Source organism: Mya arenaria, chromosome 13 (assembly GCF_026914265.1).
Source record: "Mya arenaria isolate MELC-2E11 chromosome 13, ASM2691426v1".
NCBI classification, from domain to species: Eukaryota; Metazoa; Mollusca; class Bivalvia; order Myida; family Myidae; genus Mya; species Mya arenaria.
Window position 1 is genome coordinate 29,253,910 of NC_069134.1, and position 141,732 is coordinate 29,395,641.

General features: G+C 34.2%; 4 protein-coding genes and 1 long non-coding RNA gene across 12 annotated transcripts; 4 read left to right on the top strand and 1 right to left on the bottom strand.

Annotated features, from left to right (window-relative positions):
* Nucleotides 1-38,267: 38,267 nt before the first annotated feature.
* On the bottom strand, nt 38,268-92,225 carry LOC128213781 (epidermal growth factor receptor substrate 15-like 1). 7 transcript variants are annotated; one of them, XM_052919835.1, is made up of 22 exons: nt 92,193-92,225; nt 91,360-91,404; nt 89,515-89,604; nt 88,509-88,652; nt 87,525-87,587; nt 86,698-86,781; nt 86,322-86,423; nt 84,996-85,166; nt 84,229-84,392; nt 82,508-82,685; nt 81,437-81,534; nt 66,285-66,456; nt 64,716-64,778; nt 63,459-63,506; nt 62,330-62,479; nt 60,913-61,071; nt 56,256-56,391; nt 53,873-53,967; nt 53,011-53,133; nt 50,652-50,888; nt 46,445-46,497; nt 44,687-44,822 (listed from the first exon to the last, which is right to left on the bottom strand). In XM_052919835.1, the coding sequence occupies exons 1-21, from the start codon at nt 92,217-92,219 to the stop codon at nt 46,468-46,470; spliced, it is 2,379 nt and encodes a 792-aa protein (XP_052775795.1). In that variant the 5' UTR covers nt 92,220-92,225; the 3' UTR covers nt 44,687-44,822; nt 46,445-46,467. The 7 variants fall into 7 exon arrangements, with proteins under 7 accessions (XP_052775791.1, XP_052775790.1, XP_052775794.1 ...); XM_052919832.1 differs by having other exon boundaries at nt 50,595-50,888; XM_052919836.1 differs by having other exon boundaries at nt 44,699-44,822; nt 46,432-46,497.
* LOC128213782 (uncharacterized) lies at nt 72,448-77,438 on the top strand. 2 transcript variants are annotated; one of them, XM_052919837.1, is made up of 2 exons: nt 72,448-72,831; nt 76,349-77,438. In XM_052919837.1, exons 1-2 carry the CDS (start codon nt 72,670-72,672, stop codon nt 76,925-76,927), a joined length of 741 nt encoding a protein of 246 aa, XP_052775797.1. In that variant the 5' UTR covers nt 72,448-72,669; the 3' UTR covers nt 76,928-77,438. The 2 variants fall into 2 exon arrangements, with proteins under 2 accessions (XP_052775797.1, XP_052775798.1); XM_052919838.1 differs by having other exon boundaries at nt 76,352-77,438.
* A 3,056-nt stretch (nt 92,226-95,281) lies between the features above and the next one.
* Nucleotides 95,282-119,260, top strand: LOC128215512 (intraflagellar transport protein 74 homolog). Its single transcript, XM_052922195.1, has 21 exons — nt 95,282-95,365; nt 97,997-98,037; nt 98,284-98,330; nt 98,944-98,998; nt 99,284-99,361; nt 101,214-101,358; nt 101,993-102,053; nt 103,027-103,086; nt 103,704-103,765; nt 104,270-104,348; nt 104,992-105,114; nt 105,857-106,041; nt 107,000-107,079; nt 108,125-108,178; nt 108,676-108,716; nt 109,855-109,911; nt 110,765-110,885; nt 111,454-111,617; nt 112,858-112,983; nt 115,195-115,255; nt 117,419-119,260. Coding segments are annotated over exons 1-21 (1,761 nt in total). The 5' UTR covers nt 95,282-95,363; the 3' UTR covers nt 117,538-119,260.
* A 7,785-nt stretch (nt 119,261-127,045) lies between these two features.
* Nucleotides 127,046-131,230, top strand: LOC128214900 (uncharacterized). The gene is made up of 6 exons (XM_052921607.1): nt 127,046-127,253; nt 127,700-127,833; nt 128,553-128,641; nt 129,365-129,507; nt 130,379-130,541; nt 131,136-131,230. The coding sequence occupies exons 1-6, from the start codon at nt 127,053-127,055 to the stop codon at nt 131,156-131,158; spliced, it is 753 nt and encodes a 250-aa protein (XP_052777567.1). The 5' UTR covers nt 127,046-127,052; the 3' UTR covers nt 131,159-131,230.
* An 8,408-nt stretch (nt 131,231-139,638) lies between these two features.
* LOC128214903 (uncharacterized) lies at nt 139,639-140,936 on the top strand. The gene is made up of 3 exons (XR_008257995.1): nt 139,639-139,743; nt 140,388-140,515; nt 140,822-140,936. It is a non-coding gene; the product is annotated as an uncharacterized LOC128214903 (long non-coding RNA).
* Nucleotides 140,937-141,732: the final 796 nt, after the last annotated feature.

Consider the following 141,732-nt stretch of genomic DNA (forward strand, 5'->3'; position numbering starts at 1 on the left):
GACAACGGACGACTGACTTCGGACAATCATCGGTCCTAATAGCTAATAAGCGTCTAAAATAATCCACAAGCACTTGGTGGTGGTGCTGGTGGTGGTGTTAGTACAGCTGCTGCTGCTGCTGATGATGAACATGATGGTGATGATGTGACCTCAGAGGTTTTGCATTTGGAAAACTGTTCGAACATACTGTTTTGACTGGTTGGTTTTATTGTATAAAGAAAACTCATAATTTAATCTTGATTGTGTCAATCGTTGTTTAAACTTTTAATGATCAGTATTTAAGTTCAATTCAAAATGCGTGATAAAAGCTTCAGTTGAAGACATGATCCAATCACTTAATACAAATACCCCTGAACCGACGTTTGTCACATAGAGGGTCAATTCTACTATGCACATGCGCACCGGAAGGGGATAATACGATGATGAAAACACGACAGTACGATGAAAACGCGATAGTTCGATGATGAAAACACGACAGATGATGATGAAAACGCGAGAGTAAACGCGCTTCGCCTCGGGTAACAGTATTTCCCTCATGTTGACAATATGAACTGTCACACTGGAAGCCATGCAATATTTATATAATAGTTCCTAATAAGTTCACTATATTGGTTTTGATAGAAATTGTGTATTTCTGTATTTGAAAACATTTTAGAATACTAAAGGATAATCATGATAAACTCTGCTCAAGTCATTTATTAAATCAAGTTTAAGTAGATAAGTTGTCTAAGTGAAATATGATACTTAAACCATATGAAAGAAATACGCTTTATGTATTTCGACAAATTTAGAGTGATCGCAGATACATGTACATGGCTATATATGACATGTCAACTTCAACTTCAAATGACAAGTAGCACACAGAATGGTAATTAGCCAATCATGTACAATCAATAGGTTATTCATAATATCTAAAATTGTCAATCCTTTTTTGCTCAAAATTAATCTTTAATTACGAAGTTCATACACAAACACGTTCTGATGAACATTATGGGAGAGAATGAACATTTTCTTCCCATCCGAAGAAAAACAAACATCCTTAGGGAAAAATAGGCCAGGTAGACGGCATACACATAAAACATGTCCATTTGGTGAAATCTGGACGATTTTGTGGGATTTGTAACAACAGACAAACACACAGTCATTTGACGCCACAGCCATTTCTCTTGGATCTTGGATTCTTTCATCAGTCACTCTGATGTGGTCGGCTGTATCAGTAGACAAATCGCAGATGTAAATCAAGTTCTTTCTTCTCTCTGCCACAACTAACAAGTTCCGATTCTTGATAAATGCTACTGTTGCTGTATTTTGAAACATTTTCCATTTCTTCTCTGGTAAAACTTTCTGAAATAGATATGGCCGACCATAACCGAAATCGTACTTAAGTGCGACTTGGGGCATTTGTTCAGGACCAACTATCACATAGTCGTCAGTGTATTTACATATGGAACTAAACATGCCTGCCTTTATGGGCCATTCTAGCCCTATTGATACTATGTTATCTGAGTTGTCAATATGTAATACAACGACTGGTTCGCCAAAAGTTTTTAAAATCGACACTACAACCTTGCTTTCATTGACCGTTGCTATGTCTAGGGGGTCCCCATCTATCTTAAAAGATGCAATTTCTTCCATGTTCTCGTTAAGAATCAAAACGAGATCGTTGTATTTTTCTGTCAATACAAGTCTTCCTTCCCGTAAAAAGTCGATGTTGTTATAGAGTGTGTTTTTGAATATCTTTTTCAACTTTATAGGTTCAATTGTTATTTGGCAACATTGTAATGGGGTGAATACCGATTTGTTTGCGGAGCCTGTATGTGCACTTTTATTGAGAAATATATTGAAACCATGTGTTGTGTTGATAAAGTCTGAATAACGATTATCTAGCGACACTGCCACACCGATTTGTTGAAACTCAGTCGACAATACGTTGGTTTTCTCTATCATATCAGCTAATTTTGGACGGATTGATTTATGTACAATAAAACTCTGCACTAGGTCTTCCCGGTATATCACGCTAATGTACATGGACGACATACCATCTATCTTTCTGCGTATGTCAGTTAAAGTTTCTTCCCTGGATAGTTTCATACTTTCAAGTTTTTTGAGCTTATTGATCTTAACAGTATTGCGTGTTGAAACATGCAATGGTAGTTTGTTCTTTAACGAGTTCAAGAAGACTGATACTTTAACTAGCTTTCCTTGTAACGCTTCACAAACACCCTGGACGCTTTCTAACGTTTTAAAAACACGCCCCTTTGTTTCTTTAATGCTGTAAATGATATCCGATTGATTTATCTTTTTCTGAATCTGGCATGTTTTGATTGCCTGAACATGTTTACAAGCTCTATGACTCTCAGTTGCACAAATGGAGCAGCATAGGAATTGGTGATCGTCACAGAATATTTCGTACGGTTTGTTGTGGACCTCGCAGGTGAGAAGGACTTTCGACTGCGCTCTGACCAATGACATCGGTGAAATCAAGTCTTTGAAGGTGTGTCCAGCCATGAGAGCGTACTGGTCGTGAACCAGGACGCATTCGCGACACTGAAACTCGTCACACATCTCACAAAAAACTGTCGCCTTCTTCCTTTCACCATTTTTGCGACATGGACCACAGTTTGTCTCCGAATATTTTATATCCGCCATTTTGTAGAGATATATCATAGAATTTCAGTTTTTAAATATCACGTACAAATATGACAGTTGTACGTGTACACGACTGTCCTCATAGTCTCCTCATCGTTAAATGTTTCAATAATTAATTAAATGTAAATACTCCTTTATGTACAAGAAACAATGCTCGATTCTGTTTTGTTTATATACTCTCTTAATTGCACGTAGGCGACCCGATAAATATTGTTATCATACATACTGATATAAGATGTTCACATATTTTGACATAAGCATCAAATAGGGCAATATATATTTACCTGAACGGTAAAGTTCAGTTTGGTATCTTGCTGATATAGACATATTTACACTCGTCACAAGACGTGTTATGTATTAATGTGGAGCGGACGGGCGGGCTGCGACCAAAACGTTGGAATCCGCTCGTCCGTCCACTCAGTTCTGTTGTCGGCATTTTAACAGTGGTGTGAAGTACTGAAGACATGTCTGAGTTATGACCAACATTTTTACACTGATAACAATGATTTGATCAATATTATACCGAGCGAAAATAGAAAGAAAAGCAGAGCCTTAACGCCTTTTAGCCAAAAAGGCAGAACACAGATGAACTTCCATTATACTTTACTATACGTCAAGTTTATAAACACATACCACTGGGCAATACATCAACAATATAACAATATGGTGATTGAGTACCTACATATATGGTATTATGACTGAGTAATGGCAAATATCTTAAAGTGGCACAATATGGGTTGATGCAAAAATAACATTTTAATTTTAGATGCATTATTATGCTTAAATCATTAAAATGACTTTAATGATCGAAACAAAAACAAGTTTATATGATTTGTGTTCAGATAAATATATATTAGCCTTTATTTATGTTTTTGTTTTAATTAATATCTACCCCAGTTAATAGCTACGTAGCCGCAAATTCCCAAGTTAAAGAAGTGCCAAAGCATTATGACTATTTTTGCCATAATTATGCTTTATGATTTGTTTTGATCATTAAAATCAAATGAGTTAAACGTAATAATGCATAAAAAATGTGTTTGCAACAATTTAACAATAATGTGTTTGAGAACCTACATGAATGGTAAAATGACCGAATAATGGCAAATATCTTCAAATAAATAAAGTACTTTGTAAGTATAGTATCCTGACAGCTTATAAATAGCAGTTCTTCTAATTCAGGTACCTTTCTAAAAAAACATGTTAAAAGGATCCTACTTAAGTTTCTATTTTGTAAAAAAATAAAATAAACAAGATTTTGATTTTTTTAAAGCAAACATCTGGCAAGGTTTATTACTGATTAGAAGTTATATTTGGAAAAGTAATTTTCCTGTGCGTTATAATTTTTGCCCTTTCAAAACAGGTTGAATTAACGTATTGGACATTGTTTTTTTCCCAATTGTTCAGAAAACATTTATTTGTTTGTTCAGTAAAGCCCTTGAAATAGAAAAAATACGTTAGCGATATAACAAGTGTTTTGTTTTGTTTGATAATAAATTTATTTCGGGATATACATGCGCGAATGATATTCTTTGTGAAATATGTTTGTACTTTACATAATAAGATTAATTGACAGTACACATGTAACAACAAACTTGAAAAAAAACAACAATACTAGCAACCACTGCTTTGTAATTTCAAATACATCATAATCGATTGTCAAACATTTTAATCTAAAAGAGACGATGATCAAACGTTTTGTCGAGTCTTGCATGAACTTCTTTTTAAACTAAAATCACTGTAGATTAAACAAATCCAATGGAATGACGTGGAAGGCAACAATCATTCAAAGTACAAAATGTGGTTAGAAAATTCAATTAAACGTACAATCTGTTTTGCCGTCCTTTTTAAGAATGACTGAATAGCTGCGCTCGCTCAGCCCCTTTTTTATCAATAAGATTGTACTTAATATCTTCTAACTAATACATACAATTGCTGAACTTAATAATGACCGATATCATTACAATCCCATAAAAGCTCACATTATTGGTTTTGTTAGAAATTGCTTATTTTTCCTCGTTTTAAAAGGTTTTTGGACTTTGAAAGGAAATATTTTCATGATAATCATGATAAGCTATGGTATAGTTCAAGTGGTTTATTTATCAAATTTAATCATTTATTTGTCTGAGTGAAATATGATACTTAAGCCTGTTACGCTTAATGTACTTCGATAAATTTGGACTGACCGCAGATACATGTACATGTATGGCTATGTATGATATGACACGTAGCACAATGATTTGGTATTTAGCCGATCACGTACAATCAATACGATATTGCCAACAACGATATTTGTGAGTCCGTTTCTACAAAACCGCTCCTAAATACGAAGTTCACATACAAACACTTTATCCAAATCACTGGAAAGAATGAACATTTTCTTTCCATCCGAAGAAAAACAAACATCCGTAAGGTAGAAAAGGCCAGGTAGACGGCATACGCACAATACATGTCCATTTGGTGATATCTGGACGATTTTGTGGGATTTGTAACAACAGACAAACACACAGTCATTGGATGCCACAGCCATTCCTCTTGGATCTTGGATTCTTTCATCAGTCACTGTGATGTGGTCGGCTGTATCGTTAGTCATATCGCAGATGTAAATCAAGTTCTTTCTTCTCTCTGCCACAACTAACAAGTTCCGATTCTTGATGAATGCTAATGTTGCCGTTTCTTCAGTCAGTGGAAATTACTGTTCAGACCATTACTAAAATTGAACAAATGTGCGACTTGGTTTGATTTATCAGGACAAACTATATGAGTGTCATCTGTATATTTACGCATGGAATTAAAAATGTTTTCGTGAGCCAAGTCTTGGGAGTGACCTCTTAGCGTTCTTAACGATTCTATGTTGTCTGAGTTGTCTATGTCGAGTACAATAATTGTATCTTCATACATAAAGGGTAAAACAGACACTACTGCTTTGCATTCGTTGATCGTTGCTATGTCTAGAGGTATCCTTTTTGTCTTAACTGAAACGATTTCTTCCATGTTCTCGTTTAAAACCAAAATGGGATTGTTGCATTGTTCAGTCAATACTAATCTCCCTTCCCGTAAGAAGTCGATTTTGTTGTAAAAAGTTTTTTTGAACTTCTCTTTCAACTGTATAGGTTCACTTGTACTTTTTAAACATTGCAATGGAGTGAATTCAGATTTGCTGGCACAGACTCTGAGTGCAGTTTTATTGAGAATGATATTGGAGACATGTGTTGCGTAGATAACGTTTGAATAACGATTATCCAGCGACACTGCAACAACAATTTGTTGAAAGTCAGACAACAGTTCGTTGGTTTCCTCTACCATATCAGCTAATTTTGGACGGATTGCTTTATGTACAACAAAACACTTCTCTAGGGTTGCACGGTATATCACGATTTTGTACATGGACGACATACCATTCATCTTTTTGCATATATCAGTTAAATCTTTTTCCTTGGAAAGTTGCGTATTTTCAAGTTGTTGAAATTATTGGTCTTAACAGTATTGCATGTTGAAACATGCAATGGTTTTTTGTTCTTTAACGAGTCCAGGAAAATTGATACTTTAATTAGCTTCCCTTGTAACGCTTCACAAATACCATGAACGCTTTCTAACGTTTTATAAACACGCTCGTGTGCTTCTTTAATGCTTTCAATAAGATCCGATGGGTTAATCGTTTTCTGAATCTGGCACAGTCCAATTGCCTGGATATGTTTACAAGCCCTATGACTCTCAACTGCACAAAAGGAGCAGCATAGAAGTTGGTGATCGTCACAGAATATTTCGTACGGTTTGTTGTGGACCTCGCAGGTGAGAAGGACTTTCGACTGCGCTTCGATCAGTGACATCGGGGAAATCAAGTCTTTAAATGTGTGTCCAGCCATGAGGGCGTACTGGTCGTGAACCAGGACACATACGCGACACTGAAACTCATTACACATCTCACAATAAACTTTCGCCTTCTTCCTTTCACCAAATTTAAGACATGGTCCACAGTGAATCTCAGATTGTTTCATTTTCGACATTTTGAAGAGTAATATTTCAGAATTTCACATTTTGTATCCGACGTAATAATATGCCTTTGTTCACTCTTGTCCTCAGAGTCACCTTGTAAATCTTACTTTGTAATCAATATCTTATCATTTCGTGTGCGAGAAACAAAGCGCAAATCAATTTCAGTAAAAATATCTAAAACAAATATTGGATACTCGATTTAACAGATAAAGGTTTTAAATCAGATTAGCATGCCCTGATAAGTCAGATAAAAATACTTGATACAAATTTGAAGATGTGTCGATGCCAGTATATTAACATTTATAAATCTGTCGAAATAATGCCAGCATACAGATGTTTACGATTTTGATGAAAATGAAGCCCAAAACAGATTATTCCGTAATAACTAACTTCATTATATCAGCAGCAAAATACTATATCTACATTTGTAAGGTGAACCAACTTCATCTTAAATACGAATATTTTATTAAATTCGTTAAAGAAAGAAAAGAAAGAAAGCACATATAGCCTTAACTAAAATCAAACTGAACATACATAAAAGAAAATGGAATCGACTGGTCTTGGAATAACTACATAAAACTCAAGTTTTTTCTTTGCAAAACATACCCTCTGCCTCTTTCTATTATTAAAAAAAAGTATATACATGAATGAGCATTGCAGTTCTACGTACAAAGCTGACTGTGATAATTTTTGTTCAGTTATTCACCCGGAACCGGACTATCTTTCTCTTTTTCTCCCTTCTTTCTATAATTAACCTACCTTTAATCTCTATCTAACATTCTCCTCCTTAATAACATACAACTAGTTCAACAGTATTATGTGTATAATATTTACTGATGTAATAATATATACAAAAGTTAATAAAAAAAAGAAAAAAGAAAATGAAGTCTTTAGCAAAATACTAATGTATTAAAAGTGACTTTAAACCTTAAATCTTTCTGAATCTGCAGCAGACACTGATTGCAGAAAAGGACAACTATTATGAAATAATCAATGTTACAAATATTATTTTTAAACCTTATGTTTTTTATTTAGTGATGTGGGGTTCATTTTTTTGGAGTAAAGAAAAAACACTGCAAAATGACTAATATGGTAAAGTGGTTAATCTACTCATTCTACCAATTAAAATATATGCTTAACTAACTCCTATGATTATATCTACACTGTATGACCAATTTATGTGCCAGTTTGATTACTACACACTGGACATGTATATACTTGGCTTTGGGATAACATTTAGATGGGCGGAGAGGCTGCTTAAATAGCACATGTCTGCAGTGCAATTGGATAGATATTTAATTGCTAAAGTAATTGTTTTAAAACACCTGAAACTAGGGTAAGTAAACTGTTATATAACAGTTTGTATCATAATATTGCTGCGTAATGTAGATTATTTATAAAAAAAATGAGCTTTTCTCAACAGTAATTGAATACTTGAAAGTATTCGCTATTACTTCGTTTTTGAGGATAGTTTAAGTTTGAGTTTCCATGATTGTATATCTGATATTTCTGAAAAATTATATAATTTATTGGTATAAAATGTGAAGGATTCTTTTCAATGTAACTGTCAAGATTTTTGTTCCGTTTAAAATTCTTAAATTTGATGTTTTTGTTTTTTTGTTTATACATTTCTGAAATATTTATGAAAATACTTATGGCTCCTTAAAATTTTCAGGTTACTATGTTTTGTTTCGTTATATGGCTTCGGCATGACGTGCGTGCCAGGAACGTCGGAATTCGTTCTTCCGGTCTGGTGTCACCGGTGACGTCATGGCGTGTGATGACGTCGGAGAACCTTCGCAGCGAGCCTGTTACACGTGACGCTGTGTGGTTGTTGTTGGCGTTTCTATTATAGCTTCCGTGGACGTCGAGATTAAGTGACATCGTAGTGTATATTATCTTTTTGAGGATATTTATCTATGTCGGCATTGTTTAATGCTTGTTATGAGTAAATAGTACAAAAGTAAAACAGAGCTGAAATTTCTTGTTAAAAATATCTGCAATCTGATTTAGAAAACATATTTATAAATAAGAGGCATTAAAGACAGTTTAAAGTTGAATAGTAGATTACTTGAGTTATTTTATATGTACTATATTGTATACCGTATGATTCAATAAGAACGTTTACAACAACAGTATTTTGCTAGTGTGTTCCTAAATATTTCAACTTTGCATATTTCAAATGTGTATCATTTTTTTTTAATTCAGCTGTTTCTTCAACTACATTGTGGCAATATCTATTACGTTTTACCTTAACATTCTTAATGTTTGATGCCATAGGTTGAAGTTTAAATGTTAGTGACTTAACATAGTTTGTTTGTTTTAACAAAAAAGTCATTTTTTTCACTTCAACATGTACTTAAGATTTGAAAGGCGTGTCAAAAAGGACAGCTTTATAAGATGAAGAAGGGGTCTAGATCTAGATTTGTTTGACAAGATTTGTTTGTTTCTTAAACAAATTTAGGCGAACATGTCTTTACTTTTCTGGGGGGTATCAACTTTGTTACACAAACATTGGGGATTGTAGAGGATTAAATCAAGAAATTCTGCAATGGATATATGATAATGGTAAATCATACGATACTCTCTGTATAAGGGATTTTAGATTTTTACATCAGGTTGAGGTTGTGCACACAAACTGGTTTAATCCCCCAGTAAATTTACATTTTACTGACCGTTACAAGGCTGTACCTAACAATCCTTGATAAACATACCTAGTTTTTTTATATATAGTATGTATGCACTGTGCTGCTTGTGGAGTTTTGTGCTGTTCTGCCATGTTTCTTGTTTTCTGGTTTTATGTTCTATGTCTTTGGCGTTTGCCCAGTGCCATTAACCGGGTTTATATTCAAACTTTTTGTTACTGAGCTTGTTTTTGAAGCATTTCGCATAAATATTGTTTTGATAGAATTGTGATTAAAAGGTTTGTTTACATTTTGACGAGGGTCATATCGAAGTTGTCTCGTATATTAAAAGACCGGACTCTTTAAATAGTTAAAAAGAACTATACTTTCATTTTTTACCAAGTTTCATTTTCGGTATAGTTTTAAAACTATGAATTTAGCAACAATTTAAACTAAACATAATCGAAACTGAAGAAACATTCCATCGACTGCTAGAACAGTATGTTAAAACTCTTCAAACTGTTTCCAGCGTCACCGCCGTTCTTGGAATCTTACAATGTCGATTAAATATGTTTGTTGAAGTGAAACCTATGCAAACCGTAGGTGAAAATCAATCTCATTATAATGGGAACCTCCAATGCTCGCTTAATGACGTTATAGACATAAACAGCGTAATGAGATGAAGCTATTATCACAATATGATCTTTATGAGAATGCGTGCAATGATGCGTTGTTGCGGTATGCGCCCGGCTCTTCAGAAGTTAGTTCCACATGAAACGTAAAATAATCGGACAAATCGCTGATGGCGGCAGTCGGTTAATTCAGTTGTGACTCGATTGACATGCGAATGATGTTGCGCTTGATTTGATATTTACTTCGTCGATTGGGCGGAGTTAAGGACTGGTGACGATCACTCAAATGCTACAGCTTGAAACAATACGTTAATTTTCAAACAGTAGTAAATGTTTCTGAATAAAATATTTTAATAAATAGTTTCTGGTTGTTTTAGTTAGCATGCTGAGTTAAAGGCGGCAGAGTATAAAATCTTCAGACATTTTTATATAAAAGTGTGACCTACGTTTGAACTGACATGACTCGTACACAATCTTGACTCAGAGGTCTGATACTATCACTAAGAAACAATTTGACAAACTAAATGAGGAATGGACTAAAAAAACTTGAAAGTAGAAATTATTTCAGGAAGAAAAAAACGTTACTGGATTTCAATTTTACTTTACTTAAACAATCTTTTAAATGGATTATTCTTGTGTATTCTTGTGTAAACAAATGAAGCCTGGCTAATAGATTAGTGTTTTTTTTATAATCATAGTTTATAACATTTGCCTAAATGTAAAGTGTACTGAGTTTTAAAAACACACTTCCCTTCTTCTTATCATCATTTATAGGAATAATATTTATCATATTTTTATATTGTGTATTGTATAAAAAGAAATAACATTAACATTAGTTGATGAACATCCTTTCTTGAAACACTATGTACAGTTATTAAAAGGGACTCTACTTAGTGAACCGGGTCGCTGTGTTGTGTTTTATTTTCGGAAACTTGGACAAATTTCTTCTACTATACCCATGTGCAGGTAAGAATTATGTTCGTTATTGAAAGGTTGGAGGAAAATGTGCATGTAGGCTGCATGATGTATGGTGCAACTTCATTTTTAGTAGTTTTCTTGGCATGGGTTACGTACTTAAAACTTTTTGCTTAAATTTAAGTTTATTTGCTTTCAGATGTTTAGGCATTTTTAGATTTTCTGACATTGTTCAACTGCAGTAATTCATTTTTTCTGGTACCATCCTTACTGATGTTCCAATTAGTGTAAGGGGAAGAAACTCCAAGTTATTTATGCTAGGTCGTTGGTAAGATTAAGCTCTTCGCTTAATTTAATAGTTGAGGTTAAATATAACAAAACATTAACAGGTCATATAAAACCAGTGCAGGAGTAAATTCCCTTTAAACTACTGTGATCTCATATACTCGGCATTTTGAAGTAAATCACAGTAAGCTGTTTCAGGGTAAGCGTTGTTCAAAACTTCCCGCTTTTCCCTGTGCTATGAATTTATTTTTCTTGTGTAAATAGCAATAAAAAATCCTCAACGCGATACCACTTGCCAGCATTTCACACAGATTAAATGTTCATGACTTTAATCGTATACACACTACACATGCTTATATACATACTATAAAATCAGATACATATATAAAAAGGTTAGCTTGTTCAGCTTTTTGGAACATAACAGGTACCTACGTTCTTTGTGTTCCGGTATTGCCCTTTAAATTTCGAGCGCCATAAAAAGGAAACGAACATTATCTTGTTTAACACATTTGTTGTGACGCGGTTGGGGACTGAATTAGTCAAAATAAGTATTCGTTGAACGGATACTTTTAACGATTTTTGGTACCATGGAATAAGTGGAATCTGGTTATTTAGACGTATATACTAGTAATCAAACCAGTAACCTCCCGCCTTCGAAGCAGAAAACCTACCACGTGGCTACAAAATTGGTTAAAATAACATATTTGCTGTTCAATGTACTAGATCATGTTTTATAGCCAAACTTCGAAACAAATATTTCAAATATACTAGTATTATGAACAAAGTTCTAGTAACATTGGTTCAACAACAACATAATTTCGAACAAGAGATTTTTAATGATAACTATTTGAAAATGTTATATTTCCAAAATATCATGACGCGAATTCGGCTCTACAATTACCATGCCTCACTCGGCTTTTTATTTCATGCTTCTAGGTTACGGAATAAAAAGTTATTGAAGGAAAACCTTTGGCAAGTTTGTTGTTTACAAATGTGGGAAGCGAAAATTTGAATTAAGCTCCAAAAACACATATTTTTGCAATGGTTTCTGCTTTAACATCATTTAAATGTGGTATTTTAATTTCCTAACAATTCCTTTGCTGTACAAGAGCATTCATGGTCAATTTATTTTTGGCCTCTGAACTGAAAGACAATTGACGAGCTTTTATAAATGAAAACAAACTGTGTGACAAATTAAACTTGTGACAAACGTTCCATAATATTACGACAAACTTTCCCTTATATTATACTATCACGTGTTGAAAACTTTCTATAAAAAAAATTAAAGCCATTTATTTGTCTTTTGTTTACTGTCTGATTTTCCTTTTCTCACATTATATAAAGTACTTATTACCAACTGAAAAAAATAAATTAAAACAACCTATTATAAAAAAACACCTTAGGTATCTGTAAAAGGTTCCGGTACTAGAAATATGTCAAATGCCTGGTGACCCTATAGGATAGGCAATCTTACCAATACAGTGGATGGTCATTTTTATATTCGCTATTTTATCATGGTTACACGAGAAGAACCAGAAATCAAATGAAAATCCAGTTTACTGTTAACAATGGAATTAACGTCATGCTTTTATTTGTAGGGCCAAATATATGCCTAGATACAAAAAGAAATCATCTCTGAGTGTATACACATTTGAAACTTGCAGGGCCATGTAGTGACATGTGACACTTAAGCGTCCATTTGGAAGCTACTGTTTTATTGCAGATTGTGCAGCTGTACTTTTCCTCAGAGGCCTCCATCACCTGGAAAAAAATCTGAATTAGATGACTGAGCGTTTGTAATTAGATATTGTCTGAATACAACCTTATCCTGAAATATTAAACATACAACATTTCAATAGTACTAATATAGCCTTGAGTTTCTGCCATTGCATATTTTATTTCACTAATGGATTGTTTTGACAACTTTTTGTACATTGTACAGTAGCATTCATATTTACATTCGAAAATTGATGTTTGATAGTCTAAAATTGTCTAAAGTGTTACTAACGCATTAAGAAAAATGATTTTTATTTGCACTTTCCATACAATTAAGATATCTTCTATTGTGCATTATCGTATATGGCTGACTTGGCGGTATTGATAGCAGAATCACTGGATTCTAGGATTCTAGGTTGCTTCTGTAGTTTTTCACATACGTATCTCAATTTTGCAGTCTTTTTGTACGACTCAGTGCAAGCTATCAGCATGCTTCTGACACCAATAAAGAAGCTGACCAAATATGTAAGTTTATCCATTTAATCATTTTTTTAAATGAGTCTTGAATGTCTTTTGAAATCTGTTTAAACTTGAACCAGCGCATTTGTCATTTTAGTGCAATCAAAAATAATTTGCACATCCGGACGTCCAGGAGAACGCCTACAGTTACGCCCATGACTACTGGAGAATCCAGTAACAACATATTAAACGATATGGGGCATATTCAGTGTGTGTATACCACGTGATAAATTGCGTCATAAATGCTACGTCGGAGGGCAATATTTTGCGTCGAATGGAGAATTTAAACAGTGACACCTTTCCTATTTCTTCACCATTGTAAATGAAACATGGCGCAGTCTACGCCGCTTACGGAGCCCCGCCTTCGGTCTTTCACCAGAGATTATTGAGAGTTTAGTTTCTTAAAACATTTCAGCAAACCTTTTCACAATACGGCCGCCTGACGTAGCTCTGTCAAAACATTATTTTGGAAACAGTTTTTTCGAAGTGTTCGATAAAACCAATCACCTAATCAAACTTCGGTAATAAAGCGAAAGCGGGGCTCTTTAAGCGGCATAGACTGCCCTTTGTTTTTATTTAAAATGGTGAAGTAAAAGAAAAGTTATCTTTGATTTAAGTCTTCATTGTAAGCCAAATGTTGCCTTCTGACGTAGCATATATGACGTAATTTATCACGTGGTATACACACACTGATATTATCTGCTGATTAGGTTGATACATAGCTTACTCTGGGAAAACGGAATAAGTTTTTCTAAACAGGAAATAACTGGTAGAGATCATACTTAAACAAATGTATTCAAGAAAAGATTTAATATGTTGTGTCTAATAGTAATATGTATCGCGCTTTCAGTGTATATATTTTTTAGAAATATTTCTAAAGCGAAAGTATACTTGAATCAAGTATTATAACCAAACAAAGATTCTGCTAACCGTTCAGAATTATTTTTGTCGGATTTTTTTTATAAAACACTCTTAACGGTTTACATAATAGCCCCATCTTTCATTATAACGAAGCCAGGTTGTTTTAATTATCAGTTAACCAAATATCACCTGTGTGGCACTGAGTCAGAATTTTCCATCTTGTCGTTTTACTGGCATTTCTTTCATTTTTACAGTTTTCGTATTTATATTATTCGCCAAATATTTATCAAATGTATGTGCTCACGGTGAGGACGTTACTACCGTTGTAAGAACTTGTGTCCAAGTGGCAACCCATTTGCTTTTTTTTAATAATCTATGTCATTGTTTTAAATAATAAAAAGAAATATTACGTTGAACAAAAAGGCAATACAATTTCCAGATCCGATTACAATCTGTGTTCACGTAGAATAAAGCGTGAGAGGAAACAATTACGTTCATGTCTCATGACTGCCCCCATTTTTTGGCGCTACGACAACACTTAAAGTGATTACAACTTAGTGACTGTATAATTCTACAATTAGAAAGAACTGACAATTTCTTTAGGATTTTATTACATTTATTATAATGGTAAAATGCATATACAATATTGACATTGGTCAAATTGTTTTCAGCATTTTTGAAATATTTGATTTATTACATATGCGCAAAGATAACGAACCCTTAATAAACAAAACCCTAAAACCAAACATTTATTAATAGCTGTAAACGTATACCAAATTATTTCCAAAATCTTTAAATGTTTTATTTAGAAATCATGAAAGGTAGCTGTTTATAGCCATGAAAAGCAGTAAATTATCTTAACAACATTCTAGAATTTTTAAGTGCCTCATTGAAATACAGCCAGATATAAAATAGTTCCTCACAAAAGCAATAATTTTCAATAGACTATACATTTGTATGTGACAAAAGGACACCGTGATAATGTTATACAATCAGCATTTTATACATATTCATAGTTGACATAACAAGGTTAAAATCAGACATAGACCTGTAATGAATCTGTGTAGACGTATATATGTAGAAAAAAAGCTTGCAAAAAATCTGTACACAATATATTATTCAATGTACTTTAAAAACGTCCATGTTAAACAATTAGTCATCGTGATACCTTGACTACGAAGACACACACCATTTTTATATTATGTGAACCACACAGACCATGCTCTACCTGGGACTATGTTGAAAATGATTAACCTGATCACAGAGATCTCCGATACAATTTCATTACAGTGTTTTAATTAAGCTTAAAGGGGCTGTTTCACGTATTGGCACCAAAAAATCGAATCTCAGGACAATTATCTAATATAATGTGTTACGCTTTGATATCATAATTGTAAAAAAGTACCAAAATGTAAAAAAAAAAAATTGTGTCGGAGACCGGGTTTGAACCCGTGTCGCCAAAATTGCAGTCCAGCGTCGTACTCACTGAGCTACAAAGGCTTACTCTAATCGGGTGACATAATTAAGCTATAAACCTACCTCGGTAATATCACGTGATAACATCGACTAGCCAATCGCGCATATGGAATGAATTCTACCTGGTAGACATACCCAGTAATCTTTTTTTAAATGGAAAAATATTAAATAACTGCTAAACTTAAATAAATTGTAAACTATGTGGTACTTCAGTTAGTAAGTTTCAATGAATTGTACACATCGATGCCTAGTTTATGTCAGTTTTCGACAATTTTCTTTTTTTTTCGCTATTTTATCATACGTGAAACAGCTCCTTTAAGACACATTAACTGTCACGCATAATCAAATTTACAAAGCAAATGCCATTTTTTTCAATATGAACTGAATCTTTAATCGGAAACATAATACAAGACTGTCTATGATATTTATAATTGTGTTGCACACTAAAGCCCGTCCCAAACGTCTCGAATATCTTAAAGTGCCACTATCATCATATGTACTATTAAGAATTAAGAATTATCATAACTAAACTGGAGCAAATTAATTGTTATTAACTTCATATTTTCCAGCAGATGCTAGATTAGTGTAGACACATCGGCATTATATCGTCTAAATAAACACTTCATAAGCGAAAAACACAGTCGTTTTTATCAGTTTCACTTTTAAAGGCGCACAATATAGATTGATGTTTTTTTTATTTATTGTTTAATGCATTTTCATGTTTACAAAAAAAACAAAACACATGACTAAGCAAAAGATAAAGAAAATATTTTGCCTTAAAACTAAACCCAAAACCAAGACGCGGCCGAATTTTACAAGTCACAAAACTCTTTTTGACACTGATTATATTTAGGAACAAAGGTGTCGCAGATCAAACGCAAACGCTCGACTATCTTTTTAGAAGAATAAGAGGTGTAACATAACACTTATTAAAGACGAGTCATGGGACTTGCTAAACGTGTTCTCATTTCCATTGGTGTCTATCCAATCAGATGCTATCGTGCATCTCCGGTATTTACAGATAACTCTTGTTAGCATTTTTGCCATACTTTGATCCGTTTCAGGGGCATAGTCGGCTTTGTCAAGTTCATTTTTTCTATAATAAGAAATACAAAAATAAATAACGGGTTGAATTAGGCCGCTTGAAAGCAACACAGTACTTAACTTACTACTAGCCGACAAAAATTATCACTGTGTTTTAAGCATTTTCCAACAACCCACAATTCAAAACAAAGACATTATCAATAAACAGTCCAATGTTGACAACTTTTGTTTCAACGTTGACAAGTTTTAAATGGTGCTTGTATAAAACTCATCAAGAGTATCTTATCTGTCTACCATGGTCTTACACTGCAGACCTAAAGTTTACGGGTGCGAGACCGGCTTCCGAAGAAATACCGTTGTCTAATTTTCTTTTCATAATATTCATATAATTAATTCGATATCTTAACTTATGACCTTGGTATGTTTTATCTATACCTAAATTGCTTTTATATTCGATAACATGGTAAAAATAGGCACCCCCCCCCCCTTAGAATTTGCTCTTACAATGATAAAGCGATATGTTTAGAATACAGATAACAAAACTGCTCATCGACCTTTATTAAGTAGTATGCTTTTCAACGTTCAGTTCGTTATAGATTTTGCACTTTCAAATCACGAAGTCATTTATTTGTTTGTTCAGTTAACTCCTTGAAAAAGATAACGCTATTACAAATCTTTTATTTTGTTTAAATTATATTCTTATTTCGTACTTTTTACATGAGCGAACTATTTTCTTGGTGAAATGTATTTTTATTTTTTTTATTAAAAAATGAATTTACAGTACAACAAATAACTTGAAAAAATAAAAGCAAGGCTCCACTGATTTGTAATATCAAATACATCACAATACATTAATATCGCTTGTCAAACATCTTGATCCCCAAAAAGAAAATGATTATTCGTTTCGTATACTGCACTCATTTCGAGCATTTCATGAACTTTTCTTTAAACCAAAATCACTGTAGAATCAACAAATCCAACGGTAGGACGTGGTAGGCAACAAATAAGTCAATGTTTAGAATAATTCAATTAAATTTAAAATCTTATTGTTGTCCTTTTCAAGAATTTCTGAATTGTTGCGCTCGCTTCGCCCTTCTTAATCATATTATTTCACTAAATATGTTCATACTATTACAAACAATTGCTCAATTTAACAATGACCAATATTATTATAGTCCCTTACAAAAGAATAAAGCTAAGAAGCTCATTATATTGTTTTGTTTTACATAAAATTCTTTTTTCCCCTCGTTTTTAAAGGTTTTGCGAAATTTAAAAATAACCATGTTAAGCTATGGTTTTGTTCAAATGTTTTATAAAATTGAGTTTAAACAAGTGATTTGTCTAAGTGAAATATAATACTTAAACCTGTTACGCTGTATGTATTTTCGACCAATTTGGACTCCAGAAACAGATACATGTATATATTGCGAATAATTTGATCATCCCTTTTCTCAAAAATTCTCCTTAATTACGAAGTTCGTATACAAACACGTTTCTACTAACAGAACGGTAGAGAACGAACATTTTCTTCCCATCCGAAGAAAAACAAACATCCCTAGGCCAAAAGAGGCCATGAAGTTGGAATGCGCACAATACATGTCCATTTGGTGATATTTGGACAATTGTGTAGGATTTGTGACAACAGACAAACAAACAATCATTGGATGCCACAGCCATTCCGCTTGGATCTTGGATTCTTTTATCAGTAACTGTGATATGATCGGCTGTATTGTTAGACAAATCGCAGATGTAAATCAAGTTCTTTCTTCTATCTGCCACAACTAACAAGTTCCGATTCTTGATGAATGCTACTGTTGCCGTATCTTCTAACAATTTCCATGTCTTATTTGGTAAAACTTTCTTGAATTTGTATTCCAGACCATTAACGAAATTGAACAAATGTGCGACTCGGTTTAAAGTTCGAGAACCTACTATCACAGTGTCGTCATTGTATTTGCAAATGGAATCGTAAATGCCACTGAGATTTTCATCTAGGAATTGACCTTCTAGCTTTCTTACCGATACTATATTGTCTAAGTTGTCTATGTCCAGTTTAATGATTGTAGCACTATGTGAAAGAGACACTACAATTGTGCATTCATTTATCGTTACTATATCTAGAGGTGTCCATTTTGACTTAAAAGAAGCGATTTCTTCCATTTTCTCGTTTAGAATCAAAACGAGATCAAGTCTTCCATCCCGTAAGAAGTCTAAGTTGTTAAAAAGAATGTTCTTGAACTTATCTTTCAACTTTATAGGTTTATTTGTTGTCTTGACACATCTTAATGGGGTGAATTCCGATTTGTTTGCACAGTCTCTGAGTGCAGTTTTAGTGAGTATTACATGAGCGACTTGTGTTTTGTTGATAAAGTCTATATAACGATTATCTAGCGACACTGCTACATCGGTTTGTTGAAATTCAGCCAACAGTTTGTCTGTTTCCTTTAACATATCAGCTAATTTTGGACGGATTGCTTTATGTACAACAAAACACTGCACTAGGTTTTCTCGGATTATCACACTTTTGTACATGGACGACATACCATATATCTTTTTGCACATATCAGTTAAATCTTTTTCATTTGAAAGGTGCACAATTTCAAGTTCTTTGAGCTCATTGGTCTTAACAGTATTGCATGTTGAAACACGCAATGGTGTTTTGTTATTTAACAAGACCAGGAAAACTGATACTTTAACTAGCTTTCCTTGTAACGCTTCACAAATTTGTAATGTTTTAAAAACACGCTCCTTTGCTTCTTTAATGCTTTCAATAAGATCCGATGGATTTATCGTTTTCTGAATCTGGCACGCTTTGATTGCCTGAACATGTTTACAAGCTCTATGACTCTCAGTTGCACAAAAGGAGCAGCATAGAAATTGGTGATCGTCACAGAATATTTCGTACTGTTTGTTGTGGACGTCGCAGGTGAGAAGGTCTTTCGATTGAGCTCTGACCAATGACATCGGGGAAATCAAGTCTTTAAATGTGTGTCCAGCCATGAGGGCGTACTGGTCGTGAACCAGGACACACTCGCGACACTGAAACTGGTCACACATATCACAATAAACTTCCGCCTTCTTCCTATCACCATTTTTGAGACATGGTCCACAGTGAGTCTCAGATTGTTTTATGTTCGACATTTTGTAGAGAAATATTAAAGAAGTTCACTAAAATTGGTATCCAACGTAATTTTGAGACATTTGTTCACTCTTGTTCTCAGAGTCACCTTGTAAATTTTACTTTGTAATCAATATCTTATCCTTTTTTGTGCGAGAAATATATCTTAAACAAATATTGGATACTTGATTTAACAGATAAAGGTTACAAATCAGTTTAGCATGCGATGAACAGTCAGAATCAAATACTTGATAAGAATTTGAAGATGTGGTGATGCCAGTATATCACCATTTATAAATCTGTCGGAATAATGCCAGCATACAGATGTTTACGATTTTTGATGAAAATGAGGTGTTCAGCAAAATACTAATGTATTAAAAGTGACGTTAAACCATAAATCTTTCTGAATCTGCAGTCGCTTTATATCATACTAGGGTAGCTCATTTTGCATGTCACCATGTACGATTCTTTAATTGCCCGAAATTTATTTAACATGATCCTATCATACCACAACTTAACATATTTGGTTCCAACTCTTTAATAATGTTGATAAAATGTTGCATAGTCGCCAAAACTGGCTATTTCTCCCAAAACGGTCCCTCTTTCAGGTCCTTTGCACTAAAGAAATCCCCCTTTAGGCCTCGAACCACCTGTCCTGACACCAGAAAGAATGGAAGTACACTTTAATTTGCAAACATAACATGTATGTTTTGTATGGTTACTGTTAGCCATACTTGTATGTGATTTTTTTGTGTTATTCCGTAACGCTTTTTTCTTTGTCTTCTTGAACATACAGATGCCAAACCAGTATGTTATGTATGCAGCAGACACTGATTGCGCAAAAGAACAACTATTATGAAATATGAAAAAAAAATCAATGTCACAAATATTATTTTTGAACTTTAGGTTCCTAATTAAGTGATGCGGGGTTCATTATGTTCAGCAAAGAAAATAACACAATGTAAATAACTTGTAAGGTAAAGTGGTTTATTTATTCATTCTACCAATTAAACTATACGCTAGACTAACTCCTATGATTATATGACTAATTAATTTTCCAATTTGATTACTACACACTATACATATATATAATTAGCTTTGGAAGAATATTATCAGATGTAAGGAGGGTCTGCTTGAATAGCACATGTCTGCATTGCAATTGGATAGATACTTAACTGCTTAATTAATTGTTTTAAAAGACCTAAAACCAGGGTAACTAAACTGTAATATAAAATTTTGTATCATAATATTGCTGCGTAATATAGATAGTTTATAAAAGAATGAGCTATTACTTCGTTTTTGAGGATAGTTTAAGTTTGAGTTTCCATGATTGTATATCCCATGTAACTGATAAATTATATAATTTATTGGTATAAAATGTGAGGGATTCTTTTAAAATGTTACTGTCAATGATTTTGTTCCGTTCAGAATTCTTATATTGATGTTTTTGTTTTTTGTTAATACATTTCTTTATTAAAATACTTCTTAATAGCTTCTTAAAAAAATCAGGGTAATTAAGGTTATTTCGTTATATGGCTTCGGCCTGACGTGCGTGAAAGGAACGTCGGAGTTCGTTCTTCCGGTCTGGTGTCACCGGTGACGCCATGGCGTGTTGTGACGTCGGAGAACCTTCGCAGCGAGCCTGTTATACGTGACTCTAGGTGGTTGTTGTTGGCGTTTCTATTATAGCTTCCGTGGACGTCAAGATTAAGTGACATCGTAGTGTATATTATCTTTTTGAGGATATTTATCTATGTCGACATTGTTTGATGCTTGTTCAACCTATAATGAGTGAAGACAAAAGTAAAACAGAGCTGATATTTCTTATTAAAAATGTCTGAATTAGAAAACATGTTTATAAATAAGAAGCATAAGTTTAAAGTTGAATAGTAGATTACTTTTTTTATATGTACTATATTGTATACTGTTATGATTCAATAATAATTTTTAAAACAATAGTACTTTGTTGTGTGTGCGTCTTAATAAGCCCCCCCCCCCATCACACGCTATTCCTGGCCTTTGAAAGTTTGTTAAATGTAAAGAACTTTATTTCCCCGTAACGTTATTCCTCCATAACAATATCTAAGTCGTGGGCTCAGCATTGGTGAAAATGTACTCTCTTGCAGTGAGTTGCATGTATTATATACATACAGTTTTGTTGATTTTGTATGACGTTTTGCGTCCAAGTGTTCAATCTTACAGGCACTGTACGTTTCAATTGTTTCACCCTAGTCGTTACTGACAGTCCGAAAGCAACCACTTAATGAATTAGTATTAAAAATGTAAATGTGGCCCAAGCATTCAATTAATGAGTTTTGCCATTCCCGAAGTTACGATCGGCTGTATGAAAAGGATAAACTACACGAGAAAACATTAAGCGTTACCATTTATTCCTCAAAATCGGGTGTAATATTGCATTTAAGACAGGATGCACAATTTCTGGTTCTAGAGTAGGTATTATCAACACTGCATTACTATATTACAGCCAACGTCACATTGATAGAACCTTTCAATGACCATATACCGAAATGAAATAGTATGGTGCTGTTTTTCATTCAAGAAATTGAATAAATATGTACTTACTCGTTGAGGTATATTGTTTAAACTAATAACAGATCATCGGATAAATTTATTCAACTACTGCAATTGTTTTAACTGCTACCAGTGACAGTTTAACATTATTTGTTTTATTTAAATTTTAAACTGATAAATGGCAGAAGTGGTTTCCTCCGTAACGAATGAAAATTGGTAATATATTAACTTGTATTCCTGATTTGCGTACAAATGCATGGCAGTTAAGTAAATTATTTGGTGGTTGACATTGAACGATACTAATTTAATGGTATGAATGCCATGTGTTTGAAGTCATTTTTCAATTTTTCATATCTCAAATGTGTATCAATTTTTGAATCCGGCTGTTGTTGTTGGGTTTGTTTTTTTCAACTACATTGTGGCAATACATATTACGTTTTACCTTAAGATTCCTAATGTTTGATACCATAGGTTGAAGTTTAATTGTTAGTGATTTAACATTGTTTGTTTGTTTTATCCAAAAAAGTCCTTTTTTCACTTCAACAAGTACTTAGGTTTTGAAAAGCGTGTTAAAAAGGACAGGTTTTATCAAATGGAGAAGGGGTTTGGTTTAGTTTGACTAGATCTGTTTGTTTCTTCAACGAATTGAGGGGAAAATGTCTTTAATTTTCTGGAGGTTTCAACTAAGGTACACAGAAAATAGGAGTTTGTAGAGGATCAAATAAAGAAATTTTGCAATGAATATATGATACTGGTAAATCATAGGATACTCTAGGTAAAAGATATTTTAGATTTTTAGAGCATGCATCTTTTTTTAAGAGAATTGTGATTAAAAGATTTGTTTACATTTTAATGATGAGGATCCTTTAGAAGTGTTCTCATATATTGAAAGACAGGACTCTTTAAATAGTTTTAAAAAGCTCTACTTTCATTTTTTACCAAGTTTCATTTTCGGTTAGCAATACATGTAAAACTATGAATTAAGCATCAATTTAAACTAAGCATAATCGAAACAGGAGAGACATCGCAACGGCGGCTAGAACAGTGAGACTTTTCAAACTGTTTCCAGTGTCACCGCCGTTCTTGGGAGCTTACAGCGTCGATTAAATATAGGTTTGTTCATAGTTTCAAACAATGACTACATCGTATCTTTGAAATGTTTTTCATTATGTGCTCTGAATTGAATTCCTCCGTCTGCAGATAAAGTTTGGATCTTTTATCATAGAAGTACTTGGGGTTTACCTATAGGTTTTTATTATTTCTTTTATTGTTAGATTGCCTCAAGTTAATGCATACTTTGATAAGATTTACCTTTTTGCGTTTTATCTTTATTTAGGATTGTTGGGATAAAAGTGAGGTTTGTGCACTTAAACTAGTTTAAACCCCCAGTAAATTTTACTCACCGTTCCAAGGCGGTACCTAACACTCCTTGATAAACATACCTTGTTTTTTATATATAGTATGTATGCACTCTGCTGCTTGTGGAGTTTTGTGCTGTTCTTCCATGTTTCTTGTTTGTGATTTAATGTTCTATGTCTTTGGCGTCTATCCAGTGCCATTAACTCGGGTTTATGTTTAAACTTTTTGCTACTGAGCTTGTTTCTGTAGCTTTTCGCATAAATATTGTTGAAGTAAGACCTATGCTTACCGTACGTGAAATGCTATCGCATTATAATTGGACCTCCAATGCTCGCTTTATGACGTTACGCTATAGGTATAAACAGCGTAATGAGATGAAGCTAATTTCACAATATGATCTTTATGAGAATGCGTGCAATGATGCGTTGTGGCGGTATCCGCCCGGCTCTTCAGAAGTTAGTTCCACATGAAACGTAAAATAATCAGACAAATCACTGTTAGCGGCATTCAGTTAATTCAGTTGTGATTCGATTGACATGCGATAGATGTTGCGCTTGATTTGAAATTCACTACGTCGATTGGGCGGAGTTAAGGAATGGTGACGATCATTCAAATGCTACATCTTGAAACAATCAGTTAATTTGCAATCAGTAATAAATGCTTCTGAATAATATATTTTAATAAATAGTTCCGGGTTGTGTTAGTTAACATGCTGATCTACAAATATTTCGGCACTTCCATGATAACGTAAAATAGTTAATTTCAGGTATAAAAAAGTTAAAAACCGCAGATTATAAAATCTTCAGACATTTTTATATATAAATGTTGGATCTACGTTTGACATGATATGACTTGTACACAATCTGCTTCAGATGTCTGATATTATCACTAAGAAACAAGTTGACAAATTGAATGAAGAATGGATGAAAATCTTGAGTTTTGAAATTATTTCAGGAAGAAAGACGTTACTGGATTTCAGTTGTACTTCACTAAAACAAACTTTAAGAACATTATTCTAATGAAACATTATTTTACCAAGTTTAATACAAACTTCAATCTCATTCCACAGAACACAAATGTTTTTGGTACACTATACTGAAGACATATTGAATAATGTTTTAAAGAAACTCAATATTTGACTTATTGACCTAAATTTTGACTAAATTATCGTAAATGGCTGACTTGAGGGAATTGATAGCAAAATCACTGGATTCTAGGATTCGAGCTTGCTTCTGTAGTTTTTCACATAAGTATCTCAATTTTGCAGTCTTTTTGTACGACTCTATGCAAGCTATCAGCATGGTTATGACACCAATAAAGAAGCTAACCAAATATGTAAGTTTATCCATTTAATCATTTTCTTAAATGAGTCTTGAATGTCTTTTGATATCTGTTCAATGAAATATACGATCAAACTTGAACCAGCGCACTTGTCATTTCAGTGTAATCAAAATTAATTTGCACATCCGGACGTCCAGGAGAACGCCTACAGTTACGCCCATGACCACTGGAGAATGCAGTAACAACATATTAAACGATATGGGGCATATTTAGTGTGCGTATACCACTTGGTAATTTGCGTCATAAATGCTACGTAGGAAGGCAATATTTTGCTTCGAATGAAGACTTTAAACAGTGATACCTTTCCTATTTCTTCACCATTGTAATTGAAACATGGAGCAGTCTACGCCGCTTACGGGCCCCGCCTTCGGTCTTACACCAGAGTTTGATTGAGAGTTTAGTTTCTTAAAACACTTCAACAAACCTTTTCACAATACGGCCGCATGATGTAGCTCTTTCAAAACATTTTGGAAACAGTTTAATTGAAGTGTTTGAAAAAACAATTACCTAATCAAACCTCGGTAATAAAGCGAAGATAGGGTTCTTTAAGAGGCATAGACAGTCCTTTGTTTTATTTAAAATGGTGAAGTAAAAGAAAGTTATCTTTGATTTATGTCTTCATTATAAGCCAAATGCTGCCTTCTGATATAGCATATATGACATCATTTATCACGTGGTATACACACAATGATATTATCTGATGATTTATTAAATTGACACATATATTACTCTGGGAAAACGGAATAAGTTTTTCCAAAGAGAAAATAACTGGCAAAGATCATAGATAAACAAATGTATTCAAGAAAGATTCAATATGTTGTGTCTAATAGTGATATGTATCGCGCTTTCAGTGTATATTTCGTTTCTTAAGAAATATTTCTAAAGAGAAAGTATACTTGAATCAAGAATTATAACCAAACAAAGATTCTGTTAACCGTTCAGAATTATTTTTGTTCGATATTTTATAAAACTGTGTACAGAATAGCCCCATATTTTATTATAACAAAGCCACATATCAGCTGTGTGACAGTGAGTCAGAATTTTCCACCGTATCTATCTACTGGCATTTCTTTCATTTTTACCGGTTTCGTATTTATATTATTCGCCAAATTTTATCAAATGTATCTGTTCACGGTGAGAACCTTACTACCGTTGTAAGAACTTGTGTCCAACCCATTTGTTTTTTTTTCTAATAATCTATGTCATTGTTGTAAATAAAAAAAATATATATTACGTTGAACGAAAAGTGCAATAAAATGTTCAGATTCCAATTACATTCTGTGTTCAGGTGGTGTTCAGCGTGAGAGGTAAGATTACGATCATGTCTCACTACTGTCCCGATTTTTGGCGCTACGACGACACTAAAAGTGATTACAACTTTGTGACTGTATAATTCTATACTTAGAAATAACTGACAACTTCTTTACGATTTAACGCATTTATTATAAAGGTAAAATGCATATTCAATATTGACATTCGTCGTATTGTTTTTTAGTCTTATTGAAATATATTATTAATTAGATATGCGCAAAGATAACGAACCCTTAATTGACATAAGCCTGCAACCAAACAATTATTTAAAGCTTAAAAAGTATACAAAGGTATTTCCCAATTTCATAAAGAAATCATAAACGGTAGCTGAAGCCACGAAAGGCAGTGTATCAGCAAACAAAATATGCTAAAATTTACTTGAGTACCTCATTAAAGCCAGATATAAAAGAATTTCCCACAAAGGCAACCATTTTCAATAGACTATAAATTTATATCTAACAAATAGACAGCATAATTTTATTCATTCAGTCTAAATGTTAGTCCACATAACAAAAAGCCTTTCATAAAACACAGCAATTCAAACATTTTCATACTTGACCTAACAAGGTCACTGTCAGGTAGACCTGTAATAAACCGTGTAGACGTAGAACTAGGACAACATGGAATGGAATGACAAATCTAGAAAAAAAACTTGCAACAAGTATGTTCACAAAGCATATATTCAATGCACTTTAAAATTGTTCGTGTTATACAATTAGTCACCCACAAACTTGGACCTAGTCGTTTGAAGTACGAAAACTTTTATTTTAAATAATTAAATTGCTTTTTAGTTTGAAGGTTCGTTATTTAGCAAGCTTGATCATATATCCGTTGCAACATGTGTACCTGTAATTAGGAGCAAATTTCATGGAAGAAGATTTCACATAAATGATTAGTACGAAATGCACAATTTTTAAACTGGCATTGTGCAACTAGCTTACATATTCATTTTTTTTTTCAGAAATCCATTCGGGTCAAGTTTAATTACTCAGTGAGTACTTAAAACTTAATATGATAAAGTGATGTTCAGAATACAATGCAGCCGGTATTTAAAAGTACTACGATAAATCGTAAAATATTTCAACGTTCAGCAGGCCTGCTCAGAACGTGCTTAAGCGTTACCATAATTAGAAATGTACTTCTGTCCGCCTATGAAAACACGATAACATGGTATTGTTTAAATAAAACTCTTATTAGTTCCCTATCGGTTTCAAAGGAGTGGAATTAAGGTTTACCCTCCGTCCGTCTATTCGTCCGGACGTCCTTTCGTCCGTCCTTCCTTACTTCCGACCACAAAAATCTCGGTCCTGCGATAACTCAAAAAGTATCAAAGCTAGGTTAATGAAACTTAGTATGTGGAAAAAGAGCAATATGGAGATTATGCACGTTAGTTTATTTTTTTCGTCAGACAAAGTTATGCAGAGTAATGGCCCTTGACTTATTAAAAATATAGCTGTTGACTGAAAAATATTCTCGGTCCTGGGATAACTCAAAAAGTATCAAAGCTAGGATAATGAAACTTAGTATGCTAAAAGAGGGAAATATTAGTTGATTTTTTCGTCAGATAAAGTTATGTAGAGTTATGGACCCTGACCTATTAAAAATATAGCTTTTGATGGAAATTATTTCGGTCCTGCGATAACTGAAAAAATATCAAAGCTTAAGTTAAATGAAACTTAGTATGTGGAAAGAGGGCAATATGGAGATGATGCAAGTTGATTTATTTTTGTCGTCAGACAAGGTAATACAGAGTTATTGCCCTTGACATTAAAAATATAGCCAATTTGGTCCTGTGATAACTCACAAAGTATCAAAGCTAGGTTCGTGAAACTGCGGATAGAGGGGCAATACGTCAAAACTAGAAATGGGTGATCTGTTAGGTTTTACGGCTAAAACTGTTGCATTTTGATGGATAAAGTTTACTGTAAATGCTATTAGTTCACAAGTTTGATTTATTGGTTGGATTTCAAGTTTTCATGGAGATTCTCTTGAGACACGCTCATCATTTTCACAAGGCTTTAAACCGGTATGGGACACTTGGCGCCCACTGCGCGGCGCTATTGTGACTCGAGTCGTTCCTCTAACAAAATCAGCAATAATAATGAGAGGACCTTTTATGCACACAGATAACCCCCTCAGGGAATATATTTCGTGATGTTCATGCGCGAACGATTGTTTTGGTGATTTTGTAATAATTGAAACAATGAATCAACAGCATAACAAAAATCAGAAATAAATAATGACAAACACTGATTTGCAATTTCAAATACATCTTAATGTCTTTACAAAAATCACTGAAGACCGAAGAACGTAGAACGTAGAACGTAACAATGATTTAAAGTCTAAACTGTTTTTAAATTTATTCAATTAAACTGACCGTCAAGAGTTACTGAATTGCTGCGCTCGACAGCCCCATCTAAACCGGTAAGATTTTACTTAAAAATCCAAACTTTTACACACAATTGCTTTACTTTACAATGGCCGATACTATTACAGTCCATTATAAGTTCATTATATTGATTTTGTTAGAAATTGGGTGTTTCATTATTTGAAAAGTTTAAAGATTAAAGGAATCTGAAGGATATCATGATAAGTTCTGGTTTGGCTCAAGTGGTTTATTAAATCATGTTTAGAAATATGATACTTCAACCTGTTACGTTGTATGTACTAAGCTATGTTTTGGCTTATGTGGTTTATTAAAATCAAGTTTAAATAAGTTATTTGTTTAAGTGAAATATGATACTTAAACTTGTTATGATTTATGTATTCTAATAAATTTGGCGTGATCGCAGATCCATGTACATGGCTATGACATGACAAGTAGCACACAGAATGGTAATTAGACAATCAAGTATAATCATTACAATTTTGTCAAAGACGAATATTGTCAATGCTTTTTCTAAAAAATCCTTAATTACGAAGTTCACATACAAACACTTCATCATAATTACTGGAAAGAATGAACATTTTTTTTCCATCCGAAGAAAAACAAATATCCGTAGGGGAAAAGAGGTCAGGTAGATCGAAAGCACACACTACATGCCCGTTTGGTGATATCTGGACGATTTTGTGGGATTTCTTACAACAGACAAACACACAGTCATTGGATGCCACAGCCATTCCTCTTGGACCCTGAATTCTTTTATCAGTAACTGTGATGTGGTCTGCTGTATCATTAGACAAATCGCAGATGTAAATCAAATGTTTTCTTCTCTCTGCAACAACTAACAAGTTCCGGTTCTTAATGAATGCTACTGTTGCTGTAGCTTCAGTCAATCTCCATTTATGTTTTGGTAACACTTTTTGGAATTTACATTCCTGACCATTAACGAAATTGAACAAATGAGCGACTCGGGACGATTGTTCAGGAACAACTATTACAGTGTCGTCAGTGTATCTGCATATGGAATTATAAAAATCGTTTTCGTCTGATGAGCCTTTTAGCGTTCTTGACGATACTATGTTGTCTGAGTTGTCTATATCAAGTACAGTTATAGTGTCGCGATCAGAAACTGTAAATAAAGACACTACAACTTTGCATTCATTGATCGTTGTTATGTCTTGAGGTTCCCCGTTTGTTTTAAAAGAAACCATTTCTTCCATTTTCTCGTTTAGAATTAAAACAAGTTTGTTGCGTTTTTCTGTCAATACTAGTCTTCCCTCCCGTAAGAAGTCGACGCTCTGAAAGTAAATGTCTTTGAACTTCTCTTTCAACTTTATAGGTTTATTTGTTACTTGGCAACATTGTAATGGGGTGAATACCGATTTGTCTGCACAGTTTCTATGTGCAGTTTTACTGAGAATGATATTGGAGACATGTGTTGCGTGGATAACGTTTGAATAACGATTATCAAGCGACACTGCCACATCGATTTGTTGAAAGTCAGACAACAAAACGTTGGTTTCCTTTAACATATTAGCTAATTTTGGACGGATTGCGTTATGTACAACAAAACACTGCACAAGGGTTTCACGGTATATCACGCCCTTGTACATGGAAGACATACCATTCATCTTTTTGCATATATCAGATAGATGTTTTTCCTTTGAAAGGTGCAAATTTTCAAGTTCTTTGAGCTCATTGGTCTTAACCGTATTGCATGTTGAAACATGCAATGGTGGTTTGCTCTTAAACGAGTTCAGGAAATCTGATATTTTAGCTAGCTTTCCTTGTAACGCTTCACAAACACTCTGAACGTTTTCTAACGTTTTAAAAACACGCCCCTTTGATTTTTTAATGCTTTCAATGATAGCCGATGGATTAATAGCTTGCTTAATCTGGCACGGTCCAATTGCCTGGACATGTTTACAAGCTCTATGACTCTCAACTGCACAAAAGGAGCAGCATAGAAATTGGTGATCGTCACAGAATATTTCGTACTGTTTGTTGTGGACGTCGCAGGTGAGAAGGTCTTTCGGCTGAGCTCTGACCAGCGACATAGAGGACATCAAGTCTTTAAAGGTGTGTCTTGCCATGAGGGCGTACTGGTCGTGAATACGGACACATTCGCGACACTGAAACTGGTCACACATATCACAATAAACTTCAGCCTTCTTCCTATCACCATTTTTGAGACATGGTCCACAGTGAGTCTCAGATTGTTTTATGTTCGACATTTTGTAGAGAAATATTTAAAAATTTCACATTTTGTATCCGACGTAATAATATGACATTTTTTCACTCTTGTCCTCAGAAGCACCTTGTAAAGATCACTTTGTAATCCATATCTTATCCTTTCATGATTGTGCGAGACGTATTGCGCAATTCCCTTAAAGTAAATATACCTAAATAGATATTGGATACCCGATCTTTCAGATACACTCTTCAATCAGATAAGAGTGCGCTCTACAGCCAGATTCAAATAACTGATACAAATTTGAAAATATAGTGACGCCAGTATATCACCATTTATAAATGTGTCAAAAAATACTGCCAGCATACAAATATTTGAGATGTTTGATGTAAATGAAGTCTTCAGCAAAATACTGATGTGTTAAAAGTGACTTTAAACTAATGTTTCTTAATATGCACTTGCTTGAAATCATACTAGGGTAGCTAATTGTGCATGTCATACTGAATTTGCGCTAAACTTATTTAACATGATCCTATCTTACCACAGCTTAAAATATTTGTTAATATAAAATATTTGGTTCAACTATAAATTAAATGGTCAAACCATTCTATAATCATTTTAATATTGTTGATAAAATCAAATGTTCCAAAGTAGCCCAAAATGGCTATTTCTCCCAAAACGGTCCTCATTAGGTCATTTGCACTAAAGAAATCACCTAGGTGTATTCTTTTGGGCCTTGAACCACATGTCAAGACACCAAAATGAATGGAACTATAACAGACCATGTATGTTTGAATGATTACGGCGTTTAACATTTTTGAATGCGATATTTTTTATTTTACCGTAACGCTATTTATGTTGACTTTTTCAACATACAGATCATCAGATGCCAAACCAGTATTTTTATGTATCCTGTTAACAGTGACTGCGCAAATATTATTTTAATATTTAGTATATATTTGTTATTAGTATTGGGAGTAAAGTTAAATTACTGTAATTTTAAAAAGGTAGAAAGGTTAATCATCTGATTAAACTAAACTCCAAAGCTTTTACCCACACTGTATGACCAGCTGGACAGTACTAATTGATTGGTCAATTTGACTTCTACACTGGACATGTATAAAATGGACAGTGGGAGAACAGCATTAAAATGTTGGCCCCCGATAGCTCAATGATAGAGCGTTCGCTTCGAGTGTGGAAGATCGGGGGTTGAAACCCCGGTCGCGTCAATAAAACAACAAAACAGTATTTTCAGGTCGGCGGATGGGTTGCTTGAAAAGTTCGTTCTCCCCCGCAACGTTATTCCTCCGTAATAGCCATGGCATGGGCTCAGCATTTGTGAAATAATGTTAGATTATACTCTCTTGAAAATGCTTGCAGGTAGTTGATTTTGTTTGACATTTCGCCTTCTTGAAATAAATATTGGCTTACACGCATGATACGTGTTTGATTGTTACACATTTGCCCTTATTGACAATCGAAAGGCAACTCTGTAATAAACGAGTATAAAAAGAGGTAAAAGTCACCTAAGCATTCAATTAATGAGTTTTGCACATTCTCGTGAAGACAATCGACTGCTTATAAAGGATATGAAACAAAAGCAAACTATAGTCATTTTCTTACGTAACTTGTATTTCTCCGTAACGGTTGTAATATTACTTATTTATACAGGATGCACCATCTCTGATCCCAGAGACGTGCTATTAAGGATCTTCCATTGTGCAAATGTCGTTTGAATTACCAAAACATAAACTGTTTAAAATAATCAATTTTATTTAGTTTTGAGGTCAAATATTTAGCAAATATTATTCAAACATCCGTTGCAAGTTGCAACATGTGAATGGGTAATTAGGAGTTAATATGCAAATTTTACGAAAAAAGATTTTATCAGATTTTCAATAGGAAGCAATTTCACTTTTATTTCGGAAATGTACGTCATTTTACGAACTGAATATGTGTTTTGACAAAACATTCAACACTACCCATCTCGTGGCTTTGTGATGATTTCAGCTTGTTTAAGGAAAATCATTTGCCGTAAGACCTTGGCTTGCTGATTTAGTAGTCTGTGGTATTTTGACACAAAAACATACCTATATTGTCAAAAGACTTTTCCGAAAAAAGTGTAAATGCTTTTGGATCCAAAATCTGATAAAATATTATTTGGTCACATTTGGTCAACTCCGTACCACAAAACCTTTCGCAAATGATGTATGTTGTACTCATATTATAATTGTTCTTCAAAACTAAACAAAACATTTTTGAAACATTTTATTTTTTGGCATTCCCAAATCACTTTTGCACTGTGTAAGGTCGTTAACACTGTACTGTAACAAATATGGCCAATGGCACATTCTTTGATCGTTTCAATGATCATACATATTAGCGGGTATTAAGGTTACAAAAGAAAATCATATTTTTTCTTAAAAACATATCGTTATTTAGCATTACCGGTATATTACCCTAATTCCATGTATTAGTTATCGCCTGAGAATGGACTGTACATGGTGATCGTATTCGTAACTTTTGGTCATTTTCCTCCATAACGGTTGGTTGACTGATGTTAAATACTGGACCATAGTCATTTATCTCCCGTAAAGTTGTGAGCCAAAGTTTAATATAATGTTTGGGAAATATAGTTCATTCGAACTTGAATGGTATGAATGTGTTGGGCTTTATTTTCAACTTTCTTTTTCTTTAACAAATTTGTATCCATTTCTTTAGTCTGCGTGTATGAAAGTTACATTGACACAAAAGATTTGTTTAGCAAAAAGTTGGAGAGTTTTCAACAACTGTGGGTTATTATCTTATAAAATTTAACCTGAATATTCCTTGTGTTTGACCCAATGTGTTGGCTTTTAAGTGTAAATGTATTTTATGCAAACAAGTTTTTATCCCTGAATAAGTCCTATTATCATGTACATGTGCTTCAGACTTTTTAAAGAGAATGCCAAAATGTACTACAGATAATAAGATCAAGCTTAAATCACAATGTGTTTTTACGAGAATGCGTGTCATGTTGCGTTATAGGGGAATATGACTCTTTAGTAGTTAGTTCCATGTGGTACGTAAAATAATAATTCAGATTGCTGATGGCAATGGTCAGTTGCTTTGAGTTGCGACTCGTTCAACATGCAATAGTTTTTGCATTTGGTTTAAAATTCATTTGGACTTTGGTGGACTGGGTTCAATTATAGACTGGTGACGATCACTCAGATGCTTCAAAATCTTGAAAAGCTATGTTTATTTGCAAACTTTATGGTAGTAATTTAATGGTTTTAAAATTTATTGAAATACTTCCTGGTTGTTAATTGACATGCAGATCTACAAATATATCTGAACTTCCATGAAATAGTGCGATATAGTAAAGAAGTAAATTCTATGAATAATAACAGCAGAGTATATACCAGGAAGTAAAACATAACTATTTTTCAGTTTTACTGCACTTGACTGAACTTGACACAAAAACATACGTATATATATAGTCAAAAGACTTTTCCGAAAAACGTGTAAATGCTTTTGGCTCCAAAATCAGATCAAGTATTATTTTGTAACATTTGGTCCACTCCTTATTTGCACAAAAGTGTCTCAAAGGATGTATGTTGTACTCATGAAATAATTTTCCTCAAATCTAAATAAAACATGAACTTTTGAAAGATTTATGTTTTGAATCCCCAACCCACTTTTGCACTGTGCAAGGCCCTTTGATCTTTTCAATGACCATACATATTACCGCGTATTAAGGTTACAAAAGAAAATTATACTTTTCTTAAAATCCCATATACCAGTAACATATATCGTTAGTTAGCATTACCAGTATATTACCCTAATTCCATGTATTATTAGTTATGGCCTGAGAATGAACTGTACATGGTGATCGTATTTCGTAACTTTTGGTCATTTTCCTCCATAACGGTTGGTTGACTGATGTTAAATACTGGACCATAGTCATTTATCTCCCGTAAAGTTGTGAGCCAAAGTTTAATATAATGTTTGGGAAATATAGTTCATTCGAACTTGAATGGTATGAATGGGTTGGGCTTTATTTTCAACTTCCTTGTCTTTTACAAATTTGTATCCATTTCTTTAGTCTGCCTGTATGAAAGTTACATTGACACTAAAGATTTGTTTAGCAAAAAGTTGGAGAGTTTTCAACAACTGTGGGTTATTATCTTATAAAATTTAACCTGAATATTCCTTGTGTTTGACCCAATGTGTTGGCTTTTAAGTGTAAATGTATTTTATGCAAACAAGTTTTTATCCCTGAATAAGTCCTATTCTCATTTCAACATGTACTTCAGACTTTTTAAAAAGAATGCCAAAATGTACTACAGATAATAAGATAAAGCTTAAATCACAAAGTGTTTTACGAGAATGCGTGTCATGTTGCGTTATAGGGGAATATGACTCTTAAGTAGTTAGTTCCATGTGGTAAGTAAAATAATAATTCAGATTGCTGATGGCAGGGGTCAGTTGCTTTGAGTTGTGACTGGTTCAACATGCAATAGTTTTTGCATTTGGTTTAAAATTCATTTGGACTTTGGTGGACTGGGTTCAATTATTGACTGGTGACGATCACTCATATGCTCCAAAGTCTTGAAAAGCTATGTTTATTTGCAAACACTGTGTTGTAATTTATTGGTTTTAAAGATTTTGAAATACTTCCTGGTTGCTATTTGACATGCAGATCTACAAATATATCCGCTCTTCCATGAAATAGAGCGATATAGTATAGAAGTAAATTCTACGAATAATAATAGCAGCATATATATCAGGAAGTAAAACATAACTATTTTTCAGTTTTTATTGCACTTGACTGAATTAAAAAATCTTTAAAATATTCTTCTAGAGTAACGTTATTATAGCTAAGTATTGTTTTTAAAAGACACATAATTAAACTTCAAATAGTGTATGATATTGAAGAAATATTGAAGACCGTTTGAAAGAAACTCAAAAATTCGACCCATTAATCTAAATTTTGACAAGACATGACCTTTGGATTTTTCTTGTGTAAACAAATGAAGCCTGGCTGAGAGATTCATGCTTTTAATAATCATAGTTTATCACTTTTGTCCAAATGTAAACTTTACTGAATTTATAAAACACACTTCCCTTCTTATCATCATTATATGAAGAATATTTTGTAATTTATAAGATTGTCAACCATCAGTTTTATTTTTCTGGCATGTGTTTTAACGGGTTGCGTTTAAATATTATGTATATGTACAAGTTATGATATTGATTGTATAGATTATCTGTGATTAATTTTTGTAAGGTACGGTTAATTTCCAGTTCATCATCAAATTTCATTTATAGTTTATACTACCCTACGTGAGTTTTTAAGGTCTGTGCCTAATGGCTACGATGCAGCTTGACTCTACACATCACCCATGCAGTTAAACTTAATCAAGAGGATGAACTGGTGAATTTACCACCATCATTGAATGTGGCACGGGCCTATAGGTTTATGAATGAGGCACTAGCCTAGTTCTATGAATGAGGCACTGGTCTTTTGGTCTATGAATGAGGCACAGGCCTATAGGTCTCTAAAAATGGCACTGGCCTTTAGTTCTGTAAATGAGGCACTGGCCCATTAGTCTATGAATATATAGGTATATGACTGAGGCATTGACCTATAGGTCAAACAATGAGGCATGGCCATATAGGTCTATGAATGTCGCATGGGTCTTTAGATGTGTGAATGAGGCATTTTCAAGTGAACAGATGTTTTATATCATGTGAAGACATGTGGTTTTCAAAAATATTTAGAAGGACCTATTTATGTGGTGGATGGATTCAGAGATAGATGACCCCCTAAAGTCAGCCATACCAATTTTAAATGAAAACACAGAAACAAAGAGCTAAACAATAGCTGTTGTTGGACAGCGCGCTAGACTTTACGCCGCTTTGTCTTATAAATGAATGCATTAATGATGTAATACGTCAAAAACATTGATCAGTGAGAAGTATAATGTCACTAAAATGAATGGCATCAAGATTTGTCAAAGCATGTGACTATTACACTGCATTGTACGAGGTACATAACTAAATAGTTATGATTGATAACGTTTTAAACAAACTTCTTTAATCAATCACGTATTAAGGTTAATATGGAGTTTCACTATCTAACTGTGTTATGGCCTTGAACAACTGTGTGAAGTATGTAGTCCATTGAATGAACAGTATAGGAGATCTGAGTTTAAACCCCAAGTTGCCCTTAAACCTAAACCAACAAGGGCCATATTTTGTATTTAGGATAATATGGAATTATGTAATGTAATTGTATGATGACCATGAACAATTGTGTAAGGTATTAAATCAATTTGGATCAATGGTATTAGAGGTATAAGTAAAATTCATCATTTGCCCTAAATCCAAAAAAGTGTTTGTTAATGAAGGGCCATAATTTGTTTTATTTATTTTCATTTGTCTTATTTAACTGTTTGAACAATTGTGTGAATTATGAAGTCAAATGAATGAAGAGTGTGTGAGTTATAAGTGGAAAGGCCAACCAGAACTTAAAGCCAGGACACGACGTGTCCTTAGACTTTAAAGCAACTGTGCACCAGATGATCAATTTGCAAGAAAAGAAGAAAATTGTCGAAAACTGTCATAAACTTGGTATTAATGTGTACAATGCATTGAAACTTACTAACTGAAGTACCACATAGTTTACAATTTATTTAAGTTTAGCAGTTATTTCGTATTTTTCCATTAAAAAAGATTACTGGGTATGTCTAACTAGTAGAATTCATTCCTTATGCATGATTGGCTAGTCGGTGTTATCATGCAATACTACCAAGTTAGGTGTATAGCTTAATTATGTCACCCCATTAGAGTAAGCCGTCATAGCTCAGTGGATACAACCCTGGATTGCAATTTTGGCGACACGGATGCGAACCTAGTCTCCGACACAATTTTTTTTTCACATTTTGGTACTTTTTTTTACAATTATGATATCAAAGCGTAACACATTCTATTAAATAATTGTCCTGAGATTTGTTACAGAAAAAAACTTTTTTTGGTGCCAATCTGGTTGTACGTACAGTCCCTTTAAGCCAAGATCCTTAGTCAATCAGGGACCATAATAATTATTTGTATCTAGGATGATCTGGAGTTATTTAACCTAACTGTATTATGGTCCTGAACAACTGTGTGATGTTGTTTAAAGTATATTGAATAAACAGTGTTGGTGTTATAATTGAAAATGCCAACTTGCCCAAAAACTTTAACCGGATACCAATGCCAAGGTGAGTAGTATAACTCTCCTTATTGTTTGAATAGTCCAGCTGAAAAAACCCTTTGATCCAAAAGCTGAATGGACTTCAATAATATTTTATTACACGCCAAGTTCATAAACATACACTACTGGACAATACAGCAACAATATAACAATATAGTGATCGAGTACCTACATGTATGGTATTATGACTGAATAATGGCAAATATCTAAGTGATACTCGTATTTAAAATCAATATATACACATGTATAACAAACACAAATTTTGAGGGACAAACCTTTAACTACTTACTAAATAATGCATTTATGGAAAATATTTATTACTGATAACAAGATTGTAACTGTGTATTTAATAGCTGAAAACACTTTAAGGGGACACAACATGGGTTGATGCAAAATATAAATACATAACAATTGCTTTGTAAATAAAGTATCCTGACGGCATTATAAATAGCAGTTGTTCCAAGTCTAATACCTTCTCAAAAAAAACATGTATAAAGGATCCTAATTATGATACTATTTTTTGTAAAACAAGAGCTGTCACAGAGACAGCGCGCTCGATTATTCCACTGCTTTTCAGTGTAAGGATTGAAAAGTTTTGGCGAAACATGCATAGATCACTGTTAGATTAGATTTCAATGCAATACATGATGTGCAGAGATATTAACAAAAATGTGGTTACATGCAAAATTTTAACCAGAATAATAAAGGGCCATTATTTGCAAAACACAGTTATCTAACTTGATTATTTAATTAGGTTGGGTGGTTGAATACCATTGTATAAAGTCTCAATGCAATACATAAAGTAGTTGCGGAGATATTATCCTATGTGTGCTAACATGGAAGACCTTAACCAGAATTGCTAAGTCGCATAATAAAGGGGCAAAAATTATATATTATGAAAGATAGAGTTAACTTACTTGATTGAATAAGAAGGTTAAATGATTGGGAGCCTGTGTGTAACGTTTCAATGCAATACATGATGTATTTGCTGAAGCATTGACTTAAAAGTGGTTACATGCAAAACCTTAACCAGAATTTCTATGTTGAATAAAAAAGGGGCCATCATTTGAATTTAATGCAAACTAGAGTTATCTTACTTGGTTATTTAAGTAGGTTGGATGGTTGAGTACCATTTTATAAAGTCTCAATGCAATTCATCCAGTAGTTGCTGAGATATTAACCTATGTGTGCATACATGCAAAACCTTACCCAGAATTTCTGAGTCGAATATTAAAGGGCAATTATTTGCATTAAATGCAAACTAGAGTTATCTAACTTGGTTAATTGAGTAGGTTGGATGGTTGAGTACCATTGTATCAAGTCTCAATGCAATACCTCAAGTAGTTGCTGAGATATTAACCTATGTGTGCTTGCACGCAAAACCTTAACCAAGGGGTGACGCCGACGCTGACGCTTGGGTGAGTAGTATAGCTCTCTTTTTTCTTCGAATAGTTGAGCTAAAAAATAATGAATAAGTTTAGGAAAAGTTTAAAGCAAACCTTAGGCAAGGTTTATGACTTTTCTATAAAAAAATTGCACCAAATGACAAAGAATGTAAGATTGTTTTTATCACATGGCACATTGTAGCCAAAATATTATATTCACATTTCAGTAAATTAATAATACAAATAAGGTCAATGTCATACTTAATGGCTGTATTACACTTGAAACCAGAATCATGTTATAAATATTTTTCTAACAATGTAATAAGCAATAGGAAGAGGTAGCAGGTCAAATAGACATCAAACAATAAGCATGGTTATGGCTATGTAGATGTCCAGTCCAGCATAACACACTGCAGCCATTTCATTGGGATCTCTTGATAAAATGTTAAAAAAATCAAAGAAACAAAAAATCATGTGACTACAGCATACACTATTTTGTTGACTATACATTTATATCTGACAGAATAAAAACATCAATTGATTAAGTCTAAACATTATTGCACAAGGTATTTTCAGAATAGCAATTACAGTCATTTTCTAACACTAGGGATTGAAAACCAGTCCCAAATCCTAACTGATAATTTGAAATAATCTAACATGTTATTTTTTTAATAATCGACTAGTTAATCAAAAAAAAACAAAACAAGAGGTTGCTTCTTTGAAAAAACTGTTTGTCTCCCCCATTGTGTGGCCGTACCTGAGAAATAATATTCAATAATGATAGACATGAAATTTGTACTTTTGGACTGGAGATGATCTAACAGTGACGTTGAAGACTGGCTAATTCACCTGTATAGTGAACATCTACTGCATATAAATATAAGATAAGTAATCTCAAAATCAATAGGGGTCATTATTATGTACAACTATATACCAAGTATGAAGTTCCTGGGCCAAAGCATTTGTTAGTTATTGAGCGGAAAATGTTTTTTTCACCTCAAGGTCATTGTGATGTTGACCTTTGACCTATTGATCTCAAAAAACAATAAGGGGCATCTACTAGTCATGACCAACTGGCATACCAAGGATGAAGTTCCTGGATCCAAAGGATCTTCGCTTTTTGTGCAGAACCTGTTTATTAACCTCAAAAACATCGCAACCTTGACCTTTGACCTACTGATCTCAAAATCAAAAGGGGCCATCTACTAGTCATGACTAACTTTCATATCAAGTATGAAGTTCCTGGATCCAAAGGATCTTCGCTTTTTGTGCAGAAACTGTTTATTAACCTCAAAATCATCGCAACCTTGACCTTTGACCTACTGATCTCAAAATCAATAGGGGTCATCTACTAGTCATGACTAACTTGCATATCAAGTATGAAGTTCCTGGATCCAAAGGATCTTCGCTTTTTGTGCAGAAACTGTTTATTAACCTCAAAATCATCGCAACCTTGACCTTTGACCAACTGATCTCAAAATCATTTGGGGCCATCTACTGGTCATGAACAATCTGCATATCAAGTATAAAGTTCCTTGGTGCAAGCAATTTATAGCTATTGGGCGGATACGAAGTGACACGTACGGATGGACTGACGGACAGTGCAAAAACAATATATGTCTCCACATGAATGGGGGAGACAGAATCTATAAAAACGCTTAAAAATGTGAATAATCTGATGTAAACTGCTGTACTTGACAATGAATAAAGACATTATACAGTTAAAAATGTCTAATGTTCAGTTTATATTTATTTTTTATAAGGCTTAGGTTTTAGATAAATACCTTTAACCAATTGCTGGTTAAGTTTTTTGGTTGGTCAAACCTATCTGAAATGTTTATTTATAGGTTAAATTTATCCAATAATAACTACTAACCAATCAATTCATTTTAATGAGTCAACTAGTTTAAAGATTACCTGTGGACAACTAATCAAAGTTCTAAACTATTTGCTGCATGTAGATACCAAATTTTAGATACAAAATTTTATTGATATCAATGTTCTTCTGCACATTTTGATCCTTAGAGAATACAGCAACATGCAGATAATGATCAATTCCGAGGTCAAGGAGTCCGTTATCAGCAAGCTTGTTGTGAATGATAGATTTTTGACAATATTTGCTCATCATTTTATCCCTATCTAACACACATTAATATATACACATTCTTAGTTTGCACAAAATGTTTAAAAACATTGGGGCATTGGGCCCATCTCATTAACTTGAAGATGAAATCACCTAAGGGGCCACTTTATCATCGAGAGTATAACACGACATAGGGGCCAACTTCCAACTTACGGTATCAAAAATAGTTTGTCATGACAAAGTGGTCATCTTTTTAACAAGATTGCGTCACGATTAAAAGTATGACAAAAAAGTGTCAGAAATCGAATTCAAATTTTGACTGGCAAATTAAAAAAACAGAGTATCCTTTCAAGCCTATGTCTTTGTTTCAAAAGATATCAACCATGCACGTAGCTAGGGCCAATTTGGGATTATGCAGATCAATGATGTACAGCATATTAACCCTTTCATCCCCTACCCCCCTTCTGTTTTTATTTCAAATTCGGGGGACCTGTCAAAATTTCATTACCCAACTGCGTATTTATGTACAGTCAGCTATTAATACTCAGTGATAAGATGGTCCCATAGGCCAATATAATGAGTTTGTTAAAACGTAAACCTTATACAACACAGAATGGAATGAGAAATGTGTTGGCACAACATGGCTTAGGTAACACTTTACCAGTTAACAAATGTAAATCAGCGTAACTACTACTTACAACACTTGCGTAAAGCCTCGATATAAATGAAATAGTTTGACCAGAGATCTGGTGCTGATTTCTCCAAACTACTAAAATCTATTTTACATAATTAAGCTAAGCTCACTATTTTGTTCTTTTATAATTTGTGAAATATTTACTTTCTTGGAAGTTTTTTTTACTGCTTGTGACTGTTTTTTGAAGTTATCTGTCTGATTTAATCACGAAAACCCAAGTTTTATTAATCAAAATTGAGTTAAAGTAAGAGATTTTGCTAAACAAAATAAGCTACTTAAAACTGCTAAGCTTAAGAAGTTTCGAGATATCAGGGCCAGTAGGTAAGTGAAGTAGTGGTGTGTATGTATAATAAAAGTACTCGCTCATATCTTTGAACCACAAATAAGTTTTCTGGTAATGCATCTGAAAACACTTATTTTATCATTATTTTACTCTTTCATGTCATAATTGCAGAAGAAAATACAATTATAGTATAAAAAAAGTATTGGTTTTAGTGAGGATAAAGTCAAGAAAAAAATATAACTGATGTCTTTACCACTAGGCCACTAGGATTTATACAAAAGAGATGGATATTTTTAACTTTTAACAAAACATTGATAACAACACATGATACTTTTAATCATCCAATCATGAAACAACAAAACTGTAATTAAGTGACCATTAGCATTATTAACGCTAATGAAAATTGTGGTCTGTAAAGGAAATTTGCGTAAATATCAACATTTGCTGAAGGGTTCTAGATTTTGGTATCTTAGTTTTCACACTCCTCATGATTTGGCACACTTTATTTCTTCATACAAAAAAAAAATGCATTATACAAAAACGTGTGCGAGTACCTATTAAAGAGCACTCTGCCAGTAAGACTTATGCCAGATGGGTTTCAAACTGGAAATAATTTCAAGGAAATATTTCTAAACTTTTATCAAGTACTGAGTATGAAGTGACAACAACATGTGAATAAATAAAACAATGAGACAATTGTTAAGAACTCTGTTAAAGTTAACAAAATCGTTAAAGCCGTAGTTGTTAACTTTCACATCAATAACGCTAATGGATACACTTGTGATCTGCTTTATTTCTAACAACATTTGAGCCAACTGTTTCAGCTGTACTTGTTTATATTTAAATATGTTTAGTACATCAAATGTTTCATGTTTAAAAGTTAACAAAAATATTTATTAATACAATATTAACTTTAACAAAATTCTGAACAATCAGACCATTGGGTGTTAAAAAATGAAGAAATCTCTTTAATTTTACCTTTTTTAACAATCTGACAGAATGCCCCTTTCAACAATATTTTAGATCTTCATCAAAACTCCTCTTTGAGATTAACATGAAATTTACAATAAGCTGATGCAGAATGGAATTACTCAAATAAAAATATCATAAATTCATTTTAAGATAAAACTTTAATGACACTACATGCCTTAAAGGGACTGATTTTCACAGATTTTTTGGAAACATTTTGATTTTTGCATGTTGTTCAATTGAGTTATTTTAATAACTTTCATCAACAAAAGACCACACAGCAACTGCCAGAAACTAATTTGAAATCCAAGCCTAAAAAGCGTCAAAATACAGCAATTCTTCTGTCACTGTGACTTTCCCATAATTATTATAAACAGAGCAAGTTTGAACTTATGTACTTGTTTTATCATTGCTACAAGCATTTTGTTCACATTTTACACGAAATAAAAAAAATGATGTCTGACCCGATAAAGCATGAACAAGTCCCTTAATCAATAAATATATTAAAAGGAATGCCTTCAACCAGTAACTGTTTTTCAACCTAACATATAATTTATATAAATATCGAGTATGTATATATCAATGTTTCATAGTAAATACAATTCATTTATCATGCAGATAACATTCATAACAAATAAAAAATATCAATTTATAACAATAAATTCATTATAAACATTTTGAACCATGTTTGGAGAGTATTACCTTTTGTCTATACATTTACTCTCATATCAGAACAATAACAAGTAGGCGGAGCTCAACCGTTCAATAACTAGTGTGCAGACAAATAACAATGCTATTAGCTTATACTGCATGCTAGTTATTGAACATTGTCTTTGACAACATGGTACAAAACACAGCTACATCACTGACTATCCACATTATTAAAATTATGCAATTGCTCTGAAGCACTCGTGTATAATTTCAATAATTAGGGTCGTTGGTGCAGTAACTAGTAATTTTTAGTAATTTTTTTTAAGATATAAAGCTTAAATCACTTTCATCATGCGTTGCTGTCATCGATTTCACCCCGACTAAGCTTTAATGCGTATTGAAAATCGGCTTCCTCTTGTTCTGCTCTCGTCAGTGGCTTTTTACGCTGGCTCGATTTTGAGCTGGGAGATTTTGTCTTTTTACTGGCTGATGTTGATTTTGATGTTGATGATGGTGTCGATGATGTAAAGGCCCATCCAGGCTCTTCATCACTAAATGCACTGGATGTCTGCCAAAAAGAAGATATTTTTTTTATATACAGTTATAAAAACATCAATATACATATATTTAACATAGTTTGACCATAATCATGTAAGAAACACCAATTTTAATCTTTATTTTTGGGATCAATTTACTATTGTTAGAAACATTTCATTAAACATCTGTGACATATATTAATATTTGTTAGTGTTATTTTGTTTCAAGAATGATTGTTTTTCACACCCACCAAAAAAAAAACAACATCAAAATTAATAACTCATTAAACAGTAAAATATATAAATATTAGGCAAAACTTAAAGTTTTAATGCGATATGTAAATTAATCAAAGTAACTTAAAAGAAAATATAATATAAAAAAGCCTGCTCCGTAATACAAGTAACAGAACATGGTTTTAATGCAATCGAGATACAATTCTCTATTTATCTTAGCATTAAAAACAAAAGTAAACTATTGAATTCATATACGTTGCAGTTTTATTATGTGCAACTTAAATAATAATAACACAAATTAGATAAATGATAAATAGACTTTGCCATACCAATATCTTCATTTTTCGTGTTTTCGAGGTTTCTTAAAATATATTTTTTATAAAGCTAAGAATAACTTATTAACTTCATGTACTGGGTTAACTATAAAAGCAGTTGCGTATCACTTATATAGTAAGCTTCTATAGATACAGCGACAATGCAGGTTCTTAGTATTTGAAGGTTTAACCGTACAAAACAGGTCCAACTGTACAAAGCAGGTTTAACCATACAAACACGTAGAACCGTACAAATAAGCAAAACATTGGAGTTTTGTCTTTTGCATGCTTCCCAGGCCTCCAGGAGGCCGTTTCAATAAAGATCTTAGTTGATTTTGGTCGTAAATTGAAATTATCTTAGTATTATGGTTCCAGTACTCTGCTTCAAATTTGAGTGAAACGAGCTTTAACCATCATTAAAATGAACACAGAGATAAAGAAGTAAGACCAATATGACATATTACTGTTGGTAATCTTTATACAGATTTAAGACAATTGAAGTTACGACTAAAATCCTTTACTGAAACGGCCCCCAGGACCATACAATTGTTTGAAATTTTAGACGAAGGTGAATAATTATACATGTAAAAACTAAAAAAAAATGAAACATGGCAGACTGCACTGCACTGGTAAAATGCTTTCAGGGATTGCTTAAATTCTGGATTTTATGAAACTGGGGTTGGTGTAAAATTTCGGGCTTGGTTATCGGAAAGTCTAATTTCGATGACTGATATGGAAAAACAATACCAACTTTTTAATAAATAATAACAGATTATATCAAGATACTGCACTGAGGTGTCTATCATTGAACATTAGGAGCAGATTATTGTGTATGAACCCATTGGTTTGAAAGCAAAATGCAGCTACTGCTAAGTGCTTCTGTGTAAATATATAAATAAGTGCCAAAAGCCGACTAAATGATATGTGTGCCTTCAAAGACTAAACATGAAATGTACTGAATTACCTATAACACTGAAAATGCTGACTAAAAGGCAATAACTAAATGTGCTGTTTAAGACTGAATGTGCTGACTAATGAAAACAGGCTGGCTTCTAGGTAGTCGCAGGGAAAAGACAAATATTAATGGACAGACCATATGGACAGACCATGAGAGAGAAAGCTGCTACAACTAGTTGGTCCACGTTGTGTCGTCTGGAAACTGGCAGAGAGAAAAGACACACTTACTTGGCACGATCATCAACTACATAAATGTTTGGAGTTAATGCAAAAAGCTACCAAACAAAATAAGTCATGGGGCGAATGCCAACGCTCCTCTGCTGTTGTTATTTTCATTGAAACGAGGGACATAATTTTACAATTATTCAAGCCACAGTTATGGGCCTTACTGTACATGCGCATATTGTCTCTGGCAACATGTGTATTAAGTTTCAGCTAAATATCTTCAACTTTTTTTTAGTTATGGTCAAGGATAAAGTGGTTTTTATTGCATAGAAACTCCCGAGGACAATAATTGCAAGGCTATCACAATTATAACCTAAACTATCTTTCTTCCAAAAATAGACGAGCTGAAACAGTTTGGTGTCTTCTGTCATCAACTCCAGAGAATTCATACAATGAAAAAAACTAGATATCACAGTCATGCAAAAACAAAAATTAGTTCTGGAGCTGTATTCAATGATCAACTTAGATCTGACTTAAGTTTAAGAGCAACATCTGAGCAATTTGATTGGACTGTAATATTTACTGGCGGCCAAAAATACTGAATGGAATCGCTGAGGCATATCTATTGATAGGAATTATATGGAATACTGTCCCAGAATGTATTTTTAAATCAAATTGTAACCACCTTGAACATAATGTTGATCAACAGAAAATATGATTTTAATAATGACTAAATGCATTATTTTTATACTCAAATACATGGAAGGTGGGGAATGCCAAAACGATGATTGTTTTTTATGGATTTTGAAGAGAAAATGCCAAAGTCAATGAGCATTTTTAAATGTTGCGACAATTTTACACATTTCCGGACATATTATATGTGTACATCTGCTTATTGGGTTTTAATAAGCAAACATCGACATATAGTATAGTGCAGAAAATGTGAAATAATGTTTTAAAATTAAGAAAAATGCGTGTTTAAAAACACCAACTTTATTACTGAAAATGCTATTAATCATTGACTTGGGTGTTTTCATAATGATTTATTTTTGCATTTTGTGTTTTTTCTACTTTATAATTTGATCATGACATTAGATAGTATATACTAAGTTGAAAATAAACTACCCTAAACATTTCACAAGAAGATTGAAAGACTGATAACACATAAAAGCATGCATTATTATTTAATGCATTGTGTTTCTAAAACATGACTATTATCAACTCCATGCATTTTGAATTTATGATTAGGGGGAGAAATAAAGCGACAAAACTTCACATGAGCATAAAACATTATTTATAGTGCTGATGTTTAAAACATAAAATGAGAAAAACTTGAATGCAGGTTGTGTGCATAAAATGGGAACAAAGCAGAATGTTAGTGGTTTAATAATGTTCTACTAGTAAATAATGTTTTAGTTCTAAATAATGTTCTAGTTCTAAATAATGTTTTACTGATTGATAAAGTTCTACTGATAAATAATGTTTTACTGGTTGATAATGTTCTACTGGTAAATAATGTTCAACTGGTAAAAAATGTACAAATGGTAAATAATGGTGCTAAATATTATTCTGCTGCAAAAATGTTCTAGAGCTAAATAATATTCTTCTTCTTCATTATGTTCTTGTTTTAATTTTGTTCTACTGGAAAATAATGTTCTCCATGTAAATTATGTTCAACTAGTAAAAATGTACTTGTTCTTCATAATTTTCAAGTTTTAAATAATGTTCTACTGGTAAACAATGTTCTAGCTCTAAATAATGTTCATGTTCTTCATAATGTTCTAGTTTTAAATAATGTTTTGCTGGTTAATAATGTTCAACTCATAAAAATTTTCAACTGCAATAATGTTCTAGAGCTAAATAATGTTCAACTGCAATAATGTTCTATTGCAATAATGTTCTATTGCAATAATGTTCTAGAGCTAAATAATGTTCAACAGCAATAATGTTCTACTGCAATAATGTTCTATTGCAATAATGTTCTAGAGCTAAATAATGTTCAACAGCAATAATGTTCTACTGCAATAATGTTCTATTGCAATAACTTTCTAGAGCTAAATAATGTTCAACAGCAATAATGTTCTATTGCAATAATGTTCTAGAGCTAAATAATGTTCAACTGCAATAATGTTCTACTGCAATAATGTTCTAAAGCTAAATAATGTTCAACTGCAATAATGTTCTATTGCAATGGTGTTCTAAAGCTAAATAATGTTCTACTGCAATAATGTTCTAGGGCTAAAGCTAAATAATGTTCTACTGCAATAATGTTCTATTGCAATAATGTTCTAGAGCTAAATAATGTTCAACAGCAATAATGTTCTACTGCAATAATGTTCTACTGCAATAATGTTCTAAAGCTAAATAATGTTCAACTGCAATAATGTTCTATTGCAATAAAGTTCTAGAGCTAAATAATGTTCTACTGCAATAATGTTCTAGGGGTAAAGCTAAATAATGTTCAACAGCAATAATGTTCTACTGCAATAATGTTCTATTGCAATAATGTTCTAAAGCTAAATAATGTTCAACTGCAATAATGTTCAACTGCAATAATGTTCTATTGCAATAAAGTTCTAGAGCTAAATAATGTTCTTCTGCAATAATGTTCTAAAGCTAAATAATGTTCTACTGCAATAATGTTCTTCTGCAATAATGTTCTAGAGCTAAATAATGTTCTTCTGCAATAATGTTCTAGAGCTAAATAATGTTCTACTGCAATAATGTTCTAAAGCTTAATAATGTTCAACTGCAATAATGTTCTAAAGCTTAATTATGTTCTACTGCAATAATGTTCTACTGCAATAATGTTCTTCTGCAATAATGTTCTAGAGCTAAATAATGTTCTACTGCAATAATGTTCAAAAGCTAAATAATGTTCTACTGCAATTATGTTCTAGAGCTAAATAATGTTCTACTGCAATAATGTTCTAAAGCTAAATAATGTTCTACTGCAATAATGTTCTAGAGCTAAATAATGTTCTACTGCAATAATGTTCTAGAGCTAAATAATGTTCTACTGCAATAATGTTTTAGAGCTTAACAATGTTCTACTGCAATAATGTTCTAGAGCTAAACAATGTTCTACTGCAATAATGTTCTAGAGCTAAACAATGTTCTACTGCAATAATGTTCTAGAGCTAAATAATGTTCTACTGCAATAATGTTCTAGAGCTAAATAATGTTCTACTGCAATAATGTTCTAGAGCTAAACAATGTTCTACTGCAATAATGTTCTCGAGCTTAACAATGTTCTACTGCAATAATGTTCTCGAGCTAAACAATGTTCTACTGCAATAATGTTCTAGAGCTAAATAATGTTCTACTGCAATAATGTTCTAGAGCTAAATAATGTTCTACTGCAATAATGTTCTAGAGCTAAATAATGTTCTACTGCAATAATGTTCTAGAGCTAAATAATGTTCTACTGCAATAATGTTCTAGAGCTAAATAATATTACACTGATAAATAAATGTTCCACTGCTGAATGCTATACAGCAAAATTATGTTCTGTTAAATAATGGTCTACTGCTAAAAGGAGGAGGTTGTGATTTATGTTAAGGTTATTAAATTTACATGCAAATATATGCAGTTTTGAAGCGTAGTAATATTGCCCTGACTCTGATGTAAAGTTACATATAGTCATGAATATGTATTCCGTAATATAAAATGTGACAAGTCTTTAAATAAGCTTGCATGTGTTTAAAAACTGGTTCTGGTTTATTCAAACGCTTATGAAACACTATTAATCAAAATCAATAGACGCATGATTCAACTGAATGTTATGATCTTAATGCATGTAATCTCTATAGAAACGAATTCTGGAAATCACCATCATTCAATCAATTATTTTTATTATTTAGAATTAATTTTTAGCCATTTAATATCTTACTAGGTTACTTTTTTTCAGACTTATAAAACAACTCTTTCGTTAGAATAAAATAAATACTGCCTCACAATCTCTAATAGAACAACAAATTCATGACTAAATGTAACAATTTGGCAGTCATTTATGCCAGAAGCTTTCTAAAAGATAAAATCAAAATCCCTCCAGCGATCTAAAAGCTCAGTTTCTAAGACTACAGAGCATCCATTTCAAGCATGCACATATGACCACCGACTTGAGCCACTTACCTTACTGGGGCTAAAGTCGGCAAAGTTAGCAAAAGCATCCCCGCCACCGCCACTCACCGATCCTGAGAACGGGTCTGAGGCCCCGAAGGGATCATTCGGGAAGGTGGCCCCAAAAGGGTCCGGCCTGCTGGGCTTTGAGGGGCTAGATGCTGGTGACTTCTTTGGAGGTGCAGGTCGTGGGGGCGGAGCCTTCTTTTGTTTAGGGGGCAGCGCAGGCCGCGGGGATTCAGTGCGGCCCTTGCTAGCAGGGGTGGGAACAAAGGGATCACTACCAAATAAATCTCCACTATTGGTCTGCAAGACAAAATAGGTTGAATATAGTTGGTAAGGTGAAGAGTATTAGAGCGTGATGCAGGTATGGGTTTTTGTAATACATGATACAGTTATCTATTATTTATGGAATAATATCAGTAGCTTTTGCAAGACCGCATTTAAAAGCATCGTCAGAAAGCCTTGATACTCAATTTGGCTATCCTTTGTTGTGTATGGAGTCTTACAGAGGGTATCATGGTTGCCAACGATGATCAAAATGTAAAACTTAATTTTCTAAACTGAGAAATAAACAACAAAAGTCTATATCTGCTACTTTATTTTATAACACAGTATTCATATAACATCTAAAATCATTTCTTTACTTAAGTCATTTTCCTAAGTTAAGTTCTTCATTGGTCATTTGTTATAGAAGCTTAATACCGTCTGAAATTCTGTATTTTTTATTGATGTGATTAAATAAATATAGTTTCATTCTAAAAATCATTTAATATTTTATTTTAATTAGACTATGAATATTGACTTGACTTAATTTAAGAAATGACTTAGTTAAGAAATGACTTAAGATCTCTTATGAATACCGGCCTTGGAATGTCTTTGCTTTAACCCCTGAAAATATTGAATGGCACATGGAATGTTTCATGTGTCTAACACCTTTGACAGAACTTCATGTCAAAAAACATGTCTAAAGTTTGGGTTGGATACCATTTCCTTTAGAAAATGATCTTATCTACAAAATTATCTTGTTATGTCTTTGAAACATTTGCCAAAAGCAATGTGTAAATGTGTGTCTCAAAGATGAAAAAAATCAAATCCAAATACAGTTTATTCTAATACAGCAATATTTAAAGGGGCATAACATACGTTGAGCCAAAAAAAAAGCCTTTATTAAAAACAAAATCAATTCATAGCTACGTGGCCAATAAAAAAGTGCCCACATATTGCTTATATTTTTGTATCTGTTCCCAAATCTTGGACTTTTTAAGTTTTGATCATCAAAGTCAAATGAGTGAAACATAATAATGCATTAAAATTAAAAAAAATAAAGTTATATATTGTGTCCTTTTAACGATGTTTCTTTAAAGGCCTATTTGTGGCTGATTTAAAGTAATCAAATTCGAAACCTGAAAAAGAAATATTACACACCACTGAGGGTCATGTAACAAAATGAGGACTGGCCAGTCACCCCCTGAAGGTGTATATGGACCGAGGCACTAGCCGAGATTCATCCATCTTTGCGGGGGCTGACTAGCTGATCCTTATGATGCCATACGGCCCAAAATTGTGTGTTATAATTCTTATATTATACCAAACATTTAATATTACCATTCAATATTTTTAAAGTGTTTTTGATGTGTTTTAATGAGCAAAGAAAATAATGATTACTATTAAATTAAATGCCACAATTTTTCGCTGTAGTGAAAAAAGCAAGCCTCACTCACCAGTGTTATGATGCGGTCCATATAATATGACATTAGCTGCCCAAATGATTTTTTTGGCAAGGTACGTGCCAGCCAAGAAAACCGATATGGACCTCTGACTTCATAAAACTGAATCATTATTAAAAAGCACTGACATGGACCGATCACCTTTATTTAAAAAAAGAATTATTATTATTATTTTTAAAGGTAAAATATTCATAAATACGGTAGGAACAGAGTATGCTGCTTTAAAGACCAACCACAGATGGTCAACACTGAAAAAGGATTTCTATTACTGGAAAAGTGGATGAAAATGCAAAGTGTGTATTATCTATGAAAAATATTGGTACAGGATATTTTGCCATTTACTGCATTTTTATCTTGATCAATTGCCTGAAAAGTTTCAACAGTCTCACATATCTATTGAAAGAAAAAACCTACATTTCTGCAAATCAAATGTGTCACTGGTCTTGGGTGCAAAGATCCCCATTACCTTGACCTTTGACCTACTGACCCCAAATCAGAGGTCATGTTCTAACTATGACCAATGTGCATACCAAGTTTAAAGATTACAAGGAATCTGTCAAAAGTTATTTATGCCACAGACATCGTGAACAAAGGGGCTGGACAAAGTAATCTTTACATGTCCGCCATGCTCCACATGCCACACAAAAAACAAACTCTTAACATTCAAACTGACGTTAACAAGCCCTTTAGTTAGTTACCTGTTTATTGGGAGCAGGAGACGAGGATGTACCAAATGGATCAAACGCATCTGACTGTTTATTAGAACTAGATGAAGAAAACGACCCACTTCCAAATGGATCTGAACTAGCAAATGGGTCCTCCTTAAATTGGAAAAAGAGAGTTGCAGTATTTGAAGCATAAAGATGACTTTTACTTATACAAATATCTACAAGGCTACAGCCGTTTTACAAAAATATAGGAAAGTATACCTTTTTAAAAGTTATGATGGAAAAAAACATCACTGCATAATTGTGAATACTGAATTTTACAACAGATAGTCACAGTTATGAGGGAAAGGGCCTTTCCAGCAAAGATATGTGTTTTTAATCTTCTGTCCATCATTTAAGAGATGCAGTCTTACTCCCAAAAAAGATTTACTACAATTAATAATATTGTTTTAATTTTCCAAAAGGGATGAATGAATGTCCAATACAATGGTTCTTATGATGGATACCGAGTTTAATTTGAAAGAAATGTGCATTAAAACGGTATTTCTACCTTATGATACTAAAGGAGATCACAGTAAATCTTTTAGCATTCACCAATCATTTAATATTTTTTCGTTTTCTGCTATTAAATACATGGTTACAATCTTGTTATCAGTAATTAATGTTTTCCATAAATGCATTATTTAGTAAGTAGTTAAAGATCTATCAGTTAATATTGATGTTAGTTATACATGTGTATGTATTGATTTTGAATAGAAGTGTCACTTTAAGTTTCATATATATGCCTTTTTATGCTAAAGTTATATAACGAAGTGATAAACTAGGATGCTAGGCCAATTCTCTATAAAGGTGTAACAGCTTATGGAGAATGTCTCGTTCTTATTGCTGATACCTTATTATTAGTGCTAGTCGATGGGAAAGCTTCTTTAAATGGGTCATCGGATGCAAACGGATCTGATGAAAAACCATCGGATTTAAATGGATCACCTGAAAAGTAAAGGATGAAATAATTTCACATAACATTTCAAATAACTTGTTTCACAATCTTTGTAAAATAAACAAGAGCTGTCACAGAGACAGCACGCTCAACTATTCCACCGCTTTTCAGTGTAAGGATTCAAAAGTTTTGGGGAAACATGCATGGATCACTGTTAGATTAGATTTCAATGCAATACATGATGTGCTAAGGTATTAACATAAATGTGGTTACATGGAAAATTTCAACCAGAATTTTAAAGTCTAATAATAAAGGGCCATTATTTGCAAAATACAGTAATCTATCTAAATACAGTTATCTATCTTGGTTATTCAATTACGTTGGGTGGTTGAAAAACCATTGTATAGAGTCTCAATGCAATACATCAAGTAGTTGCGGAGATATTATCCTATGTGTGCTAACATGCAAGACCTTAACCAGAATTTCTAAGTCGCATAAGAAAGGGGCAAAAATTATACTATATGAAAGATAGAGTTAACTTACTAGATTCAAGAAGAAGGTTAAATGATTGGGAGCCTGTGTGTAAAGTTTCAATGCAATACATGATGTATTTGCTGAGGTATTGACTTAAAAGTGGATACATGCAAAACCTTATCCAAAATGTCTATGTCGAATAAAAAAGGGGCCATTATTTGAATTTAATGAAAACTAGAGTTATTTAACTTGGTTAATTAAGTAGGTTGGATGGTTGAGTACCATTGTATAAAGTCTCAATGCAATACCTCAAATAGTTGCTGAGATATATACCTATGTGTGCTTGTATGCAAAACCTTCACCAGAACTTCTAAGTCAATTAATAAAAGGCAATCATTTGCATTAAATGCAAACTAGAGTTATCTAACTTGCTTAATTAAGTAGATTGGATGGTTGAGTACCATTGTATCAAGTCTCAATGCAATACCTCAAGTAGTTGCTGAGATATTAACCTATGTGTGCTTGCACGCAAAACCTTAACCAGAATTTCTAAGTCGAATAATAAAGGCCTATTATCTGCATTAAATGCAAATAATAGTTATCTAACTTGGTTAATTAAGTAGGTTGGATGGTTCAGTACCATTGTATGAAGTATCAATGCAATGCCTCAAGTAGTTGCTGAGATATTAAACTATGTGTGCTTGCACGCAAAACCTTAACCAAGGTGTGACGCCGACGCCAACACCGACGCTTGGGTGAGTAGTATAGCTCTCCATATTCTTTGAATAGTCGAGCTAAAAATAATAAACTAAACCAACATTGTTCATGTGGCAGAAAATGGCAAAAGGTTCAATAGACATAGTATTTCCTAAAAATTAAGGTGTTGAAAATTCAACTTTCAATAATACTCGATCATGGTTTAATTCATATCATATACCATCTACCATGTACATATGGTGCAGGATTGAACAAGAACACTCCAAGCAGAATGATGCCATAGTTTGCCTGTTATTCTCAGATAATCATCAGGTATAATTCAAGACAAATTAAAGCTACAGTCATAGGCCTTGCCTTCAAGCATGCATATTATCACTGATAACAGAAGTTCCATGTGAACATGATAATGATTTTTGAGTTATGGCCAAATCTAGTGTTTTTGCACAATGGCATATCAGAACTTTTTTCCTTGAAATGAATTCATGCTTGAAACTGATCCTAGTGTAGTTCATACACCGAGAGTTAGTGATTTTCTGATGATCAATTATCATAGAAAAATGATTAGTTGGGCCTGAAATTGGCGACAATCAAATATACTTGGTCATAATCGATTAAACCAGCAAGTTGTTTTCCCAGATAGTCAAACTGGAACCGATTTCCAACACTTCTGAGAGTGCCATGAAGCGAACATGAACTCTCATAATTATATTCTGTCTTCATTTGAACAAGGGGCATAACTGAGCAATTATTATTTAAAATATTCATATGCTTATTGTCTCTGGCAACATTTGTACGAAGTTTCTGATAAATATCTTTAACCTAATGACCAAGATTTTTTTTTGCAAGGTGCCAACAACACCTAGGCTATGACAATACCACCACTTGTTTTCTTTAAAAAAACAACCTTTGAAAGAAATTCTTATTCCAAATTGATAGTACATATACAGTTGAAACCTGTTGACTTGATATCTAAGGCACCAGCCAAAATACTTCGAACCACGCGAATATCGAGCCAAACGGGAATGATGACAAATAGTCAAACAAAATCAGTCTGTAACATCCAGTTCAAGCCAGGGAATCGAGGAAAGCGATATCAAGCCAACAGGTTTCAACTGTATATGTATTTCAAACAAAAATAATCACTTACTTTTAAAGGGATCTTCAGCCCCAAACGGGTCTGCCTGTGAGCCCCCACCGGAGAAAGGGTCCTTATTCTTGAAAGGGTCTTCTTCAAATGCCGAGCCCATACTAAAATCGCTGATAGTGCTCACAGGGCTGCCTTGCTGCACAGGAAAAGAATGGAGCGCATATTAAAACACTCTCGAGCCATAATTTCTTTAGTGAGCTAATTTTGGAGATCTTAGGGCTTACTATCATAATGTAATTATTTAATATTATTACGCAATCACTCTGGATAAAATATTTACAATGTTATGCCCTTTGCCGAAGTGAGAAATTAAAGAAACTAGAACTCCGCGAGTCGGATGTGTCGCCTGACGAATTATTTACTGTCGACATTATAGCTGTTAGATTGGCATTTTATTCATTTATAGACAATGATGTTGCCAAGTGTAGGTGGCATTTGAACTGAAGGTAACAACGTTAAGCCAGGAGCAAGCAATTGGTTTTATAAGCAAAAATGAGCACAATAAATACTGAAGTCAACTGCGATCCCCTTCAATAAGATCTATCTATCTATAAAGTTTCAAGTTGAGAACTCTTTTAGTCGAGAAATGCCCCGGACAAAATTTAAGCTTGAAAATTAACAAAGGGCAATAACTCTAAACATATAGATGCAAGAGTTACGGTTTTTGTGCACTGCACTTTCCCTCAATCAGATATACCTACGGAATAAGTTTCAGGTTGATACCTTCTATAGTTTACAAGATATGCCACGGACAAAACGTAAGCATGAAAATTAACAAAGGGCAATAACTCTAAAAATATGGCAGCAAGAGTTACGGTTCTTGTGCACTGCACTTGCCCTCAATGAGATCTATCTAGCTATGAAGTTTCAAGTTGATACCTCTTATATTCTTCAAGATATGCCCCGGACAAAACTTTAAGCATGAAAATTAACAAAGGGCAATAACTCTAAACATATAGATGCAAGAGTTACTGTTATTGTGCACTGCACTTTCCCTCAATCAGATATACCTACGGAATAAGTTTCAGGTTGATACCTCCTATAGTTTACGAGATATGCCATGGACAAAACCTAAGCAAGAAAATTAACAAAGGGCAATAACTTTAAAACTAAGAAAGCAAAAGTTACTGTTATTGTGCACTGCACTTGCCCTCAATGAGATCTATCTACATATGAAGTTTCAAGTTGATAACTCTTATATTCTACAAGATATGCCCCGGACAAAACTTTAAGCATGAAAATTAACAAAGGGCAATAACTCTAAACATATAGATGCAAGAGTTACGGTTTTTGTGCACTGCACTTGCCCTCAATTAGATCTATCTACATATGAAATTTCAAGTTGATACCACTAATAGTTTACGAGATATACCCCAGACAAGCGAAAATGGGATGCAGCCGCCGCCGACAAAAGTAACCCCTATATGTCGTCTTTTCAGGCGACACAAAAAAGGACAGGAGAAGAGCATTCATTGTATTTTGAAAAAGTCGATATTTGAAAGCTATTTCATGGTGTCTTAAATCTGATTCATCCAAAAAAACTTTCTCTGGTAATTAAAAATCTTATTTTACTTGACAATGACAGTAATGGGTCTGCAACATTTGAAAACATGCATGGATAAATCTAAGCTTTTTTCACTCTGGTGTTACTGACCCAATCTAATTGTAACTTGGGCATGCACGCTCACACTGTAGTAACAAGAGATGTTTGTCAAACATTATGCCCCCCGCCCGGAGCGCCATGTTGTCATGATTATATGGACAATTGAATGAAATTTGCATGGACCGAAATGACAGCTGATTTGTCACAGACACTGGATGCTGTTGAGGCAGTTTTAAAATTATGACCATTCAAAGTGTGAGGATAGAGTGTGTTATGACCAAGACCTTTGACATCAAAATCCATAGGAGTCATCAGGTGGTCACCAAAAATCTAAATGTCAAGATTGAGGGCCATGGATGCAGTCATTGACAAGTTATCACACAGACAAGCTTTTTTCGCTCAAGGTCACTGTGACCTTGACCTTTGACCCCTAAAATCAAAAGAAGTCATCTACAGGTTTAGACACAACTCCAAGTCAAGTTTGAGGGCCATGGGTGCAGGCATTGTCGAGGTATCACTCAAAACATTTTCGCATTCAAGGTCACTGTGGACTTGACCTTTGACCCAATATCTCCTAAAATCAATATGGGTCATCTCCTGGTCAGGCCCAACTTCCATGTCAAGTTTGATGATCATAGGTTCAGGCATTGTTGAGATATCACTGGGAGAAGATTTGTTAACTTTTTTTGCGTTAAAGGTTAAACATCCAAGTCAAGTTTGAGGGATATGTGTGTCGGCATTGTTGAGTTATCATTTTGACAGCCTTTTACCGTTCAAGGTCACTGTGACCTTGACCTTTGGCCCGATGACCCTCAAAAACAAGACGGGTCATCTACTGGTCAGGCCAAACCTCCAACTGAAGTATGAGGGCCATGGGTGCAGGAATTGTCGAGTTATCACTCGGACAACCTTTTACCATTCAAGGTCACTGTGACATTTGACCTTTGGCCCGTTGACCCACAAAAACAATTGGGGTCATCTTCTGTTAAGGCCCAACCTCCAAGTCAAGTTTGAGGGCCATGGGTGCAGGCATTGTCAAGTTATCACGCGGACAACCTTTTACCATTCAAGGTCACTGTGACCTTGACCTTTGGCCCTATGACCCCCAAAAACAAAAGGGGTCATCTACTGGTCAGGCCCAACCTCCAAGTCAAGTATGAGGGCCATGGGTGCAGGCATTGTCGAGTTATCACTCGGACAACCGTTGACTATTCAAGGTCACTGTGAACTCGACTTTTGGCCTGATGACCCCCAAAAACAATAGAAGTCATCTACTGGTCAGGCCCAACTTTCATATCAAGTTTGATGACCATAGGTCTAGGCATTGTTGAGTTATCACTCGGACAAGCTTTAAAATTATTTTACCATTAAAGGTCACTGTGACCGTGACCTTTGACCGGATGAGCCCTTAAATCAATAGGGGTCATCTACTGGTCAGGCCCAACCTTCATGTAAAGTCTGATGACCATATGTCCAAGAATTGTCGAGTTCTTACTCTGACAAGCTTTGGTCTACTGACAGACCGACCGACCTACCTACCTATACTGACCCACCGACATGTGCAATGCAATATACCACTTCTTCTTCGAAGGGGGGCATAATAAACATAATGCATGTAAGTAACATTAAATATTGCCAATAAGTCACACAGTAATCGCGCCTGACAGACAACTCTTACTGCTTTTTTATTAAAGGCAAATAACTCTTGTTTTACTGACCTGATCCATACAAAACTTACATGTTCACCACTGCATTAATGTAATGAACACTTTACATAATTTCTATCAATTTCTGTCTATAAGCTACATTATTAAAACTCTGGAGAGACATATTTAAGTGTTTTCATTAATTTAAGGGCAATAACTCCTGTGCCACTGACCCAGTTTAGACAAATCTTGGAAGTTCACAACCACACTATGATTATACACACTTCTATAATTTAAGTTTCATTGATTTCTGTCAATTAGTTACATAGTTATGGCTCCAGAAGGACCGACAAACATCGCGAAATCCATATACCTCCACCGATCCATTCCATGGGGGATAATAAACAACTAATTCTAATATAGCTTAACTGCGTCTTGGTCTTAACACAATTCTGCATATGCAATGGGCTTAAGGTAAGCACAGATTTTCTAGCAAATCTTAAAATACTGGTACTTACCACTCCATTAAAACTGGGCATGGCATGCTTTTTAACAGATATGAATTTACTCATTCTCTCATTTTTTAAAAACAAAACATACATATCATGTCCATAACTCTTGTTTAATTGAATTTGAATTACTAGGAAAATTGTATATGGCCTTTACAAATTCTTGTTTTACACCTGTATTGCATGACAGTATTTTAACAGAATAAAAACTTTACATTTCTAATTAATACAGCCATAAAAGACCGATGATCGGTATCGAAAATGTCTCATATGAATTGCTCAACCATTCATTTGTTAGACTGCATGACTGCTTAGAGGTGAACCATTAAAAAGCAAGGTAGAAAAACAGTGTAAATGGATGACAAACCTTGCCTGTATTTTTTAGTTAGAGAAGGAGCATAACTATCAACAGAGATTGTTATAGCTGATTTTTGTCAAAGCTATGAAATACCTGGGGGTCTGTTTGTGTATGAATGATTCATGCCCTAAACAGGGTAAATGGGCTAATAGCCCATTTAAATATATTTCTTATTGTTTATTATATAAATGCAACTGAAGGTCCGACAAGAGTTATTATTTATCTTCGGCTTGAGTTCGACTCAAACAAAATGACTGTTAGAATACCAAAAGACAAAAATGATGCACTGGTTTCAATCATCAAGTATTTCATGCCAAAACGGAAAGTCCAGCCCAAATACAATGTTTACAACTGTATAATCATCTCATCCTTAAAAAGCTATTGATCCAGATTTTAGGATAAATCCTGAACTTTAGAACCCGTGTCTAAACATATATAGCTGAGCCAATTTTGGTTATATATCTACTGTCAACGTAAGATGAGTACATCATTCAAAGTTTTGCATAAAAAACAATGGGCAAAATAAAATAAGAAATCTTACTGTTGCCCTTGTGCTGCCCATATCCTCAAATGTAGCTGAAGAGAGGTTCGAGGAAAGACCGAGACCAGCACTCAAATCGGCACCAGGGGCAGCGAACTCTGTCAGGCCTTGCTGTATTGCTCGCTGCTGGTCTTGAAGGTGCTGTACCCTGGTCTTTGTCTGTTTGGAATAAACATGCCAAATTTTTTATTTTATAATTTCTACCAAGCAAACAGTATTGAACTCATTTTACAAAGCTTTTGTCATTATCCCAGCTAAAATAAATTGGTAATGTCCAAATGTAATGGAAACAAGAGATGCAAACTACAGTTATCTAACTTGGTTAATCAAGTAGGTTGGATGGTTGAGTACCATTTTATAAAGTCTCAATGCAATACCTCAAGTAGTTGCTGAGATATTAACCTATGTGTGCTTGCACGCAAAACCTTAACCAAGGGGTGAAGCCGATGCCGACACTTGGGTGAGTAGTATAGCTCTCCTTTTTCTTCGAATAGTCGAGCTAAAAATATAAAAAAGGTCCACATAAGAACCTGTTGGTATTAATTTTTATCATAATGGATTATCATATCATACCGTTGTTGTTTTTTAATTTTAATTTAATTTGACATTAATTCAATAAAAATTAAGACAATATACAAATACTTTATAAAAGCATGCAAATAATCGATTATTAATCAATCATTGACCAGTTTTTAATCACCGATACTCAATAGTAATATTTGGTCTGATTCCCCCACTACACCTACCATAGAATCTCCTATACCTGATAAGCCTTTAGATAGACATATATTTGTTACTTAAATAACACTTTTATCTGAACAGTTTTATCTGAGTTTTCAAGTAATCAGCGGTATGTTAGCAATACTGATTGACCCTTCCAATTCCCAACCCCTTATCTTTAGTTTCTCCACAACCTTAGTAGCGTGTTAGAGGATGCCTTTTTATCTCTGACTTTTTACCTCCACCTATTACAATCTTCAACCATTGCACATCTGCTTCAAGATCCCAAACTATTCCTTAACCGATCCCTACTCACACCCATACACTCATGTGTCCTCAAACACAACTAATAGAACTGTCTTTTGTTTAATATTTTGACAGCTGTTTGGAAGTTGGCCTTTCTGGTATTCCACATTCTTTTTAACATTCCCAAACTCCCAACAAAACATCCCCTTACCTGATTGACTTGAAAGAGTCAGTGACTTTGACAGCATGCTGTTCTAGCTTGGTTTTCCCGGAATCCCCTTTCTGTTCAAGAAAATTACTGCCTTATCCACAAACCTAAAATCCCAACCTAACATGCCTGTACCTAATAAACTTTTTAGATCACATCTTTGCTGTCCAAGTTGACAGGTTTTCTGCACAGGTAATTTCCTGCCATCAACATACCCAAAGTCCCAACCTAACATCCCCATACCTGATTAACTTGTAAGATCACATCTTTCTGTGACTTTGACAACTGTTCTAGCTGGGTTTTCCCGGCTTCCACTTTCTGTTCCAATGTATTTTCCTCCTCACGCAGCTTCTGTAGCTCAATACGAAGCTTGTTCAACTCCTCATCTTGTTCCTAGATGAAGTAAAACACACAGGTATGATAACAGAAAAACAATCCCAAACATGAATATTGACGCAAAATTTATGATGGATTCAGTCCAAGAGCAGGGTTCCCGCTTGCTATTGCCATATTTGAGATAAAATTCCGCAAGTGGCAGTAGTTTTTCCAAATCTGGCTATTTTACCAAATCTGGCCTATTTTTTGTATATTTCACTTTATAATGATGTAAGCGGCCTTTTGAACCTAAGCGGCCTGCACTAGAGCATGACAATCAAATTTCACTGGCAGCGCTGCATAACATCAAGGGGGTAGAATGGGCTTAGAACCCTGTTAAAATTGTTTTCAAAGCCATTTATATTCAAGCCATTTATATCCATTTCAAGGTACTTCTTAGTATTTATAATGCAATATAAGTCAAGCAAAGAGAAAAACTTAACAAATGCACTATAGTCTGATCTTGAAAGCAAGCTAAATCCTGATTTATGAATCAGGGATTTATGAATACTGATTTTGATTTACTATGAACACATGAGCAAATTTTGAGTGGTGAAAAAAAGTTTCAAAGTGATACGCCAATGCTAGTTGTTGCTGTTTTTTTTTAAGTCAACCTAGGGGTATCACATAACAATTATTAAAGCCAAACTTATTAGGCTTGCTATACATGTCCATATTGTCTCTGAGAACATATGTACCAAGTTTTATTTGAATATCTTTAAACATTTGTTAAGCTATTGCCAAGATCAATGAATCTGCATACCAGCTTAGATGCTATTGACACCACAATTATGAAAATACCTCACCATTTTTCACCAACAAACAGACAAGCTAAGAAAGGTCATTTCCATTCTTACCCCTCAACATATAAATAAGGCTTTAAGGACAATCTAAAAAGAGAATTGGAAGATGGAAATGAATAACAGTATATCGCAATATTCCTACAAATGGTATTTCCATTTTTAGGAGTCTTTTCTATAAAATGACCAAGTCTTACCAAAGCCGATTTCTGTTGGTTTTCTATTTGGCTGTTCAAGCTATTGATCTGAAAATTAAACATGCGAAAGATTTAATACCAAGAAGAGCTAGAGAGATAATACATGTAGTTACTGCACCCTTTACTCGATTAATTAAAGTTACACACAACAAGTGTGAACAGCGAGTTATGTATACTTTCAATAACAAGGGTTGGGTGTAGTATTATTACATGGAATGAGTCGATTGCTCAGAACTTTCTTCAAGTAAACAACGTGATAAAGAACATCGTTGTTAACTTTTAAGTGGGAAATATTTGATTATTCCCTCATGGATTAAATTAATGTGCTGCTAAAAAGTTGTCTCAAATCTTGTTAAAATACTGCAGATCACTAGCGCAGTGGTCTAAATTAACACAAGCCCGCAAGCCCTTCACTGGTAAAATGTCTTCCGGGCTTGCTCAAATTCTGAACTTTATATAGCAGGGCTTGTTCAATTTTTTTATGCCAAGCAATAATATAAGAATTGGGCTTGTTCATCCTCAAGTCTAATTTCAATGACTGCTAGTGTATACATTAAACATTGAGAGCTGTAAATATTTGAAAGTTAACAACGATGACTTTAACAATGTCGTTAACTTTCACAAAGTTCTAAACAATCAGCCCAATGTTGTCGATAAAACGTCAAACTGTTCACGCTTACCATGCAATAAGTAGAGTGCATATATTGCAATATTGTTGTTATTTATCTGCATGCTACTTACTGAATGGTAGTTTCTGTTATAAGAATGTTTTGATAAAATGATAACACTCAGCTATATGATCAGGGTTCTCAATAAGTTTCGGTTAAACCGTCTCAAATGGTAAAGTAACCGACCAGCTTCTACTTATTCTACTGAAAATTCATTTAGTTTTCCAAATTTGAACCGGCCCTATTGCCATTTGAACCGTCCATTTTGGCCGGCAGCCGGTTCTTATTGAGAACACTGTATGATACAGGTGAAACTTGATTCACATCCACTACATGAATCTCTATTGTCATGATGAACATGAGTACCAAGTTCAGGTAAAATATCTCCAACAAATGTGAGTCCTATCCATACATCGTGGCAATCATTACACCAAGGATAATACACTGTGGACAGACAATAAAATTTGATTACTTAAAAAAAAAATGAAGTACAAATCAATGTCTGTTGTGAATCACAGTAAATAAAACATGATACTTTCATAAATAAATGATTCACCCATATGTAACATGATGTATAAAAACAACATACCTGTTTTTGTTCATCTTCGCATTTTTGTTTGATTTCCCGAACTGTTGTCTCCAGATCCATTTTCTGAAAAATGATGGTCAATAAATGGCACAGAAAACGTGTTTCCTATTTTATTTCTTGACAAATACTTTAAAAATGACATTTGAAAACATTGAACTGTTCTATCAGATTTCAGTCCCCTGAGACTAAGTTGTTATAATGTCAACTTCCCATTAGCCCTCATTTTAAGTTCATTTCTTCCTCAAAACTGATTACATTTTCCACAAGCTGACTTGAAACCTTCTTCGCTTTGTTTTTCTAATAATTCAATGAAAACTACAGGGACAAGCTAAGTAGTCAATAACACAAATACAAGCCCTGTTTAGAGGCAAGCCTACGGAATTATCTATAATTCAAGGGTGATAACCCTTGACTGACAAGGGATATGGCTGGTTATTTAACTTGTCCGAGATTTTATGCCCATACACATTTTGACTAAAATTGGTGATGATTGGACAAAAGTTCCTAAAGTTAGTGATCAGACAAGACCAATTTGAGGTTATTTCTTTAATTAAAGGGCGATAACTCTCTACTGACTAGAGCTATATGGCTGGTTATCAAACTTGTCTGATTTAATGTCAATACACATTCTGACCAAATTTGGTGATGATTCGGATTGGACAAAAGTTTCTAAAATTATTGAGCAGACAAGACCAATTTTACATAATTTGATAATTAAAGGGCAATAACTCTAGAGAACCTAGAGCTATATGGCTGGTTATCATTTTTTTCTAAGATAGTGTGCCCATTTACATTTTGACTAAGTTTAGTGATGATTGGAGAAAGCCTTCAAAAAATATTGAACTGACAAGACCAATTTGAGGTAAATTCTATAATTAAAGGGTGATAACTCTTGAGTGACAAGAGCAATTCACTGGTTATCACACTTGTCTGAGATCATATGCAGTTACACATATAGTGCACTTACACATTTTGACCAAATTTGGTGGTGATTAGAAAAAGGCTTCTAAAGTTAATGAGCAGACAAGACAACAAACTGGATGCTGCAAGCCTGCCCACACGTTCGAGCGCCACAGTGCTGCAGGTAAAACTATAATACATCCCTTTTTTAAAACAGGCATATAAAAACTGCTTGTTTCAGTGTCAGATTGCAAAGTCCTTAATAGATAGAGCACCAAAAGATACACTTCACTCGAATTAGTGTTCACGAGGTAAAAATACATCACTCATCAGTGAAATTGTGGCCTAGCTCTGTGCATGCTGACTTTAGGTCATAATTTAGGTCTGTGAACGGGCTAAAATTTAAAAAAAGTGAAAAATATCATTGATAATTCTCTACAAACTAAAGATCTTAGATCTTAGGCATCCTCAAGGTAAAACTTTCCTTAAGCTCATATCTTGTTACAAATTCCATTAGAGCGCCAAGGACCTCATACGCATCTGTATTCTGTGCCTCTGTTACATTGTTCAACTCCTTTTCCTTTTCTTATTTTTATATTTAGTTTAACTTATGCTTATATTTCCACAAAAGCTCACACTTTACTCAAACTTCCATTCTATCAAGCTTACCTTTTCTTCAAGCTCATCAAGGACCTTCTGTGCATCTATTTTCTGTGCCTCTAGCTGATGCAGTGTACCAGTCACATTGTTCAACTCCTTCTCCAGACGCTGGACTTCCACCTGGCATAACCGGATGTCCGCCTGCTGCTGTTGTTGCTCAGCCTCAAGTTTTAACTTCTCCCTGGAGATTTGAAATAGATTTTCATTTAGTCTATATAGATCAAACTTGAATACTTCAGTACAATTGTGGAGACAGCTTTAAGCTCATGATATGGATCACTCTCAGTTTATAAGAGACCAATTCTGGTGTTCTTCTTGATGCTAAAAGAATGAGTCCCGTGTGGTACTCAAAGCAACAACTGACATGTACTGGATAGGAGGCAGATACCTATATCTTTTCACAAACCTCATCCTCTACAACAGTCAAGCCCTGTTGGATTGAACTTCTAGGGACCAGCGAAAATACATCAAGCCTTGAGCCAATCGCAAATTTTTACCTTCAGAATAATGAAAACTGTCCTTTGAGTCTACTTCGAGCCAACGATGAATTTGAGCCAAACAAATTTGAGCCAACGGCGTTTGACTGTGTTTTTATTTTAGAAGGATCTCTTTGATGAAGAGCAGGAATTTTTACGGGCATCAATAGTTTTTCATTTTTGTATCATTGAGGTTAAGCACCTCTACTTTGTTGTACGAACACATTCAGGCATGGAGCTTCTCATTCTACTTTGTTTGCAGGAAGATCTGATGATCACTTGAAATGTACATGGGTATATTGTGAATGATAAGGATTTATGATTTCATAAATTGCTATTTATATCCCATCCAAAAAGGTGAAGGGTTCAAATGATGTTTGTGGTATATTTTGTCCAGATGGAAATACTTTTAAAAAAGAAACATATAGAAAATACACATTTTTATAACACTACAGCAGCACCATGGGATAATTGATAAAAAAATTTTTTATAACAAAATGAAATTGATAAAAGTTTGTGGTATTGGTGAGATCCCAACCTACACCGTTAAAGACTTCATGCTCCACAGCCAAGAGTGCTAATGACTGAGCTACTCATGATAACACAAAATTTTACTTAAATCTCCAATACCATTTACTGGGGTATCTGACTATGAAAAGAAAAAAGCTACAGAGAATGCACTTATCATATCCAAGATGTTGTTTTACTGGCATTATTTTGGAAATGCCTAGAATGGGCATAGACATGGTCATTATTTCATTTACTTATATAATATATCTATCTTTTGCCCACTTATTGTTCATCACGATCAATACTTAAATTAAAGCTGTCATCTTTATACCACTTAGGCACTTGTGTCTTACTTATACGGACCAAAGAACACTATTACTTATTCCATAGCATTTCTAAATTATTCCTATTTTTCTAAAAGAAGTGCTTAAGCCTATTGCATGAATATTCTCCCAGCCTTGGATGACATCTATGATATGCATGACCAAACAAAAGAGAGATATGCATAAGTAACATTTCATAAACATTGTGTAACCGATAACTTATGAACAGTTGATATAATGCTGATATTGAAATATGATCGCCTTTGATTAATTCAATTCATTTAAGTGTTATGAATATGGTGGTATTACTGTGACAGTTCAATTTTATACCTGATTGCTTATGAAAGTATGTGCACCAGTCAATTGTACCCCCCCCCCCCCCCCAGGTCTGGGGGTATGCCGGGGATAGCCGGGGAAATAGGCAGTGTTTTTACCTTCCAGGTGGCCCTGAAGTGCTAAGTGAATGCAGTGGTTTTGTCTTCGGGCATTTGGCGGGGATTTTATCAGCACTTCGCCAACGCAGGGCGGGGATTTTACCCGCGCTTTGCTGGACCAAAAGTCAAAAGTCCCTGCAATTCCCGGGACCTGGGGGGGGGGACTGTTAAACCAATCCGGTAATTTACTAGTCACATGATAACCCAGGTGGACCCTGGACAACCACATGCACATATATACTAATGGCCAAAAGTCTTGTCCGGTATGGGTTTGATTTATGCCTTGCAAATCCTCAATGCCAATTTTCAACACATTACTGTACCGGCAGTACAGGCTCAAATTCCAAAATTATTTTTTCATTGAATGCATATTAATGTCCCTTTTCCATCGATACCAAATTTATAATTGTGCGTGTGCGATATAAAACAAAACAGATATTGTAGATTTTGTACACCGGACAAAACTTTTGGATATTGTAGTTTTTGTAGACCGGACAAGACTGTTGGCCATTAGTATTATATTAGAATCGAATTAAATATTCCATTGATAAAATAGATAGATTATTGGAATGGGTTAGAATCGAATTAAGCATCATTTCAAATACTGGAGATAGCTATATGTTCACATTAGGGATTGCACTTAGTTTTGGAGACCAACACTTGTGTTCTTCTAGAGCTCTCTTCTTCATAACTCTCATATGCATGACATAAACAGCTTTAGAGCAGGTGCATTATAAACAAAATGCCCTTATTTAATGCTTTTCATAGGAACATATTGCATATATCTTATCAAGTCAAATCGTCTACTATATATTTTCATTTGGGACTGAACATTTTGATGAAGACCAAGATTTGCTAATGGCATAAATATGTTTGCATATTTGTTCATTAAGGTGAAGTTTCTCTACGGCTTTGTATTAATACATTCAGGCACATTCGGGAGCTAAATTTTTCATGCACACTAGACATGCAGGCATATTTCCATTGAATTTGGCCATGCTGTCAAATTCTATCTGGCAACCCCCATACCAGATGAGTCACATGCACCAAGGCGCCACTTCTTATCTCTTTTATTATGTTCTTTATAAACATGATATCATGATGTTGCAATACAGTGAAATTATATTTATATACTTTTTAAGAAATATAGTAAAAAAAAATCTTGTACAAACATAAAGGCCTTTTTTCAGATTTTTTTTTATGTAAACATTCATCTTAAATTACTATTTGTCATCAAGCCAGTTACAAAAATAATGTTGCAAGCCCTTTTTGGTGAAAGACTTCAAAAATTGTATTTTTTTTAAAGTAAATTTTTACACAAATGGATAATTGAAGTTATATATGCAAGAAAAAAAAATCAATCATGTGCTTCCTGTCCAGTGCCGAAGAATCTGACCCTCGCGATCGCTTGTAGGCGGTAACTCGGCAAGCCTCGATCATTACCGTCTTCATCACTTGCCCACTGGATCAGAATTTCAGATTTGGACCAGAAGCACATGATAGATATTAATAATCTGACTAAAGGGCAAAGCCTTCCTTATTCTCATCATGGCAGCTGTCTACCAGATAACTTATGAAACTTATCAGACATATGCTATAGTTGAATTATGATTATGTCCTAATAATACCGTAAACAAGAGCTGCATGGCTACAGTTGCACACAGAAGTCTACTATAAGTGTCCCAAGGAGAGTAGGAAAAGGATAATTACCACTAAAAACAAATCTATTATACATAACTAGGCCCATAAACACCAGCATTGCTGGCCAACGCACCTTTTTAGACATCTTCATACTCTAGGCTATTAATTACTTATATTACTGTATTGAAAATTTGGTCAAGTAGTCAGAATAATATAGTGCTCTTTTTTGATGTCATTAACCTATTTCTATTGCAATTCTTAATATCTTCTTAGTTTACAGTCAAGACACTCATTCACATATTGGGATTTTTATTGCCTTAAAAAGGAAAAGCTTTAAAATTCAAAGTATTATCTACTGTAACATTATATTTTGACTCAATATATGGTTAGGCGATCTTCAATTTGATTTTCAATATGGCTAGGTCTATAAAACAAGAACACCGCCCCGGGTGCTGAACGCTTGTCTGATTTTATCCTTTTACGGTAATTTATTTCATTTTGTACATTTGATAGTGAACAGGTATTCAAAAGTTTGAAAGTGATAGCTGTGATAGTTTGCTTGTAAGTGACCCAAGCATCAAAAAAATCAGACTAGCTAAAATTACCAAGTCCAAAATTACTAAAATATCCCCCACCCTCCCCCTGCCCTTCCAAATGTGTAACTTAAAAACCTGTTTGCTATACTGAAGGCATTATCTATGTATTGTCTTTGAAAAAAATGAAATCAATCCAACAAAAATTAAGAAGCTATGATGTCCATTTCTCAAAATCAACCAAAATTTATGTTTTTTACCCAACAAAATAGGTGAGACTTATCATCTTTAAAGTACAATGTGAAGAAGGATATTAAATGAACAAGTTCCCCAAGTTTCAAAGTGATAGCTCTGATAGTTTCCATGTACTATTAGTGACCTAAACGCACAACTTAACCAACGCCTTCAACTCGCAGACGACAATCAAGTGTCGACAATAGCTCGTCATTTTTTTTCAAATATCAGACAAGCTAATAAATGTTGTAAATATATTACTTCTCAAGAATAGGTTTTTGAATGCATTTGCTTTCATTTTTTAAACTATTTTTATCCCAAATTTCTTATCTAAATCACACTCTTTAATGACAAATTTACAGCAAACTTCTGATTTTCAAATTTGCTAAAGGCAATGTGTTATTCTGCAATAATTGAAATAATGAGCTTATTTGTCCCAATTTTTAAATTTAAATATATGGCACCAATCGCCGTAAAACAGCCTTCCGAAATAATAAAGCAATTTTTTGCACACTAAATTTAACGAACACAGTAAAGAATGAAACTTCACATTATGAAAAAATATAAATCAATACTAAGACGCATTGAAGGACCAAGTTTAATACAGATGGCATTGGACGTAGCTTCATTAAAATTTCATAGTTGATGCGAGGAAAAATGAAAAGTTATTGAGGCAAGAGAACAAAAGCATTAAGATTCTAATCTGTTTTGAATTTGTTTGGCAGTTGAATTTTATTTTTTGTAGAAAGGAACCCTATGGTACATTTGTGTTGTCTGTTACATGATTTTTAATTACTTTTCACCAAAGCTGAATGTTTCGTTGTATATTAATTAGAAACAATAAGGTGACTGTGTGTTTGTTTGTGTGTGTGTGTGGCGCGTTCATGCATGCTTTGAAGGGGGGGGGGGGGGGGGGGGGGAGAAACTAAAGAATTGTATCTGGTCTGAAAGAAAAACAATGGAGCACTGAAGTTCAGGAGCAAAGGAAAAGAAAATTTGTTTCCCATCTGATGCATGCCAACTCTATCAGTTATATTTAAAGAAAAAAATGGTTTATAAAAACAGTACAAGTATTTTCATTTTTTCAAGGATAAATAATTGCATTCATAATTTGAATCTTTTCAATAGACAATAAATTTAGATCAACTAAACATCTTATTAAATATTTTGATTAATTTGTACTTGATGTTAAACATTCTTAGTATTATAAGAAGGGACATGAAAATGTCACATTATTATCAATGTTCTATTATTGACAAAATTATTATAAATTTCATTGAATATGAATGGGCCACTTTTGAGAGTACGATTGGAAATAACCTACATAACCAGAGATACAATCAATGGTCTACCGTTCAAATTTATAACTAAAACTGAGGTAAAATCTGATTTATTTTTTGTTCTCATCAAATAAATCATAAATTGATACTACTATACCAATTTTGGTCCTGTAACTTGAAACAACCATATAATTTTTGTTTGGCCTAAGATAACTAACTAGCAATTATGTTTCCCCAAAGACTAAGGCCAGCGTAATCATTTTTCTATGACGAGATTGGGCACGGTGGTTATGTGTAATATTACATATGAATTATTAAATGTAGAAGCAGAGAACCAGTCAGGTAAAACACGTTTCCGAAGACTTTAATCGAAACACAGAACTGTTTGAAAGGAACTGCCATTCTCTCATTATACATACAGTGAATTATTTGTTGTGAAAATTACTAGAACACTGAAGAACTTAAGGAAGAATTGTGTTGAGAAAAGAAAAGAAAAAAAAAATAAGTGAAAAATACATGAAAGGACTTTTTTACTGAAAAATGCTCCTATTGGATAAGAATAAATAATGAAATATTTAAAACAAAAAAGGCCGAATTGAGTGACCTTTCAGTTGAGTGAAATGTGAAAATCAATCATTTAATGTTTAACTTCCGTTTTATGGATGTATTTAGTAAAACATTTGTTGAATAAAACGAAAGCTGAATCAATAGTTGGAACAAGAGATACCAGCTTCTATTTTAGATTTATATACTTGAAATGTCCATACCACATCAGAATGAAACTTATAACTGTTTATCAGGGATAGTTTATACTATAAGAAATAAAAACAATGACAAAAAAATGAAATATGTGAAGACTTTTTTTCTTAAAACAAACTGAAGTGTTAAAATGGAGATAAAAGAAAAGGTATACAAATTGTTTTCTTGAAAAGAACACTTGGTTTTTAAAACCTTAACAGAGATATGGAGTTAAAAGGAGGAAACAACACACTTTTTCTAAATGACACATTTTTGCTGAATGACACACTTCTGATGGACGACACACTTTCGCTGAACAACACACTTTCGCTGAATGACACACTTTTGTCGAACGTTACCAGCGGGAATGTTAAAGGCGCTGCGGAAGTAAGATCATGATTTGTCACTTTATAAACTCATCTATTTTGTATCTCAATCAAGTGCTTTCCCATTAAATAATTTTCAAAGAAAAATACTTCAAGTAATTTTACCATATTAACCCGTAGTTCATAATCATAAATATTTTTACTCCATTAGAATGAAATTATTGCAAATCATAGAATTTTAAAACCAAATTTAAGTTGGGCTTATGAGGATCTTTACCAATATAAAGGCTTTTCAACTGTTTAACATTAAATATTGAAGTCTCTAATTTATAAACATAACGCTTCATTTATTTTTCTCACAATATGTCGGCAAACTGCACATCCTCTCATTGCCCTCCATATTATATACCAAGTTTTATTTCAATCCCATCAGTAGAAGTTGAAGTTATTCTCTGAACAAAGGTTTGACAACGGACTAAAAATGGACAGACACAGCACTTCCTCTTATTGCAATCTATCTATATTTCAAGTTTCATTTCAATCCCTTTACCTTTTTCCACGATATGGCCCGAACAAGAACTCCTTTCGAAAGTAGATCAGAATAGATCAGATTAAGGGGTGATAACTAAAGAAATATATTGGGTAGAATAATGGTTCTTGTGCACTGCTCTTCCTCTATTATGGTCATCTATCTATATTGCAAATTTCAGCTAAAAACCCTTTAGTACTTTCCAAAATATGGCATGGACAAGCACCAATTATAAAAAAAATGGTTAAGGGAGATAACTTAATAAATATGCATGATATGATTATGGTTCTTGTGTGCTGAATTGCCTCTTATTGCCATCCATCTATAAACCAACTTTTATTTCAATCCCATCAGTTTAATTTATTCTCCAGACACGGGTATGACCGACAGACAGGTAGACAGACAATTGGATCAGGCAGGACAAAGCACCATCTATATCATCCTCCTTTTGGAGAGCATAAAAAACACTCAAATACTTAAAGTTATGATAAAGCTGTATATCTAAAAGTTTCTGAATTACCCTTTCATCAGTTGATAAAAAATTCATAGAGTATCATGCACTGTTTCATGATTGCACGTCGTTGACTGGCAAAATAAATGACGTTGATAGAAACAAATATATAATATAGACACATACATATGAACATAAAAATATTACAGACGACAAGTGATGCAATATTGTGGCATCTACATTCAACACTAAGATAGTTAGCATTTATTTTTTGTCTTTAAAATACTTTAGTTGGAGTGGGGCTAAGCCCGGGCTGCCAATTAAATTGTGTAGAAGACCGAAAAATCAACATGCACTATTACATGTAAGTTTAGTTCAAATGCAGTAAATGAAGTATCAGAAGCACTGTTTTGAGTTCATGTATCAAAAAAACTTCATTTCAGCAAGGCAACTCTAGCTCCAGTGATGGTCACTAAAACATGATTCCATTTCAGCAAAGTAACTCTAGCTCAAGTGATGGTCACTAAAACAACATTATTTCATTTCAGCAGGGCAACTCTAGCTCCAGTCATGGTCACTAAAACAACATCATTTCATTTCAGCAGGGCAACTCTAGCTCCAGTCATGGTCACTAAAACAACATTATTATTTCATTTCAGCAGGGCAACTCTAGCTCCAGTCATGGTCACTAAAACAACATTATTATTTCATTTCAGCAAGGCAACTCTAGCTCCAGTCATGGTCACTAAAACATTATTTCATTTCAGCAAAGAAACTCTAGCTTCAGTCATGGTCACTGAAACAACATTATGATTTCATTTCAGCAAGGCAACTCTAGCTCCAGTCATGGTCACTAAAACAACATTATTTCATTTCAGCAAGGCAACTCTAGCTCCAGTCATGGTCACTAAAACCACATTATTATTTCATTTCAGCAGGGCAACTCTAGCTCCAGTCATGGTCACTAAAACAACATTATTATTTCATTTCAGCAAGGCAACTCTAGCTCCAGTCATGGTCACTAAAACAACATTATTATTTCATTTCAGCAGGGCAACTCTAGCTCCAGTCATGGTCACTAAAACAACATTATGATTTCATTTCAGCAAGGCAACTCTAGCTCCAGTCATGGTCACTGAAACAACATTATTTCATTTCAGCAAGGCAACTCTAGCTCCAGTCATGGTCACTAAAACAACATTATTTTATTTCAGCAAGGCAACTCTAGCTCCAGTCATGGTCACTAAAACAACATTATTTCATTTCAGCAGGGCAACTCTAGCTCCAGTCATGGTCACTAAAACAACATTATTATTTCATTTCAGCAAGGCAACTCTAGCTCCAGTCATGGTCACTAAAACAACATTATGATTTCATTTCAGCAGGGCAACTCTAGCTCCAGTCATGGTCACTAAAACATTATTTCATTTCAGCAGGGCAACTCTAGCTCCAGTCATGGTCACTAAAACAACATTATTTCATTTCAGCAGGACAACTCTAGCTCCAGTCATGGTCACTAAAACAACATTATTATTTCATTTCATCAAGGCAACTCTAGCTCCAGTCATGGTCACTAAAACAACATTATTTCATTTCAGCAAAGTAACTAGCTCCAATGATGGATAATAAAACAACAGTATATTCATTTCAGCAGGGCAACTCAAGCTCCAATGATAGGCGCTAAAACAACATTACAATTTCATTTCAGCAGGGCAACTCCAGCTCCAATGATGGCCACTGAAACAACATTATTATTTCATTTCAGCAGGGAAACTCTAGCTCCAGTCATGGTCAGTAGAGCAACATTATGATTTCATTTCAGCAGGGCAACTCTAGCTCCAGTCATGGTCACTAAAACAACATTATTATTTCATTTCATCAGGGCAACTCTAGCTCCAGTCATGGTCACTAAAACAACATTATTATTTCATTTCAGCAGGGCAACTCTAGCTCCAGTCATGGTCACTAAAACAACATTATTATTTTATTTCAGCAGGGCAACTCTAGCTCCAGTGATGGTCACTAAAACAACATTATTATTTCATTTCAGCAGGGCAACTCTAGCTCCAGTCATGGTCACTAAAACAATATTATTTTATTTCAGCAAGGCAACTCTAGCTCTAGTCATGGTCACTAAAACAACATTATTTCATTTCAGCAGGGCAACTCTAGCTCCAGTCATGGTCACTAAAACAACATTATGATTTCATTTCAGCAAGGCAACTCTAGCTCCAGTCATGGTCACTAAAACAACATTATGATTTCATTTCAGCAGGGCAACTCTAGCTCCAGTCATGGTCACTAAAACATTATTTCATTTCAGCAGGGCAACTCTAGCTCCAGTCATGGTCACTAAAACAACATTATTTCATTTCAGCAGGGCAACTCTAGCTCCAGTCATGGTCACTAAAACAACATTATTATTTCATTTCATCAAGGCAACTCTAGCTCCAGTCATGGTCACTAAAACAACATTATTTCATTTCAGCAAAGTAACTAGCTCCAATGATGGTTAATAAAACAACAGTATATTTATTTCAGCAGGGCAACTCCAGCTCCAATGATAGGCGCTAAAACAACATTACAATTTCATTTCAGCAGGGCAACTCCAGCTCCAATGATGGTCACTACTACATGGGTTTTGGATTCTTTACTCTGACGAGCAAAAACATCTACTTCTTGATCTTCATCATAATTTTCATCATACTTTTTGCAATCGCGTCAGTAATGCGTCATCACAGCCAAAAAGCGAAGAAGCAGAAAAAGGAAGAAGACTATTTGCGATATTTTTACTCTGTCATGCCACACAGCCGTATCTATGGCAACCTAAGTGATCTGTTCGAAAATGAAGACAAGAATGGGTCGTGTAAATTGAAGCGGAAAAACACTGTCTCAGGCAGAAAAGGCAAACAAAAAAGAAATAGCAGACGCGACACCAGACGACAGTCACTGACAGATAAAATCATGAATGCTATGGGCAAGAAATATCCGTATAATCCTTACGTTTCAGAAGCGAACACATCAGAGGTTATTGAGGAAAATGAATTTCAGATCATTATTGAAAGTGATGATGATAAAGTTGAGACGAGGAGTAATCCGGAACTTAAGCTAAACTTAAAGAAAAAGAAAGTGCAGTGGAGGAAATACAGTTTTCAAAACATATCAACTAACATTTAAGTTTGTGCATATACATGGACAGACAAACATTTAATTTCACCTTGAAAGTAGTGCTCAAAACTCGTGTTCATCGAATTCATGTACATATTATGGAATATTATGTGTCTAAACTTCATAGTAAGTGCTCACAAAAGCTTTACAAGGATTTCTACTTCTTTGTCTGAATATATGATGCTAAGTTGAAGTGATGTCTGTTAATAATACATGGCTATCTTAAGTGTAGTTTTGACTGCTACTCTTATCTGAAAAACCAATTCATAGCATAGAAGCTAGGGACTCTTTTTTTGCTAGGTAATCAGTATTTTTTTTAATTTAAAGTCTATTTTGTACCACAGGCTCATGTTTTATATTTGAAGGTTTATTTGTTTGTACACTGTATCTTATTAATTTGTCAATATTTTATCATTCTTGAGGGTTTCCTTGCATGCTATGTATCCAAAATCATTGTTATTATACACTATTTATGTATCACAACTTTTTATTAGTAACAACATCTTAAAATATATTTCAATTAACAAATGAACTGTTTGTTATTCAATTATAATTTCTAATGAAATGGAGGATATAATTTTTTATTTCTGCTATAGATTTCACCAGGTGAGAAAAAAAGTACAATATTACGAATGTGTTTGCCTTCAGTGAAATATTGAAATTGATTATCACAAAGTGAAATATAATTTATACTTCAATCTTCCAACAAATGAAATTCCATTTTAATTCATGCTTAAAATATCATCAAATTCATTATCTAATTGAAATTTAATTGGTAAGTCATGCCAAATAATATCCAAATGAACTCATTATGGAAAAGACATCATTGAGATTTCTTCACACGCTGTTCGCGGTTATAACAGTGAAACTGTATTTGGATTGACTCACTGTTTCGAAAGTTGAATTCGTCAGGATTCAATTCACCATTATTTTTCAATAAACCAGGGAATAGCATGAATTAAAAAATAATTTGATAAACATTTTTTCTCCAATCCCTGATGAAAGAACATAAAAAGCCTAAAGCTTTACATTTTGATGCCTCCAAATGCTGGTATTTAGTAATTACCCTCAGTTGTTACCATCTGCAACTCCATTTCAAGGTATAATAATTCCAGAGCATATCTAGTTTTTCTCTCAGTCAAAAACAAAGCAATGTGATTTAACCTGGCAGCTAAAACCATTAAACCATTTTAGCCATTTATTTTTTTTATTTTTTTTTTGGGGGGGGGGGGGGAGCCCCGGGCCTTCAGCCTTTTTTAATTTTAATTATTAAAAAAGTAATCACATTAGTGATAAGTTTTATTACAACTAGAGTTGAAAGACATGTATGTATGGTCTCTGGCTAGATGTGCTCTAAAGTTCATTGGAATATCTTGAATGTTGATCTAGTCTTGGCCTAGGTTAAAGTTTTTGCACGCAGACAATGCCAGCTAAGCTATCAAAAACCTTGACCTTCTTTGTTAAAAAAACAGAACAGTGTCAAATGGTCAAAAATATAATCAAATCAGCAAACATCACATGAAGTCACTGCCCATTAATACAATGTAATGTGCATATCAATAGTTTATTCAAGCTTCCATTGATCTAGTTAACTTCTACATGATTTATTAATATCCTTTAGAATGCGCAATTTCAGGCTAATGTTTACTTCAATATTTTCAAAAGTATTCCATTACTTTGAAATAAAAGGGGGTTGTACACATTCATTAAATTAAGCTAAACCATTATTTGTTCAAACATGGCTGAGTTTAACCAGGATAGTAAATATTTATAAAGTCGCTTTCACAATAAAATATACCTCTTTTTCTTATTGAATAAATTTTAATGGGGAATGAATTATTAATCAACAAATTGCATAAATTATTCATAAATAAACAAAGAGCTGGCACAGAGACAGGACGTTCGAATATTCCTCGGCTTTTAAGTTTAAGGATTGTAGTTTTTTTGAAACTTGCATGGATCACTGTCAAATAAGCTTACATGCAAAACCGTAAGCAGTAAAAAAATAAAGGGTCAAAATTTGCATTATATGCAAGATAAAGTTTTCTCCCACCTCAGGTAAGTAGATTCAAAATTTGGCCATGCTGGAAATCCTTATCTTACCCGCGAACAAAGATAATACAAGTACCTGTATGGAACTCCTTTTTGGATGTCATCATAAAATTACCTGCCTTCGTCTGTAGCATCAGGACTTGTGGCGATATTTAAAATGCTAATTAACTATTTCTTGCTTCAAATGGCACCAGAAAAGTGTTGTCACGTTGCATTCAAGAAATAATGCTGCACGCTCCACAAAACAATTTAAAGAACAATTTGGCTATTAACATAATCTGAATCACTGCGCGCATATCCATGACAACCATGAATTATCACATATCTCTACACAAATTATTTTCACTACGCATAAAAGAGTTCCGGCGAAAAAATACATTTTAACTATATTTCGTTTACCCTACACTCAGGTTGGGATGAACCTATCTTACACGAGCGGCCATGGAAGATACTTCTAATCATACTTGATTGTATAAAGTCTAAATGCAATGCATGAAGTAGTTGCAGGGTAATTGACTGATATGTGCTTAAATGCAAAACCTTAATCAAATTTTTTAAGTCAAATAAGAAAGGGGAAAAAATTATATTACATTAAAAAATAGATTTATCTTATATGATTTATTAAAAAGGTTGGATGATTTGGAGCCCCTGAAAAAAGTTTCAATGCAATACATGATGTATTTACTGAGATATTGACTTAAATGTGGTTACATGCAAAACCCTCGCCTAGATTTCAAAGTCAAATATTAAACCGCCACTTTTTGCATAATATGCAATAAACAATTATCTAACTTGGTTATTCAAGTAGGTTGGCTGGTTGAATACCATTGTTAAAAGTCTCCTTTGCAATACATCAAGTATTTGCTGAGATATTAACTTATGTGTGCTTACATGCAATACTTAAGCCAAAATTTCTATGTCAAATAATAAAGGGCAATTTATTTGCATTATATGCAGGATAGAGTTATCTAACTTGATTAATTAAGTAGTTGGATAGTTGGAAACACATGTATCAAGTTTCAATGCAATACTTAATGTTTTTGGTGAGATATTGACTTAAATGTGGTTACATGCAAAACCTTTACCAGAATTTCTAAGTTGAATAAAAAAAGGGTCACTAATTTGCATTTAATGCAAAATAGAGCTATCATACTTTGTTCTTAAAGTAGATTGGATGGTTGAGTACATTGTATAAAGTCCTAATGCAATACACCAAGTAGTTGGTGATATTTCAACCTATGTGTGCTTACATGCAAAACCTTAACCAGAATTTCTTATTTGAATAATAACAAGAGCTGTCACAGAGACAGTGCGCTCAACTATTCTGCCGCTTTTCAGTGTAAGGATTGAAAAGTTTTGGCGAAACATGGATCACTGTAAAATTAGATTAGATTTCAATGCAATACATGATGTATTTGCTTAGATATTAACATAAATGTTGTTACATGCAAAAAAATTAACCAGAAATAAAGGGCCATTATTTGCAAAATACAGTTATCTAACTTGGTTATTCAAGTAGGTTGGGTGGTTGAGTACCATTGTATAAAGTCTCATTGCAATACATGAAGTAGTTGCTGAGATATTAACCTATGTGTGCTTACATGCAAAACCTTAACCAGAATTTCTAAGTCAAATAATAAAGGCCCATTATTTGCATTAAATTCAAATAAGTGTTATCTAACATCATTAATTTAGTAGGTTAGATAGTTGGGAATGCATATCTAAAGTTTCAATGCAATACATGATGTATTTACTGAGATTATGACTTAAAGGTGCTTGCATGCAAAACCTTAACCAAGGTGTGACGCTGATGCCAACACAGCCGCCAACGCGGCCGCCGACTCTTGGGTGAGTAGTATAGCTCTCCTTATTCTTCGAATAGTCCAGCTAAAAACTAATAATTTGGATTGTTTTCAAGTTAGTGTTTTTTCATTAAGTAGGTTCGATAGTTGGGAACACACATCTAATGTTTAAATGCTATACATGATGTACTTAGTGAGATAATGGAGGTGCATACATGCAAAACCTCAACCAAGGTGTGACGCAGACACCTACACTAGGGAGAGTAGTAAAGCTCTCCTTATTCTTAAAGTCGAGCTTAAAATCTGTCATTAGAATGAATGCCATTTTTGTACCAGGCACACCTTTAATATATAACTGATTATTTAACTGGACGCTCTCTTTTTCAACCATGCATACTCTTGGGATAGCTGCAGAAAGAACGTCCAGTTCGCTCTGGCTACGACGCAGTGAACCAACTTGGAAGCCAACACAGAAGAGGTAGCGACTGATCACCACTATCTGCCCTGACATCTAGAAAGTGTACCGAGATAAGGGGCTTAACACCCAGTGACAGATGGGTACCCGGATGCGGATGTTTAATTGTTTAGCAGTACATCTGTATATTTACAACTTAATATCACAAATCTACTGTTAGCACATATAAAAAAGGCCAGGAGAACTCACTTTTTGATGTCGTCTATCTCTTTCTGTATGGTGTCCAGCTCTTTGATGGCTGAAAAGTCTGCGACATGACCATATGGACCAGCACTGGTGACACCATCCTGTTCATAGATAGAAAACAAGTCATAAAACAGGGTTATGATTCACCTGAAAGCTGCAGGGCTGACACATTTTTGGCGAGATAGTTAGGGCTGCTTTAGGCCCCAAATTGGATAAATGAATGATAAGCACCTCGCCGCAGCAGCAAAACTGGCTTTTTAGGATCTCTTTTGATGGCTTTCCTGGCTTCAATTGGAAGTACACTTAAGTGTCAATAATTTCTATATAGTTCCCACATCACTTTGTAAAGCAGGGGTATAATTAGGGTTATATGTTTCACACAATGATGACAATGATACACCAGAAAGAGATGTGTTAGTAGAGCACTATTTGAGAGTACCACATAGAAGCCCTCCTTATCCGTTCTGATTTTTATGAGCTTTTGAAAAAAAATCAATCAGTCAGTTTACCAATAATAAGAAGCAGGAAAGTTAAAGACCAGCCTCCAGAGTGTCAACATGGTTTTAACAGCTCATTTCAGATGCAGTTTTTATATTTAACAACCGGAAACAAAATAGCCCTGTCATCAAGGCAGTAAAATTCAAGCCATGGGAGAGAATAAAAGGCCCTCTTTTAGCATGCTGTGGCATATGAGATGTTCTTGGAGCACACAAGATTTCATGGTATGAGAAGAGGAGAATGAAGGTGCATCTATGAATGAAAAGGGTTAATTTAGACACTGGAAACTCGAACTACACATGACCTTTACCCAGCCAAATAAGCTGTGCCATAACTGGATTATCACAATCCTTACAGCAATAACAAAAATACATATGACCATGTACTTTGGACCTAATGAACCCTAAATCAAAAGGAGTCTACTTCTGGTTACGCCAAACCTCCAAGTCAAGTTATTACTCAGACAAGTTCTGCTGTACCGACCTACCAACCAACCGACATACTGACCGACTGACATGTGCAAATCAAAATACTGCCTCTTTTTCAAAAGGGGGCATGCTTAAAGCTAATACTTACAGCAATTCCAAATGTGGCTGTGTCAGGGGCTGCCCCGGGGCGGAGTGAGGGAGGGACCAATTCAGGGGTCAACTGAGGGGGCGGGTCAATCCCCTTTATCTTCTGTTGCACAAGGTACATGGCCAGGCAAAACTGATCCAGTGTTAGTTTGCCGATACCCTTCATGTCACTTAGGTTCCTGAAATCAAAGAGTCACATTGAAGATTTATTCCATCACTTACTGTAGCTTGTTTCAAGGTTTGTCTGTTGTAGTGTTGTTGATTTTAGTAAGAAAATGGGAATAACTCAACAAAAAGAACAATTATAAAAACAGAGTTATTGGCCTTGCTATACACGTGCATACTATTCTCTCTAGCCATGTGTTCCAAGTTTCATTTGAATATCTTGATCATTCTTTGAGTTATGGATAAGTTTTCACAAAACAAAAATGACTATGACAACAACACCAATGCTTAGTAATACATTTCCTTGATTTATTCTTGGTTGGGAAACAGACAAGCTAAACTCTTGAAACAGACCTCACAAAGTGCGGACAAGCTACAGAATATGTGTGAGCAGATGACGACTCCAAAAAAACCTCACTACAAATCGTCTTGAAAACAAATAAGAAAATAATTGTTGATTTTGTGAAAAAACATTTCAAATATCAATTGATATAAATGTACACCATATCATGGCTCTAAGTTCTTCAAAAATCTAAAAGGGACTCGCTCATGGTTTGTAAAATGCACTTTTTCTTTGTTACAAAATAGAGTGTAGTGTTAAAACTAAGATACTGACTGCTGGAACCCTATTTCTTTAATACTTATATGAAAGTTTTTGTATGCATTTTCAACAGAGTAAAATAATTTGAAAGTCAGTGTATTTCTAGATACTTTTGCTTGTTAGACTCAAGATTTTTCAAACTTGTGGCCCCTATGAAGCCTTGGTATCAGATTTGACCTGATGACCAATCCATACTGGTCATAAAAAACAGAATCACATTTAGTTCTATCTGGCAAGTTAATCCCTAAGCTGAGGGATCATGTCTATACTACCCAGTCTATTCATACTCCATTGAATACCCTCGGCAAATTGACTGCCGGAACCTCGTTCTCATGAATAATTAATGAGGTGAAATCTAGACATTTGATTGGGCGCCGGAGACACACCTTAAGGAAATACGGTAATAGCTGAGGCTGGCTTAGTATGAATAATCATGCATTAAGTTTTGCTAGCCTGTTTTCCAATGGTATATTCTGTACAGTAACCTCAATAATATAGCAAACGTTCCAACCATGACCATATAATACATATATGTATTTTATCACTGGATTTTCAGTTGCCATATTCATTTTTTTTAATAATTGTCCGTTATTTCATATCATTGAATTTATTCTGATGTAAGCCAAAACATAGATCTTTGATCAATAATAAAGTTAAGACGTCTGGTGAGCGCAGGGGCTAGAGCACTCCCTCCTCACCAAGGCGACCCCGGTTCGATTCCATGGCCTGACCGCATGTGAGTTGGTTTGTGGTCACCAACCCGGAGGTGGATTTTTCCGGGTATTCCGGTTTCCCCTACAATGCAATACTCTCGCGTAGCACCACTCCAATAACCTACTTCGTATGGGCAAGAGCATTCTTAGGCAGGCCACCCTAAAGAAAGAAGCCTCGAATCACCCTCAACTCCAAAATTAAAGTGCTATATAAGCTACAAACTAAGCAGTCAGCACACCTACCATATATGAGCTAAGATATTGTTAGGCAGGCCACTCTGTAGAAATATATCCCTAATCTCCTGTCCAGACACATAGCCGTCCATATCGAGGTCTGCCTTGCGGAACATTGCCTCGTACGATACCTTGTCTGCTGGGGTAACCACCCAAGGCACCTGGCCATGACCCTAAATGAACACATACAAATGGTATAAAGTCCCAAAATCACAAACTCAAGCTCATTCTGAAAGTTCGATGTTATACTGTTTTTTGAGACTCAATATTTGGCCAGACGTTGTTTAGATGTCCTACAGCAAATAAAATTAGTGACAAATTAAAGCATAACGTATAAAACAATGCCTAGTGCTTGAATTATACCTAAAACAAAAATATTTCTGAGCATTATTAATTTTCCACAAATTTACTTCAGCTTGATTTTAGTTTATGGTTTATACTTTGGAAGTGATCTATACTGTGAAGACGGCTGAAAGATGACATGATTCAATCTCCATTTCATTTCCTGTGTAGAAACCAGTACTGGTGTTCCATCAAACCCACAACCTCTTGGGTGAGAGTCGGACACCTATACCACTACTCCACATTCATCCCTTTAGTTTGATTTACAATACTGTTATAAGCAGATATGAATCAAATATGGAACCACTCTTGAGAGAAACCAGAATTCAGGTGTCCATTCAGAGAGGCCATTAAAATAATGTCCACTTTGTCGAGCTTAAAACATAGAGAGGGAGCAACAATTTCTAAAAAAAACTTATATATTTACAGCTTACCCTGAGTGCCGGTGAGTCCGATCTAAGAGTGGGTGTATTCCTGCCACCAGGCAGGACGGATACAGCCCCAGGGGGGAGGTGCCCCTTCCTCTTTGAGGGGGGTATGAGTCCTGGGGTCAGTGTCATTGGGATTGCTTCCTTAGCCATACCCTTGTGGACCAGATGCATTGCCTGAGGGAAAAACATGGATTAATTTATAATTTATATTGTTGTTCTGATGATAATAATTGAACATCAATCAAAATGTCAACATCTAAACAATATTGAAACAAACATTTTTAGTTTTTATCTATTTTTTTTTAAAAACAAAGTTCCCTCGAACATCTCACCGAAACTAATTTGGCTTTTATATTCATCAATTTGTTATTGTCAATAAATCAATGATAGATAATTGAAAATAACAAACAAGAGACAAAAAATGCAAAGTAATTTGCAGTTATAAATTATGAAGCCAAAATGCAAAGTCAGTGAGGTGTTTGCATTGGAGTTTAAATAATTGATTATTAATCAATCATCGAATAATCTATGGTAAAATTAAGTCCAACTCCCAACACCACTTATCTTTCAAAGAAATCAGCATAACTTCAGATATTTTGATAATAAGACCAATGACTATAAATCATTATAGGACATGAATATAATTTTGACTATACGCATCATATGTGTTTCAACTGAAGATCTTGAAAGGCACCAAGGCTAAGCCTATGAAATCATACTATGCTATTTGTTTCTCTTTGAAACCTATTATATCAACAAGATAACCGTGTGGATGCCAATACATATCTGGTTTTTCAATCAACGGGCATAGCTCACCATATATTTTAACAAGAATGATTAGACTTGGTTCACAAATGGTGTTGAGCAATAAAAGCGATTACCATGTAAAAAAAATGTTAAGGTGTCCGAGCGTTTGTTTCCCAATGTTGGCACTACCGCTTAATAATAATATCCAGACTTTATAAATAAAAAACTCTGGGTAAGCTGCTTGCAAGCTCTCAATGGGTGATGCAATAGCATTTCCCGTACTTTTAAACAGGCAAAATAAAATGATACAACCAGGCAGCTGAAGGGCTTATATCATTTCTGCAATTGGATTGGTGGGAGGTTTAGGCTCCCCATGGGAGTCAAAGGGAGTTTTGATTAACTATATTTTATTTTATTTTTGTCCCTGTAGCCATCAAATCCACTGAAATCAGCCTATCCGCAAACAAATCACATCCCAGAGATAGAAATGCTCTAGAGTACTGGAGCCGAATAGTTTTCAGAATGTATAGCATCAAAAGCATTGCTTTCAAAAAACACCATGTACATATATACTGAACAGACCAGAGCAAACTCGTCCCTATCCAAGTATCCATCCTTGTCAATGTCACTCAGCTCCCAGATCCTCCCGAGAATGTCCACAGGTAGCTTGGAGTTCATCAGAACCTGAAAAAGTAAATTAATGTACTACAGAGTTTGGAGTTAATCAATATCAAAATAAAATATATTTTATAACATTTAAAAATTGGCTTTTCGGAGTCTGAGTGTGAAATTTAGACTTAAGACATTAGTGTTATGGGACCAGGACAGGTTTTTGATTCCTTCAAACCAGATACAAAGACACCCTCATGCCTATTGTATTTCCTGCCATAATTGTTTTTTATATCTCTTTTGCACTTATCTCCCTCGAATGGTGGAAGTACCAATTGCCCACACTTACCGGCCTGACTCTGTCCCCTGCCAGGAGATTGTTGACTGGCTGTAGACTGTCAAACACCTGATCATATTTGCTCTTTTCATTCGCCTGCAAGTAGAATATATAACAGTTGTTAACGTACATGTATAACGTGAAACCATTCCTTTACTCTTTTTTTATTTAAACTATGGTTAATGTTTTATTATTTAATGAACTGATCTGAAAATAATGCCATGCTGAGCTGCTCTGATTTATATATTCTTCACCAGTTAACAATTGAAAATATTTAAGAAACTTGAAAAAAAAAAATGCATCTTGACTTGGATTCAATAGGTTCACTTTTAATCGCTCGAGACAGACATACCAGTGAGTAATACGATTTAAGAATCAATAGACATGAAGGGAGTGGAACTGGAGCTCCACCTGATCACTTGTAAAAGGTTGTTTGTCAGAGGTGGTCAATGTTATTGATTGGTTTATACAGCCATGTGCCATTTTTTTCCAGTTTTAAGGAAATGGTAGCGGGGCCCTTTGTTTTGTCAAAAAAGGGGGACAATACATGATTCAAATAATGTTCAACTTGTTTCAAACTTTTTACTCAACAAACATATCAACGTTTTCATGAATGGCACTGTACAGCTACATTTGCTGTTGAAAAGGTCAATGCTCAAAAAGATTTTTTAAAGGGATTATTTCACCTGGGTACGCTGCAGAATTTTGGCCCAAAAAAGGGTTAAAAAAAAAAGAAGCAAAGAAAAAAGTTACTGTACACTTTTTTAAGTCATCACTAGATACAAAAATATTATACTCAAGCCATAAAGGCCAAAGCCAAAGTAACATAAGAGCCTCACCCCAACCAGCCACTGTCCTGGTGCAATACCTGCATCCCCTTCTGGTACTATCTCTACAGGGCCCTGAAATATACATGTATACATTTCTTATTTTATTACATTAGAAATAGTAGCATTGTAACACATTGGGCCAATTGATCAGAACTTTGATAAAGTTAACAACATGATTAACAACATCATTGTTAAGTTTTAAACGTGAACTATTTGATGATGTGTTCCCATATTTAAATAAAACAAGTACAGCTGAACCAGTTGTTTCAAATCTTTTAAATACAGCAGATCACATGACTGTGTATCCATTAAACATCCAGAGCAGTAACAGTTTGTAAGTTAACAAGGATGACAATAACAACATTTAAATTTACCAAATTCTGGACAATCAAGGCTTAGGGTGCATTTAGCTTCTTGTATTTAATTTTTTTCAATTCATAATGAATATCTTAGTGTATAATTACAAACAATCTTTTTGCATCACTGTCGCCATATCATACATGTTTTGTACATAGCACGTCATTTGCCACAAAAAATGAAACGAAAGAATTAACATTGTAAGACTTGATTTTATTTGACTGGATTAACAAAACAAAAATGGCAGGTTATCACAACATGAGAGTGTAACATGTTATTGATTGATTGTGAAAGAAACAACACATTTGAAGATGACATAGAGAATGAATATAGCGAAGTTATCTTAATAATCAAGGAAAATATAGCGCAGACAAGTCAGGCCAAAGGAAGAATTGAAGGACAAACAAACTGAAGGATACAGCGGTCACTTTACAGGGGACAGAAGGAAAATCTGTTCTGTCTGCTTCTTTATTTAATGTCACTTATATAAGTTATAACATAGGTTCTAGCAGCTTATAATATGGAAATAAAGCCGGGGGCCCTGGGTGCTGCACGACCTCCACTTCCACCCCCATTTTTTTATTTCACCCCTTGAAATGGTACCCGAAATTTGGAGATTATATAACAACCCATTACCAGATTTGGCTGTGGAGTCTCTGATGTGATTTTGGCAATGTTTAGCTCCTGTCCACTCTGCACCAGGGAGATTAGCTTGAGGGCAACAAAGAACCCCTGCTTCTCCAGGTAGCCCTTCCCAGTGGGGTCTGACATGTCCCAGATCTGAAAGGGTAATGGTATGTTGCCAAGGCTTGAGATACATGTGCTTTTTTACATTTAGCTGGCATGGTCTGTGCTGATGAGTCTGTTCAAAATCATGGCCCAGAGCTCCAGCAGACATCAATGACTAAAAGTACTGAACATGTGACCACTAATGTCCATAAAGTCTCACTGTTACCTACGAATATTTTGTAAAAGATGTGCAATATAAATTATTTTATAAACAATGTGTCTGTCAGCCATCTTTGATCCAAAATAAAGGCCCTATGCACCATTTTATATCAATGACTCAGGAAAAAAGAAATTGAGCAATTTCATATTAATAATGCAGCTCATTTAAACCTAAAACAAGTTCATAAAGCAATCATTTATAAGAAATATTAGATGATAATGAATAATATCATTTATGTTCTTTCATGGACATATAAACATGATGTATTTAAAAATTGTGAAAATGTAAAAGTTGGCTACATTATTGTTTACACAGAAGCAAAAATAAACTCATCTAAAGTCAATCCATATAAGATAAGCAAACTTTAGACATAAAATATTAGTAATTAAATGAATAATTTAGCTAGGTAAAATAGGAATAAAATCATCATCAATTTTGTAAAAAATCAGTCATTTACGATTGACTATAATCGATTGCATAATCTCAGAATTCATAATAGCTTCAGTGTTTCCCTACAAATATTAAAATATGGAACAATAACAGTAATAACTTGAGTATAAATCATTTTGTATTCAGCAAAAAAAACTAAATCTTACATTGTTGAAAAAATACACAAAAATACAACATAAGAATCAGCTTTTATGTTCATTCATTGATGAGTCCGATTTCAATCCATACTGTACAAATATCTACCTGTGAAAGCACATTATCCTTCACTCCAGATTTTTTCATGAAATTGGCAGCATCCAGCGCTCCAACACTCCCTGTGTTATTTGGATCAGCCTGTGAACAAAAATGCAACACATTTTCAAAAATTTGCTCATTTAGTTAGATAAAACTGATACTATTATTTGTACTTGCTAAATTGCAGACATATGTAAAGACTTAATCATTTCTTATCTAAGTGTCTCCATCATTAATGTCATTGTAAAATTTGTTATTTTGGAAATTCTTGTCAAGTAAGGTATGAACTCAATGGAAATACAGTGCTCCAGCCAGGATTTGAAAAGGGCAGGGTGGAGTTTTGAAAAGGGCAAGCTAGCTACATTAGTCGTATAGGGGCGATTGGGGAGGGGGTTCTCCCCCTAGAATTTGTTTTGTTTTCATACTCAATTTAAATCATTTTCCATCATTTTCAGGCTTAAACAAGATTCATCTCTCAAAATTTAGAAGGGTGTGTTTGAATATCAAAATTAAAATTTGTCTCTTTGTCTGTGGTAGTATGATTGTACTTGTCTGGAGTCTTCTTAAGTCTAATGTCACACATTTTTCCTAAAATCTTGTTAAATGAATTGAAAACAACAACAAAGACAGTTAAACATTTGAAGCAATCAAATAAATACAAAAAAAACAAGTATGTAGGGGACAGATTTAGTTGTCTTTGGTGAAAAAATGTTTAATATGCTGAAGTTTTAGATTAAAATGACAATAAAAATCACTGCCCTTGCTTAAAAAATCACTTACAAAACATGGTACATTGATAAAATAACTCCGAAATTCGTTCTGACAAAATGGCGGTTTTCGCGAATTTTGTCATGATCGTAGACATGATAGGTAAACGTAGCAATAAAGCATCAACATATTTTTGTGGGTTACAAAGAAATTTTCATCATGAATATTTTACAAATAAACTTTCAAAACATATACTGAAAAAGTGATGTATTTGGTTGTGTTAGTGCCACCTTTGTTGTGTTTATAAATCGGCAGTGACCGTCTGCTTCAAATCATTAATGTTTAAAATGGCGAGTCTTGTCTGAACAATACAATTAACAATTATTTTAAAAGATTGAATTGTGCTTGACACCATTTTCGAACATCTCTTCGCATTTTCTATCGCATTCTACAAACTTTCATCATTGAATGAACGAGTTCTCAAAGTATATTCTGATTGGCTGACATTCAATAGCCCCGCCTCCTGCCGATGTTTCCATATTTGGCTCTTCCTAATTATTGGATAAGAAGATCGCCGATTATGAATACACAGGTCGTCTGCTCACTACACAAATACACAATAAGCTGTCATATGACTTGGTCAAGGCACATGGGAAGATGAAAGGGCAGTACGGCATATTTTTAAAAGTCAATGGGGGCATGGTGACACCTAGCGGGAACACTATTATCATAAGTGTTACGTAATTTGTCTCAATTATGACAGCGGATTAAGGGCTGTCGATCTTTCATAATGATTTAATTAGTAAAAAGGGCACTAGTTAACGGGATAATTGGCGCTAATAGAGCATTTGTGAAAAGGGCACTACTCAAAAAGGGGGCAGGGCGGTAAGAAAAGGGGCACGGGCGCTGCGCCATTGAAAAACAGGCTAGCTGGAGCACTGAAATAGCAAATGATTTAAATATTTAATCAATAATCAATAACAATAGTCTGTTAGAGAAAACGCTATATTTCTTTTCCTTTTTTCAATATCTGACCTTACTTTTGAAAATTAGGGAATAAAGCCAAACAACCCCCAAACATGTTGATACAGTTTGAAGTTATCCCCAATAATTTGATTTTTTCATTTTTGTTTGTTCATTCCTCACCTGTCTGTAGTATGCTTCATAAATTGGTCCATACTGTCCCACTATCTGAAATATTGAAAATATAGATACATACATACAGGGTTTTAGCCAGGTTTTAAAAAGAACAGGGTGCTACAGAAAAGGGACAGGGTGCTGAGAGACAAAATGGCACATTGCATCTGGCAGTGAATAATCAAAGCATTATGAATTTCATAGAAATTGTGCTTATTTGAAGTACTAGGCTTTAACTACTAAGTATGCAAAGTTTGACTGACTTCATATCCACAACTTTTAATCAAAGCAAAAGAAATATTTGATTATCTTATGCATCAAGTTCTGTGAAGGCAGGAGCACATTCTGGTAGGAAAGAATGATCTATTTATAGTAAAATAAAGAACATTACTATTTTAAATTAAGTCAGTGTCCTAGATATCTAGAGTGTACTTCCTTGTATAGAAACTTAAGTGGTAGGCAATGAATGGTCTGCAGTCGAGGAGTATTTTGTACTTTTCATTTCATACAGATAACATCTAGGTTCATTGATTGTTTATCATAATACTGAAAAACAACCCCCATCTTTATTGACTTTATAATCATGACAGAAAATTAAAATGATTCCAGCCAGTTATTAGTATATACATTGAGCCATGTAAACACCTTAATTTATGCCCAAGTTTGAACTTCCGGTGAACTGTCAAAATATTCTAGAAGTTAAAATAACAAGAAAATAGCGCGTATTTAAAACAAGTGTATGTTCTAAAACAATCCGATTAAACAAAATCGTTTAGATGAAGTCGATTTTTGGCAAGGAAATAATGCTTCACAGCAATAATTGCAAATTTGAAGGGCCAAACCTGTGGGAGCGGTGGAAAAGACGCCATTTTTAAATGTAGCAGTCAACAGTTGATTACGCTGTCTTGATCGATTGCCTAGCATGATTATGATAAAACATCCAGGTGTTCAGATCAAAATAACTTAATTGAAGAAAACAACTGAATATTGATCAGTGCTTTTATCTTCGTTTAGAAAACAGGGAGGTGAAATGACTTGAAATAGATACCAATTCTTTTAACTATCCAAGCTGGCCAAGATCTTCGAGACGTTTAATGTTTACTGTATGTTAATTAACAATTAACGGTATGCGCAATATCATTGATTATTCAAATCAGTTATCAGCTTTTTCTACATGTCATAATAAATTTCTTCGCATAATCGCGTGAAATCTAATTCTGTTACTCTCAATTCATCAAAAATAGAGTTATGTACAATAACAGCTAGTAAGAGTCAGTAGTGAATATCTAATGTTGAAATTTAAAGCAATGTTCTCAGCTTTGACATCGGCGTCGGAACCGTACGTGCATGTAGGCGTCGGAACCGTACGTACATGTGCAATAATTGACAATACATAAAGAAAATATTAAAAAGGCACGTATCGTTGTTACGCGCCATTTGTCAAAAAAAAAATTGAACTGGGTAATTAGCGAAAGTAGGGGGCACTTCCAGGATTTGAAGTTGATAGAACGTAGCTTTTTAAGTGCGCCCACTCCCCAGTTAACCCAAATCATCTTCTCTAAACGTTGTATGTGGTTTGGGGGGACCTCTCCATGTATATTTTAAGCAGGGGTCGAAGGGTTCATGTTACGTTCTGTTCGTTTATTTCAAAATTACTGCTTTGTATGTGGACCTTAGCTTTGGCCAACATAGGATTGTTGCATTACACCGCAACCGATGACAACAACGCTGGCAACTGATATAAAAGCATGAACTTCCTCTCAAAAACAAAAATGTTTTAGGAATGTAAGTTTGTCGGGTTTTTTATATTCAGTAATTTGTGGGTTGTTTTACTGATTATTAATTGCATAGTTAATGCAATGTTTTGACTGATGTTGCGCACCTTTAAACAAAGCATTGGTTTAACGTCAGTGACAATGAGAATGATATTGAAGTTTAACTTGACTAGATAGGGTATATAGGAGTAACGGGAAAATGGAACATGTACTTTACGACACTATACTTACAAAGTGAGGAAAGTGCAATTTGTATATGTTTCAAATGTGACAAGTGATGTGATAAAACATACCCGAAAGGGAAATCAAGTGTGAAAGACGCGGTACCATACGAGGATTTTATATTTTTAAAAGACGCTTTAGCTATAATTATAAACAAACATGTCATGGACTATATGAACAAAGTAAGATTGTTCCACATAGGCGGAATTATAAGTTACATGTTATTACGCACAATGTTTACTATTTGCCCGCTTCCTGAATGAAAAACAGGCATTTGATCTGGAATGACATCGTGGCTTCATCTACAAAATAATTAAAAATAAATTAGACACTATCACGTTGATTGCTGTTAAAAATAAGAAATAGTATTACTTTTTTAAACAATACCAAAATGTATTTGTAGCTAATAACGATGATATGGCACTAAGTCCGTTACAAAGAACTCGATATGGTTGAACAAATCTCCCACAATGATTATAGACGGCAGTTGTTTGTTTCATAAAAAGTTCATTAAAAAGTTTAGGGGAAAGGACACCGGGAGTGGCTGCGCCGGGAATATGATATTGTTTTACAAGATACAAGAATCTTTATTTAAAGTCGTGTATGTGTTAACAAGAAACTTCAGCTCAATGCGCTATTTTCCGACATGAATAACAGACATACATAACATATTAAATGAAAATAACAATGAGCTTGTGACCTGGAAATAAAAGTTTATATGTTAAAATGAACACATATTGGAGCAGGCATACAAATAGGAACATCAAGAACAGTGATAACATCATCGAGTTTTCCCGGCTGTACGGCCAGTCTACACGCGCACGGTTCCACTAGTTGATACACCACTGTAAAATAGTTAGTTGTTTCAAAAGTATAACTTAAAGGGTAATCATATACATTGAAGTAGCAAAATTGTAAGTAGCAAAATATACAAGGGAATAACAGCTTTGTACATCGATGTGTAGGTTGTAAAAAACTTATTATTAATCTAGCACGATAGGAAAAATCCTTGGAAAGTATTGCTTAGAGAAGGTTTGGTATGTATCATGTTATTTTGATATTACACCTATCATTTTAAAAGAATGTTAATTGAAAAAGTAAAGTCGTAACACCTAAACAAAATACTTGCCTGAAAAAAAAAAACCCACAATTATTTGTATGTGTTCAACAGATGTCATATAAATTTGAAACAATCATAATTAGATATAAGCCCATGTAATTTAATTTAATAAAGTGTTACTTTAATAAAAAAAAGTCCGCTGAAATCTTTCTGGTATTTGAATACCATATCTTGTCCAGTGGGTGTAAGCCATCCCACTGAAAACAAAAGTCCTTTTCCGTTAAGACAAAGGATAAAAGATATTCAGTGAAACATCTTATAGTTCTCAATTTCTTCTATTTAAAAAAGAAGGTATTATTTACACAATGAATATCTACAAGAGGGACCTTTCCTGGTGCGGATCAGCCTTCTAAATTCCAGGTAGTTTTGAGATCACCTTATTTCGTTTGGGAGGCTGTTCCATACATGACTGGCCTCAAAGCGGAGAGTTTTTCCCCTATTTAGTTGTTCTTACTGGTGGAACTTCTACACAGTTTTCGTATCTCAGATTAAAATTAAATGTCTTAAAAGTTGCAAGGTTTTGAATATATTCTTGTGAGATACCATACAGAGATTTGTAAGTTTTAATAGCAATGTATCTTACCCTGCTCAAATGTAATGTTAAAATCATGCGTGTCTAGTACAAAGAATCTAGGAGTAGGATTGTTATTGATCCCAGTAAAAATGGAAAGTTGAACAATCATCGCAACGTTACTTCCTAACTCCAATACCCATTATACTTTGTAAGGGAGTTCACTGTGTAGGCAATTGGGTGATTTATAAAGTTCCGTTGCGCATTTCAGAAACATTTTGTACAATAGGGCATAGCTTTGTTTATAAATTCCAAACTAGAATTTGTACAACAAAACTCAGCTTACATATTTTCTTGTCCTGCAGTAAGCTGCCGTGGTTTTAAGATGTAAGTACAACATGTGGTATAACAATTCAATACTTCTTATGATATAGAAATATTTATATAAAAAATGAGCACTGACTTTTAAAATTTAGCGTTTGTTTACACTTGGTAACTATTGTAAAAAAGTGGGTGGGGTAATGCCAATCCATACTATGAGAGTAAATATGTCGCATATACATTTAAACAACATAATTCTCTTCATCATTGTGTAATATTATGTAATAATATTTTGGTAGACAGTCTGCTTCAGAAACTAGATGGCACTGATTAAATCCTCGGTTCCCTCTTACTGAGACATATCCATAATTATTATTATTGTTCTAAGATGAAAGCACATCAAAAAGCCCACATTCAAAAAGGCACAGTACTAGAGAACCAGTACCAGAAAGGCCCAGTACCGGAAATGCCCAATTATAATAACTGTCTTTGAATTATGTTGTTTTCATAAACCTATGTGTTCGGTAATTGTTATTGATTGAATCAGAAATTAGCATTTTGCATCATATTGGGATACAGAAATAGCTTAACCAGCAAAACTCAAAATACTTTTTTATTAATTGTATATCAGTGTTCATCTTTTGTGAGTGGTATAACACAAACTTTACCATTAAAAAAATACACAGCCAGGGTTTCCGCCAGGAATTTCATAAGGCATGTCGGAAGGGGAGGGGTGTCCCCTTCCGACATCGATTTTTTTTATTTTCGTATCCAAAATGGTGCAATTTCCTGCATTTTAAACAAGTTTACAGTTATGTTTCTATGATTTAGAATTACCAACTCAAGTCCGACTAACATTAAACATATTTGTGAAAAGGTTTAATTTGTTCTCTTCATTAATTATTGGTATTTCTCAAGTTTTCCGACGATATTGATCGACTCATGTTTCGTTTAGTGCGGGTATTATTTTTATTGACACCGTTGACATCACAGCAAAACGTGTAAAGCACGCTGCATGCTGGAACACAAAAGAGCCCGGAGCAAAGCGACTGCTCGTGGGTGTATTCGTATTTAAAGCTGCAACAGCAAATATTTTAAAGCCGGGTCGGCTAAATAATAACTTAAAGGGAATGTAATGTGTATTTTCAGATTTATTTATCTTTTTTCTAAATAAATTAAAAGAACGATAAAATAATCAAAGTTTAATAATAAGCAACACAAAATATAACTTTACACTAAACTAAAGACGGGAACGGTACTCAATTACATACGACGACATAGCATAACCATTGTTTATAATAACACAGATATCTTAACACGGTTCTCATTTACAATTTAATAATTGGTTAACAAACGGACTCGGGATTAAGAAACAAAATAAAACGACACATGATTTATGTTACCGAAATCAATTAACACTTATTGTTTACTTTGCGTTCATAGATGATTATAGGGATGAAGGTCGCAATTACGACAGTGGTGTTTTTCACACATTCCCATTTTGATAAAGAATTGGAGGAGCTTGGTTGATTACACTGTTGAACCTCACCGACACGCCTTCATGCTGTCGTCGATCCTGAATGGCTGATACAAATGCCGTAATAGTCCCGACACGCCTTCTGGCTGTCAGTCAACCGTTGCAACCGTTGCAATCGCAACAAAATTGTGTATTGTCAAAACTGATGATTGTTTTGATAAGGATTGTCGCTACGCGGATTAAAGCATGTCGGCATAATTAACGCGTGTCGGTAATTAGCCTTGCCAGCGGAAGGCACGTCGGGCCCGACAAGCCATAAAGGGCTGGCGGAAACCCTGACAGCCTAATTCGATAAATATTTTATCTACGATCTTTGCTAAATATTCCGATGTCCAGAGCTCCCTATTCGGGTAGTTGTCCAAAAAGGTCCCTATCGCCCTGTCTTCTTCTTCCTTAAAAAACTAACCATGATTCATCAGGGACAAAACATAACCATCAATAGGACATTTTAATTATTATCATTATCACCTCATTAAATACAAACACTGCTAATCCTGTAAAATTAAAAGTCAAATCCACTCCAACACAATATTGGTGTGTTTTTTATTTCAAAGTGGGCCTTTCAAAATTTGGCATTTCTGTTACTGGGCGTTTTTAGATTGACACCTTCTCAGACTAAAGTCATAAATTGCATTAAGTCAGTCAGTCAGTAGCATATTTTTTCCTGGTAAATATTTGTGTGGTTTTAACTTGCATGTACCAGTAATCCAGTATGAAATTTCAGGAAAGGTTTGTGTTAGAATGATTTGACTTTTATGTTATGTTGCCAAGTAATGAAAGCTCTGTACAGTTTGACTTTAGACTGAAGAGCAGCTTTTATTGTGACAAACATAGATACAGATTTAAAGTCTACTGAATACTGTGTTATTTCCCAGTCACTGTATCAGTGGTCGAAATTAGCACAAGCCCGTAAGCCCTGCACTAGTAAAATGTTTTCCGAGCTTGCTCTATTTCTGAATTTCATATAGCAGGGCTTGTTCAAAAATTTGATCTCAAACAATAGTATAAGAAATCAATCTTGTTCTTTCATAAGCTTAATTTCGTTGACTGCTGTACAGTTACCAATAATATTTTTTCCATCTGTCTTATTACAGGAGTTTAACAGACAGATTATGACTTTGCTTATGAACGTTTTAATCTAATATCCTTTTTTTCTTCAGGGCTAGCAGACCTAAAACTGGACAGAGGCCTATAGGGACAGGTATTATATACTATCATATAGATTTTATAGTTATATAAACCTAGCATTAACAATTGACTTCTTTTAAAGTACAGTTCAATGAGATCTGAGACTTAATAGTACCATGAATTTATGACTTGAATCGAGAGAATTTCAGGTTTTCCTAGTACGGTTCAACCCCAACAAACATTGACATAAAGTCATTGATATAAAAATTAATTTTTAACTATTATACTTCATTTAATGCCTACTCTTGATTGATTCTAGCTGCTGGGAGGCAACCTGGCACCGCCACAAGACTGACAACGGCAATGGTAAGGTCCCACAGTGTATTATATGTTGATCCATGCTGGAAATCCTTATCTTGCCCACAGGCAAAAATAAGAAAAAGTACCCTTATGGAACTACTTTTTTCTTCACTCCACACAAAAGTCTCAGTGAAAAAAAAATGTTTTATTATATTTTGTTTATCTGAGGTGGCAGAAAAAGGCTAAGCATCTACCATGGCTGCTCATGTAAGATAAGTTCATCCTCAACCTCTAGCTGGATTTCTGCGGAAACTCAGTTAAAAAACTACGCTCAGCTTGGGATAAAATCTTATTGTGTGGTGGTAGAAGATACTTATAAACTCCATCATAGAGACATTTTTAGTTTTGTAAACAGAGGCGCAAGTGCAATAATGATCAAATGCCCTCCCTGTGAGTTACTTTATATGGGAATGAGAAACGTCATTTGTATAAAACAGCTGAACGTTATCTTGCCATTTGGTAAATGATATAGAAGTGATATGGAAAGGTTTTTAAAAAAGATTTCTTACATATATTCTTAAGTACAGTATACTGTACAGTGCAGGCATGTTAATTGTATTAATATTGTACCTGGTACATGTAATATAATTGGCATCCAGGAAATGAACATTTTTTACAGAACCCTGGAACAGCCAGACCTGGCACTCGGGGAGGAGCAGGTGCAGGGGGTGTTGGTATGTCTTTCACTTGCTTTATTTCAATATCTACTTTCTTGAATGCCTGTTGAAGCCACTGTTGCTGATTAATTTTAATTAAAAGCATTATTGTTATGTGTAATTTCTAGGAAAAATGGGAATTCTCAAATAAAGTTCAAACAACGTTAGTTTCCCAATCATAAAGACCCTGATCCCCTTACCAACATGGTGGAAATGCACACTATCATTGGCAATCATGTTGATGATTGAGGATAATCATTTAAGAATAAAATAGAAACAAATATCTGATTGTATTTATTTCAGCACTGAATTCCATGGTGACGGTTGTCGACAGGCCAATGACACAGCAGGGTCTTGGAGGAATGAAGACAGCTGCCAAAGGTGGGTCACCATTTGATGAGACAGGAATAAGCTTTCTATTGCTTATTTAAACATACAATGCTGTGTTATGGCTGTTTTACATTGTAATGTGTTGAAAAATCTGTTTAATTGACTTATTGTTTAAAGCTGCACTCTAACAAATTGATCACATTAACAACTTATTTTTTGTCTCAGAATCAGCTGATTTTGCCATCAATGCTTTTAAATCAGTTAATAAGATCACTCACAATAGAACAGATCTGAATTGATTGGAATTCTGCCAAAAATTTCATTTGTCTCAAAGCACTTGTAAACATCAATTTTGGATCGTAAATTTTGAAAACTGAAATTTGATCTTTAATCAGCAGTCTTATCATTTATGCAATATTTTGTTTATTCCAAGACAATGAAATTAAAAAGTTGTCAAAACAGTCTATCTGTGAGAGTGCTTATTTTATTCTTCATATTTTTCACATACAAAAAAGTAATGTTGTCCAACGTGTTCTTGTTTTATTTTCAATGTACATGTATCATACTTTTTTATGAGGTGGAATCACATGATGTTTGAACAATTTATGTAATATAAGAAATCTCAATTTCCCATTCTTTCCTGAAAATCCTTAATCAATTGGTCCAAAATTAAAAAGTATGAATTTACTAAAAAAAAGTTAGTTACTATTTCATTTAAACAGTAATGAATGCTTTTAGTCTGCGTTTTTTTTTTTTATTCATTTTGAAATGTACAATGTATATATTTTTTGTAGGTCAAGCAGGTGATGGATTTATACTGTAGAAAAATATATCATAATTATACTCTAAAAATATCTTTGTTTATCTCCACCAAACACAGTTATTCTTATCAACTAAGATATTGTAGTTTCATAAAATAGCTGCCTTACTATCCCCTGCCACTTTTATTGATAATTATACCCCAACTTATATATATCTTGGGGCTATGTAGAAGTTGCATTTCATGATTCGTTTCGTCGCATCCTGTCTCGTCATTTCAAACAAATCTTGTGTCATATGTACCTGCTACATACTTGAAACTCATAGGAATGTTAGTCAACATTGGCTGATGTAAATCTGCCATTTCTTTTATAGTTCTATATGTACATGTATAACAAGAGGAATTGCTCTTGGATAAGTAAAAAACTGTATGCATTTTATCTACACCCATGAAACTTCCATCAGAATGTCAATCAGCATAGCTGTGGTACACCTGCTATTTCTGTCACATTCCACTTGGGCTAGAGTTGTTGTCCTTGACATAGTTAAATAAAAATGGGTTGAAAAAGCTTTGTCTAACGCATCACAATACACAATGATTGTAACAAAAATGCTAATGTTGTCAATTCCTAAATGCAACATTGACCCATTCTTCTAACTGGGTGACACACAGGGGGGTATTTATCACTGCAATAGCTCTAGTTACTTATTGTACATAGTCGGTAAAAAAAGTAATTATATTGCTGGCTGTTAGTGCTTTTACCAATGCCCCTAGTTTAGAAAATAGTGTATGCTTTCGAATAACCATAATTATGTTTAGGATGGGGATGGCATATCATCATGGAATTATCTATTTATACAGCCCACGATTTCCAGAGCTCAGTTTTTGTTTATAATAAATCTATTAGTTATTGAATACTTGATTAAAGTATTCAATTATGATTTAAAATTGTAATACAATATTTAAATAATTATTCAAATTACAACAACCAAAAATACTTTCCAACAAAAAATAATGCTGTAGAAAGAAATAATTAAGTTCTGAATGCACTAATCTTTGCTGAGAGTAATGAAAAATGTATAATAGACATAGTGAAAGTACAACATGCACGTTCATAACGCTGATACAATGCAATGTTTTCAGGGCAGAGACAAGTGCATGACAGGACGTACTACTTGGGTCTCGTTCGAAGCAAGATCAATGAACTCAACACAGAAACCGGCCGTCTGAATAAGGAGATTGAGAACGTCAGTGAGGAGAATTCAAGCTACCTTACTTATGAGAAAAGGTGACGGGTCCTTATGGGTCCTTATGTACGGTTGCAAAGTTCTAGCAGTTAGCTAAATGCCTGGTTGATTTTTTATATTCTTCATAACTCTAAGATACTAAAATAATGTTGTTGTTTAATTCACTTGTCAAGTCTTAATCAATACGACTTCACCTAACGCACCAGTTTTCTATCAAATACTACAATCATGTTTGAATGTTAGACAAAAGACTGAAGAGTTCTTTGTCTTAGATAATATTCTCATTGAAGTTTTTAGGGGAGCATTTGGCTCCTGATAGAATTGAACATAATTAGTTTTTATCCGGCACTAAGATTATAACCAATATTTCCATCAAATGAGATCACTTATCGGCCTCCAATAAGTACCGTGCTTAAAATTTAAAGAAATGCTCTTAAGATAGGACATCATAATTTTGTTCCCTGCTTTCTGAAAACATGTTATAATCTAAGCCAGTAAGAACATATTATGTAAAATCTTTATGGCTAAGGAAGGGCTTACTCGCTTCGCCTTTCTTAATCATTAAGTTTTAACATATGTTCTTAATTATATATCAATATATCTATATTCCCCAAATAGGAGAAAATAATACAGGTTGTAAATGTTACTTACATGTATGTGTATTATACTTTATAGGGCGGAGATTCTGGCTAGTGAGATTAAAGATCTACAGGGAGAACTTGGTGACTACAACACTGTAAGTAGCAGGAGATTGTAGTATAATTGGTGTTATATTATGGTCTAGAGTCACTTTATATTCAGACAAATCACTGAGTGATTTTTTACTGATATTTCATTCACTTAGCTAAATATAAAATTAACTGATTTCTAATATACAGCATACATGCACGCATTTTTGTGAGACTTGGAGTATGTTTAAACAGAATATATATATGTAATGTTTAATTTTTCTGTGATCCATTGGAACCAAGAAAAAGTACCATACAGTCAAGACCCGACCTGTCGAAATTGTCAAGATGTTAGGAAATACTTGAGATAAGAAACATTCGACATAACCGAAACAATACATTCACTATAGTCAGAATTTAATACAAGATGCATTTATAATAGTTCAAATAGGCAGTTATGCCTGTTCGTTTTCTACATACATTATAGAGAAATTTTTCAACTCTGTTGAATTTACCCTTAACATAAATTCACTCTTTCCTGACACACACTTGAGCAATAAATGTCTTTTCATTAAATACATACAAAAAATAACTTCATTAATTATCACTAACCGATTATCCATCAAATTATAACAGTTTGTCATTTTGACATGCTGCAAATGGTCATGAAACATTTTCACCTTCAGTTCAACCTATATTTTGTCATAGTTTGAAAGAAGTTAGTATTACTTCAATATAGCAAATATTCAAGATAATAAAATCTGCATAAGCAGATTTGTTCATAAACAAACAGAAGGAATAGATTCTGGAACAGTAAAAAAGTTTGACATAACCAGAACATTGAGAAAACAGAGTTCAGCATACATGTAACAGCTCTCAACTGTTATGATATCATGCCTTAAATATTGAGTGCATTTTAGATTTTGATTTCGTAGAAATTCACTGATTGCCTTTGAACCTTCAAAATCCAAACTCCAACTAGCTCTGTAACTTATATATACTATGTTAGTACAATGTACTCTACTTTTTTTGATGTTCCAGTTGGTGGACAAGCTGACCACAGATGAGGACATTCAAGATGTAGAGTTTGATCTCAATGATGTAAGTGACCGAGGGAACAAGGGGGAAGTTGGCTAGAATAGTTTATCAAACTAAAATACTCCCAAAATAATAAGTAATATGATTTGTCCGCAGAACTTAGAATTGTTCCAGTGAAAACAATTTGCATGTTTGAATAAAGTAAACAGGTTACATTTTGTTTGTTACTTTATTTGTTGTTTGTATTGACACTCTAGACTGCTTCAAATTTGACCTCAAGAGATCCCTCAAAGCCAGTTTTGCTTCTCTGGCAGAGTGCCTAACCCCCCTGGGCCTAAATCACTCCCCAAAACCCATTACTAAAAGGTTTCAGCCCTTCAGCTGCCATGTCAATCATATCCCTTTATGTCAGTTGAAAATTAATGTCCATGTCTTTACACAGTGACACATGTTAAAGTGTTTTTTTCATATTGTCAGTGTTATAATCTTTTAAAGTTAATTAATCTGTCATTTTTGTAATTTGATCACTATCTAACTACCTTGCTAAAGTAAAGTTAAACATCTTTATGTACTGAAATGAGTTTTCAATGAACATAAAATTTAAAGAAGTTAATATCAAGTCAGTATAATTATATACTGGTTGTTTCCCTTTAGTTGATAGTTATTTTCTTTTGTTCCAGCTTCGAGCAGCAAATGAGAGGGAGGCACGAAAAATTGAAGACCTGTTTGAAGTTAGACAAAAGTAAGTGATATCAGATCTTTATATAGATTTAAGTCTGATTGTACAGTTTGTAACAAAAACCAATCATGGCTTGATTTAACAGTGTTTAACAGTAATAGATCTGCTTTTCAGATATATTATTTCATTAACTTCTGGTTAAGTAGCTATTAATTTGTGTATATATAAGTACACTGAAAGACTTTTAAGATGGAATACATGTACTTGCTCCAAGAATCTTACTTTCATGAGGAATTTACTGGGTTGAATATTTCTTTCTTTATCAAAAGTAATTTTCCAAGCACTTGTATTGCGTTTTTAAAGTCTCAGTATACCACTAATGTCTTCTAATCCAAATGATTTAAATCAATTCCATGAAGTTTGCTTTCTGCACAATAAAAAAATTCACTATAAAATATACTTTAAGTTTTTCATTTACAAATGTTGACTCTATTAATTGCTCTTACATCACAATTGTTGAGCGCTGCATGCATCATAAACTGTTAAGTGCCTTCCTTGTGTTTTCAGGAAAGAAGAACAGATAAAACAGGTTGAAACAGAACTGGATCAGGAGAAACGCATGGCTGACAATCTCGTCAATGATATGGTAGGTATTGGAAAAGTATTTCAATTCCCTTTGTTTAAAGTATATAAAAAAATGTAAAAAAATCATATACCCGAAAAGCTAAAATTTGCCGTCCTTCCTAGTTAGTACATACGACAAGCAGAGAGGGGAAGCAAAGGGTTGGCAACCTCGTTAATGACATGGCCCAAGTTTCTTGAAAATATTCAAGTATTTACTCCATCATTTGCTCAAGTCATTAAACCATATGATAACCTGGTGTGGTTCAAAATCTGAAATGTTTTTCTTCCAAATTTTATCATTTGTTTATGTTGATAAAAAAATGTTTAAGAACATGCAATAAGCATAAGTAATCACTCAAAAATTTAAGTAATACTTCAATTGTTTTATGCATAAATGACTTTTTTTGGTAATATGTAGGCAAAAAGTAAATAGAATTAAGATTGACAAAATGAATGTCTTTTTCTCTTACAATATTCACCCGGTATGAAGAGAATTTTCAAGAAACTGTGGCATGGTTTATGGATGTATTAAAATTCTCTTTATATAGATGCATGTAAGGTTTTGTTTTATAAATCTAATTGGAAGTTTTATTTAAATAGAAATACTAAATAATATAATTTTCAGTTTGAAGATTTTGATAATAAATGTAATTTGATCATTGCAGGACACAGAAATGCGTCAGAAGTATTTCCGGTTGAAGGACATGAACGAACACATGTTAAAACAGCTGGAGAGCGGTCAACAGGAGCTGGACGTCCTCAACTCAAAGACAGAAGGGCTTAATGAGGTCAAATATTCAGATAAAATAAATAATCATTCTAATTATTTATTATTTCAAAATAAATATCTTTATTTCTTGGAAAAATTAGGATAGCATTATGCCTTTGTTTACATGTTGCTAAGCGCACAGTGCTTCTTTGTTGAAGTGTTTAATCTTACCTCAGACTGGTTCTTATCAGATTTTACATATATTTAGTGACACTGGTACAAAAGAAGTTAATAGTACTGTAGACTGGTTGGTGGGGAGTTTATATAGTTAAATGTTTTTTTAATTATAATATGATCACAGACACTATAAAGGCTGTGAAACCATTTTGACCTATGTCAATATTTTAACCATAGTTTTACATTTTTAATATGTTCTCTATGTATGCGTTCTTAAATGGTAAAAAAGTTGTCAGGTTTTTTTCTGAATATTAAAAGATATGAAGTAACTAAGTAACCAATAATTTGAAGTGTCATCATAGACTGTTAAGGTTAGTACGAAAATGGGACAGTCATGTCTCACGCTATACACTACCTGAGCATTGGGTGTTATGGGAATCATTGTTAGAGATATAATTTCCAATTCAAGTTCATTCATTTTCTCCAAATTGAAATGTACATGGTGAGCTATACATATTGCTTTTAGATATATAACGTTTTAAAGTCTTCTCAATACATACCAAACCAAAACTTGCAACTTATATCAAAATTAAATGTTAATCAAACTTATGCAGGCCCATTAAAACCTTTCCTACCCATTCCAGGAGCTGTCAATGTCACAGGTGAAGCAGGAGGCTGTCCGTCTGTACGAACAGCTGAACGAGCTTGAGATGAAACGAGACAGCCTTGTTGAAGAGGCAAAGTCAACGTCAAGCCCCGCGGAAGAGAGGGAAAAACTGCTGAAACAGGTGAAAGAGGACAATCAGGAGATCGCCAGCATGGAGAGACAGTTAGTTTATAGTTATTTCTTTAAGCTTGATTGTAAAGAAAGCTGAAAGCTTATAGAATCACTCTTGAGTCTGTTTCTTGGGTAGAAACTAGTATTGGTGTCCATTTTGAGAGGGGGTGAGAAAGTATCCCTGGTGGGGATGGAAACCGCAACCTCTTAGGTGAGCGGCGGACACCAAAACCACTAGACCTCTCTTACCCTATAAAGAGAGATAGTTAGTTACCCACCTTGGAAATATGTCTTTCAAATACATAACACCAACTGATTTAAATATTCATAATCTAATATTACTAAAAAATGATTTTAAGATGCAAAAGCATTGGGTGTAAGATATTTACTTTCAATAAAGTCAATGTAGATAAAGCATTAATTAAATTAGGAAATTGACTAAGGAAAGTAAGGAAATGATTTGAGATGTTTTATGAATAACGGCCCAGGAATTGGAATTGATAGTTTCATCTATTAAACAAGCTTGTAAATTAGCATGAACGTACATGATCCGATATTTAATGGTGTCTTGTTAGTAAGAATTGACTTAATCACACAAACAGGAGGACTTTTGATTTCTAAATGTTTCAGCTGACCATATTAAAAAAACACACAATACAAATGTATAAAGAAAGTGACGTCAACTTTATATAATATTTATATTTCATATTGTCTCATTCTTTACTAATTAGATAATTAACAGTAGGGACAAAATGCAAAAAGAAATTGAGAAAGAAATGCATCATAAATTAACTATAACTATTCCCACCTTCATTGTATATATTACATATGACAATATCTTCCATTGTATATATTACATATGACAATATCTTCCATTGTATATATTACATATGACAATATATTCCATTGTATATATCACATATGACAATGTATTCCATTTTATATACTACATATGACAATGTATTCCATTGTATATATCACATATGACAATGTATTCCATATATTCCAGGACCAATGAGTTCCGAGAGAAGATTGAGTCACTTCAGGAGGAGATCCACCAGCTTGATATGGATATAGAGGAAAACCAGGGTACAGATACACAGATTTTACTCTTTATAACAAGGCTGATTTATAGGCGTCTTCCCATCTGAACATTTCTTTAAAATCATGCATCTCTCTAGTTGCCTGTGGAAATTCCATTCTCCTAACAGGATTGTACAACCTATTTCCGCCAACTTGCGTATATTAAGGACTTCTGCCTCAAGTCAAATAGAAAAACCATTTAGATAAACATATTTGAAGAATCAGGGTTAAGTTAAGTGCTGGAAATAAGTGTTTGAGAGAATTGTAATGCTCCAATATGTAACCAGTAGTAACCTCCCTTTAACCACAAAATCACTTATTTCAGTGTTCATATTTTCCACTTTTTTTGCTACTTGCTTCCCCTTAACCAGAAAAGGATTTGCTAATGTTATGTAAGGGTTTTAGCTAGGAAGTTCAGGAAGGGTGCTGCTCCCTGTTCTCTTTTGGTAGCACCCTTCTGCCCTTATGGGGTCCAGCAAGTCCACCCTTCTGCCTTAATAGAATGAAATGCTTAAGACTGTCAAATATTTCCGTATGTTTATTAAATCCTACAAAAATATTATAAATACATACACTCTACATATTTGGCAGTTGAAACCTAATAATAATTCACTAGTACTGGTTGCAACCCAGAAAACTGACTCAAGGGTGATATATACCATTATTAACAGGAGTATTCCACAGTGAATTGTACCTCAGTACCTCAGTAAAACTCCTTATCTAATCAATCCTTAAACCAATTGTCTCATTGTCTTTATATGGCCTTTTTACTGGTAGGCAAGGTAACTTATTTGAATGCATGGAATCCCTAGTCAAGCTGCAAGGGGCCTTAAACTTCGCAGGCAGACTAAAAAAGAGATAATTCAATGCCGTTAAAGCTGTTTTGACAATAAAGCTACATAAATTTTACCTGAAAAGTTGACTTGAAAATCATTTTTTACCGTGAAAGTTGCCTTGACAATCAACCTAGAATATTTTTTATTTTAAAAGTTATCCTGACAATCAAGCTAGAATAATTGGTGTAAACCTTATACTGTGTTTTCTTTTTTAGGTGAGAGAAATCAGAAGTACAAGGAACTCAAGAAGAGGGAGGAGACCATGGATGGTAATCTTTACTTTCAGACTAGTTAAATTTCGTATGAAAATTAGGACTGCAAAAAAAATATTTCTGTGAAAAGCCCAAATCAAATCAATTAACCTGTTGATCACCTGAAGAGTTCTCAAAACCCCTTTGATCCACCAGCTCAGTCATGTTAACTTTGAGTAGGTGAAAATATGGCCAAATTTTCTATAATAGACAAGAAATGGAAATTATAGAAAAGTAAATTTTATAGTCTGATAAATGTTGCCAGTCATAGTGGTCATATCTAAACATTTAAGATTTTATGATTATGTTTAATTTAGCCCATTTATTCAACTGACATTTTTGGTCTGAAAAGTGCAGTTGACAAATATCAATCTACCATCAAGATGAAATTCTTTTGAATAAATGAACTTTAAAAAAATGTACTTAAACTTATTAAAAAAATATGCGACATGCGTGTATTTTGTTCATATTTCAACTAAATTCTAGTGAATAAACTATGAGATAATTTTTTTCAGAGTTCCTGCAGACTTTTGAGCAGACAAAGTCACAGGAACATGTGAGTTAAACTTTACCACTACATAACCAATATTAGCCTCCCTTTAATCACAAAACTAGTAATTTCAGTGTTTATATTTTCTCATTTTATGGTGACTTATTTCCCCTTACTGATAATTAAAATTAGACATGATTTGTTTAATTGACTTACTAGCTAAATCCAAAAAAAAAAAATGATGATTGGGAATCAGGCCAAAATTTATTATCTATTATCAGGGATTGAAAATCTATCAATGATCGATTCATTAAACTAAATATATGTGTGCATGTACAAATAGCTGTTCGTTTTGTTACTACAAAATTATATTCATTGTCGAAATTGAACAACCTGGTCTAGTGCTCTAGAATTGATCAAATTTACAAACAAAGACCATAAGCTCAAATAAAAAAAAATGGTAGTTTTATTATAAGCTTTACCATTTAAAGACTATGCGAGCTATACTACTCACCTTGGGTTGGCATTGTCAATTTGAAACTTTATACAATGACTCCAAACCATCCAACCTAATAAACTAATGAAGTCAGATTTATAATTATCTTGCATGTAATGCAAATTGTGGCTCTTTATTGTTCCATTTAGAAAATGTGGTTAAAAACGGTGAAATAGTTAATGCTCATATAGTATATTACTATTACTATATATTATTATTATATTACTATTATTTGAACATAGAGTGATCAGGCTTGTTAAAGAAATTTTAAATTATGATGTCAGGTTAAGGTGTGTGCTTCTCACTATAAAGGTCATGGGTTGGAGTCTATCAGTGGGCACTTCCTTGAGGCGTCTGAATATAGATATCAGCACTGGTTCTTCCCAGGAAACCTAGTACTCAAGCGCAGTTTATAGGCAACCAGCATTCATAACTCTTAACAGTTAAATGAAAGAATATCACCTTTAGGCCAGAACTAAAAATACCTTTTACTTCTCTGTCCATTTACCCACATTTTAGGTATGGATTGATAGGTTGTGTCTATTTTTCACTTTCCTACCCCTTAATTCTGAAATGATTTATATAAGGCTGAACAATCCATATGTTGATTTTGGCCTTACATAACAGGAAAGGTGTATTTATGTTTTTTAAATGTGTTTCTACATGTAAAAGCCATTTATTTTAAACTTTCTTTCCTTTCTCTTTCAGCAAAGGATTGGGGAGTTGGAACAGAATGTAGTTAGCATTCTTGAACATATCAGTAGGGTAAGTCATTAGAAGATAGAGGTACAGGATTTATACAGCACACTCATGGTTAACCTTGGGGTCTCTGATCATTATACTGGGTCCCAATATATGGTTTTCACTCAATGCAAGTCTTTTTAGGAGTCCCAGGTATGCAAACTTATTTGAAATGGGAGTCCTTCGCTTCACCATTGATTCAGGGACTCCAATTTTCTGTGTCTAGGAAATCCCTTATAGAACCACAATGATATAAAAGAAAATGGCTTGATTGGGAAATAAGTTTGACTTCATTGTAGTGTTTGCCTTGCCCTAGGTTTTAGACCGGTGGCAGACCTCTGATATACTGAATTGCATATTATTTAACTCTGTAGATACTAACTGTAATACTGGATTGTACTAATAATGACTTGGTGTTCATTGAAAGGACTACACAGTCTATATTGTGAAGACTAATATAATGATTTTAGAAAAAACTTACATATATTTTATAGCTTTCATGATGGTCCCAAACAGATGTAGAAATGCTTGACCTAAGATTGTTTTGGTTTGTAGATGTAGGGGTTTTAGTTTCCCTTTAATCACAAAATTAGCTATTTCGGAGTTAGCATTTTGTCATTTTGGGGCTTCTTACCTCCCCTTAATTAGACATGATTTGTTCATTCTAAAAACTAGCTTGATCAAAGAAATATTCTGAATATAACAGATGGGTTATGATATTTTCTGATAATTTCTTCTTTTTGCATCAGTATTGTTTTGTTATGTGCAAATTCATTTAATAAAACCTTAAATAACAAAAATGTATAGTAAAACTTTCAATTAAAAATTAAATTATAAAATTGGAAAATTGTAACAATGTCTGCATTTTCTATTTCAGAACATGGGTCGTTTCCAGGCTTTGCCTAGCCAGAATGAACTTGCAGAGATGAAAGAGGACCTTGCATTTAAGGAGGGGGAGATGAAAAAGTCTGAGTTCACATCGGTTGGGCTTGGTCAAGGTAAGGCTGTTGTTTCTACTACTGTTTTGAAAACCTTGTACAGGTGAAGTTTCACTGGTATAATCCATAAGGTGGTTTTGTTTTTTTTGTCTGTGGATTAGCAGATTTCCACAGATCTAATGGCTCCAGGGACCCAAAAAAAGAGTTTAATGGTATCTTTTCATTGTGTCTTTATGGCATTGGTATTGACACTCCAACTTGCGTTAAATTTGAAGTCAAGAAAGCATCTAAAAAAAAGTTTTGCTTCTGTGGCAATGTGCTTTTGAAGCGCCGGAAAATATGTTAGGGTCCAGTCTGGCTTGCAATCCAAACACAAGATTGATTCTGAGCTATCCATGCTTAGATGATGTTAAACACTATGATAACCATTTTTTAATTCAAAACAATCTCATACCATACATATGAGAAAAAGACATTATGTGACAACCCAAGTGGGAAATAAGTGGACCAACTAGAGAAAATGAAAAAAATGAACACAGAGCTTAATATAACATAGAGATTGCTACCAGAGTGCCTTTTTATGTAAAATATTCAGCAGCAAATGATGTAGTTTTTATTACTCTTATAGAGAATGAGAAGCTACGAGATGACCTCGAAAAAGTGGAGCAACTAGAAGACAAAATTAATACGGAGCTTGTCATGCTGAAAGAGAAGATCGCTACCATGGAAACGGAACTGGTCACCTTCCGTGACCTTGACTCACTGAGGCGGAAATCTGAAGAAAAGAAACAGGTATTTATTGTTTGCTTTTTAGGTTTATTAAATATAAAGCTTATCCCTTCTCCAAAGGGGTTTCCTGAAATCTTGCCATCTAATCTTTTATAAATTATATAAGTTATATTCTGACAGCATCATTGCATATCTATTCTTTTTCACTTGTAGTCTAAAATAATGTGATTTTGACCCATCTGCTTTTATTGTCGAAACATGTCAGACACATAGGGATGACTTCGTCCAGAGTGTGCAACATCATTCTCTCTGGGCTGTAATTTGGCCATGCATTGAGAGATTTTTAAATAATTTAGAACAAATTATTCAAATAAGAAGCTGCATGTAGAATGCAAAACCCATATTGGTAGATCGAAAGGTCATGGTCTCCGTGTCATTGGTAAAAATCCTTGTATTGAAGCATATGTGGGCTCAAACTTGGCCATGCGTTAGGGGATTTTAAAATAACTTGGCGCAAACATTTTCTGTGCGAAACCTGAGTATCGTGTTCTTTACGGATTTCAATTTGTGAAATGTCAAGGTCACAATTAAGGATCATTGGTTAAATTTCCTTGTATTTTTGCTTGTCTGGGCTGTAACTTGAGGGATTATGAAACAACTGGTCACAGATGTTCATGACTTGGCACAATTGTTCACCATGATAATTGGATGTAGACCCACGCAATATGCCACACTCTTGGGTCTTCATGGGGTATTGAAATCACACTTCCCAGGTCAATTGATTACACTTGAAGGTTGATTGATGTGCAGTTGTATGGTATTTAAATGTGAAGTAAAAATGACTGTCCATCAAATGCTATAGATTTTAACTAAATTTCAAGGTCAGATATAGGGGAAAAAATCAGGATCATCATTAACCCTTTTATATTCATGATGGTATAAATTTGGTTCATCAATGATCGTTGTTGCTGACAGTCGACACACTTGATTTACAGAAATCTATTTTTTTTGGAAATGGCACTTTCATATGATATCCATGGTGTTGTTGTTATGGTCGTCATGCACAAACTGTGACAATAGCTTAAAAACCATATCAACATTAAAAATCCAACTTCATACTCCTGTTCATATGACATAGGGAATTTGGTTGGAAGCAAGTCCCATTCCTCTGACAACTGTTTTTTTTTTAATTGTTGGCGGAGCTCCTGTTTTGCTTTATGTGGTGCATATTAGAATTATGATAGGCTTAAAACTGGTATTAACTTTATTACACAAAACTGACCTATTCGATATTTTTCCACAGAAACTGCAGTCGGACCGTGTAATCCTTGCGAAGAGGAAGGAAACGTTTAAACGTACACTAAAGCAGCTCAACAGTACATATGAATCTCTAAAATCAACGCTTAATGATAACGAGACCTTCACTCAGGTAAGCTTGATCTGGTGATGCATTCATTATTGATCTTATTCTTATCCTTAGACATGCCTCAGTGATTCGATTCAGCCTATTGGTCAGCTTAATACACTGGCCAATCAAAACACTTAGATTCTAATCTTGAAATTAAGTCTATGTTAGTTGTTGAATATGACCCCTGTTATTTGTATACATTGCCTGCTTTGAGTAAGGCTTGCAAGGCAGATTTGACCAAAAAGTTGGAAAGTGAGTTGTAAAGGCCTACAACTTAAAGGGCACAATATAGGGTTACACTCAATAAATGCACAACAAAAAATATTTATTTTTATGTATTAGTAACCAATTTGACTCTAATGATCCAAAACCAAAAAAGCATATGAATTGTGTACAGGTAAAAACGAACTGTGCCTTCATAAATGGGGTTCTCAATTAATAGCTACGTGGCCACAAATTTCCCAGATAAAAAAACGTCAAAATATCACTAATATTTTTATATCTGATTTAATGGCTTTGATCATTTAAGTAAAATGAGTTAAACTTAATAATTCACTTAAATTCATATGTTTCTCTTATGCATCTATCAAATGTAAACCTACATGTATACTGTGCGCATTTAAAACAATATGGAGAATTATTGTATTTTTATCTGATTACGTAGAGGATAATTGTTTGCTTCAGTGTAAGATCGTAATACATTTCACCGAGTGAGCCCCAAAAGCTATATTTAACTTGGCATAGCCACATTTGAAATATTTACTTTTCGTGTTCATGAGGTGAAATATATTGCGATCTTTACATTGCAACAATCAATTTTTATTTTTATTTTATGCTTCTAAAAAGGATTTTGAATGAATTGAATTGAAAGCAGGGTAAAATTTCAAAACAGTGAAAAGAAATCAAGATGTTATTTCACCGTTCTAATAGCATTTTTAGCTCGACTATTCGAAGAACATGGAGAGCTATACTACTCACCCAAGCATCGGCGTTGGCGTCACACCTTGGTCAAGGTTTTGCGTGCAAGCACACATAGGTTAATATCTCAGCAACTACTTGAGGTATTGCATTGAGACTTTATACGATGGTACTCAACCATCCAACCTACTTAATTAACCAAGTTAAATAACTCTAGTTTGCGTTTAATGCAAATAATAGGCCTTGAGATATTGCATTGAGACTTGATACAATGGTACTCAACCATCCAACCTACTTAATAAACCATGTTAGATAACTCTAGTTTGCATTTAATGCAAATAATTGCCCTTTATTATTTGACTTAGAAATTCTGGTTGAGGTTTTGCGTTTAAGCACACATAGGTTAATATCTCAGCAACTACTTGAGGTATTGCATTGAGACTTTATACAATGGTACTCAACCATCCAACCTACTTAATTAACCAAGTAAGATAACTCTATTTTGCATTAAATTCAAATAATGGCCCCTTTTTTATTTGACATAGAAATTCTGGTTAAGGTTTTGCATGTAACCACTTTTAAGTCAATACCTCAGCGAATACATCATGTATTGCATTGAAACTTTACACAGTGGCTACCAACCATTTAACCTTCTTCTTTAATCAAGTAAGATAACTCTATCTTTCATATTATATAATTTTTGCCTCTTTATTATGCGACTTAGAAATTCTGGTTAAGGTTTTGCATGTTAGCACACATAGGATAATAGCTCAGCAAATACTTGATGTATTGCATTGAGACTTTATACAATGGTATTCAACCACCCAACGCAATTGAATAACCAAGTTAGATTATGCAAATAATGGCCCTTTATTATTAGACTTAAAAATTCTGGTTAAAATTTTCAATGTAACCACATTTATGTTAATATCTCAGCACATTATGTATTGCATTGAAATCTAATCTAACAGTGATCCATGCATGTTTCGCCAAAACTTTTCAATCCTTACACTGAAAAGCAGCGGAATAGTCGAGTGCGCTGTCTCTGTGACAGCTCTTGTTATTTAATCTCTATAAACCACCGGAAAGCATATAATAAATTACCATACATGTACCGCTAATACTAAAGGATAATTACTGTGCTCTTCAACTGAAACCTATATTACATTGATTTTGATATTGAAATCTCTTTTGGACAAAAATGTTTTAATGAGATTTGTCTTTTAGTCGGCAATTTATAAAATGTAAGTAACTTTTACTTTAGACTTTAAACCATTTCAAACACCAGTAATAAAAGGTAATCTTTTATTTCAGCTGGGAAATTTGGAAAGAAAATGGCAACACCATGAACAGAATAACTTTGTGATGCGAGACTGTATCCTTTTATTGACTAAGCAGACGGGGCTAGAGTTAACAATTGATCTTCCATACTACCTGAATTGCTCATTTTTGTACCTTGCAAAGTCTTCTTTGAGGGTTAGGGCTAGGTTATCGTTGTGTGAGAGCACTCCTTGCTTAATCCTAAAGCACCACACTGTACCACATAGTGCTGTGTGAGAGCACTCCTTGCTTAAGCCAAGAGCACCACACTGTACCACATAGTGTGGTGTGAGAGCACTACTTGCTAAAGATGAGCGCTGAAAGTGCCAAACTGTACGACATAGCCCTATGTGGGAGCACTCCTTGCTTAAGCCGAGAGCACCACACTATACCACATAGTGTGGTGTGAGAGCACTACTTGCTAAAGACGAGCGCTGAAAGTGCCAAACTGTACGACATAGCCTTGATTATCCTTTGATTATCGCGCGGCAGTCAATCCACAGCGCAATCATCATTATCAAGTTAACACAACATCACAGGTGCAATATTTAACGATGCACCGTCTGTCAAAACAAAGTGACAAAGTGACATGCGATTCGCGAATTCCTAATACACAAAATCATTTTGACATGTTTGAACAAATATACGTCCGGTTTTGTGAGGTAAAATTACGTTGGCAACTAACAAATTTTCTCGATTTTTTGTCCGGTATCCGGAATTCCGAGGTTCCGGTTTTGTAGGGATTATTTTACATTGAAAATAGAAGGGGGAAAACCGGGAGTCTGAAAAAAGTCCGGTATCCTGAGGATTCCGGTTTTGTGGAGATCCGGTTTAGTGAGTTTTCACTGTATATGACATGCCTCTCAATCTGAATTGACATAAGCAAATTTTTAGAACTGTTTTTGAGAATTTTAAGCAGGAAATTACCTTTTAGGTTATTTATTTTATCATATCCTTCAGATATAGGCTATTACAGAGTAAAAGTATTAGTTTAAACTTATTTATTTTCCTACAATTTGGATTTATTTGGCAACAATTTAGAAACAAGTTATTTCAACTCTATATTAATCACTCTCATTGGCATTATGTTACACGAGAGCGTGTTCTTGTGTTAGGAAACAGGAGTACCCGGAGAAAACCCATGTGTCTGGCTTTGCTGACCACAAAGTTTTCATTTAACATGCATGTTCATGACTTTGGAATGATATATACTACATAAAACTTTAATTTCACAAGTTTGTTAGCTACATTAGCCAATTTATTCAGATTTTAACTACCGGTATACATGAAAACATGGCCTCTGGCTTGATGATCCAAATTCAATGTCTAGGTACTGGGTTTATAAGCTTTTCAAAACATATAAAATTATACATTAATTGGTTAATTAAGGTTTCAACAAAAACACATAGAAATTGCTACACGAGTGTCCTGGGGCCTCGATTTGAAAACCAATCCTTACCTTGGCAGGATTGGTTTTAAACATGTATTTATAATAGCTCATTTAAAATTGTCAACAACAGCAGTTTTCAATTTCCTTAAAATAATTTTACTGTGGAAAAAATAGCTAGCTACATTAGCTTATCCAGTTGCTAGAGCTAAATATCATCCTTACAGTAGAACTTATAATCTTAAAATATTGTGGTCGCTATAAAATGGGTTCTTGGTAAAATAATGGTATGGATTAAGTTTACAACATATTGGCCTAACAAAATAGTTTCCAAATGTTTGTACATTTTACATCCATCAAATCATGGACCCCTTACTGTAGTCATGGACATAGGTTCTTGCTCTGTTTCCTTAATTCACCAAACAAAATATGAACTTGCATTGCATACATGCCATATTTCTGAGAGACTTCCCAGGGGATTTTGGTCTGAATTCCAAGGGATTTTCATATTACGCCAGGAGATTTTTAAGCAGCAAAATTTAGTGCAATATCTTCATTTATGATATAAGAATAAATACAGAAACACTCTAATTGCAATAATTTTTGGATTTAGTCATCATGGTCCTTCATGGAATTTCACACTCATAATATTATGGATGCTTTCCTCTGTCAACCTTGAGTTAGTTTAAAATTCCAGGTGATATGGATCCCCCCGCGGGGGACCAGGGGATTGATCGGAATTCCGGGGGATTTTTCACCCCGCCGGGGCATATGGCATGTATGCATTGGCTACCATGGTTAATATTTGATAATTCCTTAACCTGAACCCAGTCATCAATGCAAAGACAATGGAGTGCAACTACCGGCCGATCAGCAAGCGTGTCTTCAGCGGTGTGACCGACTATAACCAACAGCTGCAAACACAGATGGCGAACAACCCAAGCATGTAGATGTTATTTGGCATACATTCTGTGGGCTTGGATAAAGCCCAAATTTTGGAAAAGTTCTTCAGCTTCGCCTCTTATGACATTCATCAAAATTGATTAATTTTACAAAAAAAACACAACCTAATGTGGTTATCTTCGACATTGGGCCGAGTGCTCAGAACTTTGTTAAAGTTAACAATGTGATAAATGACATCATTGTTAACGTGATATATTTGATAATGCAGTAGTACAGTTGAATCAGTTGTCCCAAATCTTGTAAGACTTACAAAAAACTCTTAAGCGATGTATTACATCAGTAAGTAAGATTCAATGGGTTATACACATTGGTATCAATTTATTGTAAGTTTTTGACCATTTTCTTTTTTTCTTGCATTTGTATCATCTGGTGACTAATCCCTTTATGGTCTGTATTATAACGCCATGTGTTACTTGTAATTTTAACTTCTGATGTGAACTGATAAAAAGTGAAATACATCAAACTAAATTAAAGAGGTTACCAGTACCTTTTTTTATGACGATGACTCAAAAGAGCTATTTTGGAAAGAGTTTATTATTCCCACTATAAAGAATAATTATTAAACATGGTTTTGGTTGTTTTAATGTGCTAAGTTCAGCCTACAATGTTATAAGTTTATCATATTTTTTTATTTATTTTTTTGGCTGTAAGTGGTAATTGAAGCTTTATTTGAAGCAAGGCTTTTGTTGTTCAACATTGTCGTTTCATTGCCAAATATTAAAGGGGAACAATATAGGTTTATACAAAATAATTACAAGGCTAATATCTTTTTAACTGTACATAAAACATATAATATGTTTTTGTTTTGTTTTGTTTTGATTATTAGAATCATATGAGTTAAACATGATAATGCTTATAATTAGAACAAAAACATTTTTTGCATCTATCTGGTTTAACCTATATTGTGTGGCTTTAAATTTTTTGTTTATATGATTTATAAACATGACTACATTCCATTGCAAGAAGGATATTCTTGTTAGAATAGTGATATAAGTCATTTTATAAAAATGTTTTCAGAGTGAGGAATCGCGTGACCTAAAGGGGTTGTCACATGGGTCATGCCAAAATTTCAATTTGACAGAATTTTGTAGAATGATGCAATGCTGAAATTTTTGCAAAAGTTTGCATCATTAAAAAACAAAGAAAATCTTAAATATTTCAAATGTATAGGAGCAGAAAAAAGCATAGTCTTTTATGGGCTAATGGATATTATCATATTTTTTTGGTCAAAAAAGTTATTTAAAAATTTAAGTCACTCACTGGTTTCTTTACATAGGTTGTGACCCGTGGCGACCCATGTGAGAACAGCTTTAAGTCATGTGATTCCTCACCCTGTATTAGAAATTCTTTCAATGAAAAATTTGTATAGTCGTAGGATTTAAATACATTGAATACAATACGATCATTATGTTGGAAATATTGCAAAAAAGAAAAGTTTGGAAAATGAAAATGTGACTTAAAAGGGAAGCTTGAAATCACACACCAGTTAAATTCTGTCATGATTTTTGTTTTAGTTATTTGTATTTCTTATTGTTTGAAGTTGGATGACTTAATGTAAGTTGGATGACTTACATGTTTAAAAACGCCTTATCAGAGAACGTTCATCACAATTGTACTTTATTTCTTTACCGTCCAAATGAACATGTAGATCTGTGATATTGTAAAAACATATTTATTCCATTTGATTTGCGAATAAATTTTGTATATCAATTAATGTCTTAGTGAATCGTACCCCCCCCCCCCCCCCTCCCCCCCAAAAAAGGTAAAAGAAATATATAAGAAAGCTTTTAAATGCTCTTTTATTATAGTCCTTGTTAAAATACCAGGGCCTTCTGAAGAACAATATTCAGATGCAAACAATGCTGCGAGTAGGTGCAGTTGCTGGAATAGCTCCCCATTCTTTTCTACTCCTATCAAATTTATTTCAAGATTTTTTGTGTGTGTTTTTAAAGACCCGTTCATAGAACTGGACGTATTATGGTTCAACCTGTGGCGGACATTCAGTGTCCAGTATGTTGTTAGCTCGGTAAAAAGCCTCTGTCCAATCATCACCATATTTGGTCAGAATGTGCATTGGCATAATATCTTGGACAAGTTGGATATCCTGCCATGTAGCTCTAGTCATTCGAGAGTTATCGCCCTTTAATTATTGAAATAACTTAAATTGGTCTTGTCTGCTCAATGACTTTAGAATGCTATGTCCAATCATTTCCGAATTTGATCAGAATGTTTATTGGCAAATATCACAACAACTCGATAATCAGCCATATCGCTCTAGTCACCCGAGAGTAATCACCCTTAAATTAAAGAAATAATAAAAAACTTCCAGATAAATAACTAAAGAAACATTTGTCCAATCCTCACCAAATTTTGGCAGAATGTGTATGAGCATAATATCTCAGACAATTATTCGATAATCAGCCATATCGCTTAAGACACTCGTGGGTTATCGCCCTTTAATTATATAAATTACCTCAAATCAGTCTTGTCAAATCAATTATTTTAGAATATTTTATTTTTATGATTTTGCAAAGACTGTATTTACAATGTTTGCTCTCTAAATTTGGATTTACACTCAACCGCTTATCACCAAACTTGGTGTCCTAAAATTGCATATTTGATCACAATTATAGTAATTAGCACCACTTCTAGTGGTCACTGTATTTATATTATGTGTGTCTATTGACATTACTACTTGACTTCTCCTGTCGCTGTAATTTGAGTAGCCATAAACTTTGATACTACTGTGATTGCCAAAAAATATTCCTCGAGATTGCTGATTTCATTTTTTTTCTTTTTACATTTACACATTTTGAAATTTGAATTCCATCATTGATATCAAGTAATTTGTAAGAAATAGTAATTAGGGAATGTTGTTTTGTACCATATTTTTCCTCCAACCTGCATCTTACTTATTTAGAATTGTTTGGCTTCTCGGTAAAAAAGTATTATGGCTAAGATATAATTTACTTAAAGATGCTCTCTTACTCCCAGATCAGATTTACCACAATTAATGATATTGTTTTAATATTCCAAAAAAGATTAATAAATGTTGAAAACAATGGTTCTTATGAAGGAAACCGAGTTAAATTTGAAAGAAATGACTGCATAAAACATGGTTTTTCTACCTTATGAGATATAGTAGATCACAGTAAATCTTTTAGTATTCACCAATCATTTAATTTCTGTAATTAATATTTTCCATAAATGCATTATTTAGTTTGTAGTTAAAGGTGTATCAGTCAAAATATATATTTGTTATACATGTGTATGTATTGATTTTGAATAAGAGTGTCACTTTAAAAACCTTAAACCCTGCTTACTCATGAAATTAAAGACATTTCTACCCTATTTCCTAAAGGTAACAGGTTGAAGCTTGGTCAAAATGTTTAAAACTATTGGTAAGACCCCTGAAGATACACGATCATTTCTCAATTTACTCAAGCACAACTTATCTTTCCACATTAAAGCAGGGAATATTTCAAAATTAATAATATTATTTTGAAAAGCTCATTCTCTTAAGCATTTTAATGTAGATAGACATCAATTTATTCAATGTTTTAAAGAATATTATTTCTAAAGCATAAAATGTATTTGAGGTGTAAGTGATTCAATTAAATTCATATTACATGAGTTGACACTTAAACCCTAGAGCAAAATATCCTTGGAAAAAGTTTAATTTGATGGGGCGTTAACAGCCGCTCAAACACATTGAAGACGTCATATGTCACAATTTTATATTTGTGGTTTTCCTTTTAAACATGTAGGAATCGGTGATTCAAGTATTTCATCAGCTAGCCAGTTGTAAAGTACATCTTGTTTTTGCAACCTTAAAGGTTTCAGTTCATATTTTGAAAAAAAAGGTGTTCTAAGTGCAACATACTGGGAAATAACTAAGACTACAGATCAGATTCCACTTGACCATGTCCTGAGCACTTAGTGGTATCCAGGGGCAGGTTAAGGAATTGATGTTCGAGTGGGGTGTAACTAAGGGGAAATACTTTTTGACTTGCGCCCCTCCCTCAGAGCATTTAGTAGGTTTTAAGTGTTGTCAGGGGTTTGGGAAAGTGATAACTATTTCTGGTGTATGAAAAGTAAACTTAGACAAAATGTTTTTATTTATTTCTTTTCTTTTCTTTTTTTGGGGGAGGGGGGGGGGGGGGCTGGTTGGCTATCGGGCTCTCCTACTTGTATCTACCCTTATAATACTATGAAAACTTGATGGACAAGCCCAGAGGTGCAATGCTAAGGCCAACATACAACAAACTACACATACATGAAAGCAACCCCAGTTACACTTTTTATCGCATTTGAGGTGGGCCTGTTGAGGGAATGTTTCTGCTAAGTGGTAGCTTAGGATTTGGCAACTTCACAAAAGTCACAACACATCAATAATTGTAAATTTCAATATATAAGCATACTCGAAGGTGCATCTCTTAATTTCAGCACACTCACACTCCTTGAAAGCAGCGACATTATATTAAACAAGCCATAAACGTTTACTCAATGACATTTCCTGCATCATGTTCATCTACATGTCATCATGGTCTGATTAGATTGGGTCAAACACGAGCGGTGTACTTACAGATCAGATCGAACTTGAACAGTGTACTCGCATATCAGGTTTACACGAGCGGTATACATGTACTCGCAGTTTGTTGACACCTCTTCCTGTACCTAGCATTCTGGGTTGATTGCCAGAGGTTTTTGTCACTCCTCGCAATGCAATCACCTCTATGACTAATAATTTTATTGAAACACTGAGTATGTGAATGAAAAAAGCCCATTGGTTGTTAATGACACAAATGTTATGTGGCCTTCAGACAAATTAACTAATATACAAACAAGTCAATGTGTCACCATTTAAATGAAGCATGTACGTATGTAACCACTCAACCTTTTATTAAAAATTTAAGAAGATTTACATTAATAATGGCACTTCTTTTTTGTTGTCAATTCTCTTTTAGAAAAAAACCAAAGACACCATAGGAATTTGTTGTTGTTTACATATGAATAAAATAAAAAAAATAAAAATTTGAAGTCTGGCATATCCAAAAGAGAAAAGTTAACTGTAACAGACTTGTCTTACCTAAGCATACATGTATTGCTGAGGCGTTTGCATGGTCCCTTTAAGCATAGGTAAAAAATAAAATGGTATTGTTTAGGGTTTCATTCTTTTTAAAAATCAGGTATGGTAGGTATGCTTTTTTAAGGCTCTGAACGTATATAAGAACATAATTGTCATCATTGGAAAATGGTGTTAAGGGGTCATTGGGCCAAAGGTCAAGGTCACAGTGACTTTGAACGATAAAAGGTTGTCCGAGTGATAACTCAACAATGCCTGCACTCATGGCCCTCAAACTTGACTTGGAGGTAGGACCTGACCCCTAATGATTTTAGGGGTCATTGGGCCAAAGGTCAAGGTCACAGTGACCTTGAATAGTAAAAGGTTGTCTGTGTAATAACTCGACAATGCCTGCACCTATGGCCTTCAAACTTGACTTGGAGGTTGGACCTGACCAGTAGATGGCCCCTTTTAATTTTGGGGGTCATCGGGCCAAAGGTCAAGGTCACAGTGACCGTAAATGGTAAAAGGTTGTCAGAGTGATAACTCGACAATGCCTGCACCCATGGCCATCAAACTTGACTTTGAGGTTGGGCCTGACCAGTAGATGGCCCCTATTGATTTTGGGGGTCATTGGGCCAACTGTCAAGGTCACAGTGACTTTGAACGATAACAGGTTGTCCGAGTGATAACTCAACAATGCCTGCACCCATGGCCCTCAAACTTGACTTGGAGGTTGGGCCTGACCTGATTTTAGGGGTCAAAGGTCAAGGTCACAGTGACATTGAAAGCAAACTCGACAATTCCTTGACCTATGGTCATCAAACTTGACATGAAGGTTGGGCCTGACCAGTAGATGACCCGTCTTGACTATGGGAGTCATTGGGCCAAGGTCAAGGTCACAGTAACCTTTAACGCAAAAAAGTTGACAAATCTTCTCCCAGTGATATCTCAACAAAGCCTGAACCTATTATCATCAAACTTGACATGGAAGTTGGGCCTGACCAGGAGATGACCCTTATTGTATTTAGGAGCCATTGGGTCAAAAGACAAGTTCACAGTGACCTTGAATGCGAAAATGTTTCAAGTGATAATTCGACAATGCCTGCACCCATGGCCATCAAACTTTACTTGGAGTTGTGTCTGACCTGTAGATGACCCCTTATGATTTTAGGGGTCATCGGGTCAAAGGTCAAGGTTACAGTGACCTTGAACGAAAAGAGCTTGTCTGTGTGATAACTTGTCAATGCCTGCACCCATGGCCCTCAAACTTGACATTTAGATTTTTGGTGACTAGCTGATGACTTCTATGGATTTTGAGGTCATAGAGTCAAAGGTCATTGTCGTAACACACTCTATCCTCAAACTTTGAATGGTCATAATCTTAAAACTGCCTCAACGGCATCCAATGTCAGTGACAAATCAGCTGTCATTTCGGTCCATGCATTTTTCATTCAATTGTCCATATAATCCTGACAACATGGCGCTCAGGGGGGCATAATGTTTTACAAAAATCTCTTGTTCTTTTATTTTCCTCTTTGTTCTTTCCTGTCTATGGAATGTAGCTACTTCTTTCTATATTCAATCAGGAAGGACTCGGCTCATTCGCCTGACACTCGACATTAGATGGTAGTCCTGTTATCGTTTTGTGTACGCTGTACTGTTAACATAGGAAACACAATTGCTAGTTCTTGCCCAATATCTCGAAAATACTAAGTCAGAACTTAATCTTAGTTGCAATCAACTCATTTTACAACATAGCCGCATACATGCTATATTCCTGAGAGGCTTCCCATGGGATTTTGGGCAAATTCCAGGGGATTTTGATATTACACTAGGGGATTTTTACGTAGCGAAATGTAGCACAATATCTACATTTACTATATTAGAATAAATACAGAAACACACTCTCATTATAATCATTTTTGGACTAAGTCATCATGGTCCTTCATGAAATTTCACACTCATGATAATATGGATGCTTTCCACAACTTTTTTTTTAATTCCAGGGGATATGGATCCCTCGCTGGGGGACCCGGGGATGCCGGGGTATATGGCATGTATATGGCTATTAGCCTGACTCCAAATTTATTATAAACAATGTTTTCACACTTACATGATGATTAAAACCTTTGATCAAGATTCCAAAGGGAAAATATTCTATAGTCAATAATTGTATTTGAGTACAATTCATTATATTTTTTTTACAATTACTCAAGTTGTGTTTTTTTTTGCTCTTGAATTAGTTTTCTTTATAATATTAACAAAAAAAAATTATCAACACATTCTATGAGAAAATAGATTTTCAATAACTATAATATTTTTCAATATTTTAAATCATGCATGCTTTTTTTGTGGGTTGTATGGTATGTAGGATAAGTGGGATGTGTATAAGTATGCATTTTTCTTCAGATTTAGAGAAAAACTCATTCCTTACATTGGAAAATTTGCAAAATTCTTAGCTCTCCAAAGATAGTTACCCATGGCATTTTAAATTGACAAATAAATTGACAAATATATGCTGTTTTGGCCAGGTAAAATAAATTACTAATACTATCTTTTAATACTGATCGATATGGTTTTAAAGGCCTAGTTAAAGCCTTCTATAAGAACCCCCCCCCCCAAAAAAAAAAAAAATCAATAAAAAAAATCCGTGTTTAATGTGCAGTTTTGGAGGTTTTATTATAGATATATTATTTTTGTTGTTGTTTTATTTCAATTATAAAAATAACAATATTATTACAATGACCTAGAATAAGATTAAGGTAATATATAATAGCCCATAAATATTTTTTATTTAGGATTCTTCACAATTTGGATATAACAATGATGTCCAGGATGATACATGTTATATGCTATGCAAGTTGATGGTGGTGTTTTAATAACGCTTCTGGTCCAGATACATTGTAGGAAAAACGGGTTTTGAACCACGCCTAATTCATTTTATAATAGATATTCAAATTGAGAAAATAAATCATATACGTGAAAATGAGCATACACTGGACCAAGGGCTAAATGTTTATGTCTAGATAGTCCAGTATGGATGATAATTATCCCGCACATGCATATAAAAATGGAAAAAAAACGTGCGCGGGCCGGTGGAAACAAACAAACAAAAAACAACAACATATATATGTACATGAACATTTAAGAAAACAATCAGAAAAATCAATTAATTTAAAATATAAAAAAAATATCAACGCATTCCTTGGTCTTGAAGAAGTTTTAGAATTTAAATAGTGAGGCAACTCGGAATTCGACAACAAAGAGGTCAGTTCACATAATTATATATGTATGCAGACTGGACGAAACGTCCTGTTCTCAGAACACTTTCTTGCCAATGAACAGCTGTCCGCGAGTCTTGCTCATCCTTTAAAAAACCCAAACCTACATGAGTTAAAGATTTTTAAGACACGCATGCTATCCAATTTCTAAATTACAACAAGTTAAGACCAAAGAAATAAAACCATATCCAATTGTCAGAGCTGTGGGACCACTCTAGATGTCATTTATCGTAGGGCCCGCGGCATTTGGGGTTCAAAATTACTTGTTTAATTTGGCGAATATCTCACAAAACGGTGTGAATAAAACTCCCCTTTTGGCCACAACAATATGCTTCAGTCATACTTGGGGATGTGACGGGGTCAAGCCATAATGAAGCGACTAAAGGGCGCGGGCAGACCTTTATAAACTCAACAACAACATACACAAAATGTGATATTCACTTTCAAACATTGTTTAACTACATTTGTACATACTCTTTGGAAACACAGCCACCAATGCAATAACCATAATATAATAATAATGTAATAAATGAAAAACATCGCACAGCAGAACGGTATCGAGAGTACAACGATATTAAAATATATACTGTCTACTTTTTGCACGGTAGACTTCACAATATGGATTAAACGATGATTTCAACCAACCAACGAGATTGCTCGAAGCGATTATAGCGAGTATTTTAAGGACGAAAGTAATATTTTGCGCAAGTCGACCAGTTATCAAGATGTAAGATATAGTATTTTTACATTTAAGAAAATTTTAATTTTGAAAATTTGCATAATTTTTTATGTTTCTTTTTATCATAAAATAACAGTAAATGTTGTATCAGCTGATATATCTAAATTATTGAATGAAGTTACATGTATGTGGCAATTCTTAGTTGGTAAGAACCCTTTTGCTTTCAACCATCGGGATATACGAGAACATTATCGCGTTCAGGCTTTTGACCAAAATTTGAAATTAACGCATGGAAAGCGCTGGTGGTGTACTCGAATCGTGGAACAAAAGCGGCAAACTTACATGATATATACAAGCATTTTGAACGATGAAAGTGAAAGGACATTAAGCTTTTTTGTAAATTCATTCCGCTAATATTTTTTTCGCATCCATCCATCGTGTCTTCCAATTGTTTACGTCAGGAAATCGCTAGCGATGTTGCTCGTGTTGGTTCTGGTGAGCCTCCAGCCATTGGGCAGCCATGGCAGACATCCCAGGAACCGATGGCAGACCCCTGCCTCCTCTCGCAAGGCTCTTCTCGGAAGGAGTGACAACAATGTGATGCCCAACGGAGGTGTTGGCCTTCCAGTGCCCACTTTGGACTGTGTGATGACTTGGGAGGAGTTCCTTGCTAACGTAAGCTTCTTTGTTATGTTAATGTCTTATCTGTGCTCACTAGTATATTTGGGAGCTCTTTACAAATTGTGTAAGGCACATCATCGTCTACATCTTTGTATTCTAATTCTGGCTGCCATCTCTTCTGTATATTGTATACTTGGCAGGATTTCACTAAGGCAAATCACCATCTACTTTGTTGTGTTTTATTCAGTCTTTTCTTACCTGCATGTACCTGGTAGGATTTAACTCATTAAGTCTGCCACTCATGTACTGTCATCTACCTTCAATTATTGTTCTCTTGTATGTGTATGGAAACAGTGCAGCAGTTATAACAGGTTTCGCCTTTTTCTGCTTAATACCGATGTATAAAATTGATTATTTAATTATTAAATTGTTTCAACTTGTAAAAATGGTATTGGTGGCGAGTAGTTAGTCAGCTAATGCTATTGATTTAAACATTTAAGGTTCCCGGTAAAACATGGAATACTATCTACGGCATAGACGGGGATAATACTCTTTTCGACGACAAATCCCTCAAAATGAAACTTCAGTGGACCGTTACGGCTACTGGACTTGTCAACAGGGCAGCGAGCTACTGGTAAGTGAGCGCTGGACCTTATTTGAGCTCTCCTTCGGGTTCCACCTAGCCCGGTTAGCTCAATCGGGACTGTGAATCGGACAACCCGGGTTCGATTCCCGGGCAGACCAGAACACTTCTGTTGTGATTGGTTATGAATTCCTTTCTACGACCATTCGCACTGTACCACTGCCCCTAGCATGTACAGAAGTTGTCAGTTCCGTGCAGATGTGAAGGCACCTAGTACTAGTACTGGTTAACCGCCTGATAGACTAACTGCTCAGGATAGGCGTGCGGTGGTTGAACTGCCACTCTTGGACCCTTCAATGTGCTCACGCCGGGACCCGGAATATAAACTACTAACAACCACCACCCACCACCTAGCCATACTTACGCGCTTTCATTGCAACATATACAGATTGTTGTTGTTGTTGTTGTTGTTGTTTAATTTACAAAGACCTTAATTATTTTCACTTTATAGTTTGTCTCGTCGGTTCACGTTTTCTAACTTAAGCAAAATTAACGCGTCCTTCATATTGATCCCATACCGCGTGTAACATGTTAAATTAGTCTTATGTATTGAGTTATGTAGAAGCCATCCTTTAACTTCCAATGAAAAACATGACAAGTGCAAGGGTTGTGAATACCACGTACACAAACGTGTTTTGTTACTTAGCTAAGACGTCAAATGAAGGACATGGCAAGTATAACATCATATATTTCTAAGTTCATTCTTTTAGGTCTGTGGGTGACATGAATTGTTCCAACTTCAACGGAGACTTTGAGCGGAAAGACCAGACATATGCCACTTGGTCACCTATTGTGTCAGGTATTGCAATTACTCATCATCATTTTAGCAGTAGTTAGTAGTTATGTAGTAGTAGTAGTAGTAGCAGTAGCAGTAGCAGTAGCAGTAGCAGTAGCAGCAGCAGTAGCAGCAGCAGCAGTAGCAGTAGCAGGAGCAGCAGCAGCAGCAGCAGTAGCAGTAGCAGTAGCAGTAGCAGCAGCAGCAGAAGCAGCAGTAGGAGCAGTAGCAGTAGCAGCAGTAGCAGTAGCAGTAGGAGCAGTAGCAGTAGCAGCAGTAGCAGTAGGAGCAGTAGCAGTAGCAGCAGCAGCAGAAGCAGCAGTAGGAGCAGTAGCAGTAGCAGCAGTAGCAGTAGCAGTAGGAGCAGTAGCAGTAGCAGCAGTTGTAGCAGTAGAAGAAGCAGCAGTAGCAGAAGCAGCAGTTGTAGCAGTAGAAGAAGCAGCAGTAGCAAAAGTAGCAGTAGTAGTAAACAGATATGCTCTTTCTTTTAACAACTGTAATGCTATGCCTCATTCATTTTGCCACTTATTAATATCCTAACAGAGTGAAAACATGTTGTAAGTGTTTCTTTTTATTTTACTTTTCAAATTATTGTTATAGGATATATTTTTGGGTGGTTCTTAGCCCCTTACGTTGTGGACACGATTACAATTATTGGGTTTGTTACTGCTATTGTTGCCTCTTTTTCTATAACTCTGTTTGTACAAGCTTATTGCATAAATACATATGATAGAGACTGCATTTCAGGGGGAACCTTCCTAACTCCAAACCGACAGGACTGGTTGATTAGTAGCCCTCCTTATGATTTCATCATCTTTGTCATCTGCTATGATACGACTAAAATTGTTGGAAACAAGTGCCCAGAAGTCGAGGTTCTTATGGTAGTGCTGGTATGGAAATTTATGACATATAACCTTCGTGATTATCTGAAACTTAAAAACGAAGATATTGACAAGTCATGGATAAAATTAAGTGTATAAACATGTATTATCATCTTAGAAAAAAAAAAAAGTTTTTTTTTGCCTAATATATAAAAAGCAATATGTTTTTTGCCATGCCATTTGACTCAATATCAGCTGGTAGACATTTACAACCAAATTTGATGATTTAGAATCCACATGTATTGTGTTTTGCCATTTTTATCCAATATAATAATAATATTATTTGCGAAATGACTTATATGACGTGCGTATATCAAATACAATAACATACCATTAATGCAGACCAATTAAAGTATGATATTTGTCATCATCTGGTACTCTCGATTGTTCTATTTATTCATAGTTTGTTCCACAATTATACAACATCTATTACGACACGATACACATTGTTGGACCTTCGCCACTCCATCTCCTTGCGAATGCAACATATTGCGTATTGGTCTTTAGCAAATCCTGTCCGATTTAACTTTTGGAAGCAAATAGCGTCACGAATAAATAAGGTTTAAAACCACATTTTGAACAACAATAACATAAAAGCAATTTATGAAACGGTTTAGTCCGAAATCTGTAAGATTTGATTACGTTTGAAAAGCATTGGAAATCTGTATAACCCACTCTTTATCACGGCTTGGCTGCCTACGGAATATGTATATCTTGAATGTTCATAATTGCCAATGCTGTTAAAGCATTATACTTTACTCTAGACCAGAAGCTAGGACAGGTTTTTCAGTTAGGTATATTCGAAATATGTGTCTTTGACCATGACACTATTCTTTATATTTAAATATTATCATGATCTTGTTGTTTTTCAAATTTCAAGGACAAGAGACCAGCTGACATGAACATGGACGGTATTCCTGATGGAGACTTTGATTTCACCAACACCGACTGGACGGCCATTGAGAAAAAGTCGCTGAGCTCCATCGGAGAGCGGTTTGTCAATAATGACAGTCTGGGATGGGAGTGGTACTGGAAAGGGCCAGGTAATAGCACAACCCCTACACCTATGACAGAACTATTTATTTATCAGGATACTATGTACAGTCTAACCCGATTGGCTCGCACTCGATCGGCTCGATTTCCTTGTTGACACTGAATAAGGCAGTTTGCATGCCTGTTATGATTGGTATGAGTAAATACTTTATTCCAATATACCTTCATAAACATTCCATGTACAAAATTATGATTTAAAAAAAAAATGCCATTTGTGAATTATGTATTTTATTTGTAAGCATATACACATATATAAATAAGACCTCTCGTTACGCACATAGGGTACTGGTTAAGTTAAATTATATATGTCGCATTCATCATGCTATAAATTAATCGCATTGGGAACTCCTCGGCCATAATTCAAAATTTTACGATCTACTTCTACTGATTTACCGGCATACATCCGAGGTTGTTTTCGTAAAAAAATGGCAGAAATTTTCCAAATGAAATTAACCGAAGGGCATAACTTATTTCCGCAACAAAAGGTATTTTGTTAAATTAAAATATTTCTCATTCGGAAGTTATATCTGTTTATTATCACATTATTGATAATTGAATTAATTTGGGTTTTATTTTTCTTTCAGAATGTTCTTTTGTGAAGGAGTAATGTCCTTGATGTTCAGCAAGAAGCCGTCTCTTCAACAGTCATTTACTTGTTAACCGACCTTGTCAGAGCTGAATAAATACAGTGAAGTTATTTGTAATTTGTTTTTACTTGACCACTCTATTTATAAAAATGTCCATCTTTTCATATCACACTAAGACAACAGTGGTGTGTTGTTTAAGCTGTTTGTACGGACCGCCACCCGGCCAAAACCTAGGCAACAGTAAATTAGCTTAGAGCGACGCGTATGTCCTCGTTTCTAGAATTTTGCTGCCAACTTAAGGGCTTTTATTTATTCAGGTCTTTGAATTTTAGTCAGCGTGTTCATAACCGCGCGGACTTAGTTTTGACGGATCACTTTGGTGCTAGTATTGATTTGTGTATGTTCATGTACGCTGTGTTTATACGTTTGAGTCTCTAGTTCATTTAGTCTCGTTAAGGCCCTTGCCTCGTGGATATAAACAGTCTTCTGGGCTTGTTCCTGTAGTTTTCATTGGATTATGAATCTTTCCCTGCCCTTTCTCTATTGTTAACTGTTCTATTTTAAACTGGACAGCGCTATTTTGATTCATAGCATTGCTTAATGAAAATAAAGGTTACGCAGCGCTATCGGAGAGCTATTTGCTTAAGCAGCTCATTCCAAATATAAATGCATGTGGGTGCCTCAAGGAACAGAAATGCAAATACAAATACAACCTATATGAATGTACTTGACTTGGAATTTTGCCACGGAATGTTATCATGTAAGAAGAATTTGCTTATAAGTCTGTTGCAGTCATGAAAATGCGACACATTACCATCTTACTGGAAAATTGGCAAACCACAGCATATAAAACCCTCTTAATATGTTCTCGACGTTTATAGTGCCTTAAGCTACGGTACTTAAATTGGCAGGACCCAGAACTATGGAAGGGTTTTAAAAACATAATAATTCATTTTCATGGTATGGGGGAACAACCTAAGTAAGAGAATAATTTAACTATTATAAGGATAAGCGGATGCAATACCCCATCTTACAGTAATACCCATCTAACAGTTATACTCCCATCTTACAGCAATAACTTATAATACAGTAATTTCTCATCATAGAGCAATATCCCAATTATTCAGTCATATCCCGTCTTACAGCAATATCCCACTCAAAGTAATACCCCATCTTACAGTAATATCATATCTTACAGTAATATCCGATCTTACAGTAATACCCCCATCTTAGAGTTATACCCCATAGTATAGTAAAAACCCTATCTTACAGTAATACTCCAATCGTACAGTAATATCCCATCTAACAGCAATACCCCATATTTTACAGAAATATCCCATCTTACAGCAATACCCAATCACAGAGTAATATCCCATCTCACACTATTATTTCATTTTATAGCAATATCCCATCTTACAGTAATATTCCATCTTACAGTAATATCCCACCTTACAGTAATATCCCATCTTACAGTAATACCACACATTACAGTTATATCCTATCTTACAGTAATATCCCATCTTATAGTAATACCACATCTTACAGTTATATCCCACCTTACAGTTATATCCTATCTTACAGTAATATCACATCTTATAGTAATACCACATCTTACAGTTATATCCTATCTTACAGTTATACCCCCATCTTACAGTATTATCCAATCTTACAACAATACCCCCCATCTGACAGTAATATCCCATCTTACAGCAATACCCAATCTTACAGTAATATCCCCATATTATAGTATTATCCAATCTTACAGCAATACCCCATCTTACAGTAATATCCTCATATTATAGTAATACTCCATCTTACAGTAATAGCCTATCTTACAGTAATATCCTATCTTACAGTACCCCTCATCTGACAGTAATATCCCATCTCACAGTAACCCATCTTAACGCAATTTCCCATCTTACAGTAATACCCCATCTAACAGTTTAACCCAATCTTACAGCAATAACCCAATCTTACAGTAGTTCCTCATCTTAAATCAATATCCCATCTTACAGTAATACCCAATCTTACACTAATATCACATCGTACAGTTCTTCCCATCTTACAGTAGTACCCCATCTTACAGCAATACCCAATCTTACAGTAATATGCCATATTACCGTAATATCCCATCTAATAGTAATATCCCATCTTACAGTAATATCCCATCTTACAGTAATATCCCACCTTACAGTAATATCCCATCTTACAGTTATATTCCATTTTACAGAATTATCCCATCTTACAGTAATATCCCATCTTATAGTAATATCCCATCTTACAGTAATATCCATCTTTCGGCAATACCCCAATCATACGGCATACTGATCTAACAATCGTACCTGAATCCCACAGATAATACTCGCATCTTACAAAAATACCCCATCTGACAGTAATATCCCATATTACTGTAATATCCCGTCTTACAGCAATACCCGAAGCACACGGTATTTCCTCATCTGACAGTCATACCCGAATCTTACAGATAATACTTCCATCTTACAGAAATACTCTCCCCCTCCCCTCCCCATCTAACATTAATACCACAGTCGTGATTTCCTGACATACCCGAACCACAAGTCCAAATGGCGTTCGTCTTTCAAGAGACAATGAAGTTTGCAAACATTGAATATCGTTTTCCACATTTATGCAAAAGCGATATACCCATATGAAGCACCTAATTATACATGCTCGTTTAGAATAATAATAATAATAATAATAATAATAATAATAATAATAATAATAATAATAATAATAATAATGATAATAATAATAATAATAATAATAAGAAGAAGAAGAAGAAGAAGAAGAAGAAGAAGAAGAAGAAGAAGAAGAAGAAGAAGAACAACAACAACAACAACAACAACAACAACAACAACAACAACAACATAATAATAATAATAATAAAAATAATAAAAATAATAATTACAAAAGTTAATTGAAGTGTTTTAGTGTTTTAATGTGTTATTTTTATCTCTTGATTCTCACTATGTTTCTTCATTGTTTTAATATGTGGATTAGACTGGGAATTTCAATCCCTTCTATCTTATGTCACTTATGGCATCTAAACAAAATAAAAGTAGAGAAGACGTCACGGCGGGTTTAAGCCATAATGCATAAAACTCAAATGAATAGGCATCCTGGGTTGAAATTCTATGAGGTCCGTATGTTTTGTGTGAGATGATATTTTTATATGCGGGGTTCTTCTTTGTTTGCAGACGAAAGAGGTACAGGGAGTTTCTCTATATAGAGGAACGGCCCCAATCATTAATGTTTGTTACACCGGTAATGAAACATCTTCGTATCGAGCTAAGGAGACTTCATACACAAACGTCAAGGTCACAAATTTAATCTGTAATATATCTTTCATATATTATCGATTTACTTAAGGAATGAATTGCGGGGTTGATGTCATTATCGGGGTATGAACGCAACTGGGTTGGTCAATATGTGTGGAGTCCGAAGGACTCCACGCGTACTTTGACCAACCCAATTGCGTTCATATCCCCGATAATGACATCAAACCCGCAATTCATTCCTTATATTTACACCAATAGTTCATTATTTCATTCAAGAATTGTTAAAAAAATACTTTATTTCATTTAAGAAAACCTTTCAGTAATCCGTTCTTACCCATTCTGTAAATAGAACGACCAGACTATAACCGGAAACATTTTTTCAAATGACGTCACAATAACGCGGGAAAAGATCAACCACTTGAAATTACTTTAAAACGTAAAATTAAAACAATTCTGGTACCAATATATTTAAAATATAATAAACTTACACTTTTAAAAATGTTGATCTATATTTTACGGGACCTGCAGACACAATACAACCAATAACAAGATCAATAGCTTTCATGTATATTGTTATGCAATGAATTACGATCCGAACGTATCCGAAGATGTTGCGTTCATCGATTGATGAACGCAATTGCCGAAAGGCAGTTCATTTAAGGAACGGAAGTTGAGGTGTAAATATTTTAAACTAAATAGCAATCACGTGTTTGCTCAAAGCGATGAAGACTTTTTCAAGATGTTTCCTCAATTGTGAATGTTTTAAACAAAATAATAGAGGTACGAAAGTCATCATTAACGCAGCAACCAAAATGTAAATATATACTAGAGGTTTTATACTTATATAATTAAAATTTTGAAACTTTTTTTGAATGACTTTCTTTTTAATAAATTGAAAACAAATACTTCATGATGGCAGTTGATGCTGTTTTAGCACGTTATTCTTTTGAATGCACTTAAATGCTAAGAAGTTTGTTTCATGAGGCTTTCAAATACTTGTGTTTCAAATGGATCTCTCTTCGAATTAAAATCTTTAGGAGTTGAATAACGTGCACAAATCGTGGAACGAAAGAGATAAACTTACTATATATATAAAATAATTTTAAACGATGAAAGTGGAAAGATACTAAGCTTTATGTTATTTCATTCCGCTTTTAACCTTTTCGCATCCATCCATCGTGTCTTCCAAATGTTTACGTCAGGAAATCGCTAGCGATGTTGCTCGTGTTCGTTCTGGTGAGCCTCCTGCCATTGGGCAGCCATGGCAAACACCGCTTCCGACCGAATTCCTGGAACCCAAGGCAGTCCTCCCCTACCTCCTCCCGCAAGGCTCTTCTTGGAGGGAGTGACAACAATGTGATGCCCAACGGAGGGGTTGGTCTTCCCGTGCCCACTTTGGACTGTGTGATGACTTGGCAGGAGTTTCTTGCTAACGTAAGCTTCTTTGTCATATTGATGTCATATCTTTGCTCTGTAACGTAATTGACAGTACTTTACAAGTTGTTAGGCATATCATCTTCTCCATCTTTGAATTCTTATTCTGGCTTTCATTTTTTGTATGCTGTATACAATTTAGGCAAATCACCGTCTTCTTAGTAGAACTCGATTTCTTTTTATGTACAATGTATTCTTGGCATAATTGCACTAATAACGTTAAGCTAATCGCCGTCTTCTTTACTGTGTTTAAGTCTGTCTTTGTTCTCTATCTCGGAATGATTTGATTTGTAAACGCAAACACGAATGTATCATCATCTGCTTTTATCCGTTGTCCTCCATATGTGCTTAATGCCGCTGTCATCTTTTTTCATCTATTAAATCTAATTGGCATGAGTTAACAAGTCAGATATACCATTTTCGTCTTCTTTATACCGTTGTTATGTATTTTTCTTAATTGAATGTTTTTGTTAAAACTTTATACTATTCAGAGATCAAGAAAGTATTATACGAGAATAACAGCCAATTTTTGCGAAAATCCATGGAAACCAGTTATATAAGACTGCTGACAAATAAATAAATACCAGATTTTTATATTTAAGTTCAAAAATTGATCATTAATTTTCGAACGGAATTATGAAAATCTGCGATCTGATCTTTTGGCAGCAATCTTATATCATTGGTTTGCAAAAATTTGCTTTTTCTAAGACAAAAAATAAAAAAAAGTTGTAAAAATGGTAAATCTGTGAGAGTGCAGCTTTAACTTGAAATTATAAAATTGATAATAATTAATCAATTCTTTTGATTTAAAAAAGATTGCCGGTAAGACTTGGAATGTAATATACGGCATAGACGGAGACAACGACCTTTTCCCGGACAAATCATTCAAGTTAAAACTTCAGTGGACCGTTACGACCGCTGGACGAGTCAACAGGGCAGCGAGCTACTGGTACGCGAGTGTTAAACTTATATTTCCATCGCATTCGGGTTACGCACATCCATAACAATGTGCTTTTATAGAATTGTTTCATATTGAAGTTTGTTTTTATGTACTTCCATGATACTGAACGTTTGCCATGAACATAACTCGTCATAAAGACTCTCCGGCGGCCATTTATATGGTTAGACAAATATGGCGAACACGCTACAGTTTGTGTGAAACATTCGCTGTACAACCTTTATTTAATTTCACATGGACATACACTGTATGTTCCTTTCACTTTATGGTATGATTCGTCGGTTCACTCTTTTATGTTAATATTTTGCTAACCATATTAAAATCAATAGTCAAGTAGTCAATCAGTCAGATCTAAACATAAGCGAAGTTTACGAATGCGTCCTTAAGATTTCTCCAATGCCGGGTTAGGGTCCCCTATTTTTTTTAACACTTTGACCAGAATTATAAATGAAAATTGATGATTTTGATCATTTGGATTAAGAAAATAATGAAAAATACAAATTGTTTTATGTTTCGCAAAAATATTCAGTTACTTAGACTGTAACCTAAACTGTCCAATGAAGGACATGTCAAGTGCAACAAAACATATTTCTTATTCATTCTTTTAGGTTTGTGGATGACAACAACTGTACCAACTACAACGGAGACTTTGAGCGTAAAAGCCAGACAATTGCCACTTGGTCACCTGTTATGGCAGGTATACTAATTTGGCCTTTCTATTTGTGAATGGCGGGGTTACTCTTTCTCATAACAACAGTTAAAGTGGTGCATTATGTTATTAAACGTACAAAAGAATAATACAATGTATCATATAAACAATTATATCTTGTTTACATGCATGTTCTATGATATATTTTTTTCTCTTCCTCTCCCCTTTTTTTCCCTTTTTTTCAGTCGTTCTTGGTTTGTATGTACATTCGTAGTATTTTAATTATTACTGATTACTGGTACATAAATTAACTGCTTTGGTATATCATGCTTGTAAGTTTTGTATTATGTAATGATTTACTATGAAATGTAAAATGCATATAGATTGTTGAATAAAAAAAAGTTTGAGGAAAAAAAAACGTGATAAGTCTTTAGTCTGTTTAAAACAAACTGAAAATGCTACCTATTAAAAGATTGTGAAAATTACAACAAATGTTGTTTTGTTTATTATTTTCTTTAACGGTCCGATTTATTGCTACAAAAGATACTACGTGTTTTGCGAATCTTTCTCTGTCTGTGTTTCGATAATAATTCATTTCTTTCCTACTGCTACTACTGCCTCTGATGTGGTACTCTAGTGTATTCTGAATTTAAGGGGGAGCCTTCCTTACTGAAAACCGACAGGACTGGTTGATCAGTAGCCCTCCTTGGAACTTCGTCATCTTCTACATCTGCTACGACACGACTAAGATTGTTGGAAACAAGTGCCCGCAAGTCGAGATTCTGATGGCAGTGCTGGTATAGAAATTAACATGAAAGATATATGGAGATGTAGTAGAGGATTTTGATTAATTGAACGAATTAAGCTCTCTTTTGCGATTGTTTGTTCCTAATTAAATTCAACATTTTTTACGATACGAGTCAAATTGTTGGAGCTTCGCTACTCCATCTCCTCGCGAATGCAACATTTTGCTTATTGGTCTTCAGAAAATCCTATCCGATTTAACATTTGAGAACAAATGGCGTCTCAAATAATAAGGTTTAAAACCACATTTGGAACATACTGCAAATTATGGAACTGTTTAGTCCGAAATCTGTAATATTTGATTACGTTTGAAAAGCATTGGAAATCTGTATAACCCACTCTTTATCACACCTTGGCTGCCTACGGAATATGCATATCTTGAATGTTCATACTTGCCAATGTTATTAAGGCGTTATACTTTACTCGAGACCAGAAGCTAGGAAAATGTATTGTCAATATATCCGTCTTTTATCATGAAACTATTCGTTATATTTAAATATTATCTTTCTTTCTTTAATTTTGAAGGACAAGAGACAAGGTGACATGGACATGGACGGTATTCCTGATGGAGACTTTGATTTGGCTCAAGACCACAGTTATCTGCCCCCCGTTGACCAAGATCCGGATGTGAATACAGAAACAAAGAGTGCTTGTGTTCAAGTATCAATATTTTATTAAAATTGAATGAAAAAGAAGCAAAAAATGTTCTTTTTGCAGAGAACTTGACTGAATTTGACACTCTATTGCAGAAATTGATAGTTTTCAATGTAAATATTGGAAAAATCATAGCTTGTGGAAGTCTGAAAATTAGTTGTTTGTAGCCGATTGACTCCCTGGCGGAAGGGTTATGTATTTGAACTCAATTTTGACAGTCGGGTCAATGGTCAACATGGTGTTTTCTTGTGATTATATTTTGTGTCTTGAATTGTTCTAGAGATGCCATGTCCTTGTTTTTCAATTGGGGTGTGTATAAAGTCAAAAGCCAGGTTAGTGTCTATATGAAACATATAGTAAAAATAACTGTGGTCTCACGCCTGATATAGAGGAAGCTTTTGGAGGGGTGGCCTATTTTAAATTGTTATAAATTCTTAATTTATACAGCTATCTGGTTGAAATTTGGCCAGTTGACAGTGCTTAGCCATAGAATATTGGTGTTTGAGTATGAAATGTGAAAATCTTATATTACATAATATAAATTAATGATATATAATTTTCTTAAATATTTTTGACATTTTTAAAAAAAACTACTTTCACTTTCAATTTAATGTTTGGAAATAGTTCCAAATGATGGTAACTAATGAATGAAAGCCTCACTTTCAATTCCAAAGTATAAATGGAGGGATTTTTTTAACATAGGAAGCAGACCCAGGAGAAACTGTCTGTTGAAGACCCCCCCACCCCCCACCAAGCTGCCCACCAGAGGCCAAGCTGTACTTGGTGTTTGCCAACATGCTGTAATTTGTAAGTACTTCAAGATAATATATTAGAAAATGGTATCCAAACTGAAGTACAAAGTGAGACAGTTTGGTCATAAAAGCCCATTGAGACTGTTTGTTCCATTCCTAAATGAATTTCTTTCATGTTGTCAATCATTTCTGATGTGGCTTTGATAATAATATTATTTTCTAATGAAACTGCTGACTTGTATCAGTCTTTGGTCTGTATTGTGCATCTATTCACACATTTTGTTTGCTCTTTTAAGCAAACATTACAATAATTGCAAATTCTATAAGCAATTAAACAAAACTTACTGCACATAGGATGCAGAATGATGTTTTATTTAGTGTGCATATGATTTTCAGCTTATGGACAAGAAAACATATACTTTAACAATCACAGCAACACAATGAGATCCCAATTTTAAAGAAATAATGCCACCTTTCATTAATTCATTAATTCATTCTATCAATCATTCATATATATTCATTAATTCATTCATTTATTCAATTTATTCATTGAAAAACTTGACATTTCTCAAGGCAAAATAAATAAAAAGTGAGCAGCTTACATAAAGAATAGAGCCTTTTCCCTTAATGCATTAAAAAACACAACCTTAATACAGTATAAATGTTTTAAAAACCCTAATTTATTGCTTATTTTAATAGCCAGCCTGGTTGCTGTAGCCACAGAGGAATTTTCAAGGACAAGAACCAGTGCTGGTAAAACTGTGGTCTCTGTGGTTTTCCATACCGGCTCTCGGCAAGGATTTTCAAGAAAGGAATACCATCTCCAAGTAAGAAGAAATTCTAAGCATGTCTGGTTTGAATGCTTGCAAAATGCATCTGGGTACTCAATAAGATGAGGTTTACCTTTGAGTTGTTAAAAACTGATTGCAAAATGTCCAAAAGACTATATATTCTATTAAATTTGTCCTGAAAATCTTTGAATTCATGAACTTTTCTGCATATTTATCACATTTATGACTATATTAAAGGTTGTGTATGCCTCAAATGAGTGTTTACAGGCCTTTTTCAAACTTTAACAGTAGTGGCAGATAGTTTTATTTGTGTAAAACATTGCTTTTGTGTCTTGCTTGCAGATCATGATGTGCCAATAAGCTCCAGTTAGCTGCGGCCTTTTCCCCAGGCGGTAGTCCTGCAATCTGAATCCAGGAGATGCAGCTCTGAATCCAATATTTCAGAAGAATGAAGATGTTAGTCAACTCTGTAGTGCTTGTTTGTGTGTAAATGATTCCAATGAGTGAGATTTATAGCAAATCAGGTGTAAATAAGCATCTTATAGACAATAGTGAAGTGCTGTACTCTGAATTTAATGCCAAATCTAGCCTTCAAAACAGATTCTTAAAGTAAATTTTTTTTAAAAATGGGCATAATAATGCTATCTCTGCATTTTCTACATCATGTAGCCACCTCATACATGAAAACACTAGCAGTTGTCATGAATCTTTAAGTTTTGGTGTGTTTTTTGCCATTTCCTTTGTTGCGCCATTTGTCCCGGAAGCCAACAATTTGGCATATAGTGTTGTTTAGACTGTCTATTAACACATTATCACTAAATTTCTTGTGTTAAACTGAACAGTTCTGTTACCTTTGTATATAAGTGGACCAGAAAAGCAAAATTTTGACAAGTTGAGGCATTTCAGTTGGGCTCTATGTCATTTTTTATATAAAACACTAAGCCGATGAAGTGGAAAAACCTTATTTTGCTTAGAAAAAATCTTAAAAGAGTAGGCAGGCCAGTTTTGTGGTGCTGTTCTATAGACACCATTAAAAGCTACAAGGAAAACTTTACTTGGTCAAATTATTCCAATGCATAAGGAAATAATGGCTCTTCAAAGGTTTGCGGCTTAACATTTGAGGGAAATGGCTGTTTCTGCTTTTTATGAAAATACCACAGGTGCTAATACTTGTCTCATTCATTTAGTGTTTGATATATCATTGCCAAACTTTCAGTATGTGTTGCATATAGCCTGAAGCTGAACTATAGGAG

Bases quoted from the DNA above. Each gene is read 5' to 3' on its own strand.
- LOC128213781 (XM_052919830.1), bottom strand. From the start codon at position 92,219: ATGGCGTCTTTTCCACCGCTCCCACAG. The intron at 63,507-64,715 runs GTATGTTGTTTT...TTTAATTTTCAG, and splicing joins GCGAAGATGAACAAAAACAG to ATCAATAGCTTGAACAGCCA. The intron at 50,889-53,010 runs GTAACTAACTAA...TTTGTCTTGCAG, and splicing joins CTCCTGCTCCCAATAAACAG to ACCAATAGTGGAGATTTATT.
- LOC128215512 (XM_052922195.1), top strand. The intron at 101,359-101,992 runs GTGACGGGTCCT...TATACTTTATAG, and splicing joins TACCTTACTTATGAGAAAAG to GGCGGAGATTCTGGCTAGTG. The intron at 109,912-110,764 runs GTAAGTCATTAG...TTTCTATTTCAG, and splicing joins TTCTTGAACATATCAGTAGG to AACATGGGTCGTTTCCAGGC.
- LOC128214900 (XM_052921607.1), top strand. From the start codon at position 127,053: ATGTTGCTCGTGTTGGTTCTGGTGAGCCTCCAGCCATTGGGCAGCCAT. The intron at 127,254-127,699 runs GTAAGCTTCTTT...TAAACATTTAAG, and splicing joins GGGAGGAGTTCCTTGCTAAC to GTTCCCGGTAAAACATGGAA. The intron at 130,542-131,135 runs GTAATAGCACAA...TTTTTCTTTCAG, and splicing joins GTGGTACTGGAAAGGGCCAG to AATGTTCTTTTGTGAAGGAG.
- LOC128213782 (XM_052919837.1), top strand. From the start codon at position 72,670: ATGGAGTTAAAAGGAGGAAACAACACACTTTTTCTAAATGACACATTT. The intron at 72,832-76,348 runs GTAAGATCATGA...ATTTCATTTCAG, and splicing joins ATGTTAAAGGCGCTGCGGAA to CAGGGCAACTCCAGCTCCAA.